Below are 144,179 nucleotides of genomic sequence, written 5' to 3' on the forward strand. Positions count from 1 at the left end.
AACTCCGGAAATCGGAGTAGTCTATAAATGTTGCTTCAGGCATCAGAAATAGAATTGTCATTGGCCAGCAATTTGGTTATTAATATTTTTTTTTTGAAGTTATGCTTTCCCTTGGTATTCCCTATTTTGGGTATATATAATATGCCTTAGTATTTCCCTCTTTAATTAAGTACATGTGAAAGCCTACAAGAGTTTAACTTTATTTATCACAGATGTTTCAGAAACTGGAAGAAGTCTCCAGCTGATTTAGCAGCTGAGGCATTACTCATCAGAATATCTGATTACTGGCATATTAAGCAGTGGAGCAGAATAAACATGAAGCATTGCATCTCCCAGTACATATAGTTTAATAGCTGCTAGCCAAATAGATAATCAAGGTGGCTTTATATTAAAAATTTATTGCACAGTCATGTAAACACAAACCCACAGTATTGATCCCTTCCGAAACGTTGTCATTATTAAGTACACCACTGCCTTTAAAATTTCTCTGTGTGCCTGTCTCTCAGTGGTTATGGGTCTCATACTCCCCATTTAAAACAATTGCAATGGTTGTGTTCAGGCACCCTGGCAGAAAAGCCAGAAACACCGGCAAAAACAAAAACAGTAGCAGAGGTTTGACACCTACCTCCTACTTCCCTAATCAAAGTTCGTCCACCTGAAACCCTGATTTCCCAGAGTTGTAACCCTTTAATTGTCCGATTGAAATATATAGAGATGTACTAATATAGAAAACTGTCTTTGAAAAGGTGTTTGATAATGTAATTTTTTCCTTTTTCTTTCCGTAGCTTTAGGCCAGATTTCCTTATTCCAAGTAATTGATTCTAATACGTAATCTTAAAACAAAATAGTAAATTGTTAAGACCTCATTTTTTTGTTTAGACCACTCTTTCTTAATTACCGTGCCATCTGAAAATATGAGTATCAGGAGCTCCTATAAGTAGGAGCTTCATTTGAGCAAATCTCCAAACAGGCAGTGCATGGATTAGGGCTTCAGATTTTCATTATGCCACAGAATATTTTCCTCTTCCCTTTCTAGCTGAAACCCCAGAGCAGCTGTGAACACCTCTTGCTATCTAGAGGCTTGGCTCCCCTAATGCAGTCCAGTCATCTTAAGAATCCACTGATCAAATGAGTTTCAATGACCGGTAATCAAGATTTTCCTTAAAGCCTGCAGCATGGAGATGGTAGTTGTAGCATTCCTGCTGTTATGGCAAGGAAATGCTCTTATTTCCTACGGTCTTGGTTCTCGTGAAATACGGGTAACACCATACTCCAGGCATATTTACAGACGCCATTGAAGAAAGGTAGACAACAGCTAGAAACTCCAACACCACAACACGATTACAGTATGTTTTTCTTTCCTTATTCTTTCAGTTCACAGTAAATTTCATCCCAGTTCATAGAAATCATCATTCTTTCCCCCTCTTTATTTCAAAATGGTTGCGTATTTTTCATTCACGAAAAGGTTAAAGGCGTTTCCCCATCGCAGGAGGGATTATCTTACCAGAGGATTCTGGGACTGCAGATGTATACTGCGGCAAAATCCTAAATTCATCGGCAAAAAAAAAATCATTTCCAGACCCCAGCTGCTAAAAATCATAGAAATAGAGGAAAACATTGATGAGATTAAAACATAAAGCCAGTTTTACGTTCCAAGCCGCTCTAAAACACGATCTTTTCTCTTAATTCGTTTCTTAAATAATGCAAATTTTAAAGTAGCTTTTCTATCCCAAGCACGCAGCGCCATGAAATCGATAATTTTTGATCTTTTGGTTAGTAGGCAACATGGTGAGCTATTGCAGTGACTGCAGGCAGCAGACATGTTCTTGTCAGCTCCAAATTTTCATCTTGTTTGGGAGTCCATGGAGATTTGCGGATGGGATACAGCCAGTTTCGAGCTCCAGCTTGCACTTTGCTGGGGGGACATAAACCAGCACCTTTTTAGATGCGTGTATAGATACAGATATATGTTTTAAAAAGAAGAAGCATTACTGGATTTTAAACAAAAAATTATGTAAAAAGAATGGCTGGTGTGATTATAATCGCATCATGCAGGGTCCACGGTTTCCATTTAGTGAAATTTCGCAGAGGGCAACTTCTTAAGAACATCCCTGCTGTGCAGAGTGAAAAGCATGAACAAACCAAAGACAGAATTCATCTGTGTTTATATTTTACAGACAATGAAAAACCTACTCTTTGTATGCCTTTTTTTTCCACCTTATTATTTCACGAAAACTGCAGCATTTTCCCCACCCCCACCCGAACACTCACCACCCCAGCACTGCGGTGTTCGGGCTTTCTTGCTGTATCTTTTTTTTTGCCACCTCTTCTTCTTTTTTGCTTTCACAAATTCTGCACGCGCCATCTTTATCTATTGTTACTCTTTTCTAATTTCTCTTGCCCATTCTCTTTCAAATCAGCTAATAAACACGAGGCTCAATGCCTGATCAATGCGTATGTGTTATATTCTCCCCATCTTTTTTCTTTCTAAGAAATAAAATTAAAAATAAATTTAAAAAAAAACAACAAAACCAACACCCCACACCCCAAAATTTCTTTATTACCATAACCTGTTGTATGCAGTGGTGATAAAAAACATTATTAACATAATAGCAACAGCTGCAGCCTAAATAGAAGCTATGAGATAATAAATGTGCTACAACAAATTAATTTGCTGCAGGTGCTTGTGCTCTGAACTGCGTAACCCAAGCCATTTCAAGTCTGAATACAATTATTATTCCCCCCACATGCTAAAACAAAAGTGCAGAGTGAAATGTCCTGTTATTATAAATATCTTGTCCTGTCCCCTGAACATTTTCTCCCATCAGCAAAGAGTGCAAAAAAGGATTTTAAAACCTTAGGAGAAAGCTGTGGCATTTAAAAATATTTAACAAGGCTTCAAGTCATGTCCAGGCTTGAAGAGATAATGTCTGTTTGTACATTAATTTGCACCTATTGTCTCTTAACCAGAGCTCTATAGGTAACGACGCACTGAGGTATTCCATATGTGCAATTGGCAAGGCAGGGGCTGTAAACATCTCATTAGTAACAGATGCATATTTGTATTTGTTGGTGCTTCTACTTACTTCATTGCAGGGGAAAAAAAAAAATCTCTTTGCAATTTGGCATGTATAATGTGCAGTGAATTGAGCAAGGATTTTTACTGGTTTGGTTTTTTTTTTCTGGTAAATAACAGTTTTTATGGAAGCCAGTTACTAGTTACCTTACGGGCATGCACCAGGAGCATGTTACAGCATTCTTCAGACTATGAAAATAGGAAGTTAAATGAAGCCAAGTGGTCTTTTTTCATTTGGGCACCATAATGTAAATATTAACCATGTGCTTTTTCCTATCCCTGTTTTTTTTCCCCTTGTTTTACTGCTCACAGACCTAATGGTCTGAAACCTGGTGAAAAGGCAAAATTACGGGCTCAGTTGTGCTGACTTTACTACCGCATTCATTGCCACAGCAAACACAGCTTTTCTTTTTCTCCTTTGCAAATGTAATTAGTCAACTTGTGTGCTTTAAAAGATTGATTATTCTCACAGAGTATCCTTGAAATGTTCTTTGTGATCTTAGGGAAAGAAAAAGAAATATCGTGTATCCTAAGAGAACTAATCAAACTAATTCCTTGCACAGGACACTTTTCCTGTGTTTTGGCGTAGCTTTGTGGCGATCAGGGAAGCTCAGCAAATGCTTGTGCTGCAGCAGGGCAGACGCGGTGCTGCATGAAGGGTGGTGCAGTTAGAGAGGTGCACTGAAACCCCACTGATTGTGCAACCTCGGTGGTGGTGGTGATGAGCACTTGCTCACGGAAGTCAGCCTGGGGAGGTCAGTTGGATTACTCATGAGCACAACTTGTCTCTAAGCTAGAATTTGCATGTCTCAAATCCCTTTTACCCAAAGAAGAAAACATATAATCAATTAAATAAAGATGTATATACTGTGCTAGTGAAAATGGTTTTGTTTTAATGCTGGTTTTGTATCAAACATTTGTTCTCTGTGTCTTCTTCTCATCTACTCCAAAGATCTGATTTTTAAGTTGTTAGCTTCAGCTTCCATCTAAGTCCTTAGCTATTTTCTCACAGTAACAACTGGGACATGAATTCCTAAAATTGAAGCATTCATCTCCATAATAGTTCATTGTAATGTGTCTCCCGGTCATCATCCAGATGAGTAAATAGCATAGCATTTCTGCATATGAAGCACAGGGTGAAAACGTGCTTTCGCAAACTTCTGGGCAGGTGTTTCTGCAGCCTGGTATCTCCTTTCTCCTGAAGTAAAGCTGATGCTACAAACGATTGGTGCTTTTTGCTCTCTCCCTCAGACCATCACTATCATGCTCTTAAGAGGTAGAGTGCTATTCATGTTCTCAAAGGGTGTCCATATGTTGCTGGAAGGTTATTTCAGTAGGGGACTTGGAGCAACATCTCATAACTTGTTCACCCATCTAACAGGTTCCTGCTGCTGGAGTACCTAAGCACCTGCCTGGCTTTGGTGTGATTTCCTACCACACAGGGTGGGAAAATACAAATGAAAACTGGAGAACTGAAGCAGGACTGAGGGACAGGTTTTCAGGTTATTTAGGTAGCTAGTGGAGTACTCCATACCATCCCTTGCTTCTGCTAGCAGGTGCTTTTGAAAATGTGCTGTCTGCCAAGCAAAACCCCTTGCTTGCCATTCAGCAGGAAAACTGGGAGAGAAACCATGGCTGACCTAGGCCTACACAAGGAGAAATGCGTGTGTTGGAGACCAGGGACTTTACACAACAAAGATTTACATGGTGGGAGTCATGAGTGGCTTCAGTAACAAAACATATGCGAATACTTTTGGAGGTGTTACACCACCTGATTCATTTAAGGGGGCTGGGGGAGGTGGGGGGAAGATACAGCAAGCTCTTAATTTTCCCATCATAAAACACCCTTCCCTCACCAAAGAACAAAAAGGAGATCTGATAGCCAGCTCTGGACACAAGCAGACAGTTAAGTGTAAGACAACCCGTACAATGCAGATAGTGTGACAGGCCAGTTTTTGTTGCTGTATGACTGTAACAAAGCAGAGACTAATTTATTTTTTTTTTTTATTCAGGGGCCAATGTGACTCAAGATTAAGCTTTATTGTGAGTGTTGAATGTGAGCCTAATGCGTTTAGGTGCTGAGCATCCAATCAAGAAAGCATTTAAGTTAAGGAAGGCCAACAGGGCTACCCACATTAAAAACAAACATACAAACTAAAACCGAACAACAAAAAGCCCCAAACTGAGTGATCATGTTAGCACTTTATTATTTTTGGTTATATCTGTCCTTCTGCATAGTTATAAATAGTTGGGTTTTTTTAACTTGCCTCAGTTTCTGCAACCTGGCCTTAACACAGGTTCTGTTTGTGCAAGTATATTTCTTAGTACTGGAAATGTTAACAGGAATGCGTGAGTCTGTAGCACTTTCCTGGGCTGTGCTCATCCACAGAGTCACCTGCTCATTTGTGTAGGCTTTACAATAATGTTGTGTTATTGTTTTGTGTCAATATTTGTTACTGCGCTGGCTCTGCCTTTTTCCTTCCACCCACCTTTCTCCTCGTGTGCGCGCTGTCAGAGCAGTGTGGTTTGACTGAAACCATTCCAAGAGATATTGCCATTTACAGCAGCGTCACTGGGTATGATTTGTCAGGCAGCATGCATGGGGCTAGAGGGGAGGCAGCGCAGGGACACACTGCATGTACTCAGGGGGTTCCTGGAGTTCAGTATCAGGGCTGAAAGTTTTTGGGTTAGGGCCTGGGTTCAAAGTTTCTGAGCTTTTGCCCCTCTGCAGGGCTGGACAAGTCAGGCTCTCTCCCCTTGCACCAGATTCCATCCAGGATAAAGGGATGGCTTGCAAAGTGTCTCTGGGCAACGGACTCTGGGCACCCAAGTTTCTAAAAGAAAAAGAGGGGAAAGGGCTTTGCCAGCAGATTTACCTATACCTGTGCATGTGAAATACTATGGGGCAGAGATGAAGCTGCTATGGTTTCTAGGGAAGCCCTAGGTAAGGGGGCTGGGTTAGCATGTGTTTCCTTCACATAACTTCTTCCTTTGCCCTACCGGTGTTGCTGTGTTTGCCATTGTCTTTCTCAACCATCAGGTTCCTGCTCCTATTTAGAAGCCACAAAACTTCTCAAATTATTATTTTTTGGAAGGTTAATGCCACTGCACAGTGAAGCTGCTCTCCCACATAAACAATGTGGTGAGGCCTCCTGACGTGGTTATGAAGGGACTCAAATATGGCTGAGCTTGCGCTGCGGAAGGAAGGAGCTGATCGGGAGGTCTGTTGCAGGAGGGATCTGCAGTCTGAATGGGAAAAACCCAACAGGAGAAGGGGGGATGTCAGCTGCCAGCGCTGTCTCCTTTGAAGATCTCCACAACCGGACAGAGGATCAGGTTGCTAGCAAACTCTCTCTTCCCAAAACAGCCTGCCCTTAAAAAAGGGAGAGTGGCGCACAGATTACCAAGGGCCTTTTCTAGTCGCCCCCTCACCCTGCAAGTCTCCCGTCCTGCCATATAGCAGGGCAATAGTCCCCTCGATGGCTTTGCTGTAGCCAGGCTGTGGGGCAGGGACATATGCCTTGTCTGTGTAACTCACTAACCCGCTGCATTTAGGATGCAAAGCATTTCTTTGTGGTACTGGAAATAGCCAGCACTCAGGGTTTCACTTGCTTTCAAACCCATTTGTTTCTAACATACTGGGTAACTAGCAGGTTTTCCCCATGTATGTTGTTCTGTAAATTCTGAGGTTTTATTTTTCAGTGGGAGAGTGTACAAACTGCAGGGTCAAAGATGGGAGATGGGGTGTTTCTTTAAACAGGTGAAAATGGGTAAGAAAAAGTCAAAATAATAAATTCTTGTGATGAATTTTCAATTTAATGAAGGTTTGAGCAAGAAAAAAAAATGTTTTCTCATAGACACAGTTAAATATAGTTTCACATTTTTTAAAATGCTCCCGATCTATTCAGTGCTTGAAATTCATATCTGGTCCTGTGCAAGAAGTGTAAAAACGGATGCTGACTTTTAGGAATGTCCCTCAAGATCTTTGTACACCTATATTCTGTTGCCTTTCATTCTCTTGTCAGTCAATACTTAACCCTTTTGGATTCTGACCTTTTGATAGTCCGAAGGCTCAGTATAGAGCTGATCAGATAGTTAAAAGGATATTCTTGCATATTTTCACCAATCAAAGCACTATGCTTGGTTTACTGTGATTTGTGGGTTATATTATTACAAGCACACAGGCGCTTGTTCACTGAGGCATCAAGTCTCAAAATATTCCCTAATCTGTTTCACAAAACTTTGTTTGAAAATTCATCCCGTACATTTATTATTTTTATTCTTTCTTGCATATTAGATGCTTAAAAAGCTGATCAAATCAGCAAGTGTAAAAGTTTCCGTATGATTTGTTTCCGTATTTGAGCCCCCTAAATAGCCAAAGTGAACTCGGCGAAAAAGAGTGTATGAGGCTGGTTAGTAAGCACTGATAAAATTCTTTCAAATCCTCTAACCCAAATGGGAGTAAATCTGTAAAATAATGACTAAACAAAAATATTCAAATATCTCTACACATCTAAAACTTTTCTAAGTCTGTAGCAGTCTCAAGCTCATAATAATGTCTATTGTCTAGTTTCAGGAGTAAATGAAAATCGTCACAGAAAAGGTGACAGTATTACTTCTTGTTGGAACTGAGAACCAAAATGAAGCAGCTGTACATCAGAGACAAAACCTGAACCAAAAGAGTGATAATGAGTGTGGCAAGTATATTTTTTCTTGCTTATGGGTGGAAAAGCCAGCACAGTCTCCATTTGAAGACAAAGCATGTAGTAATGTGATCATCAAAATCTCCTAATGGGGACTATGTGATGTATGGTAAATGCATTCCTTTCAGTACATCACACTCGGTCTTTTAAGGTTGCCTCAAACTATACTGGAGATGTGATAGCATCGGTGTAGCGAGATATGGGCAGAGCTGAACCTCCTGTCCCATTATTATTGCTATTATTTGTGCTGTTATTATTTAAGGTGTATATTGCAGCAGCTCCTCAGAAGCTCAGATAAAAAACACCACCCGTTTTTTGTAAGGCAGCATGCAGACATTGCCAAGGCACTGTCTGTGCTCGGAAAAGCCTGCAATTGATGGAAACGAGGGACATTCAGAGGGTGGGGAGACCAGGACTGTAATTATAGGTGGGGCTGGTAGTATTACCTGTTATTAAGGGCTTGCCTGACACTTCCCATTTTAAGACCTGTTTTTGGTGGTTTGTAACTACTTAGTAAACTTTAACCATTTGTCTTTCACTGGACTTCCGTCCTTGGCTGCCTATGCTGCCCAGTCATTATTAACAGGCTGATTTATTTCATTTAGGCTTGGGGGGGTGTGGGGTGTGTGGCAGGGTTGAGGCTGACAGAGGGAGCAGCAGCTTTAAAAACATACAAGGAAATTTTATCATTGTGCCTTTCACTGTTTATCTGAAATAGGGACTGAAATATTATAATGTCACCTTGTTTGCTTGTATTCCCCCAGCTGTCTGTCTGCATCCATTTGTGAGCTCTTGTCTTAGATTTGTCTTTCTGTTCTGCATTTGTACTGTACCTTACACAGCCCTGTACTTGTCTATGACTGGTACACCTATAAGCTACAGCAGTGCCAAGAAATATTCTGGTTTTGCATAGGACAAATGCTTTTGGGAGGCAAAGAATTATTCCCTGTTCAGAAATCCTTCACGGTCTCTTCCTTATTGATTGTGACTCCAGAATTGCTTACCTTTCCCACCACACTTAAAGTGCTGGAAATATTTCATATTCAAATCTGAGTGGCTTTTCCTGTCAACAAGAGCTCCTTTTAGTAAATGCTGTGGCTAAAAATAAAACGGCTGTTTTTCAGGCTCTGTTAAACAGAAACACGGTGCTGTCCAGGGATCAAGCTGAGCAAAAGATTATTCCCTCTACCTGGGTGTTTGGAAGCAGCACAGAGAGGAAGGGAATGAGCCACTGAGTTCATGTTTCCACTGGAAATGCAAAACAGAGGGCCAAGATTCATTAAGATTGTTAAACTAAGTCAATATGACCTTTCCCTTTGTACTTTGCTTCCTTTGATTGACTTGAAATCAGACTAAGCAGCAATCAGCATGTTCAAGACTTCTGAATTTCTTCAGCAAAGGTCGATGTTTTCTGTTGTAAGGGAATCATTGTTTCAATAGCGATTTTTCTGTTACCCATGAAGCCTCACATGCCATTTCATTCACCTCCTGTACAGTCAGTATTGTCCACCCCTGTTAAACTAGAGTTGACAAAATCTCACATAATTTGGCCTTTTAGAATAATTGCAAAACTGGATTCACATTACAACACCAGGTTGTTAACATTCTGCTTTCCATACTTGAACCTCAATCCTGCAAAGTGTTTCAGGTTGTTTTGCCCCAGCAAAGTGAATATCCCTAACATTTGCAGGCTCTGTTCCTACATTTAACCAAGTAACTAATGAAAAAGGCTGAATGTTTAGAAGCTGTTCCTATTGGGGTTAAAGCTGGTTTCCTAAACACAGACCTGTGTTCTCTCCTTGTAACCTGGTTATGGACCATGTAATCTATGGCACACTTTTAGAGTATAATCATATGTAAAAGTCCTTGGTCAAAAAAAGCAAGCAGACAACACTAGATCTCAGCAAACCACAAATGTGCTTTGAGATGTGAGTGTGGGCAGACCCAGGAGCTGAAGACTATGCTATGCATCACGCAGAGGGTAATTTTATGCTGACTTAAAAGGAAAACAAACCAAAACTAAACAAACCCAAGAAAAATGGCAAACCAAACCCTCTAACAAATCTGATTCAACCTGAGATCTTCATATGGCTGTGATTTGTGATTAGTTTAGTCTTTCCTTCCCGGATGGCCTCTACTGGCTTTCAGTGATGTAGCAAAACACATCGTCCTATGCTTCTACCCCTGAATTAAAAGCAGCCTGCAGTCCTTGCTCACAGGTCTGCCAGCTGAAAATTCAAAACTGCTTTATTTTTCCCTTTTTGGACCATACTCTTTACACACATGCACATGCACGGAGCTCCTGAAGGGGTCAATGGGAGTATATTATTCAGGGATAAGGAAGAGAATACAAGCCTGTCTTGCTGGTGTTTTTCCTAGGATCAGGTGGAAAGATGGTATTTGCAGGATACAGTTTGCTGGAACAATGCCAGGCTCATGCCAGCTGCTGCAAATTCATGGAATCATAGAATTATTTAGCTTGGAAAAGATGGTAATAAGCCTATTTCTATGCGAAAGAGCTTATTGCTAATAATTTCTGTCAGCTTCTAACCAATTAGTGGGTTTGTTTTGTTCTTAAATCAGATGTTTCCAAAAAGTATTTTATTTTCTGTTTTTACTGCAGTTTTTTAATGCAGTACTAATGGTTGTCAGCTCCATCTGACTCATCCAGCCCAGAAACCAACTTAGGTTGGTTTCTAAAGAGAAAAGCTAAAGTAAAAGATAAAATACAAAATATTTCCCCCCAAAAATTGCTTTTTCCTCTTGCCTGGAATTAATATGAACAGATTTCACAGTAAGAAGTCAAATATTTTGCTCCTCTGCTCTGTTCTCATGAGACCCCACTTGCAGCACTGTGTGCAGTGCTGGTATCCCCAACATAAGAAGGACATGGAGCTCTTGGAGCAAGTCCAGAGGAGGCCACGAGGATGATCAGGGGCTGGAGCACCTCCTGTGTGGGGACAGGCTGAGAGCATTGGGGCTGTTCAGCCTGGAGAAGCTGATTGGAGAGCTCAGAGCAGCTTCCAGTGTCTGAAGGGGCCTACAAGGATGCTGGAGAGGGACTCTTCATCAGGGACTGTAGTGACAGGACAAGGGGTGATGGGTTCGAACTGAAGCTGGGGAAGTTCAGGTTAGATCTAAGGCAGAAGTTCTTCCCTGTGAGGGTGCTGAGGCACTGGCGCAGGTTGCAAAAGAAGTGGTGAATGCTCCATCCCTGTCATTGTTCAAGGCTAGGTTGGACAGGATGTGGAGCAGCCTGGTCTAGTGGAAGATGTCCCTGCCCATGGCAAGGAGTTGGAACTGGATGAGTTTCAAGGTCCCTACCACAAACCGTTACGTGATTCTGTGATTCTATGAATCTGCAAATAGCCAGGCTGTAACCATTTGGGCTCTAGGCTGGGAGAGGACACCAAATAGTGGGTGTACCTGGTAGGAGTCAAGCAGACACAAGTCAAATTCTTCAGAAAGCATTGACCCTAAGGTGATGATCTCACCATCTGATGCACAGAGGCACTGTTGAAGAGCCATGTTTTGCCGCAGTACCCATTTTGAGCTGTTCTAGTAAGATACAGTAACTTCAAAGCATGGTGGGAGATCCTGTATATGTTATTGTGAGCAGTAGACAACCTCTGCTCTCTTTCTTGTGCCACAGCTTTTCTTTTTCCATAAACATTAAGGAGGAAAATAAGGAAATAAAAATAAGTGGCCAGTACCATTCAGGTTTCCAGGTCACATCAGTCTGTATCACGAAGCAGGCATCAGAGCTGGCATAGGCCATCAGAGGGCCTGGGGGCTAGATTGTTCATAAAGACCAAAACTTCCCAGGAGCTGGTCTTTCTTCCATGGCAAGGCTGAGTGAGATGGAAGAACCTGAATTTCTTGCTGATCCTATGTGTGGCTAGACAGGTCTTCACCACCAATCTCATGCCTTTCATGAGCTTGAAATCCACATTACCATTTTAAAATAAAAAGCAATAACTGTGTGAGCTCCCAGGCTTTCCAAATGCCTATTTATAACTTCATATACCAACAACCAAATTCCTATATATACTGCCATCCCCAGCTGATTTTAATAAGTGAGCCTCTGTTGGATCCCCAGCCCCAAATGATACTTCCCATTCTAGAGGGGCCCTCAGGTAGTTGCATCTTTGCTTTCTAGCTGTCCTGCAAACAAGAATTGCAAGAGAAGAATCTTTGCTCAAGTTGGAAGTGCCAGATTTATTCCTGGTCTGTTTGGTGGAAGAGGAGAGCTTGTTTTCTCCATCTAGGCCTGCCTTAAGTCCTTATCATGCCCAGCAAATATAGATCATACAGGAGGTGAATTCCTTTGGCATCTCACCTGGCATAGCCCGAGAGTGTCTTCTGAAACATCCAGTTTGTAAGGAAAGTCAACAAAAGCATGTCTGATGCTCCTGTGGAAGTGCCCCCCCCCCCCCCCCCAATCACATTTTCTGGAATGTGGGGAGGAAAAAGAAAGCTCAGGACTACATGGAGTTACAGACTAGGAGGTCAGAGGTATTGTGCTTAATTCATCTGATCCTCTTCTAGAAGGAGCCTAATCTTGATTTTGAATTTGCCACAGCCAGGGAACCCAGCAAAACCTTTGGGAGGTTCTACTAGTAGTCAAACATCAGCACTTTGACTAGTCTGAACTTGTCCAAGTTTCAACTTGCAGCTTCTGGGTGGTGTTACACCTCCGTCTTTTGTACCACACAGCCCAGTGGAAAGCTCTGTTCTTGCAGACTGATCAAATCCAGTCCTTCATTTTCTCTGTGATAAAGTGTCAACCTTTTACTATACAAGGCAAACTTCCCACACTCACTCTGCTTTACAGCTTATTAACACCCTCCTAAACTACAGACACTGGGATGGAACAAAGTGGCTGCATCTAGACTGTCCCTGAGATACATACAGCGGGAAGTGGAGGGCTAAAGCTGTTCAGCTTGTTGACTGGCTCCACACATCGACATGGTGGCCTCTGGGACACCATGGCATGGGAGGCTGGTGTTCCTTGCTGGGAACCCACATTCTGGCAGCCCCTGTTTTCCTTTGGAGATCCCAGGACCAAGACTGAGGCATGCAGCAAAGACCATGTCCTGGTCATGGCTGAATGTGGCACATCTGTACGGCTCACCTACACAGGTACAAGTTAGATCCCCACCAAGATTTCTGTTCCCCAGCAGTTCCTCACAAGTGGAGTCGCATCCAATGGACAATGGTTTCGCAAGAGGAGGTTGCAAGGTTGTTAAGATTCACAGTGGGCTTAGGCCTCTGTATCCCAAGAATTTCCTGCCCTTGTCTTAGAGACTTGGTCTTTTGATCACTGCATTTGCTCAGGGATTGGTACTCATCTGGCTATTCACCATGACAAGGCTGCCATTGCTTTGCAGGATAGAGTCCCTGATTCTATAATGACCTCCTACAGTCATTGCTTCATTTACCTTTATATTGGGGTATATTGCTTATATGCTGTTTGCTTATTAATAGCTCACCCTGCATCGGCGACCTCACTTCTTTGTTCACCCCCAATCTGTGTCATCTGCCACCTTTATCAGCAAGGACTTAGTGTTTTCTTCCAGGTCACTGATAAAGATGCAAAGTAACTCAGCTGTTCTTGTTAGCAGAAGGGGCCAGTGGGACTGTCCCTTGCAGCTTGTGGGTTCTTAAAAATTGGGGTTTCTTATTATACTGACCACAAACTTCCCCCAAAGATAAGCTGCCTAGGAAATGACTCCTGTCACTATCCCACTGGTATTCCAGAGCACAGCTCTACTGCACATGGCAAAGAGATTTACACGTACTGAATTCACTGTTAGTACTTTGACAAATAGCATAATGCCTCAGAGCTAGTTCCTGCATAATCACTTCTGTATGTTTTTACTGACCTTAGAAACAGAAGTAGAGATAAGAGCAGTCGAGGAGATGGAAGACATTTTACCAGATGCTCCTTTGCTCTGGGCTGAGACAGGCTGCCTGGAAACTGTTAAAAGACGTGCTCCAACTTCCAGTGTTTTCCTCAGTTTTGCAGTGACACAAACACCCTTTTAAAGGTTTGGGTTAAAAGAGGGATGTGTTTCAAAGGAATGCAAAGGAAGAAAATGAATTTTTGTGTTGTGTAACAGTCCAAACAGATATCTGTGTGTGTGTTTTAATCACGATACGGACAGGTCTGCCTCTGTGGTCATTTATGCATTGGATCCTATTCAGAGGACGTCAGGCAGGGCTACAACCCCAAACAGATGGACTAGTTTAATGATCAACTGAAATGGGAGGCAGCATTATCTGGTTTGAGACATTTTATGCCTAATCTTTAAAAGCTTAAATTAAAATTGTGATGAGTCCATGTTGCTTGCTCCTTCTGATCATGCATTTTGCAGAACCATGTTCACATTGTGATTACGTACCTGGGATTATCTGTGACTTTCACCCAAGCATGTTCTCAAGAAGAATGTGTCTTGACATATCCAAATGCATATCCACCATGGCAAATTCCATTCTCACTGTATATCACTATCAAACCAAAGTTTGTAGAACTAACTAGTCTTTATTTTTTGAGTTCTTCTTCTACATGTTTCAAACATGAGAATTTTACTTGTCTGTGTTTCTGAATTCTCAGAAGCAGCAGAGTCAAATAGGTGAGATCTGTTTTCCCCTAAAGATGAGGATTTCCTGCTGTATCACATATGGCTAACCTCAGTGAAGTTTTAGCTAATGAAGCAATGATAGTGTCAAACGCATTTCACGTCATTCTTTGAGAGGAATATAATGGAGCTGATTGAGGGCTCTGCAGACATTAAAGGCCATTCATGTGTTAGCAATATGGTTTCTCTGTGGTGCTGTGCCTTCAGGCTTACAGTTATGAAAGTGTTTGTAACATTTTCAAGGGTTACAGCATGAAAAAAACTGAGCAATTGCATTTCCCAGAGTCTGTCAACTACTTATCTGAAAACTAAAAACCAGGTTCTCACATCAGGTTGACTTATTTATTACATAGCGTATTACATGCCCATATAATGTACAGGGCACACAATCAATTGTTTTTCTGCTAAAAATGAGATTCAGTAACAACATACACTTTATTTTTCACACTCCAGCAAGTGTGCACCAGCATGCAATTTTATGACTTTGAAAGAGAAATGAAAGCTGGATAACATCTTTAACTTTATTTCAGTTTTATGAATGTCCAGATGTGCTTCTCCTCAGTGGATCCTGTCTGTTCCAATACCTAACTGCTAACAGACATGGCAAAGCAAGGAGAAACCATTGAGATATCTTGTGTTCCCTGTAAAAAAGTGTATTAAATAACATACTCCTAATTCACACACTTTAGAGACCACCCAGATATTTCCAGAGCTGCCATATACCTACAACTGTTATTTTTGCAATGTATATTCAAATGCATTAAGACTGAGTAAAACTAGACTGTAATTGTTGAAGGCCACACACCAGATTACATTGAATTCTGCTGTTTAGTAATTTAAAGAGATTCCAGCCTGAGAAAACATTATTTTTTTTTCAATGTTTTGGCCATGATTAGTGCCTCAGTGAGGTTCTACTATGATTTAATTTACTGTAAGCAGTGTCATTTTATCAGTAGCATGCCACATGTATTGCCTGCGCATTTCCTTAAAGCCTAATTAACCTTCAATATTGCATGGGTTAGTTAGTGTTGAAGGCTCGAGTGCTGGGGTTGTTTTAGCTTGTGTTTCCTTTTAACACCGACCTTTTCAAATTCCCTCCTAGATAATGGGATACGACTTTTAAATGGAAGATATAGCTTTCAAAATGATTTAAGATAATAAGAGATAAAACAACAGAGGAGCTGAAAAAACAGATAGTGTTTCGGAGTTAAAAGGAAAACAACTATCAGTGCCCCTAGCAATTGTATAATTTGGAGACATTTGAAAAAGACAGGTCTTTAGAGGAGGAAAAAATGCCCTAAACTGAACACCACTGCTTTGGGGTTGTGAATTTCAGCTAGTGTGAAACATGCGGGGTACAGATAAACTGCATCTGATGTAAAGCTTCACTGCATAGAGTTAAACCAGCAGAAAATTTGAGTAGGAGGAATGAGCTCAGGCTGGACCAAAACTCCACTTTGTGTGGCCGTGGCAGCTTTGGTCCCATGTTACCAACCTGAATAGGAGGAATAGGCTTATACTGGGGGAAGAACAGTTCTGATTGCAAAGGAAAGGTAGGGTGTGCAGTGCTCTAATTTGTTGTGCTCTGGCTACATCAGCTGCTGGATTCAAACAGCTCAGAAAGACCCACAAGTCCCACAGTGCTGTCTGAGCTCTGCCCTGGGCTGCTGCTCCTTCAAAAATGTCTGGAGGACCCAGTCCAAGGTGATGATGGATGTTTACCAGCTGTGAGAGTCATCACGGGAAACTGCTGCTGCTCTGAAGGTAAGACCTGCTTTTTGGGGTAGAGGATCATTTTCTAAAGAGAGCAGTCTTTGGCATGTGCCAGAAGTATGCTATCTGCATTTTTATTGCAATTCTCAAGGTCTGATTTACAGTATTTAGTGCCATTTGTTTAGTACCCTCCCTTCCCTTTTTTAAAGGAAAGATGACTGGGTCTTTTGGTGGTGGAAACACCTGGAAACCATTACCTTAGCATACTCCAAAGGCTCAGATAACAGAAGGCGAATAGAAGTAGCACAAGTGTATTTATTTGGGTGTTTTAATCTTATGCATTTAAAGCAAATCCGCTGATCATTTCAAACCTCAGTCCTGATCTGTGAAGGCTCAGGGTTGCCAATACTGTTAGTGTATGTGCTGAAGAGTTTCAGCTGATAAAGTTGTGAGTGGTGTGTTCTCTGGTGTGCTGTCTCAAGGGAAAGTTGGACTCAGGAGATGAGGTTTGACTTCATTTGCTCCATGTGACCTTAGTCTGCGGCTTGAAACAGTCTGCTCCTTGTTTCTCCCACTGTCAAATGAAGATAATGATTCATAGCCATTCTTAGGACAGCGCTTTGAAATTTATAAATTAAAATATTATTTATATTCAAGAGGTTCCCAGACAAGGAAAATGAATGATTTCCATAAATGCAATATATTTTTTCCTTGCATCATTCCAGTCTGGAATGTCATGTCTAGTTTCTGGCACTCACACACACTGAGGATGTGTGTGAGAGACAAGTACTTATAATCATTTTATGTATATAGAGTCCCTCTCTATAGCAGGCCTCTGTGTGTAATTTTCTGTATATACCTGTGCATGTATAATAGATATACAGGATACCACGTGAAGTGAACATGAACCCTTCCCATCTCACATTTGTGGGCTGACTGCCTTTGTAGAGCCCTCAGATAGCAAAGCTGTGAGTTTGAAAGGTCAAAACTCAATCAGCCTGTTGCCTAGTGAAATACAGACATTAACAACTTTACTAGCTAAAAGGATGATGTAATGTTTGTCACAGGATGATGCCAGTGTGTTTACCTTAATACAATATTGAACTAAGGTCCAGCCTGCATAATTTTGGTTTCTGTCCAGATGATAATGAAAATTGCCATTGGGTGCCCCGGGAGCTCCACGGAAAAGCTTTCTCTTTTGCAAGAGCAGTTGCACAGGGCAACTGTGTATCTATGAAAGAGTCTAATATCCAAAATAACAAGATAACTGTTGCTGTCTGCAAACTGGGAATCCTCCTTCCCCGGTCAATGGACCAGCTTGGAAGCTCACCTCTGCCTTCTGCTGTGGGTCTTCAAGCTCTCAAGATCATTCATCAAAATGTCTTTCTTCCTGGTTCTCTGTGTTTCTGTATCTACAGAGGTCTTCCTGCTACAGAAATTCCTGGCTGTCTTCGGTTTGACTGTGGTTGCTTTGAAAGGAAAAACTACCTTTTTCAATGGAATCAGTGTGCTGTTTATCTTCCCAGAGCCCTTACTTTGTTAAATAGCTTGAAAGAAAGTTCATGGTTTTTTTCTGTGTCTCTTGCTCACTCTTTTTCTTCATGCTTACCCTGTTCTGTTTCTGTACTGTTTGCTACCCTCATGTAAACTGTGTTTGGTGAGTGAAGGTAAAAATATGAGAGAGTGTTGAAGTGAATATAACAGAAATATACATTGTTGAGGAAAACGGTTTTGTTTTGTAAATCAGCTTGTTTGTTCTTGACTTTTTAGAAATAGCAAGAAGATTTTATATTGGAAAGGTGGTGAAAGGGAGACAAAATATGATAGTTAAGGGTGAATACTGGGAAAGTTGTAACTACACCTTCTACTAAATATGTGTTTGGTAACAAGAAACACAAATATTTGCAGATCTCCTGAAGGAGAAACAGATCATGGAAACCCTTCTTCCTTTCTGATTGCTGCAGGTTGGTTGAGCCACACTTGATCCAAACTTGTGTAGATCTCAGTTCAGATCCCTCCATAAACCTGATCTTTGCAGTAAGCCCTGGAGGATGCTGGCTGCTGGACTTGACTCTGTCCAGAGCAGGTGGATATTTGCTACATAAGGGGCTGTGGAAAACAAAAAAGAAGCTCACTGCACTATTTCCATTTCACAGAAAGAACCTTCTTCTTTAGGGAATAGAGTTTCCCAGTATAGGTAATTTCACAGCTGAGAGACACGATCAGGTTGCCTTAAAGCAGTTAAGAAATAAGCAAGAGTTTAAAAATCTATCGATCGCCTTTTATTCTGAGCCTATTTTTAGAAGGTGGAAATTTTAATATGGATGTTTTTTTCAGGGCAGGGGGAGAGAGAAGAGTAAATTTGCATTGAGAGGAGGGAGAATGAATAAATCTGAAATGGCTTCTCCTGATGAGGCCAGGGTCAGGAAATCACCTCTGCTCAGCTCTGCAGAAAAGCAGGGCTGCTGCTGTCATTGTGTGGGGACTGTAACAAGAGGAACAGGAAAAATATATACTCAAAATTGGCTGCTCAATGCATTGGATGGGGATCCAAAACAGCTCACATCCCCTATCAGTAATTTATACCAAAGTCTGCCTAGTGTGAAAAACCAATTGCTTGAGATCGATAGAGATTTAATGACCTCTGAAGGGAAAATAAACCATTCTGCCAAAATGCAGAAGTTGCGAGCAAAGCCTGCTTGAGCCCTGGAGAAGAAAGGGCATCCTGGGGAGATGATGAGCACCCAGTGATGGGGTGCAGTTGGGATGCAGGGGGTCAGTGTAGGAGCCCTACTTGGCCAGTATTGAATGTATTAGCTGCTGGATGTCTGCAAAGGCTGTCAGATCCATCCATCAGGATCTGAACTTCTTTTCCCTGACTGAAGTGGTGATGATCCACCTCCTGATGGAAGCCCTGGGCCTGAGTAAGGAGGAAAGGGAAGATGCTAGTGGAAGAGGGCACGTCAGAGAAACTCTATGGCTCTATGACTTTGAGATAGAAATGTCTCAAAGGCAGGCACCAAGAGGATGGTGCCAGACTCTTTCCAGTGGTGCCCCGAGCCAGGACAAGGAGCAATGTCCATAAACTAACACACAACGAGTCTCAACTCAGCATGAGGAAGAACTTCTTTACACTGAGGGTGTCAGAGCACTGAACAGGCTACACAGGGGGTTGTGGAGTTTCCCTCTCTGGAGACATTCAAACCCACCTGGACATGTTCCTGTGTGACCTGCTCTGGGTGCCCTGCCTTGGTAGGGGGTTGGACTGGGTGATCTGCAGAGGTCATTTCCAACCATAATGGTTCTGTGATTCTGATTCCTAGAAAATAACAGTCCTGGGGAGGTTTTAGTAGACTTAAACCCAGAACAAAGCTGATCTAAACAGTATTTCTAGCAGATCCAGAGAATCTCCCTAACACTACCATTAGAGACCTCTGCTCAGGATTACTGACTGATTTCTTATTTACACTGTGTGATGTTTCACAGCCAAGCAGAGGTGGGACTGTAAGATATTTAGCACTGGAGTCATGATGAGGCCCTGAGGTGCACTTCAGGAATTATCTGGGCTCTGGCCAAATAATACATTAGACAGTGGTGCATGTTTATTACCAGATTGTCTTGTAACTTCCTGTCTCTCATTAAAGTTTCTGAGTCAATGCAAGTGGAAATAAGAGAGACCCGTTAAGCCATCTAGTCCATCTTCTGTCCAGTACAGGATTCCTCTCCTGAGTTCAGTTGCTTATGCTTTGCAAATATAGTTTAAAATGTATCAAGAAATGCATCACTTCATTGATGAGAGTAATCAATACCCTAACAGACCTGTCGATAAGTTTTCATTTTCTTTTACATTTTTTCCTTTAAAAATATCATCCTCTTGCAAGTTATGCCCACTGGTGTTAACAGCCCTTCTGACATACATAGATGTCTATTGGAACTTCCTCTCTTCATTGCTTAGCCAATACATATATCTTGAGGTCCAGACTTTTGCACATTTGCCCATGATATATTGCTTTGTAAGTAGGCCTATTAAAATGTAGGGGAAAGGATGGAATAAGAATTGAAGTGCTACTCCACGGGAATAAAAGGTGCCCCAGTGCACCCCTAAACTATTTTAATCTTTCCTTAAAAGTCAGCCTAGACAACCCCTTAGACATTACTGTTGCTCTTCACTGAACCTGCCCTTTTAGATGCTAATAAGGTACCCAGGAGTGAATTTAGTATTCCTAGTGTGGTCACACCAAAGCCATATGGAGTGGAATCTTTTCTTCCCTTTTCCAGGAGGTGATGTCTTTGAATCTGAAGCCAAAAAATTTCCCTTTCTCCTTTTTTGCTCAGTTGCATTTAATGTGCTCTCTACTATCACCCTCAGACTTCTTTCAGCATTAGTTTCCTCTTTTTCCCTTCTGTGGAATAACTGAGTTTTGGATTATTTTCTCTAGATGTCTAGGCTTGAATTTCAAATTGAGAGCCCTTCTGTTATTTGCTCCCCATAGGTCATATATCATGTCATCAGCTATTAAGAACAATTCTAAATGTGGATTACAAGTTATGGATTTAATTTCCATTGATTTTCAAGGGGGAAGAAAGAACTGACAATTACCAACATATCTGAATTTAAATTCCATCCCCCTGCCATCAGCAGCAGAAATAATGGCAATATTATTCTTTCCAGCTTAACAAATGTTTTCAGAAATATTTACAGCTTAGAAATTGTAAACCTTCTCCTTAATAATCCAGAAAAGAGATCCTTTAAACCTTTATTTATAGCCAAATGAGAAGTAGAAAATGGCATATTTAGGGTATACAATCATTAAGTCTCAAGGAAAACAAGTATGGGAGCACTCTTCAGGATAGGTGTAGGATTGACTGGGAGAAAACTGTAGTCTAGTAATTATAATTCATTCTTAATTCAAGATGCTATATTTGGCTATGGTACCTGTAAAGTATTTTAAACTAAATTTACCACTGATGTGCACTGAAAAATGAATCCAACTGAACCACACATTCTCTAATGGGTGAAGCAATTTTGCCCGGTTCTTGCAAAAGTTGAAATAAGGTACGCAGATGTTGTTGGTTTCTAAAGTACTGCAGAAAAAGAAAGTGTCTGACATGCAGGTAAGAGTTCTCCACTCTTTTGTACCTAGAGGGAAAATTCATTAAAGTTGCCCTTGTGAAGTTGAACAGAGTTTGCTGCTTTGTCTGGATATATTGAAACACAAATAATCCACATTTCAGCTCCATTTTAGGAGGTAGATATGTTCCTGGCACCAAAATTTCTTCTATTTCAGATTAATTCATGGGATTGGTGGAAGGACATGCACTTGGCCGTTGTCTACGGCACTTTCAACACTGTCACTTAGCTTTTGTCCCGGGGAGTTAAATGAGACTGCTAAAAAGAGTTGACCATCAACAGGTATTTTACTCCAAGATTCCCAAAAAAGGGCTTCCCCCTTCCCCAGTTCCTTCTATAGAGAAGGCTTCACACAGATGTCTGGGTGAGGACTTAAACTAGACCCAGTTTCAAAAATGAACTTACTTTTCTTTTTCCCTAAGTACAGCCAGAGTCTGAGATGATGCAATCCTGTGGGAATGCTATTGTGGGAATAATCTGTTGTATCACTCCAAAAATTGCAGTTCCTGACTTAATTAGCTCACAGAGCTTGAGATATGTAACACTGACCATTACAGAAAGCTTGATGATAAAGGGTAACGATGCAACACAAACACTTTAAATTAACACAAGCTGTGCAGAAACAGACTCCCCAGGATGCTGTGTCTCAGTTTTAAGGAAATTCTCCCAGAGATGGGAGGTACTAGAGTCTGTCCTTTAATTTGCCCTACTTGGACTGATTATTCCTCCTTCGTATGCTAACTTCCATTCCTCTCCAGGAATAGAGACAATTTTGCATATTCAAAACTTTTCGAAATGTTTTGAATATCCAAATCTTTTGATATTTATCCGCACTAAATCTAACACAGATGTTTCCAGGCAGTGATGAACCTAATAACAAATACAGCCAAGTAATAATTAGCCACAATAATATATTGCAATAATCAAACTGTAGTAATACCAGCTTGATGTGGAGAAATGGAAAGAACATTTAAAACCCAAATGTGAGTTCCATAATAAAAGTACTCCCTGCCACTCTGTAGGAATGGCTACAAAAGGTATGGCAGCATCCAAAACCATGAAGTACTTGGCTTGAGTTTTCATTTTTTAACGCAGTTGTCAAAAGTCTCCTTGAAGAGCAAGCCTGGTGCTTGGAAACACATGGGAGTGCTACTGTGGACATTGTGGATGAGAGCCCATGGGAGGAAGGTCTGATAGAGGGTGGGAACCAACACATGTGAACTGGAATGATGTGAGGTAAAAACATGGTGCAGGGCTGAAGAGCAGGGACAGCAGCCTCTGGATGCAATCTCCATTACAGGAATAATAGTGGGGAGCATGTACCTACCCCTCAGGCACTCCAGCTTGTAACTCACTGTGTATTAAGCTCAAGCCACCGAGAAGGGAGGGTTCATGCTAAGGTGCTAGACTGTGCAGTGTCTGAATTCTAATGGCTGTGGCTCAGACACTGGTTCCCTCCTGTCGACTGTCTTGTCAAGAGATTGTAGCCCAGCAGACGGGTGGTAACAAACAGCTGGAAGGCAAGAACAACATTTACTCAATGAATGTGAATGAGAGCCCTGCTTTAAATAAAGTTGCTGTCTGCTGACATCAGTACAATGCCATAAGGCAGTGACTGCTGCAATGGTTTTGGATCTGAGCTGGGGAAGTGGAGCTTGCACAGGTCCATCTTTCAGTCCATGCTGAGATGTCATTGGGGTTTAACATCTTGCGTGCAGGGGGCACCGTATAGGCCCAGGGCCCTGAATCTTGTCAATTGTAGTCTTTGTTTTTTCTCATCAGATTTTGGGACCTATCAATTCAAAGTGGAAGATTTAATTACTAAAAGGTGTGGAAGCTAGCAGCAACAGAAAATAGCTACATATGTTTATATGTATATATATACCATGGACATGAGACACATAATTTATAGCCCTGATTGGGGTGTTCAGCTTAGACACTTTGGACTGACTCCCTGGGATGTCAGTAGAGCCTGTTCCTTGATGTGTCAGTCTTGTATGGCCATCTTTTGAGTTTAGGCTCAGTGATTACCTAGGGATAGACCATAATCTTACAGGGACAGGATAAGTCTTTCTTCACATGGAGAAGAGGCCACGCTATTTTACATCTGCAGTCATAGCTCACGTGAAACCTTGGGTTTCCCTTTGGGATGAATGAGAGAGAAAGAATTCAGCTAGGATCTTTGGTTTTAGAGAGGCCTTCTTTTGTAACTACACCAACCATAGCCTCCTTCAGTACCAGTACTGTAGTTCTATAACCAGAAGAACAGTTATTAAGTAACTTTAGTGCTGTCTGCACCTTCCCAGCAAGCTGAATGTTTTTGCTGGCTGTGTGGTAAATAAAGATTATAAGTATGCCAGGCTAATGAAAGCACCTGTATCTCCAGAAAGTCTATTTGCAAGTTGTAATAGATCTTCATTTTGACTATTTTCTATAAATATAAACTCATGAGAATTGAAGTACTGAAATACTAAAGTTTCCCCAAAACACAGTCAGTTAAAATGAGCCAAAGAGTTGGTCTTCTTTTAGCTAACTGCAGACTTCAAGAAAACAACTGGAATTCTTCTGAATGCAAAATCACAACATGTAATGCAGTGGCTAAATACTGATACATGTTATTTAGTTTCAGAACCTATTTCTTACATATATTTTACTATCCCTCCAGGTACCCAGAGTCTTTCTTGACATTCTCCATTTTGTGCAACCACCTGGATCAGGTGGAAGTGAGGTTGCCCTGTGCATATTTCTGTTACATTGGCAGAAGTGCCCCAGGTAAGCACACTTTTTTCTGGCTTGTGTTTCATTACCTTCCTGAGCTGCCTTTCTGGAGATATCTGTTCAAGTGAGCTTGAGCCAATGGAACACCAGGCACCAGCCTGAGGATCTTGGCTTAATGGAATCATCTTGCCAGGTACATGGGAAGCCTGGTGACAATGTGCTGAGCAGTGATTTGGAGCGTGAGCTGTTCCACCAGCTCCAGGCATGCCAGGCCCAGATGAACTCGCTGAACTTGAGGTACGGAGCCACCCTGTATGTAAGCAACAGGATGCAGGGGTTTTGCTGTGCAAGAGGTGTCCAACCATCTGCCACGTGCCCGGCACGTCTGCTTCACCCCACAGCTGTGTGACTGCTCAAACACAACTGTTGTGTGCCTGTGTAGCAGTAAATTTCCCAGAAGTAGTGCTTCCTGCCTGAAACTGTGTGCATGTGTGGGACAAGGGTGGCAGATTCCCAGTAAATGGAGTGTGTGTCACCCAAAGACAGATGCTTGTAAGATCTCCAGATACAAAGCCTCAGAAGTTCAAACCAGAACCCTGAGGGAACTCTTTTTGAGAAAACAGTGAACAGTCAGACCCAAATCCCAAGAAGACTGTTACCCCTCTGGAGGCAAGCCAAAGAAAATGTTCACACCAGCATAAACCCAGGGATTTGGTGTTATTCTACTGGCAGTGTAGTCAGTTGCCTGGCTGGAAAACCAGATGAAGGAGGAGTGCTGCATCTTTGTCTTCTCATGCAACTTTTGTTTCCAGAATTGTGGTGATAGGAGGAGCATCTTCAAAATCTCTGCCGAAACCAATGACTATATAGGCAGAAATTAAGCACAGCTGTGCCTAGTAAACATTACCTAATAACAGCTCTGTAAGACTCCATGAATTGGGATCTTCTTACAAGTGATGCTGCAGCCTCATATGGGACTAATTCAGACAATGAGATGCAGGATGCATGTGGCTGCCCAACACTCATGATAGACATGGTAGATTTTGTGATCTCCTGTATGTTCCTGATATTTCTTTTCTCTTTCCTTAGGCTTCTTACTTTACACACATACCCTGCCTAGACTGAACTGCTGTGTCTGCTGGTTAGTAGCAATTTTGCCAATGACTTTTTGGGGACTGAGATATAATACCTGGTGTATGAAATTCTTTCATACCTGTTGCATAAAATAATTTCATCCTCTGTAGGCTCTCTCATTTTGATATGTTGGAAAATGAGTGACATTTACTGTCTGTGAGAACTGCCTGCCACGCTCTCTAGGTATGGTCTACAGTTGGCATGCAGGCTGTAATTAAAAAAACCCATTATGCACTGATCACCAAAGGAGCATTTGTTTATTTTGCCTGCAGCTCAAGTTGGCCATTTCAATATTGGTCTAGCTATAATTACATTAATATAAATAAAGCTGGAGTGTCTGTGCTTTACCCAACTGAGGGCTACACTCGAGTTTTGGCAGAGCCAGAGGGATGAATCTGATTTGTTGAACAGATCGATCAGATCGCAGCCAGCCTCGTAATGCAAAGGTGATAACCAGAGATGCCAAAAAGAGCTAGCCACCTGCAGACTTAGATCAAATAGAGCCTTCTACATGGAGCCCTGTGGTGCACCAGTGGCACCTACGCTTCAAAGGCAACCCACAGGAGAAAAGTGAGCCAGTGACCTTTGGTTTTCCATAAGGAAGCACAAGAGATTGCTGTTGGGTTTTCCTAACTTCATTTGGTACAACAGTAGGAATATACAAGTAATTAGAGCCTGAGATGGTTGGATTTGCCTTTTCTCTGTTTTGTCTAGAAGCTTTCCTGGAGCAATTCTTCCAGATTCAGAGCTTTCTCACGTTTTCTGAAGGGCCAGATGTACATGGGGAGGCCTGTGCTGGCAGGGAACAGGCTTCCAGCAGCAGACCCATGTGCCAGTGGAACAAGCTGAGCTAGTAAAGCACAGCCCTGACAGTGTATCTGGCCCCAACACACCATACATGGATGGAGGCTGGCTCCACGACCAGTTTCATGTCCCCGACATTGCTGAGTCAACAGAGCTGTGCCAGGTGGACCTGGCCAAAGTCATTTTGCTGTTCTCCTGCAAGGCATTTGAGCTACACAGGTAATGTCAACACCAAAAGCATCAGCAAACTATAAATGCTCTGACTAAGAAATCCCTGTTCCTATTTCACTTGCACTTCCCTACATGTGTCCCTGTGACATTATAATCCTGCCGGTCCTCTGGTGTCTGGCTTGGAGTATTCTGGGGAAGAGAAGTGATAAGATTCAAGCTTTTAATGAAAAGAAAAGAAAAAGGAAGCCTATAAATATGTCTAAACTTGGCAATTATAAACTCTAAATGGGAAAATAGGCAGAAGCATATTGCATCTTTTCTCCTTTGGCATCTTTAACAATACCAGGGGAGAGCAGCTTTAATGAATGCTGGGACTATCCACACTGTGGACACAAATCCAGACCCTGACTGCACATTAATTTTGTTCTGACCTAAGTAAGGTCCCCATTCTGCTTGTTTGCAGGACAGGCTGCATTCCTTGCTGCTACCACCACCTGTGATGCTACTGGCTCTTGCAGCACCATTGTCTTTGCTCGCCCACTGCTCATGCTCCTGATCTTCCACCCCTATAGAATCACAGAATGGTTTGTGTTAGAAAGGACCTTAAGATCATCCAGTTTCAAACCCATGCCATGGGCAGGGACACCTTCCACTAGACCAGGTTGCTCCAAGCCCTGTCCAACCTGGCCTTGAACACTGACAGGGATGGGGCAGCCACAGCTTCTCTGGGCACCCTGTGCCAGCACCTCAGCACCCTCACAGGGAAGAACTTCTGCCTTAGATCTAACCTGAACTTCCCCTGTTTCAGTTTGAACCCATCACCCCTTGTCCTACCGCTGCCGTCCCTGATGAAGAGTCCCTCTCCGGCATCCTTGTAGCCCCCTTCAGACACTGGAAGTTGCTCTGAGGTCTCCACGCAGCTTCTCTTCTCCAGGCTGAACAGCCCCAATGTTCTCAGCCTGTCTCCATACAGGAGGTGCTCCAGGCCCTGATCATACTCGTGGCCTCCTCTGGACTTGCTCCAACAGCTCCATGTCCTTCTTATGTCAGGGACATCAGAACTGCATGCAGTGCTCCTTCAGCTTTGCAGCCACTGCAGTACCCCAAAGCTGAGCAGGAACTGGCACTTGAGAACTTGCCCCACTAGCAGTAAGGCAGCAAGGAAAAGCAAGAAGAAAAAGGATACTGGCAATCAGTGTCAGCACATCCTTCTTGTGTACTGCCTGTCTGCAGAAACCACTGCTGAAGGATGATGCAGGGGTGGGATAGAGTGCCCAGCAAGGACAGGGCGTAGGGATGCGCAGGATATAACCCAGGAAAGAAATCCAGAGGAGTCTGCAGCCTCAGATCTCTCTGAGAGGAGCATGTGAGGTCATGCTCTTTGCCAACCCCAAGCACTGCTCCTTTCCACATATGCAGCCAGTTTTGGGGTCAGTCTTCTCATAGTTCTCCCTACGGCAATGCAGCAAACACATCCCAAGTGCCAGGGAGCTGCAGCATTAGTTGCTGTATCTTCCTTGATGAAACTACTGATGTGCTACAGAGGAACTGACAATTTTAGATCACTACTGGGGGAAAACATGTCAAAGATTAACTTGTCGCACCGTAGTGCTGGTGTCTCATGCAGCAGCGAAGGAAGAAAAGGCTCCACACTGCACTGAATCCACTTTTGTCTTTGCAGGGTACTGGCTGCTTCTGTTTGAAAGGCTTGCATTGTATCACTGTTCTTTTTTATCAGGTTTCCCATGGTGGTCAGTGTTACATATCTTACATTGTTTGAGCTAATTAAGCCAGGGAATCAGGGAAAGCACATTTCCAGTGGGGATTTATTGCCAAAAGATATTTCAGCTGAAGGGGAAAAAAGGAAATCTTACTTTTTTGTCCAGCATTTCTGAGCTGTTTCATAATATTCAGCGTCCAGCTTCATGGAAGTAAACTGACAATGGTGTCAGGAAGTTTGAACTTGAGCAGTTTTCCCTTGTTTTGTTGAATTTAAAAGCACTGTAAAGAAAGCAAAGGATTTGTATAGCCACAGAAACAATAATGTTTGAATCATCTTGGAAACAGAATTAGACACGTTTGTTAATGATTTACACACAAATGCTTGTTTGCTCTCAAGGTGCTTTGTGCCTCTATTATTTGCACCTACTTCTGTGTTCCTTTACAAGTGATCTACATCTTGACTGGTATGTATTTAGGGTGCTGGTAGGGTGGCATGGGTCACTACTGTCTGCACCAAGCCTGGTTGTTCACAGCAGCATAAAGTGGTGCTTAAAGTGGCTGATGGCAGTGCTGGAGCCTACCGTCAGCTGCCCATGGGGTAGAGCCTTGACTGCAACAGGCTTGTCAGCCCAGCCGAAAAGGGAAACTCTGCTCTTACGTATGGGATATTGCACATAGGTTCATTGTTAGGAAATCCTGTGTGTGAACAAAGCCCTGCTTTTCTTCCAGATAATATTAATAATCCCTGTCGGTAGGACTGGTGATGATGACAGTTTATTCATTTTCACCAGTAGGTCTGAAAGGCTTTGCTGAAAGAAGCGAGGATGATTATCCCCTGCCTGCCAGGGGAAACATGAGCAACTGGGGAGTGCTGTTGATTATTAAAGGCATCCAGTGTTTGGGATGAGAAGGTCCTGTTTCTAGCTTTGTGTAATTTCTCTCAAGCTTTGGCTGTTCGGAATGAAATTGTCTTCAGATGTCTTCTAAAGTGTGGCTTGTTACTTTTTGCTTTGTTTTCTTTGGGTTTTTTGATAGGTAGTTTCAGCTGAAATATTTCAGCTCTCCCAAATATAATGAAGAAAAGGGGTTTCACCCACAGAAAAAGAAAAGGCTGGCAACTTTGTCCTTAGAAAACACTGGCAGTGCCCCTCATATGAAACAGGGACTGAAGGTCTCATATCACTGTCCTGTCAAAGAAAATTTACTTAACTTCTAGGCCTCTGACAAGCTGCTGTTTGCACATGCAAAAGGTTGGACTTGATGATCTTATAGGTCTTTTGCAACCTAGTTGATTCTGTGCTGGCCACAGAGGAGAGGGCTTTATCCAAGCTCCCCTCATTTTTGGCTTGCAACGAGCAGGCTTGAGAGCAATGTATCATCACTACCAGTTAATCCTTCAGGCCAAGTGAGAAGAGTCTCAGAAGAGATTCCAGCTTTGCTGATGGCACATACAGGTGGCAGTGTGAAGCTGAACGATAGCACCTCAGTCTTTCCTAATTATTTTTCTTAAAAACAGGAAATTACATGACAAAGCTGTTAAAAAGATTGTGTTGAGATGGAAAACTCAGACACTCAGAGTCAAAGAGGAAGAACTCCACGGTTAAGGTTCTCTTTGCAATCTCACGCCAGTCCCTTTGTGCAAATTCTATTATTGTGATCCATCTTTAATTAAATGACAATGCTTTTTTTTTCCCTAAGTCCCCATCCTCATGTAGTGCACAGGATGTCTCTGCTGTTAAAATTAATGAAGGCTATATTATGAAGCAAGCTCTTGGCTGCAGAGTCCTCACCCAAGTGCTCCTGTAGCTGGAAGAAACACAGCCCATGAGGCAGCAGCTTACGAGAAAGAAGATTACATGGTGCCTTAGGAATTCAGCTGTGGGATGGCATACCTGCTCCTGCCACTGCATCTATACACGGTGTTGTCCAAATCACTTAAAGCAGGCTTGTCGTTGGTGGGTGCTAAACACAAATCTGTCACTTCCAGTGCCCTTGGCTTATCACCCAGAGGCTCCCAACCCTGCTGCTGCTTTTGCCATGCTGTTTCCCTATGTTTTTTTCCTGAAAGTAAACCATCTAGACTAAGTGTAAGGCGGGTGGATTCAGATAAGTCTGACATGAATGTTTGTGGATAGAAACCTGCCCTGGTGCATGCAGTTAACCTTGAGGGTGACAGAGGTGGGGAGAAAGGTGGTGCAGAGCTTGCTGCAATGCTTCCTACTATGGTTTGACTGAAAAACTCCCAGCTCTTACAGCTGTGTTCTGATTACATCTCATGTCTTTAAATCACATGGATGGGCTCTTTGAGTGCTGAGCTGATAGAAAACAGGACAAGCCACCTGAAACTGCCCCTGGAGATCGAAAGGAAGACGAGTGGTGCATAAGGAACAGTCTGTGAAACCAAACCATTGGAAGAATACCTCTGATCTGGTTGTCTTCTGTCATCTCCTTTCCACCATGAGGAAAGGCAAGGAAAAGCAAGAGGAAGGATGGAAAGAGCACTGAATATTTCTTTTATTCCACAGAAGTTTAGGTGCTGAACTTGTTAAAAATTTTATGATGTGCAAAAGGAGCTCCTAATGTTATTACGCCATTTCCCCTTTCTCTCCATTCCTATTATATTGAAGTACATTTGGAGCCTGGTGACGAGTGCTGGATGCTTGGAGAATAAGAAGCAAGGGCTTTTCTCAGCAGCATGTGGGCAAGTAGGAAAACAGCATCCCAATTGTCTTCCCTGGAATAATAAGGCACAAACTGAGTGCAGACAGCAGAGCAACCTTCTTGGCTGTGAGCAAGTGAGGAACAGCAGCAGCAGTGTGGCATTTTCCTGAGGCCATGGTCTGAGACTGTTGCTGCAGCCTTCACAGAATCACAGGATCACAGAATGATGCAGGTTGGAAGGGTCTGGAAATCACCCATTCCACCCCCCTGCCAAGGCAGGGCCACCCAGAGCAGGATACCCAGGAATGTGTCAAGGAGGGTCTGGGATGTCTCCAGAGAAGGAGATTCCACAACCTCCCTGTGCAGCCTGTTCAGTGCTCTGACACCCTCAGTGTAAAGAAGTTCTTCCTCATGCTGAGGTGGAACTTGTTGTGCGTTAGTTTATGGCCATTTCTCCTTGTCCTGTCTCTGGCACCATCCTCCTGGCACCCGCTTTTGAGATACTGATCTGCATTGATGGGATCCCCTCTCAGTTTGCTCTTCTCTGAGCTAACCAGGCCCAGCTCTTACAATCTCTCCTTATAAGAGAGGTGCTCCAGACCCCTGATCATCCTTGTGGTCTCTCCTGGACCCTCTCCAGTAGCTCCTCGTCTGTCTTGTGCTGAGAAGCCCAGAACTGCCCACGGTGCTCTGGATGGGGCCTCATTAGGGCAGGGCAGAGGAGGAGGATCACCTCCCTGGACCTGCTGCCACACTCCTCCCGATGCACCCCAGGGGTGTTCCTGTCCCTCCTGACCCAAGGGCACAAACTGCCAGCTCATGGTCAACTCATCATCCACCAACACTTCCAGGTCCTTCTCAGCTGAACTGCTCTCTAGTGGGTGAGCCCTCAACCTGTGCTGGTACCTGGGGCTCTTCCTCCCCAGGGGCAGGACCCTACACTTACCAGAGGCTGCACCAGCCATGGCAAACGTGACCCCGCTCCATTATGGAACTGTGTGGTGCTGTTTTGCTTTTGTGTTTAATATTGGTAATTATGCAATTTCTAGACAACTTCCCTGTCATAACTAGGGCAGCAATGCTGACAAAACAGGCTTTAAATAAGCACTTGTCAAAGTAACAGCTATTTTTGTTTGCCCTATTTAGCGCCGTGTTTAAGGTCTACATTGGAAATCTCAGATGATTTTAAATACATGGTGCAGTTACTTTATCACTGCATCACTATATTCAAAGATCCCCGGAGCCTGGAAAATAAAAGTGCTTTAACAGAACCTTTTGGTAGTTTCTGGCTGCACATAAAGGTCGTCGCTTTCGCAAGATCTGCTTGAGTGCCAGGAAGCACAGACAAGCTTAGGGCTGATGAGCCCTTCTTCAGGCTGTAAGGACTGCTGGGCAGCAAAGATTCAATACCCTGGTTTTTCCCATCTCTGAGTCTTCCAGAGGGTTCTCCAGTGGAAAAGAAAGAACAAACCCACCAACGCAAGACTTAGCAGTCCTGCTGTTCCTCAGGTAAGAAACAGAGAGCAATCTCAAAGCTTTGTTCATAATTAAGAAAAGACGAGAAATCCCTTTCCTTTCCTTCATGAGCCCTGTCAAGGCAATGGTTTCCATGCTCCTCAGGCACTGGGCTGCCTGGTTTGCCCAATGCTGGGAGCAGGGAGCATGGGTACAACTTCAGCACATGGTGAGAGGTTTCTTACCCAAGGTGCTGTGAAGTGGCAACTTCAAGGCCTCTCCTGGCCATACTGCAAAGCAGGGATGAGCACAACCCAAAATCCATGGAGACTTGCTCTTCAGGAAGGAAAAGGGAGACTAGGTGCCCAGTGATATAAGTGTGACAGTAATTGAGTGCTTCCTTCAGGAAATAAAACCACCAGCCAAGCACAAAAGGACTGCACAGTAACACATGAGAGCAATTCCATACTGGTTTATTTAGGCTATTCCTTTTTCCTTTCCCCTCTGTCTCCAGACTATAGACTTCCTATAGCCTGTCTATTCCCAGGACATTTGTGGTGTGTTTCCAGAGAGCTTCTGGAGCTCTGCTAGGACAGCCTCACACAGTTACCTTCAAAAAGCTCTGGGGAGGAAGAAAAGGGTTCAGGAGGATCCTTGCTACCTTTATGCAGATAACAACAGGAGTAACAGCATTTAGGAGCCCTGTGTTTTGAGCAACACCCTTGCCTTCCCTCCCTCTCATTGCTACCAGCGGATGCCAGAGAGACAGCCAAAGCAAACATAACACTTGGGAAACGGTCTGTATATCCAAAACAAAAGAGGTTTTCTTTCATCAGCTGTTTCCTGTTGTCAAAGAATAAGTTATTGCTTTAACCTTGAATGTTTTAGTGCACTGTGCACAGAAACATGGTAAATTTTTAAACTTTTTGAGCAGAAATGAGTTTTAATATATGTATTAAAATAATCCTGGTATTAAAATCGTATCATCTATATGTATTTGTCCCCATTGCATTCCCTCTCTCCTCTGGTGCAGGGGGTAAAAAAAGGGTAAGTCAGCAGCTTATCAGGTTGGGCAAAAACGCTTTAAATGATTGCAATTTAATGGCACCTGCCTTACCCCACCAACACTGTTCTGCTGCACTGCTGGAAGCGTAAGGGAGGCTGGTGTGCATGCAGGGCCACCCCATGTTCCTGGAAATCCCGGGCTGCTTTGCTGTGGCTCCCTATCTCCTGACTCCTGAATGAGCTCCTGCAGCACTGGTCACCCACTGCTCCATAGGGTGAGCTAAGAAGCCAGAAATAGCCTCTTTTCTGATAATACAGGGCTCTGCCTATGAAGGCAGCATTCTGGCATCCCAGATAAGAGGTACACAGTCTCCTCTGGTTGCGTTCTCAGCCTGCTGAGGCTTTCTGTGCTGGGCAGAAGGGCTCATGTAATGCTTTTCATTATACGCAGGTGCTGCTGAAAACACCTTTCCAAGAGATGCTCTTGGTGGGGTCTGATGAAATCATGGCAACAGTGGATGGGGAATAGATCTACCAAGCTAAAGAGCTGCACAGTTGCCAGGGCAAAGGAAATGGAGATTCAGGCCCTGCTGTCCTTTGTTTCCAGCTTGGAAACACTCTTGTCTTCACCAGGGGACTGCTCGCCCAGGTCCTGCTGTGGGTACAGGGTGATGGGATGCACCTTCTGCTGTCCACCTGCAGGAGCAGGATTTGGGTGAGAAAGGTGGGTGAGCTATGAGAAAAGGGAATAGTCCCCTAAAAGTGTGGGAGCCATGGGCTGATCACCCCTGACCTAGGGAGGCAGACGTGATCTCTGAGATGTGATAATTGTGCTATCTGACAAGCATTAATGTATACTCAGCTTGGCTGAATTGCTGGCTGTAAATCCATCATGAGCAGGCCCTGGCTTTTGGAGCACTTGCAGGGGGTTATTTTGTGCTCCCCTTTGACACCTGTGTTTGTATTTACATGAAATTATGGTTCTTGTGCATGGATACCCCATGTAACATCACCAGGTGGATGGGGGTGCTTCTTTGAGTCCTGGCTGGCTCCTTTCTGTGTGGGAACAAGTACAGAGCCTGCTTCTGCGAGCTTATAATAGGTATATTCCAGAGCAGGGAAAACAGTGACCAGGGTTAGACAAAGCCTTCCTTCAGTAACCAGGTCAGTCTGCACCTTGGGATTATGTACTCTGCCTCCAGAGATGGTGCTGATTAGGAAACCCTTGGGAAAGTGGAATTTCCTGCTACTCTGGCAGCTTCTCCTCCTGCTACAAGAGCCTCTGTGCTTCTCCTGGCACTCAGAAAGTGGACACTAAAACAACCTGTCCCTTCCATTGTAGCTTTATGGGGGAAAAAACCCTAGAGGATGTGCCATAGAGCTCTCTGGGGATACCTGCCACAGCCGTGGGAAGCACATCTCACTGGTGCTGCTTTTTCACTCATCTCTGCTAGGACAGAAACTGCCATGGGATCACCAGACAGTCAAAGCACTGCAGAATATTCTGGACCAGATGAAGGTGTTTTAATGTATGCTGATGCTTGGTTTGTAACCATGGGATTTAGCACATGTTTGAATACCTATTATTAAATTCAAGTGTAAATAAGGCATAGATATGAGCTGATAAGCACATTCTAGGAGAAAATATTACTAGAAACACTGGTTGCTTTAAGATTTGATAATCATGTAGTCTAGCAAGGGTGAATTAGGACAGAGTCAACCTGCCTAAAGTATTAGCAGCAGACATATCTTGAACAGACCTTTACTTTTGGAGTATTTACGAGGTGGAAAGCTGGTTTTGTGGAGCAACATACTCTTGGTCATGAAAACAGTGAGCCCCAATCTGATTCTTTAGCATGTGCTATACCCTGATTTCCATCAGAGTAGCCCAAGAAGACCCAGGGTAAGCAGCAAGCTTGTCTGAAATTCAGCTGTTCCATTTTAACTCACAAGTATGTTATTGCAGGTCTCACTCGTTAGAGGTGAGGAGCTTACCACACAGCTGAGCCATCTGCCAGGGCTCCTGTTAGCTCTGTGAGATGCTTTCCTTCCTCAAATGGTGGCCCATCCAAGGGTTTTTGTTTGCAGTCTCAGCAGGGGTGGACTTCCCAAGCCCACCAGCAGCTGTACTTGAGGTGGGCCTGTTTATTGCTGCTTTGTTGGTTACTGGAGTGCTGATTTTCACAGTACAATGACATTGGTTCATAAGGTAGGCACTTACCAGGGTGATGGGCACCAATGCTGTGTTTATGGCGGTTATAATCATGATGTGTGTGGCTCTGGTGTCATTAAATAAGCAGGCCTAGAGACATTAAGCAGCATTTTGCTTCTTCTGAGTTTGCTCCACACATTTTTGTCTCAGAAAGGCTCCTATTTCCTTCTATTTGTATCAACCTATGAGCACTAATAGGAGTTAAAAGTCTAAATGGTCTGCTGGGCCTTCAGTACTTTGTCAGATGTGTATCTTGGATACTTTTGCTTTTGCTTTTCATTGATTTTAATTTCTTTCCTGTAGGATTTCTTTGGGAAAGGGATCCTCTCAAATCCCATGTGCGCTGTGCTCGGGAGGGAAGGGGTTTGCAGATGGTGCCTCCAATGGGAGCAGGCAGGAAGGACTTGGCAATTCCTCACTACCTCCTTGCAATGGCATTGATCTGACCAGGAAAATGAACAGAAGTCCCCACATCCTCACCACCATGTTTTTAACCAAAAGGTAAGTCTGCTGATTCCTCTGACAGACACAGGCCTCCCCAGCCTGCAAGCCCAGTTCTTGCAATAGATGCAGCCAGATGTATATGCAGGGAAGCTCTTTGTGCATCAATGACCAAGGAGAAAAGGTGTTTTTACTGGATCAGCCAAAGAAAAGTTTTTCTCCTCCTTCCCTAACGCAGCTATGGCACTCTTTTCTCTTGTGCCTGAAATCCCTGTGTCTTATCACAAGTGAAAAGGGAGCCCCTTGTGAAACATGTATGAACTTTGCAAATGTTATCTTAAGCATTTTATTCCAGCATGCATGTCATCAAATGCAAGGGCCCTTATAAAACACCCGAGGGAGCAGAAGGCCAAAGGTGGAGCTGAGTCTTGGCTTGAGATATTAGACACTTATTGGTTGTAATTCTCACTTCACAGCACAGAGATGAAATGCTAAGCAAAAAAAAAAAATCTTATTTCTTTAATAAGGGAATGTCTAGACTCCATTCTTTCTAGTCCTGAATCTGATAATATAACATCAGCATCTTGTTCTTGGCATTGAAGTCCTCTGCTGAAGCAATGCATTTATAGCTCCGTACCCACTTAAAAACCAGTGGGCCAAACAAGTTACTGAATAAGCCCAAGTGCTGTGGTTTTACCTGGGGATCCTTTCAGTTAAATGAGAATGCACCAGGATTTGTGGTTCCCCCAGGGAGCAAGATGAGAGGAAAATGCCTGTGCAGACGGGGAGGAAGAGCTGGGAGTCTTGTGAAGATGGAAAACACGAGCTAGAATCATTCTCCTTCCCTCTTGAGCCACATTTTCATTTCAAACACAGCACTGTCCTTTCTCAACTGGGTGTTTAGAGTCTGGTTTGAAACAATTATGATCATCCACATAAGGCACTTCATACTTAAGACTGTGTGGCAATAGTGATTGAGAATTTGTGTCTCCCAGGCATGGGGTAAATGAGCGTAAATAAACCATAGCACCACTGCTGCTCAAAGATGTGGCCTTTTATGTATTGTCACAAGGGTAGAGTGCCACATTATTTTTTAGTGTCTTCATCTTGTGAGGTTACCACATGTAAAACTCAGGAAAGCTTTTGTTGCAGAGCCAGGATCAGCCCTAACAAACACTGGTGGATCAGCTGCCAGAAGTACTTCTGCTTAGCCCAAGTGTATGCGCTACTGGTGGCATGGAAAGCACTGGTCTCTAGACCCCATTCTGAGCAAGGTCAGCCTGGCAAGTAGACAGATTCTCCTTGCGTGTTAAATACTAATGAAAAAGAAGGGGAAATAAATATTTCAGCCCATCTCAGGTGTAATATGCAAAAATTCATAGGCTAGGCCAAACCCTGAGATCTCAATCCCTGTGACAGCCAGGAGGAAGCAAGGCAGGGACTGTGGCTCTCCCAGAATATGTTTCCCTTAGGTTTCCTTCCTTTCTGCAGGTGGGATCCTTTCAGACTAACCCACCTCTGTGAAAGGTGACTGTTAAAAGCACAGGGGAAAAGAAAAAGATGATGTGTTATTTCTGGGGCCAAAAATAGGGATTTTGTAACAGCTCCCCAGAATTCTCCCAGGGCCAAATAACTATTCCACTGACAAACCTTCTCTTTCCCTCCACTGTGTGTACTGACCAGCCAAAATCTGATGGCTGTTAAACACAGACATTCACAAAATGGAGAGATCAGCTTGCCTAGTGCTTTCAATGAGCCACCTTGATCTCTTGATGATGCTGTTAGATATTGCTTCTTTCAGCATGAAGAAGACAGGGCTGGAGGGGTGAGGTGATGGGTGATTTTTGCCAGAGGATGGATTGCTTGTCGCTCAGTCCCATGCTGAGGGTTTTTATTTTTAGTCTGGATGTTGGCTATTGGCAATCATGACTGTAGTCTCTCAGAGCACTGCTTCGGGTGACATTCATCTGGAGAATGTTGAAACATAGGGGAAATAATTATAAGCAGCAGCTGCAAGACATTTTTCACCCCAAAGGACACAGAAAAAAAGCCAGCACAACTTTGAACCATGAGAGTTCAGCTGAGGATAGGAGCCAACCCTTTCATCAAGCTAGCACAAATCCCACAAGCTGACAGATCTGTGCAGAGCAGTGATTTTTGAGCAGAGTTAGTCCTGATCTGCTGTCTCAACAGTGGATTTGGGCTGGAATCATGTCCCTGCTCCTGACAACAGGCCAAAGTGTGCCTCCTCCCCTGCTGAACTGGAGCAGCACCATGGCCTCTCAAAGCCATGGGGGCTCTCCCAGTCTCATAGCCTGGACTCAGCACAGGTCAGAGCTGCTGCATCCTCCCAGGGAGCAGGAGCAGAGAAGCTGCAGTTGTGGCTGGAATTTTCTTTACTCTGTTTCCATGCATGTGGGTGCTGACGGTAGGGAAGGATTCTGGCTTGAGCTCCTCAGGAGTCTTCTCACATCAGGAGTGTTCCTTCTTTACAAATGGAATGTTATTCCGCTGCTGGTGCAGAGTCAGGGGTATCCCACTGTGATCCCAAATGAGCAGGGCAAGCTCTGTGCTGGGACTGAGAGGTGCCACCCAAATGTCCACTTAAACCAGGTTTGGAACTTCGCACTGGAGAATAATTTAGGTCAGAAAGGAAATTCTTATCCAGTCCCCTGCTCAAAGCAGGGCTAACTTTAAAGTGAGAGCAGGTCTGAATGGCTGGTGTCAGGACACAAGGGCTGTTGCATACCTGTCTGCAACCCACGGGGGACAAGGGCATCCAGAGGCAGGCTGTTGAATGACAGGAATAGGATGTGTTTGGATTCACCCTGGAAAAATACTTGTTAATTTGGATACCACAGAGGCTAGAAGAAGAATTTGCTGTGGTCTTTCCTGCTCTTGCATTATCATGGTCTTCTTTGCCTGGCTAGTGTTCAAATCATGCCACTAAAGCTTTCCTGTTGCTACTCAGGTTAAAGCTGAATAACAAAGGACCAAGCTACCTGATGAACCCACCATGCCCCCCTGTTCTGCTGGGGCTGTTGAGACCTGCAGAGCAGGATCCAGGACCATGCACTCAGTGAAAAGGAAACTTGATGGAGTCTGAGATGGCTGCAGCTCTCTCAGCATACATGGAGTTTACAAGTGAAGTCAGTGTTAAAAGATGCATTAGCTTAGAGGCTTTTCTAGGTTCTTCCAGTTTAAGGATATGTATAGCTAGCTAGTTAGTCAGCCAGCCAGCCAGCCATCCTAGGCTGTTATTTTTCAAAGACCCAGACATATGTCTTTATATACATACATACATACATGTCAGCATTTTTGTAACCTAGCATTTATAGGATGCAAGACACCTCCCAGAGCTAAATCTGACATAGTAAACCATTCAGACATTCAGAAACATTCATTAGATTAGAATATGCATGAAGGCTTTTGCTGTTTCTGCTGTTGAAAGCGAAGTTCAGTCCATATTAGTCTGGTTGTGCTATTTTGCACTCACCTGTAGGCATCTGTGCTGCACACACTTCGCTCTGAACCGCTGGAGGATTATTTCCCACTTGTAATCAACTGCAGGGGAACTCGGAGTGCTGGGGTGAGTGGGGGGAATGGCAGGCGAAGGCACTGAAGCTTTACTGGCACTTAGGCAATCTCGTCCCAGCTTGAGCTAAAGCAGAGCCGTGCAAGCAAGCACAGGTTCAAAGTGCAAACAAATACGTGCTTGAGGGCTCCCTGTGGGGATGGAAGGTGAGCAAAAACAAAGGTAGAGACATGGTAAACATACCCAGCCTGTCTGGAAGGAAGAACAGGTTTGCATAGGATGGGATGCTGGGAGGACGTATCACCATTCTGCTTTCTGAACTCTGGCAAGTCATCTGAGTTTCCATCCTTCTCAAAAGACAAACAGCATATATCTGATTGACAAGGGATAGAGGTTTATATAGTTAGTGTCTGTTAAGTGTGTTGACTTATACATAGCCTAATTCCATCATCTCTGAGGCTTTCACCAAGGTGCAGGGTGAAGACTGTGTTAATATCAGTGAATAAGAAACTACCACTTTCACAGCAAATCTAGAGTCTTCCTCTGAATCTTATGCTCTGTCTGTATGTGTATATACACACATGCTGTAATGCATATATATCTGGTCTCCTAACAGCAGACACATGGCATCAAAAGAACAGTGAACAAACTAGGAATGGGAATGCTGTGCTGCGGGTAAACTAAGGCTTCCATGGGGTGAAGATGGATATTTTCAGTTTTCCCAGGTGTAGGTCCATTCAAAAAAGCACTTACTTGAGATGAACCAGTTTTTCTATAGAGACAGATGGGCCTTGTTATGTGATTCCTTTTCAAATGGAGGCTCCAGCATGAGGGCATTTTGGGACCCCAGGTCTTTTGAGAGGAGGGAGAGACACAGTTCCCGATCAGACCAGCAAGGGCTCCCTGTTGCATTCGAATGTCGACTGTGAAAAGCAAAGTGAGTGAAGTTTTGCTTTGCTTGACTGAGCTTTACCATAGCAGTTATTGTTTTGAAAAGGGAAGCAATACCTACTACATCTCCTGGGAAAGTGAGGAGCAGCTCGCTTCGGAAGAGACAGCTATTACAGTGAGGTTCTCAGCTTAGTTTTCTATTTTTGGCTTTATGTATTCACATCTGCTTGAATTTCCCCTGCAATAACAGCTCTGTGATTAAATGACAAGAAGAAATGGTTCCGGAGCGTCTGGGGATAGGCAGAAATGTAATTATTCATGTATTGATACATAGTGAGGTAGGTATTGATTTATATAGGATATTAAATGCTCTGGAGCAGGGGAATGAAATATGATTAGTATTTTAAAAGAAGAAATATTACCACCTTGTTTTAAGCACCTGAGGGAAGAATACCACTTCACTAATGTTAGACCATTTGAACACTTTGAATTATTTAGGGGTCTTTGGTATAGGCTGATATGAGTGTAAAAGCTTGCCTATGACAAGTCAAATGTGATAAACCCGCTCCATGTTCTTCCTTACAGTCCTTTATTGTTAGTCACCTATGGTACTTGCTTAAAGGAAATACAGCCAAGCAGAGAGTTCAATTAAGAAACCTATCTGTCTACCTATCTATATATCTGTTTGTCTCTCTCTCTCTCTCCCCTACTCCATGGGTGATATTACAATTGCTAGATATTACATTTTTATAATCTCTATCTCAAGCTAGGCTCTCATAATCATCCTATTTCAGACGGAATATGTCATTATGCCTGTTCCAGTGGAGCACTAGCTTTATGAAAGGAAGGACAAGGAAATTCAGTTAATCCGTGAGCGAGTTCCTGTGGAGCAGAAGCAATGGAGCCCAGGGAGGGACTCATCCGTGTAGGTTTCTGATGCCTAATAACAGCCGAGCTCTTGTAGTCGGTCGTTTGGCGGAGAAGCGAGGAGGGTCTCTCTTCTCTACTTAGTCCTTTGTTTTCCACAAAACCCATAGGGATGAGGTATTTCTGAAACTTCACCCTTCTGTCAATGTGCCTGAAAACAAAAGGCTTCAACAGTTACCAGGGGAGACTAACGGACAGGCGCTCAGGCAGGCTGCATGAGCCTAATTCGGAGAGGAAAGAAGCCTAAAAAGGAATCCGTTATCCTGGAACTATGTTTGCAAAAGCAACCAGAGCATACCCTAGAGAGGAGGAAGAGGAGTGCTGCCATAGCATGCAATTACACCATCCCATCCCATCCCCAAAACACACCAGCACACTTCCTAGAGTGCAGGATGGTGCACATGGCCTCTGGCCACCCCAAGAACACCCTGTGACCCGCAGGAGAGGTAGGAGGCAAAGGCATGGATCTCCAGCACATTATTCATGGCACCATCTTTCCTGCTCCCTGGCTTCAGCAACCCCTTCCTCATCCTCTTCCAGCTGTTTCCTTCCTGATCATTCGCTTCCCAAATTACTGGTAATTCCTTCTGGAAGGGTTTTTCCCCCTTTCCTTTCTCTTTTAATGTTTTCCCTATCTTTTCCGGATCTTCCACTACGCGGCTGTGGTTCACCACAGAGCTTGCTTTGTTGGCAACCTTTTGCTGTGTTTTATCTGTTTTGTTACAGCAAAAACTAAATGCTTCTCATATTTGTGTCCTCTGATGATGGGTATGTTTTAAATACATCACTGACATGTTCGGGGGTGTAATGGGAACTACTTCCCTCCACATGGCATGTTAGCATTCACAGATAGGGACTGCAACTGTCTTCCAAAATGGGTATGCCAGAGCTTCTATACCGCACAGCATTACTGTTCAGTAAGGCCTCTCTTCATCCCTTTTAGGTTTCCCAGGTTGGAATAAGAATATCTGCACAGCTTAAATAATTATTTTAAGGCTAGATCTGTGCCTCGATTCCCACTGGTTTTGTCAGATTAATGCTAACATATATGAGGATAAACACTGCTGCTCAGGTTGAAGACTGGTCTACTTTCATTTAGGGTAAGGTACTGCCCAACCTACCCAACCATCAGACTCATAGCCCAAATTACCTTGTGCCAGCCCTCTTGTGGTAACCAACTTAGACTGTTGTAAATGCCAGCCAAAAACCATCTGCTTAAACTTCTTCCATCAACAGCCATTGCCTCTGTGCCCTCAAGGAACTGAAGTAGGAAAGTCCCAACCATAAGTCAAGTCCCAACCATCCTAAACCAATCAGCATAAGATAAATAGGAAGCATACACCCTTTTGCACCATTTTAAATACATCTGCTTAAAACCACAGCCTTGGGGACTATCTGTGTGAGAAATCTACTTTGCAGCCCATGTGTGAAATGATGGGGTAGTTTTGGCTGAGATAAATAGGGTCCAGAAGAAAAGCCCCACAGCACTTTAGGCCACCTTCCATAGGTTTAAGGTGGGACAAAGTGGGTACTGGAGGTATCTCTCCCTGTTGAGGGAGCTTAGGTGATTTCTTCAAGTCTCTATTTCTTTGTCTAAAGATTGCACCACACAAACAGGAAGCCATACCAAGTGCTGCACAGGGAGAACAGGCACTAAATAGTGAATGATCAAATACTTAGGGTAACGTGATTGTGAGCGACTCAGGAAGAAAACATGAACTGACAGATGGTCCTGAAAACTGGGAAGTTGGCAATTAGAAACCAAGAAATGCAAGGCAATCATCTGTTGATCATAGATCAGTTGTAACAACTACAGGGCTACAACAAGGCAGAAATCTGCTTGCTTGGTCAGACTCCTAAGTGCAAGCTTAATGTTGGTTTTTTCACCACTGATTCAGAAATAGCAGTAAGCACCATCAGCTTCTCTAATGTGTTAGCAGCACACCTCAGGATGTACTGACCTAGATGACATGACTCCTGGAAATATTCAGAACAAGATTTGTCTTCATTTTATCTCAAGACTTAATGCAGACACACTGAAAATTTAGGCAAAAAGTGAAAAGAAATTGGAGTGACATACTCTTTCTAGGAATAAAGAGTGAGAGGATTTTGGCATTCCATTCAAACTGCTCTTGGTGCTGGACACATCCTGAAGTAAGATTTCCATGGAAGTTAATTTATTTCAAAACTCATAGTAGTATGTAATTCACCTCACAATTTAATGTAGGTGAATATGAAACTATTTTAAGCCACTGTGTAATATTTGATATGTAATCTCTATCTACCTGGTAAGCACATTCTCTGGAAACATAACTTCTCTATCTATATCTTTTTTATATATATATATATATATATATATCTTATACATAAGGAAGAAATTCTTTTCTGTGAGGGTGGTGAGGCACTGGAATGGGTTGCCCAGGGAGGTTATGAATGCTCCATCCCTGGCGGTGCTCAAGGCCAGGTTGGACGAAGCCTTGGGTGAGATGGTTCAGTGTGAAGTGTCCCTGCCCATGGCAGGGGGGTTGGAACTGGATGATCTTAAGGTCCTTTCCAACCCTATGATTCTATGATTCTATTTACACCACACACTATGTCTCTGTGAATGTTTCAGTGCAAACTTTTCCATCTTAATCTTCCTTCTTGTTTGTAAGTCAATGGTACCGATGTTTCCCATTTTCTATCTTTTCCCTTGTTTTCAACATATGTCAACAGAGAAAAAAGTCAGCTCCCTTAACGTGTAGTGCAGCCCTATCTGTGATCCAAGTTCATTAATAAAAAATAAAGATTTGTGATTATTTCAGATGGCTGCCTAACAATAACTTCCATGTGCTATTTTTGCACATAATTAAGAATACACTTTCTCACATCTTGTTTCTTAAAGATGCAAATCAAGTTCACTTCTTCTCCTCCCCAAAATGTTTTAGAATATACTTTCTTTACATAGGCTTTTTCCACTCTTTTATATTCCTGTGACCTAAATACTCTCCAGAAAGGCACTATGTCTAAGGTCAATGAAACAGGAAAATGAAACCCTGAGAGCAGCCACAGAAACTGCCTTTACACTCACCACTTCTTCAAGCAGCAATGGTTAAGTTTAGCAGCAATCTATTATTAACCAGACTGAGACTCTTCAGCCTAAAGACAACTGGGGCCAAGGTGGACTGCAGCAGTGTGCTATAAAGCCACAAATGGCTGGAGAAGGATTATTCACTCTTCTTGACAGTGAAAATGGGATACCCAGTGAATTAATCAAGGAGTGGATTTAAAATAGACCGAACGAAGTCACCAACAGAGTCTTACGCTGGGAAGTTATTGCCATGGGATATTTAGATGGCAAAGGTATAAATAGGTTCAAAAGCTTATTGCATAAATTTGGGGGTTAAGATTCATTATATATGCTAAACATGAACACAACCATGAATGTCAGGGAGAAGATGAACTGAGAATGGGTATTTAGCATTTCTCAGCATTTTACTTGGTGTCCAGGTTTGGGTTTTGTTTTGGTTGACCAGGCAGTAAATTTCAGACAAGTGTAATTAAGCTGGATCTGATTGCTAGAAGATGCCAAGAAGGCCAAAAGTGAAATGTGATCAAAAAGTGCTTGGGCAGATTGAGATCAGAAAAAACCCTTGAGGGATGTTGAATACAACGATATGAAGACGTCCTTTAGCTCGGCTTTTCAGAAGCTGGGAGCCTACGCCAGCGGAAGGATGAATCTGAATTTGCCCTTTTCTTGCACATTTACTGAAGCATCTGCTCTTGCTGGCTGCCAGAGACAGCTTTCTGAGTGACTTGATCTGACCCCACTGGATGTTTTGTAGGTTTGTAGCCAAATGATCAGTAATAAAGTGGCATTTGGATCATCCTCAGAACAGAAGTGATGCTGAAAGGCAGGGAAAGAGCAGGGAGAGTTCACAATCCTTCTGCAGCCATGGCTTGGTTTTGGGTTCAGAGGGATAACAGCACATTGCTCTCTGTGTGTTATAAGCCTAATGGTCACTAAACTCTACAACAACCTCAGTTTACCTGTTTTTCTTGTTTTTAACCAAAAGTTTTAGCTGCAAGAGTTACGCAAAGATGATGAGTTATTGTTATGGCTGGGTTAAGCCTTTGTGAAAAAAGATAGTTGAGGGACATCTTTCATTTAACACAGTTGGAAGAGGCATTAAGCATGTGCCATCGTCCCCCTTCCCTGCAAAAAGGCAGACTGGGTATCCTTTAGGGATGAATGCTGTTTGAGGGGTGTAGAGAGTGCGTTTGTTGCTGTAGGAAACAAAGACAAAGCTAAGGTGTAGAGGGAATAACAGACCTCACAGAAACAGAAGAGAGTTTGGGCAGAGGCTCATGGTAAGTTTTGGGTCAGGGTGTTGACCAAAGGAGGTGTGGGGAGAAGGGTAGGGAAATGGCCCTTTCTTGTTGTTGTTCCTGTGCTTAAAGAAGCAGGGTTTTCTACAGCTTTCCAAATAAACAGAATTGTAGCAGAGATACCTGATTGCATCACCCATGTCTCCTCCTAACTGGAATAAGCCAGAAGAGTTTGGATTGTCATTAAGCACTCAGCCTCGAGGGATAAAAAGGCATTTTACAGAAACCAGAGAGACAAGCAGGATGGCCCTATTCTGTTAGCAGTGTGATGCACACTGTTCCACTGAGTGCAAGGTTTTACTTCTTTTTTGGTGCCCGAGTTTCCAGTGCTAAAAGAGACACTTGGGATGGCACCAAGCTGCACTGACAAATACACCCCCAGCTTGCAAGTGAGCTCTGTGGAATGGTATCTTTCAATGACCCTCACAACAGCAAATCAGCCACGCGTTGATTTTAAAGTGTGGCAGGGAAAGCCTCAATGTGTGTTATTTTAGGTACCATTTGTCCCATATCACCCAAGTTCTGTGCTCCTGAGTCTGTTTGCAGAACAGCCATGCGTGCTCCAGCTGGGGACAGGGGGAGAAGAGGGGTGATGAGGCTGGTTAGCCGGCAGAGCAAAGCAAATCTCCATACATCCAAAGATGATCTCAGACATCAGAACAGGGGTGCTTCAAAAAGGTAACCCCTGGAAAAGCAGCAGTTCAGGAGCTCTGCCATGCAAGTCATTTTATTCCTGCAAACAGAAAGGGGAAAAAAGCCCTACCTGGCTTTGTAGCAGAGACAGACTCTGTCTCTCCCTGCTTCTTGGCTTCTCTGTTTTATTCCTTCTAGTCTATAATGGGAAAGCATGTTAGGCCCAGAGCTCAGGCGTGGGAGTCTGCGAGAGAATGGCAGCTCCAAGACAGTAAGAGGAGGTGACAAGTTCCCGTCAATATTAAACATTAACACTGAATATTTTGTTGGTATTTAACTCCAGGATGTTTCACGTTACGGAGCAGAAACAGAACATCCCCCCTTCACCCCCACTGTTTTGTTCTTTCCTCCTCTGCTCTGTACATTCAGAAGGCAGGGATGCGAGATGCTCCTTCAGGGTTGAAGTGGCTTTATATAAATGAACAGAGAGGGTGAGCTTGTGAAGTGGAGACAGGATCTAATTCTGTACTCCACTGAGACTGCGACTTGAAGATGGGGAATACTTTGTGTATGAGGTGGGCATGCTTATGTGTGTATATGTATGAAGCTGGAGACTGGAGAAATCCCTCTCATTTAGAAATCGGACGGTGGCAAACAGCTGAGGGGAAGAGCTGGAATTTTAAAGCAATCTTTTAAAATGTTTATGTGCGTTTTGTTGCTGTTGGAAATGCCTGGTTGCACCTCAGGGAGGCTCCTGAACTTCCCACGTTGTGGAGCAGCTGGCCCGGAGGGGCAAATTCATTTCCGCTGCAAGAGAGAGGGGTTCGATCAGCGAAGCACTGCCCTGAAGCATCCGTCTCTCTCCATCTCTGAAACCAGAGTGAATGCAAGGTCAAGAACCACTCCTCACATCCTTGTATTCACCAGCTGTGGTCCTGATGCCCAGCAATTATCAAATCTGCCATGGCTTTCAGCACCCGCTTAATGTGCAATTCTGATTGACACATTTTGGGAGTACCCATTACAGCGGTGTAATTGCCACCCTGACCCGGAGCCAGGTTAGACCACAGAGAGAAGCAGTTCCCATCAGCTGTGCGGGTGGAAGCAGTGGTGGAAGCAGTTTCCATCAGCCACTGTGGTAGGAGCACTGGGAACGAGGTATGGGAGCACATCCTGCTTCCTCTCCCACGTGCCCTCTTCTGCTGCAAGCATCCCCTGCTGCATAGGGCAACAAGGAGAGGAAACATTCCCCTTATGTAGCAGGAAAGGTAAACAAGGGTATATTTACCACTAGCACTGTCTCCAACCACCCAGGCTGTGCTGCTCCTTCGAGAGAGGGGTCCTGGAGGACCAGCTCTGCTGCCAATGGGAGCTGCTGTGCTTCCGCTGAGCTCACTCGCTGTTGCCTGATAGCATCTGAGGAGCTGGTTCTCACATGTTGAAAGAGAGAAGCAGATGCAAATGCACACACCCCTGCAGATCTGCACTGATGGGCCTCAGCAGCAAGTGGGAAATCAGGATGGCCTGGGGACTCACCCAGATGCCCCTGAGGACCCCTCCCTATTCCTGCAGGAAGCTATTGTCTCTTCTGTCCACTAATGTTTTTCCTCCAGGACCTGCTTCTTATGCCCCTGAGACACATGGTAGGGTTAGGGAAAGGGAAGGGAACCTGCTGGCACTTTGTGCAGTGCAAGATGTTCACATTCACTGGAAACAAAGGACAGCAGGGCCTGAATTTCTGTTTCCTCTGCCCTAGCAACTGTGCAGCCCTTTAGCTTGGTGGAGCTATCCCCCATCTAGGGGTGTGTTACTGCAATCAGGATCCAGCCCGCTGCAAATCACATCCTCTCCAACTTGCATTCTGCAGTCTTTAACTCACCTTTCCATTTCCACTGCTGTAAATCATGATTAACCCCATTAAGTCAATGGGCACCTGCTAGCATAGAAGCAGTGTAAGTAGGAGGCGAATGAGACCCAGCAGCTTTATGAGAATGTTATCTGATTATTTACTATGCTGTTAAGTAACAAGTGCTGTCCATAGCAAACTCAATAGTAAGCAGTAATGCAGTGCTGGTGAGATACACAGTGATTTTCTACTATTATTTGCCCATTTTACCACATTTTAGGAGAACAGTTTGGTTGTTTCTTTCAGAGTAAGCATATCTGTGCTCTCTCTTGTATACAAAAAGTCATTGTTACCCTGTTTTGTATCTGTCTCACAGATTTTGTTTGTTTCCTCATCCTTTTGGGGGGATGAGAGCTCTCTTCTGATGTTGAGTGAGCTTTTTGAGAAGCAGCAGCACAAAAACATTCATGCATTGCAAGAGTGCAAAGAGTGGTGATTCCAGGTGATGCCTGTAGCACACTGGGGACAGCAGATTCCTTTCCTGGCATATTTGTGTTGCAGAGCATCATTCTGGTTCTGTGCTGGCCATAGCCTGAGTGAAAAGTGGTGGCCTTTGGGATGCTTGGCGCAGACATAAGGACACAATAAATGGGGATGTAAAGCTCAGGTTTCCTTCTTCCTCACACTTACCATAGCTTGTAGCTCTGTCTTGTGGCAGCACATTGGTTCACTGATGGCTAGGGGACAAGAGGCTATGAGAAGCAAGAGCCAGTGCATCCCCAAAATGCACTGGTGGGGCAATAGGACAGCCCTGAATGGGTTAAGCCACCATCCTCATTGCCTGCAGGGTGAAAGCATTGGCAAGGAGCTGGCTCTAGGGATGGGGTCAGAGCAGCTCAGAGCTGAGACTCAGGGCTTGTCCACACAGGGCACGGCCATAAATAAATGGTGTTAGTTAACCCAGCAGTGGTTAGCGTGCCCATTAATGCACGCTAAAAGTGCATGGAGTCACCAGTAAAGGATTGAATCATTCAAATGATTTAAAATTAAATGCTCTCTAAAAACTTATCCTTTCTTTCCTGTTTCACCTGGCAGTTTAGAGAACAGCCTCTGGAACACCAGTACTGGCCCACTGAGACCTTAACCTCAGAGCCACCGTCATTCCCCTCCTGGGTGCCCCTGCTGCTGCCCAACTACGTGCTGAGCTGGACAGAGAAACTGGTTTGGGTTAAAAATTAACCCCGATAACTGCAATGATTATCCAGGGAAGAACTGATACCGGCTCCCTCAGAGACCCTTCTGATACCCCTTCTGTTGCTCCCTAGGTGCCTGTACCTTTGCAAGTGAAACGCCTTCCTCTGGATGCAGCAGACCCTCACATCTCCCTGAGAGTAAGTCTCTCGGAAAGCACGAGTTCAAATTCAAGCAGTTTTCCTGTTTCTTCGCTGCCTTCCTGCATGTTTGTCTCTAGAGGGGCTCATTTGCCAGGCCAGTTTAGCATCTGCCCTCTGAAAGCAAAAGGGAAGAAGTGATGGCATAGGCCACTTAGTTGCCACTCACGCTCTGCCTCCTCAGACTCATTGCATGAAGCTAACTGGGTCATTTGCTTTCAGTAGCAAGGTTGTTTTTCTTCCCCCTCAAGTAAAACTGGCTTTTATGTAAATAATTTTTGGACCAGCTGCACTGAACTAATTATCTGGGTCATTCAAATTTCTGCTTCTGGAAGTAATTATGGCCTTTGGGAGTATACTGTATAATACGGGTTTATGATTGGAGACTGAGTCTTCCTTATCTGCATGAATAGTATAAAGCAAAGTTAGCAAATCTTCCTTACATCCTCAGGGCCGCAGAGCGCTCCTCTCCCGTGCACACAACTCCCATTCGGTCTAATAAGCATATCCCTTCTCCCCTTCCTCCATATGCACATCCTGAGGACTCTCGTTCTGGATATACATCGGCAGGCTCTGGTCTGCCACGTGGGACCGTGCTCCAGCATCCTTCTCTACTTCTTCTTCCTGCCTGAAGCTTTATACCCCATTAGCTTTTAACTGGGGCATCAGTGAAAAACAAGGAGGAAAGTCTGTAGAGAGGGCAGGCATGTGCGAGGCGATGAGCAATTGGGAAGTGCAGGTCCACTGACATGTGTTGAGGAAGGAATGAGTTTACACAAAGATGTAGGTGTCCTAGATTTTGTCTGCAAGAGGCTTTGAGACTGCGAGTCTGTAAGCTGCCCTACCTGTGCAGAAGGGCTCTCCTGCACAGAAAGGGGTCTTCAGCAGGAAGAGGAGGGTGAGAGGTGGTAGCAGTTCCTGCCACAATTCATCTTGAAGGGGCTCAGGGCCATTATCTACCACAAAGTGGGCAGAGTAACCTTGGGGGTGCTCTCAGGTTGGCAGTGCTGCACAACAAGGAGCATGGAGGTGGTGTACAGCCATGGTTGATTTCTGGATCCCACAGCCAGCTCCCACGCTGAGGAAAGGTCATGTAGCTCTGAGCTTTAGTCTTTCACTGAGAGCAAGGACCAAAGGCTCTGAGCTAAAACAAAGCTGTGTAACACCAGGGTAGGAGAGGACGTTAACCTAGAGACGCAGTCATAATCAGAATGGGCAGAAAGTGAATAAATGTTATCATCAGCCTTATTTTTTAAATGATAATCATATGATTTATATTAAACGTAAAATCAGTAGTAATATAGCATATTTGTATGCCACTAGACCTAAAAAACCCCATGAACACAGATTCAGAGTACTTCAGGTTTCTGAGCTCATCTACAATTCATACATGCACCTCTCATCAGCCTCTCCCTTGACACAGACTCAAGTGTCCTTTATTGCTTTTTTCCCAGCTGGTTTGTCCCTCTCTAACTAAACCCAATGCAAATAAACCCTAAGGCAGGAAAATGGAGGAGGGCACCAAATATGAGCTCTGTTTCTATCCCAGTGCATTGCATGAAGGTGTCTAGCTTCAGTCTTTCAGAAGAAGGGCCTGCCTGCTCTCCTGTGCTCCTTCTGAGCCCAGAGCCACAGGGTCCCGGCCACAGTGAAGTACTCTCAGGCATTGCTATCATAAATACCATTCATTATAACAGCAAGCAATAATGCTTCCTAACTCAGAGAAATCACTGCAATTGCCTGCCCCATTTACATGCCACGAATATTAAAAATTAAATGAAAAGAAAAAGAAATCAAACCCTGATGTAAGATGATCAGAAATGGGTAACATTTTTTGCCTAGCATTTTCTTTTCCTAGTGGGCCGTGGTTAAATGAGGGGGTGAAAAAAATCGGATTTGGTAGTTACACTTTGTACTCACTGACTTGAGTGTTCCTAAACTGTTTGGTCTTGAAACAACCCTAAAAAAGCCACCATCCCACTTAAGCAAGCTTTAAAACATTTGATGGTGACAGCTTTGAACCAAAACTGAAACTGTCACGTCGAACAAGGAAAAACCCCATCTGATCCAATCTGAATGGATGTGATTCTATGACTCAGCAGAAAGCGTTGATTGCTTTTCTTTTTCAGCATGATTGAAACCAGCTCCTCTTTTGCTTTCTCCTGATTTTGGGGACTGGCAGTAAACCAAAGCTTGATTTGCCAAGCATCATTAGTCATCAACAGGGCTGGATGGGGAATAGCTGGAAAGTTAGGTGCTCTAGAGATCAGTGTTAGACCTGATCTTATTTAATATACTCACTAATGATCTGAGACCATATGTGTACTCTACATTAATTGTATTCATTGATACCACTCAGATTCAGAGGGGTTGCGAAACCCAGTGGGGAGAACGGGAGATGGAATAAATGGACAGAAAATTAACATCCTTTCCAATTGATCCAATTAAGGATATTAGTTTCAAAAAATGGTACTTAACAGAGCTGGGGAAAGTAGCCCAAAATGCAGATGTCAGCTAAAGAGAAGTACTCAGCAAAAATGCTGGATGCTGAGTGGCCATGAACTGGAAAGAAGCCTGGAGTATAACGTCAAGGCAAAATGCACCTCACCTGTTTGGGCTGAGCACTTACTACAAATGACTCCAGTGGGAAAAAGGTCCATCAAAGGCTTTCCCACCCAAAGCTCCTCAGATGTCCAGAGACTGCTGGATGTCTCCAGGGAAGGCTTTTGTTTCTTTATTTACCCTTTTTATGAGCTTCTTCAATTCATCTGCTGTTGGCTGTTGTTAGGGACACCCTCACAAGACCCTTTTGGTTTAGTCCAATATGATTGCTCATATTTCCCTGTGGACATCCCTGTTTTGACAGTGCTCATCTGGGCAGCCCAACACAAGAGATGAGCAGCACTGGAAGTGAGTGGAAGCATGTAGATGAAATAATCTATGGCCAACAGCTGGACAACTTACAGAACAAAATTCCTGATGGCTGGGAGCTTTCAGGGCTGCAGGAACAAACTCTGTCCCTACATGTCCAGACCATTTCTGGAACCATAAAAAAGTGGAAGTAATCTTTTGTTGTCTGTTGTACAGCAAAAGCATCTTCCACTATAGCAGGTAACTGGCAAATGGGTTTAGTAGGTCTTCTCCCTATTTAAGCTCTCCACCAATTGTCTTCTACCTTTGATCTTGCTAGAAATCAATAGCTCACCTAATCAATGAAGAACAGTGCATATAGATTGAAGGCAGCATCTTTGAAGCTCCCAAATGTCAACTAAAACATCGTAAAAACTTTTCCAAGAATATCTATTGGCTCATTATTTATAGTGTGAGTAGTACAGAGAGTCAAGGACACAGGACATTATGTCTGCAAAGAGACATGTCTGGAGCACTTATGTAAGTGCTGTGGTAGGACAGGAGTCAGTATTATGGATACATAAATGATAGCTGAGAAGAAGGATCAACTTTGCAGTCAGCATGGGAGGAGTGCTCACTCACCTTTCCTTAGTTTTCATGCCTTCAGGACTGCTTAAGCTTAATCATCAGATCATAGAATAATAGAATCACAGAATGGTTTGGGTTGGAAAGGACCTTAACATCATGCAGTTCCAACCCCCTGTCATGGGCAGGGACATCTTCCACTAGACCAGGCTGCTCCAAGCCCTGTCCAGCCTGGCCTTGAACACTTCCAGGGATGGGGCAGCCACAGCTTCTCTGGGCACCCTGTGCCAGCACCTCAGCACCCTCACAGGGAAGAACTTCTGCCTTAGATCTAACCTGAACTTCCCCTGTTTCAGTTTGAACCCATCACCCCTTGTCCTGTCACTACAGTCCCTGAGTCCCTCTCCAGCATCCTTGTAGCCCCCTTCAGACACTGGAAGCTGCTCTGAGGTCTCCACGCAGCTTCTCTTCTCCAGGCTGAACAGCCCCAGTGTTCTCAGCCTTGTCTCCATACAGGAGCTGCTCCAGCCCCTGAGCATTCTCATGGCCTCCTCTGGACTTGTTCCAACAGCTCCATGTCCTTCTGATGCTGAGGACACCAGAACTGCACAGAGCACTCCAGGAAGCGTGTATGAGGGTTTGGACTTGCATTCACTGATCAGAGAGTTTGGATAACAATGTCTGCAACCCTGCAGCTTGGCCCTACCCTTCTGCCAGCATTACTGCCCTGAGACCATCAGCACCAGACCCACCAGTGCTCTCAGTCTCAGCTTGGTGTCTTAGTGCAATCTTACCCTCCTCAGGAGCATGTACATACGTGCTATAGCTGAACCAGCGTGGCTGCAATGCAGGCTTGGGAGCTGATATGCAGATGCTGTTGCAGGGTTGGTATCTCCTTGCAGAGGAGTAGGGACAGCCTTGGGGACAGCATGATTTGCTAAAGCCCATCCACCACAGCCCTGCAGCGCTCTTCTCCCTGTGACTCCTCTTATTTCCACTGCAGGCTCTGCACTGCATGTGCAAAACTTTGACTCCTATAGATATGCATATGCTTCCCAGCATGGGAAGTGTGCCAGAGGTCTGCAAGGATGGAGAGGAGAGAGGCTACATCCTCCATGAGCCCTGCATCCACTGCTCTGACCCTTTCCATTCTTCCGCAGCAATCACCAGGGACAGTTTCTAAGTTGCAAGAGATCTTCTGATTGCTTTGAACCACTAGTAGGCTTTTATCATCATTCATCCTTCCTAAATCTTAAACCTAAAATAAACAGTGTGACATCTCTGAATATTAGGAATTATGGGCTGTGGCAGTTTTGTTCACAGATGTTGTATATGTGCATTTAGGAATGCCGTTGGCAAACCTCCCCTATTATTTCTTCTGGCTGCACATTGTTGATACTTTTCTTCCTGTTTTTGAAAGCAGAAATCGTTGTCCCAGTGGCTAGATAAAATATTTCTGTTACGGAAGAAAGCACTGGTTGAAGAGAAGCACTTTTGCAAAGGGGAAGAGAGATTTCTGGGACCTCTCACATTAATATTTTATGAACTACCTGAGAAAAGGTTTAAAGAACAAATGGCTAGAAATGGGAGATAATGTGGAGTGGGGGATAATGTACCCAGGGAGTGAGTTAGTTCACGCTGTCTTCCGCCCTTCTATTACAAACCAGGTAGGGCCAGTTCTCAATAGCCAGAGTCTCCTCAGCCAGTACTTGGTGTTATTGAAGCTGACCACAAAACAAAGCAATTGGCTCAGTCATTGTCCCTCTGGAACTGCAGTTAATTCAGTGAGGAGGCTAAATCCTCACTCAGTGAGCTGCAATTACTCATGGGAGCAAGCACAACAAGGCTGCCTGGACTCCTGGCATGAGGAGGGCTGACAACACAAGCAGGGATGTGCCTGTTGGGGACCCTCAGTGCAGCACAAGCACCCACTTTTCTCCAGAAGGGCTTGGCAGAGCTATTGGGGCAAATGGAAAACCATGTGCATGCAACCTGAATTGCCAGTGCAGTGAGGGCAGGGAGGTGACATGAGTTATCAAAGTAATCAATGCCCCATCCCCAGCAGTGTTCAAGGCCAGGTTGGACAGAGTCTTGGGCAACCTGGTCTCATGTGAGGTGTCCCTGTCCATGGCGGGGGTTTGGAACTGGGTGGATGAGCTTAAGGTGCTTTCCAACACAAACTGTTCTGTGATTCTATGACAATCCATTGCTAAATTGAGAATATAGCAGAAAATATAGAGAAAAATATAAAATATTTTAGAAAATATTAAAAAAATATAGAGGAAATGCAGAATGGCAATATAGAGGACTATGAAGATCACTTTGCTTTTTGTTTATTGTAAGAGCCCTGTGTTACCAAAGGGTCCTGTTTTACACCCAAGGGAGGAGCTGGGTGAAGTCTCCCACCACGTTTATTTCTTTCCTTACTGAAATATTTCACTCATTCACTATGACCTTAGTTTATGCATTTAACTAATGACTTACCTAGGTTACATCCCTTAAACCCAAACTATACTTAAGGACGCAGCTTACCGCTGTCATTATTGTCCATCACTTTGATACTGCCAGTAGCCAGTATGGCTGCTATTGTCATCTATCATGATGTCATACATCACCTGTGTGATATACCAACCACTTTCACTGCCTTCTCATTGAGCTCTGTGCACAGCTGTTGGCATTAGAATGGCAGCTGTATGCCACAAACACTGACAGGGCTCTTGTGTTGTTGCTCCTGTCAATTAAAAGACCAAAGCATTTAAAGGCCATCTGAAAGCAAAGAGCGCAGGTTGAGGCACCAAATCACAAGCTTAACTCATCAGAGTAATAAGGCAAGAAGCACGCATTTGTAGAGCAATGTTTTACTGCACATAATCCCTCTCTGATTTCCTGATGTTGGAGGTGAAGTGCACGGACATCCCCTTCTTTAGCTTGTGCCCAGACGGCAGCTCATCCACAACAGCCATTAAAAGAGGCTCATTCACCCCTTGTGTCAGGGGATCAGCTCTGGCTATAAGACGAGCCAAGCTCAATCAGTGTTCTCTGCTTATGTGATCTCTTGCCACTTCACTGAAGCCAAAGGACGAGGCAGCTTTGCTTTAAGCTGAGAATCCACCTCCCTCCAACTTCAATTTTATCACAGTGATTTTGGAGAGCAGCAAAGGGAAATTCCTGTAGTCAGAGGGGAAACGCTCACTTCTGTTCTTCCAGTGCCCAGTGGGCACTGTCAGCTCTCTGTCAGGCCAGACAAAAAGGCAGTCATTTAAACAAAAAGCATCTATGATAATTGATGTGCTTTTTCAGTTTGCAGATTTCGCAGTGCTGGCAGAAGGACTGCGCATTTCATTGTCAAACACTGGGCAAAAACCAGGACTTCCTGCTCTGAGATTTGCTGGTGATTTCCCGGTGCTCCCCACAGACGAGCAGCTCTGGGAGGTGATTCAGCTTGCAGTGGCACTGAACCCCAGATGTGGGATGCTCCTGCACTTCACATGGGTCTCCTTTCTTCTCCTGGTGCTCCAGCTGCACAGGAATGGTGGGTAAGGAGCACCCAAAAGTCCCTAAAAAGGGTGGTGCAGCTCTATACACCAAGAGAAGGAAGACATTTGACATCTCTTCCCTCTGTGGTGGCTGGAGGTGGAAGGCAGGAATCACTGTAGGTATCAGGTGAACGATGATTTCCAAAGGAAGTGCATGGGGAGGTCACATAGCAAAATCAGATATTATTTCAATGACAGGGAGAGATGAAGAGGAGTCAACATTTCCTTCCTCAGATTATTCCTTCTTCACAAATATAAGAGCTCTTGATTCGGTTTCCCTGGGCTGTTGGCTGTGGTTTGAAGTGACGTCCATCCAGGTGGCAGAGATTTGGCCCTCCCCTTCTCCAGCTCAGTTCTGATTGCAACACCACATCAAGGAAAACCAAAGACCAGCAGCTTCTGTGAAAATACTCGCGCTGACTTCAAAGGACTTTGGGTCCAGCCTCACACAGTGGTCAAACACCAGGCATACCAGAGCAACCAAAGCAGCTACTGCTCACAGCTGAAGCTGTAGGCACATAAGAAGACAGCAGAGGCGCATGCCTATGCATTTAGGCTCAGATTGCCCCAAACTGCAATGGTTTTCAATGAATGCGAAGGGTTTAGTTCTTCACAGCATCCCCTTGTTTGAACCTGTTCTAATGGGGCGTGTTTACCGAAAGGTTTATAGAATCCCAGTCTGCCTTGGGTTGGAAGGGACTTTAAAGCTCATCAAGTTCCAAACCCCTGCCATGAGCAGGGACTCACTAGAGCACGTTGCTCCAAGCCCCGTCCGACCTGGCCTTGAACACTGCCAGGGATGGGGCAGCCACAGCTTGTGCCGGTGTCCCACCACCCTCATGGTATTCCAGGCTCAAACCAGCAAGAGCTTCCTTGCCTCCAGAGGCAATTGAAGCTGTCTGCTCACTTGTGCTGCTGTGCACCCGTCAGAGGAGGAGAGATCCAAACAACAAAACACAGTTATCAGTGGGTTTCTCTTATACTGATGAGAATGTGCCTCAACAAAGAGGAGTTACCTGTGTGGGTGTGTGCTCTGTACATTCAGATACACATCTGCATAGAAATACATACATACATGGATATACATCTTGAGGCATTTCAAATAACCCACTATGTAAATCCTATGGTTCATATCTTATTAGCAAAACACAGGTCTAAAGCAGTTATTGTGTCTTGCAAGGGATCTTCTTTGTAGCATTTTTATACTGGGATCCTTAAGAGAAACTGGTGGAATGACAGTCTGATGCAGACATCATTTGGCTTAGCATCCTGGTGGAGCCAAAATGCAATAGATTCCTTCTTAATTTATTTGCCTGTTTGTTTTCAGGATAGAAAGTTCTCTTTGAGCTTTGAGGGACCTTTTGGAGGGCATTTTGGTCACTGACAAGTAGGAAAAGTAATGTTAAAAACCTGTCACTCACCCTGGTGCAAAGCCATGGTATACCAAAACACGTGTCTGGTATATAGCTGTGCAGCAGGGAACTTTATGCTGAGTTGTTCTCCTTGGGGGAAAACGTGAAGCTGGAGTTTAGGGCTGCATTACAGTGCAGTCTTAGGGAATGAGACATGTGCATTGCACCATCATGCCTTCTGGAAGTTATGAAGAAAGGGATAAAGAAGACAGTAAATACGATAAGTGACCACTAGTGTATGTTAAATGTTTCAATGAATTTATTTTTCATCGTGCTGTGCTGGCTAAGACCAGTTTCTAGTGTGCAGGTGCTACCAGGTATTACCAATAAAGTTGCAAAGCAGTCTCTCTTTTCCCGTTTTGCTGTCAAAGGGAACAGTTTAGTCCATTTCTGCCCCATTAAGCTGAGATTTTACATCCTGTGTCTCCCAAGTTTTGCCATTTTCGTTTCTAAGCATCAGGAAAACTACTTCAGCTTTCAAATCTGACACAGGAGGACTGAATGCAGCATTTTTCTTACTGTCTGGTAACAGCTTCTTATGAGAGTACTCTGTGTCTTAGGAAATAGGGCTTGCTGGCAGATACTGCTACTACTGTGTTCAACCTTCAGTACAGAAAGGTTGGTTCCTCTCAAATGCATCAGGAGGTAGAGGGTCTCAGAGAATTAGCTTGGGGGAAAGGGAGGTTTTCTATGATTTAAATACAGTTTTCCTTGTCTGTTCTCCTCAGGTGAGGTGATGAATGCGAATGAAGCCCAGGCCAGTCTGGGAGGCTCTTGCTCTGTTCCCAGCTGCCACAACCTCCTGTGTGAACCTGGCAAAGTCAATTAACCTCCCTGTTAGTTTTTTGTCTGTAAACATGCAGGTGCTGCTAAGAATGAGTGACTGAGCCGAACTCCAGGCATGTTCATGGGAAGACAACTGTTGACTTCAGGATCAGGCTTGTAAGTCTCACATGTGTGGTGAGATGGGACTGGATGACGTCTGTAAAGATCTCTAAGGTTCTCAAACAGAGGTAAAGATCTGAGCAGGTAAAGAACTTCACTGACAACTCTTAATGAACACACACCTATTAATCCTTCCCCCCTCCCCTTTTCATTCCAAAGTAGCAATAGGAACGAGATTTAAAGTATTTACTGAGTGGTTGAGAAAGCCAACCTTTGTGCCTTAGAGCGGTGCCTGGGGCAGGCAGTAATTGTGCAGAAAGGCACTGATAGTGTGTCTCCTTATTGCTTAAGAAAGGTGCTTTTCCAATTTGCTTTGTTCACTGCGTTGCTGTACCAGACTTGAGATTCACGGCTATAAATACAGGGAGCTATATATAAATACACATACACGCATACACGCACGGGGACTGTGACTCAGACACGTTAGCAGCACACTACAGCCCAAGTCAGTATGATTGATAAAAAAGAATGGGGAAAAAGAGAATTCATTATTTTTAATAAACAGAGCCTGATCCCAAAATCACTTTAACAGAACTATTCAGACCTACTGAGAACGGAGCGGCTCATAAGCACAGAAATTTGCACTAGACCTGTAAATCGCGTTGTGTAGTCAGCAGGGTTTGGAGCTGCACATCATATTGATTTTTTCACCATAAGAAAAGGGACTGAGATTGTAGAAATTGCCTTCAGATTTTCAGACCTGAAGAGTTTTGTTACTTATTGACTGGGGGAGGATCTCCCAGTGCGCAAAGTGGTTGCATTTGGACTAAACACCCATTCAGTGTGCCTACAGAGAGGGAGGAAAGTGGGGGGACTTCCTGCACCTTGAAGAATTTCAGGGAACTTGGGAATACTCACTGAGCTGCCCAAAGGAAACTGGATCTCTGTCTCATCCACCATGCAATGGGGTGGGGTGGTCAATGAACTTCACGATTCTTCGATCCTACACGTGAGGTCAGATATAATGCTTCCCTTTCCTGACTTGCTTTAGGTTGATTTTTATAGATAGGGGCTTGGTGTACGTATATGTGATTATGCATTATATATATATGTATAAACTCCCAGTATATAATTAAACTCAATAGTTTTTACCATTGTGTCTGACAATAAAACTCTATGTGAGAATAGCAATAGGAAATAGATATTGAGCTAAAAATACATTCAAAATAAGCCAATTCAGCAACATGAATGCATTATGAAGCTACAGTTTAGATCCTGCAGTCCTACTCCTGCACAAAACACAGTGGGCCACATCTGCCCTTTGACAATATTTCTGAAATACAGAGTTTTACAATTTCCATACATCCTTACTGTGGTTTTTCTTTTAGAATGAGCAGACAGAAATGCTGGTTTTGAGCCTCAAAAGGCTGTTTACGAGAAGCAGAACTTACCATGCTTTATGAACAACAGGGGGAAAGTCTATCAATAACGCTTTTTTCTCCCCAGTTTGAGAGCCCTCAGATACATGTTGTCAATTGAAGCTACAAATAGGTGTTTCTGAGGAAGAAAAGTCTGGCTTTAAAATGCAGCAAAAGCCCAAATTCTATTCTCTGTTATACCATAATGAACCAGGGATGGCTTCATTGACTATACATAGCATCAAGACATTAAGGTCAATAGATTTTTTTCCTGGTTTTCCTTAGTGTAGTGGACTGCAAATTTTGGCTTTACCTCTCTGTATTCCAGGTTATATGTGAATCTTTCAGCAACAACAAAAAGTATGTTGTTATTGCTGGTACAAACCTATTTGCAGTACAACTCTGGGAGAGCGAAAGAACTATTACCTAGGTGACAAATAGCTGTTCTCCGCTCCAAGGAGAGATGGGCCCATACCCTGCAGTCTAATGGGGAGCCAACCACACAGCAAAGAATCGTTCTGCTAAAGAGAAAAGGAAGGGAGACGATTTGGTGGTCACTGTCTGGGTGGGTGTGTTAGATGTTAAAATGAAATATATGGTTTTTAAAATAAGCTTGGTGACCACATGCAGGCTCCTGACAGACATTTTAAGCAGCGTTGCTATAAAGCCATAGTTTGTCTATGTTGAATATATAGGCTACAGTGCATAGCACAGTAATCACCACAGCATTGCCATACCCTTTCTGATTGTTCATGTTATTGCAGTGGCCCACAAGCCGTAAGTGCAGTGTCTGTAAAGCCCAAATGATAGCAGGCTATACTGACTGCCTGCAATGACTTGTCTTTTCTAAAGACCTCAGAGAGCTCCAGACTGAGGACAGCCAAGTCCTCAACCCTGTAACCGTCATGAGAACAGCCTAAGAATTTGGCACAATGGGTCACTGCCCATTTATGATTTATGAGCAGCTTTATGGGCCATTGGCTAAGGGTGGTGTTCAAGGCCATGTTGGACAGAACCTTGGGTGACATGGTTTAGTGTGAGGTGTTCCTGCCCATGGCAGGGGGTTTCAACTGGATGATCTTAAGGTCCTTTCCAACCCTAATTATTCTATAGTTCTATGATTCTATGGGTGAAAATCATCAACCAATAGTGCCTTATCAATGGGAACAAAACCAAGACCTTTCATTGGTTTGGATCTTTGATTCTAGAACCAGCTACAGCACTGAGGAAGTAAATAATGTATCAGTAGTATAACTTCAGGTGGGACTGCAATAAATGATACTGTGTGGCTTGATAGATATATTTAGGGGCATCAATTTGATGGATGGACCACTCAGTGGATAAAGAATTGTGCTGTATGGCCACACTCAAAGAGTTGTGGTCAATGGCTCAATGTCCAACTGGAGACCAGTAAAAAGAGGTGTCTATCAGGGGTTGGTGTTGGGACTGATCCTGTTCAACATCTTCATCGCTGACATGGACAGTGGGATTGAGTGCGCCCTCAGCAAGTTTGCCGATGACACCAAGCTGTGTGGTTTGGTTGATACCCTGGAGGGAAGGAATGCCATCCAGAGGGACCTTGACATGCTTAAAACATGAGGTTTAACCATGCCAAGTGCAAGGTCCTACACCTGGGTCGGAGCAATCCCAGGCACAGCTACAGGTTGGGCAGAGAAGAGATTCAGAGCAGCCTGAGGAGAAGGACTTGGGGGTGTTGGTTGATGAGAAAACGAACATGAGCCAGCTTCAGTGTGCGCTTGAGCCCAGAAACCCCCCATATTCTGGGCTGCACCCCCAGCAGTGTGAGCAGCAGGTCAAGGGAGGTGATCCTGCCCCTCTGCTCTGCTCTTGTGAGACCCCATTTGCAGCACTGTGTGCAGCTCTGGTGTCCTCAGCGTAAGAAGGACACGGAGCTGTTGGAGCAAGTCCAGAGGAGGCCACGAGGATGCTCAGGGGCTGGAGCACCTCCTGTATGGAGACAGGCTGAGAACACTGGGGCTGTTCAGCCTGGAGAAGAGAAGATGCGTGGAGACCTCAGAGCAGCTTCCAGTGCCTGAAGGGGTCTACAAGGATGCTGGAGAGGGACTCTTCATCAGGGACTGTAGTGAAAGGACAAGGGGTGATGGGTTCAAACTGAAACAGGGGAAGTTCAGGTTAGATCTAAGGCAGAAGCTCTTCCCTGTGAGGGTGCTGAGGCACTGGCACAGGGTGCCCAGAGAAGCTGTGGCTGCCCCATCCCTGGCAGTGTTCAAGGCCAGGTTGGACACAGGGGCTTGGAGCAACCTTGTCTGGTGTGAGGTGTCCCTGCCCATGGCAGGCGGTTAGAACTGAATGATCTTAAGCTCCTTTCTAACCCAAACCAGTCTGAGATTCTATATTAGAAAAGGTGAATCTTTTTCTCTTTCTTCCCACTTTTTTCTGTCTTGGCAAATGCATAGCAAGAGAGAATCCATGTTGCTTAGCAACTCCTTAGGATGCAGGAGGAAATCAGTCAATACAATTCTGTATTAAAGCTGCAATGACCTACAGAAATTTTTCTAGAGAAAACCAAGAATAGCTGTATATTCTCTTTTTTTCCTGAAATCACATTAGCTTATGAGTCAAACTCTTTAAAATGAAGAATCATGGAAATAGATAGGTCTTTCCAAGGTAGGAGAAGGAGGCTAATTTATTGCAGGAGTCTGAAAAGAAGGAACTCATTTTGAATTCTAGCAATGCTGATTATTTTTGTTACGGTTGAGTGTGAATTTAGCTGGTTTGGCACTTAAATAATTTGTGAGCCAGGCATGATTTCAGTCATGAGACACGCTGGATTAATTCCTCCACTTGTTTGCATGGTCATTGATTACACTGGTATGGCATTGATAACAGCTGAAGCAACTGACATTGCACCAATAACACCTGAAGATGTAGCATATGCAGTCGAGCTCTCAGCAGAGCACGTGCATCAAACCCCCAAAAGCTGTGCTTAAGAATTGTACTCTTAGCCTATGAGTGAGCACACAAATCAAGGTCCTGGTTTTGGCAGTGGATGGTTGCGTGGGACTGAGCATTTTATGAATGTGTTTATTCACCAAACACAACAAAAATCAACCAGATGATCAGGATTTGTGAACGTTCCCTTCAACCCAGGTTTCTGAGTATTCAAAACCAGTGATAAACATGACTTCCTAGAAGTCCAAGAGAGATAAATTTAGTTCCTTTACTCGCAGTAGTATTTATATACCCGTGTATTTGTTTTTACTATTTGACCAGAACTCATCTGAATTTTCAGTAACACAGTATTTGGTCAAAGTGGTAAAATAGCAGAGGAAAATGGGTACATGAAGAAACCAGTGTTTTGTTACAACAGATTGCAAAGCACACCTCGGACTTTGCAGTTGCTCTTTCGAAACAGCAGCACTGAAGGGATAAGGCAAACCAGTCTCATCATCGCTTTTCATACCAGCAATTGCTTCTTGCTCAGAGACAGAAGCAGGCAGGAGAAACCTTTCTCTTCTCTTTTTCCTTTTTCTTGTTATTAATAATAATTAATAATTATAAAGATCCTTGCTGCTGCAGTAGCTACTACTGCAATGCTTGCAGCCCTAGTTGCTTTACAATATATGGCACTATTCAAGGCCAGGTTGGATGGGGCTTGGAGCAACCTGCTCTAGTGGAAGGTGCCCCTGCCCATGGCAGGGGTTTGAACTGGATGATCTTAAGGTACCTTCCATCCCAAACTGTTCTGTGACTCTATTATTCTATATTAATAACTCTTCTAGTTTCTTGAGCATTCCTTAGACATGCTCTATGTATGTAAGCCCATTGGCTTCAAAGAGTGGCAAGGCCACCTTGGCGTGATCAGCAGAGAGCCAGCACCTGAGTGTGGTTCCAGTGCTGCAGGAGCTGTCCCTGTGTGCGTTGCAAGGTCCTTCTGAGATCCATAAAAAGAATCTGCAAAGGCATATGTCCATGTAGGCCAGATTCTGCTCCCCCAAACCACTGTTCAATCCTGCCTTGCTTTGGTGGCAGAAGGAACATGCTGTATATCTAATCATCTTGAGTATCTTCTGCCCATCCTACTGAATGTTTGTCCTCTTTATTCACAAGTTTCTTTCCTATAACTTCTACTTGTGGGACCTGTGAAAGATTACATCTTGCTACATCTGACAATAAAACATAAGCTATATATGGTGTTGAACTGCTACACAGTGTACCTCAGAATAACGTGCAGAATAATTTGTACTGTTTTATAGTACATCTGTCATGTTTGTTTCACATGTAGGGTTATGGTATGTGGAGAGTTTACTTCTGCTATATACGCATGCTATGTATGCATCTGTAGATAATGCAGAAATATATTATGTCATCAAGAGAAATACGATGTGATCTAAACTTAATTTCTCCTTGGTATCTACTAATATTAAACCAGTTCTGTAAATGGAGCAGAGGAAGAATGAGATATTTCACTCCATTTCTGCATTTGCAGACCTTTGCAGGCCTGTCTATACAAAAAGGTTGTTCTCCCAAGAGTTCTTGAGACAGTTCTGAGTTCATCCCCAACATGCCTGTCACTGACCATCCCCTTTTCCAAGCGGTGCATCGGGAGAGGTTTCCTTCCTTGAAACTATTTCACATCTTCTCCAAGGCTGTATGGAGTCAAGCTGAGGGAGGAACTGGCATCGGGGGGAACATCATCCCAGCTCCCCTGTCTGTGTTTCTTCACCTTTCTCTTCATAATTAGGGCAAGACGCATATGGGAAGGGAGATCAGAGGCTGCAGATCAGCCAGTGAGCTATGTTGGTATTCTTTTCTTGATGCTGAAATGCATGATGGTTAGCCTTTCAGTTCATTTGAAGGGGCCACATCTGGAAGCACTTTACACAGCCTCAGCCACTGTGGCAATATGCCTGAGTAAGCACCTCAAGATTTAGCCAACAGAGAATGTGCACTGCATAGCTCATTAAGAGCCTAATCGCTGTCCTCTGGGTTGAATTCAAGTGGCTATTAAAACCAATGTACTTATTTGCCAGGAAGAGTGCTAAAGAGGTCGTAAGATGCATATGAAATGTGTCCTGGAAAAATGGTAACAGCACAGGAAAGAGCCCAGGTTTGCTTAGGCATATCCTAACCCCTCGCTGCTGTTAGATGGGGGGGGGGTCTGTACCAGGGAAGAAGGAACACGAAGGATGTCAGCTGGAGGAATGATGAAAATATCTCACAGTCAAGTGACAAGAAGCACATCAAATAGCAGAGGAGGACTATGCAGATAACAGCTGGCTGGCAGGGGAGCCGTCTCCTCTGATTGGAGGCTGTCTCCAAGGAACGTGGACTGACTCTTTGCTCACTGACCTTGAAAATGGAATAATTTCAGAGGCAGCCTTCTCCCATTTGTGGAAGTTTAAGCGTGTTTGTTTCTATCTAATGAATGTGAATGCAAGCTGCCGTGACATCACGGGGAAAGCATCGTTCCTCATTTATCAGCGCATCTGTTTTGGTATCAATGACAGAGCTGCTTATAAACAGAAAATGGTTTTAATGTGTGCCTTTGCCTTGTGTAAAATATGATGAAAGGCGCTGAGGACAGAGCAGAGATTGCAAGGAACCAGGGGAGGAGGCATCCTCTGAGCAAACATCATCCAATGCCCGATGGCTGGAGATGTGCTGGGAGGGAAGGCTGCATTTCACAAGGGAAGGATTCAGATGCAGGAGAATAAGAGGACAACCTTGCCTAGCGCTCTGCCTGTGCATGTAAACAGATGTGGTGCAAACACAAGTATCTGTCTTCCTACATGACCCTCTTCAATCTCCCTTCCCCCTTCCTAATGAATGGTATAAAAGCAAACTCTTCCCAGAATGAATCACTGTTTTCCTGAACAGTGAACTTTTCTGTTGCAAAGTCAACAAAGTCCTGCGGGAATTCTTGGAAAACCTCCAAAGATACGCAAAAAAGCCAGTAATTTGTTGTCTCTCATGGCATGCTTTCAGGCCCCGCAGAGGCTACTGGGGGCTGAGAGCGGTCTGGTTGTCAGCAAGTAGGAGCTGCTCTGCAGATTTCCTCACCATCCCAGAGCTGGGTCATTTTAATTTGTGGGTTTATTCTTTATACCCTCATTTTAGTGCCACCTGTCATTGCAAGAAGAAGGCAAGGTGATGGAAATATTCGGTTTGGTTTATTAAACTGAGCTGCTTTCCTTCACCGATGGGGAGGTCACCTTGCAGGGACCAGAGAGTAGGAACAGGCACATACTGCTGGCTCTGCAGGTTTACACTCTTTTCCCTGTGGTTGCTATATCAAGCAGGATTTACAGATCCACCAGCTAAGTCCTGATCCTGGACCAGCTGCAATGCAGAGGTTGAGCCAACTTTAGCCACTTGGGTTCTGAAGTCTTAGAAAAGCTGAGCACAGGGCTCACAGCCGACACGGTGGCCGGGCTCCATTTCTTGGTGAATGTCTTCATTGCAGTTGTTGGTCACAAAACCCCTCAAAGCCTGGCTTATGTTAACATAAGGAAAGCAGATTATAGTGGTATAGGTAAATTAGGTTTTACTTCCACTTGACCAGTTTATTTTGCAGGGAAACATGCGAAAACAAGCTGGCCATGCCTATGGATTTGCTTTTCTTCTTCTCCTCTTCCACAGTCTACTTTTAGTTGCATTTCTAGGTCTGACTCCCTCTTTTTCTTGCACTGGCTTACCTGCTCCATTTTTGCTGCATAGCATTGACACCCCCAAAGCATCCTCATCTGGGGAGGTGGACCTTGGCTACAAGTCACCTGAGGGTGGAAAGTGCCATGACCCAGGGAGAAGCTCCAGCACCAGGGAGCTAAGGGAAGAGGAGTTTTGGGAGACCTGCTGCAAGCAGGGAGCACCCACAAAACAGGTCCCCTTCCCTCCTCCCAGGGCAGCTGAGAGAGGGGAAGGAAGACGCAGCTCAGCCACATCAGCCTCATCTGTGCACCAAGCAAAGCTGGAGCAGGAAAGGTGAAATCAGTGCTGGGGGATGATGGATTGGCTGTGTATTGTGAGCCACTGCTTGCACCAGATGGCACTGGGGTCTCTTCTCCACCATGCTCAGTCAAGCTGCCAGCAGACAAGGCTGGGCAAGATGTGGGGAGAAGGTCACACCGCTGTGGGGAAGGAGACATATAAATAGTGCCTGTTTGGAAGGCCAGGTGTGTCCGTCCAACTCGAGCCAAGCATAACAGGAGGGAGCAATGAGTGCGCCTTCCTCTCCAGACCCAGCTCCTCAGATGCATTTCCTCCCCTGTGTTTCTGTTATTACGGGTGGGTGGATAGAAAGGAAGGAAGGGAGAAAAGAAAGCAAAAACCTTTGGTTTATTCCTGGATCTCACCCCCCTGAGTCTTTATTTGTTCGCTTCGTAGCTGCTCACTTGTGCATTGTTTGTCCTGTGCATGTGTTATGGCCGAGCTACTCTAACCCCTTGTTTCTGCTGGAGGGGGAGTTTTGCTCCACTGTCTCCCACTCCTCTTCCTCACTCCATCTATCCCTGCTGCCAGGTGCACAAGCTCCTCCATCACTGGACCTTTCACCAAACCAAATCACCCCATCTGCTTGTTAGAAACCTTCTTTTGCTGGGTTAGTGAATTGAGCTGGTGCACAGCAAGTTCAGACAGGCAAGGCAGAGAGAGGGAGAGAGCAGACGCTTGCAGCAAGAAAGGGAAAAAGCATTTGAGGACAGAGTTTTCTTGTTTGACTTTGCTGACCTGTTCTATAGGTTCCCGCTTTCGTGGGTAACTTAATCACCAGCTGATATCCTGGCACGCTGTTGTTTTCCATGCTCTCAGGAGGCACCTCCATTTCAAACATCACCCTTTCAGCCTGGAATAAAGCTTCAGCTCCCATGTACTTCTAGTTTTCCACTCCAAAGCTGGCCTCAAACTGCTCTCTGACTGAGCGTATCTGGCCAGCACTGTGGTCACATTTACAGTCATTCCTTCTGCCAGCATTTTTACAGCAGCATGTTATGATGAACCCCTTGGAAAACAAGGATGTGGCAACAGAAGGTTTCCCTTGTCTTCCTGGAGACAGACCCACTCATGGGGGGTGCCCTATCTGGCTGCCTGGTCCTTCAGCATAAAGCCAGTGCTGGTATCTGCTAACTCCTGGAAAACAGGGATGGCATCAGAGAGCCTGGCACCTAAATGTCCTGGTAGGGAGTACCGTTTGGTTGCAGTGACCAGGAGCAGGCAAGCCATCCTGCTCCTGCCATTCCTTGCCCATGGATACAGGGCATGTGTGCCTGTGAGCACTGTGGGCAGGAGGGTTGCGGTGGAGGGATGTGTTGCCAGCAGGGATGAGGGGGCAAATCTGTATCCTGGTTATTGTGGTTTTGAGGCCCACGTGTGCTTCAACCACGTTCCCAGCTATGGGGTGCCCTAGTGCCTGGCTCACCCTAGAGACACCCACATCACCCCACTGCTTGGGGGAGCACAAAGCGAAGAGCCACGTTTCCGCAGCTGCGTGGCCAGGGCCAGCCCCGGCTGCTCATCGTGGGCTGTGACTGGGCACGGGCTCCTCCACCCCATGTGCCTCTGCCTTTGGGTGGTAGAATCATAGAATCCCAGACTGGTTTGTGCTGGAAAGGACCTTAACATCACCCAGTTCCAACCCCCTGCCATGGGCAGGGACACCTCACACCAGACCAGGTTGCTCCAAGCCCCTGTGTCCAACCTGGCCTTGAACATTGCCAGGGATGGGGCAGCCACAGCTTCTCTGGGCACCCTGTGCCAGCGCCTCAGCACCCTCACAGGGAAGAACTTCTGCCTTAGATCTAACCTGAACTTGCCCTGTTTCAGTTTGAACCCATCACCCCTTGTCCTGTCACTACAGTCCCTGATGAAGAGTCCCTCTCCAGCATCCTTGTAGCCCCCTTCAGACACTGGAAGCTGCTCTGAGGTCTCCACGCAGCTTCTCTTCTCCAGGCTGAACAGCCCCAATGTTCTCAGCCTGTCTCCATACAGGAGGTGCTCCAGCCCCTGAGCATCCTCGTAGCCTCCTCCGGACTTGCTCCAACCAGTTCCAGGCTGCTCGAGCCCCTGCCTCCCCATTCCCAAAGGCACGTTGGCAGGTTTGCTGCCACTTGATTTGCTCTCCTTTCCCTGTTCTCTCTTTCCTCCAACTTTCTGAAACGGGAACATCATTTGCAAGGCAGGCGACGCAGAAGGAGGCCTCTCAGCGCCGCGACCGCAGCGTCAGGCAGAACAAACTAAACGCCTAAGGAGGTGTTTCCAAGAGCCTTTGAAGGAAACTGGAGCACAGATCCCTCTTCTCCCTCTGTTTTTGTCACGTCTCTGTAACACGGTGGACGTTTTGCCGGCTGCTCGGCAGGGCTGACAGCGTGTTGTGAGGACACGGCTGTGTCCTAAATAGAAACTCTGCAGGGTCGGAAAGTTCCCTTCCTCTAATTGGAACTAACTCACGGGGGTGAAGAAAAGCTGCAAAATTGTTTTAAGCTATGAGCAATTGTAACAACCCTCACGGTGTCAGTGACACGGAGAGGATTTGTACTGGGTTATACCTAACGTGGACATGATCTAATGCTCCACGAATATCGCGGGCCCCGCTCTCAGAGTCGGGTTCCTTGTTCTTCAAAGTCATCTGGGGCTTGGGGAAGATGGGGAGCGAAGCCATGCAGAGAGTTTTGGTGCAATGTCATGTCTCGTTTTAACAGCGCAAATAGGCGGTGTTAAAGTAACAGGGGAAGGCAAAATGGATTCTAACAGAAACCAGCCTCCTGCTATTTGGCATTCACCCCACTGGGCAGAGAAATACTGCAGAGGTCATGCAGTGATGGGACATGATGGTGCCACACCATCCGTGGTGCCAGGAACACCGGGTGAACCTATTGTGAGTCTTTCTCCTGTCTCCAGGCTGCATCACATTGTCTGAGTCAGCTTTAAAGAGTGCTTTAAAATAATCCTAACAGGATGGAGGAACTTCTGCTTCTGACAGCAGAGGGAAAAGGGAATGACTTGGTGTGTGCCTCCTTGGGGCAACGGAGCTGGTGCAGGGCCTGGAGCACAAGTGTGATGGGGAACGGCTGAGGGACCTGGGGGGTTCAGTGTGGAGAAAAGAAGGCTCAGGGGGGACCTGATCGCTGCCTACAAGTGCCTGACAGGAGGTTGTAGTGAGGTGGGGTCGGTCTCTGCTCCCAAGGAACAAGGGACAGGACAAGAGGAAACGGCCTCAAGCTGCACCAGGGCAGGTTTAGATGGAGCTGAGGAACAATTCCTTCCCCAGAGGGTGCTCAGGCATTGGACCAGGCTGCCCAGGGCAGGGCTGCAGTCACCGTCCCTGCAAGTGTTCACACAGCGTGGAGACGAGGCCTCAGTGCCATGGGTTAGTGGTGGCCTTGGCAGTGCTGGGAACGGTTGGACTGGGTGAGCTTGAAGGGCTTTTCCAACCCAGTTGGTGCTATGATTCTGTATGCAGAGAGTCCAGCAATGCGAAGCTCTGGTGGAGCTGGCTGCTAGGGCTCTACGGAGATAGTGATCATGAGAAGCATGGTCTATAGGAGAGGAGGGGAGAAGGGGGCTGTGTAGGAGCTGAGTCTGCAGGCTGGGCCTTGGGGAATACCTGCTCTGGTTTATTATAGGGCTTGCAGGGAGCTCTTTAATCCCTCTGTAGAACAGCTCCTCAACAAGTAGAATTAAAACAATGGCATTTTTCTCCATGGGAAGGGATGAAGAGAAACCTGCATTGGTGTGAGGCACTCAAACCCTAGAGTGACTGGGGAGGGCAAAGACGAAAGGCAGGGAAGGAAGTCACTGAGTGAATAGAGACACATATTGTCCTTGAAGGTTTTCCTTCTCGCCTTGGATTTTGCTAGTGAAATCAACACAGCCATCCAAAGTTCTCTGGGGACTTAAACTTCAGCCATACCTGAAGGTCACAGAGTACAGATTGTGCTTGGGAACTACCCAAGATTTGCCTTGGAGAAGAAAGGGAGTACCTCATCAAATGGATGCAATTTTTTTTCTCAACCTAGACTTAGTGCCTGGTGCAGGGAATTAACGGGGGTGAAAATGGCTTTATATCCGTAATGGGAAGCTCCTCCTTGCTAGTGCTAGTGAGCTCTGCAGCGCTGAGCTCTGCAGCAGAGGTGAGGAATGAGGCCAAGAGGTCTAAATTACATTTGCTGTATATACTGCCTTTGAATTTGGTCCTGACGGTAGGCTGGGTCGGCCATACTTCTTACTAGCAGCATAATTTGACTGATGAATGGAAGAATTTCATATCAGGCCCTTAGGAGATTTTATACTACTAATGTAATAATTTTGCAGAGATGTCAAATAGAAGTATACCTATGCAATGTTGAACTGTAATCCATCCCACTGAAGTCCACCCAGGGGATAAGTTCAGACCCCCAAATAGAGCATGACAAATACCAGACAACTAACATAAAGGAGTGTGTCTCCCATTGTTGCTTCCCAGCTCTCCCACAGCCCACCTGGCTACCAGCCCCATGCACCGATCAATCCCAAGTAAGCACTCTTCTGAAAGTTTAGCTGCAGTGTTGTTAATGCCAAATTGACAAAAAGCTATGAGCTAAAATAAGCACCTGCAGGAAGATGAACTTAGCTTAAAGAGGAATGTATTGCAAAGAACCAGAAGGAGCATGAATCCGAAGGAAGGTTGGAGGTCTGGGCCTTTGAGCCTTCCAGCTTTATAAATGGGGACCGAGATCTCTCATGTTCATGTGTTTCTAGGAGAACACCAGCAAATATGGGGTGGGAGGACAGTTTAACCTCATGAGAACCAGCAATATTTGAAGGTTATATTGCGTAGAAAAGGTTAGCAAAGAATTGTAGGCAATTCTACACTTCTCACAGGTTTACAAAACCAAAACCAAGCCAGTCTGAAATAGTTTGGCCAAAAGAGACAAACAGTTTATACTGATGCAGGAAAGTCTTGTGGGAGTTGCAGGTCAGGTGCTTCATGCTTTTGTTCTGCTCCTCATGAGCCTCCCGGCTAGGATTTAAGCTTCTGCAGCCCCTCAAGAAGCAGTAAGAGGACCATTATGGTGAGGAGACAAAGAAAGGAGGGGAGCTGTGGGGCTGAGGAGAACCCTGGGAGATGAAATCTGTTGGAAGATGTGCCACCAGCTCCTCACCATAGGGATGAGCTTGACCCACTGTGAAGTTCCTCAGAACTAGTGCTAATATCCTGGGCTTGCAGTACTTAGGCAGCAATTATCACCTATAAAATAGGTGCTAATGTAGATTTTCACATTCAGAGGGCCAGCTGCTAAGCTGGTACAAATGGGTGTACCTCTGTGGGCTCCACTAGAGCTGGGCTGGTTGATGCCAGCTGAAAATGCTCCCCAGAATTTTGAAGACACCAATTAGTCTCAAAATCAACCTAAAGGGAGAAGAAAGGGTTCACGTTGATCCCTTCATTTTAACAGGAAATTTGAATCAGGAGGTGTCTGAAGTTCCACCTGATGAATGATCGAACTGCCAGAGGCCAGCAGCACGCAGCATCACACACTGGTCATTTTATAACAATCACAAGGGAAGTATTTCTGGAACTAATAGACAATTCAAGTGACCTGGCAGAATCTAGCAGCTAGTTTGCAGCCTGTGGCTTTCCATCTTGGCAGGGTACTATTTTCCTTCATTCTGTAAAATACTTGGATTGGTATAATACAGCTTTTTCGGTGGGGTCCTAAAGAGACGATGTATTAAGGTATAAGGGGGGGGGGGAATAGACCAATTTGGGATTTAAAAGTGTCAGGAGCTTTTTCATATGGGTACACAGAGCTGCCAGGTCAAAACGCTGCTTTCCAGTAACTATAGCACAGCACACATTTCCCCAGTAACACACCAGCTGTTGGTTGAACCTCATAGCAAAGAATCAATAAAGTCAGGACAATTTCCTTAACCTTCCATCTGTAAGAGATTATGGAAGGGAGGTGGGAGAAGGCTTTTCCTTGGTGGCTAATGCTTTACTAAAGTTCAAATGAGGCAATATATAGTAAAATAAATTCAATCTCTATTTTCGTCTTCTTTCAATTTTAGTGGGGACTAAATGAAATGGAGCTGTGTCGATTCTACCCGCTTCAATATATCTTCACTTTCTAATAATCAAGGTCATTTTTACCTTCATGGAAAAAGAAGCCTAATATAAAGTACTCACCCAAACTGAACAAACACATATTCACACTTTTTCAAACGCCAGGTAGATGAGTGATATATGATGCAATTCATTTCATGGCACACTGCTGACTGGTTTTTTATAGATAGTGTTTAACCTTGCCAATTTTGCTCGGAGATAATCACTCCTTTGAGGATAAAATCTCACATTTAACATGAGAAGAGAAAAAAAAAGAAGCCCCACGTGCCAAAATCTGCGGTGTACAACAAATAACGGGGAAGTTACTTAGCCAGAAAGATAACGATTAGAGCAGTTTTCACTGCTGACTCTGTGATTAGCCAGTGGTTGTTATAATATCAACCAGAAATACAGTGATAACTGCTTAGACGACGTTTTGAAACAGCCAGTGAGCAATGACAAAATGCTTAGACATCTTACAATAATGTATTTCTGCCCTGACTAATGGAAGTGGCAAATAGATTCATAAAAATCCCCTATATTTAGCACTGGAGCTATTCTGAGAGTGCGGGAGCTTTGCTTGTGGTTCTCTGGAGTTTATGATCAGGAATATTAATAGTGCTGGCCTCTCATGGAACGGATGGAAACCCTGGAAGACACCTCTGAAGCCCCCAATGGAAGGACATCAACGATGGAAGTCTGCAGGGTCAACACAGTGCCCATTTGCTCTGTGAGCCCTGATGCTCCCCTGGAGACTGCTTTTGAGAGAGGAACAGTGCAGAAGGTCAATGCAAAGTGAAATTTTACCTGGAGGGAGGAAAAAATATGTATGAGCCCGGATTCATCCTACCGCACTATAGGCACGTAGCTGAGGTGGCTAAGTTTGGAGTGCTGTCAGCCCTTGGTTCCCATTATAGGCAAGGCAGGGAGAGGCAGGCACCTCCTGAGGGCGACTCAGCCCACCTATGATATGAATCATCCTCAGGAGATCCTGTGTTTCACCCCTGCTGTTGCAAACCAAGCGCCTGACGTGAGATGAATCCTGGCCTTGACGTGCGAGGATGAGACAAACTGGCTCTGATTGATTGAGAGCCTCCAGCCAGGAGAGAACCAAACATAAATCAAACAGGTATCTCAATTACTGAAATGAAAGATTTCATTAACTTTTAAAGATACTTCACTCTCGCCTCCACCCTTCCCTTTTGGGCACACACTTGGGACCATTAACTGGACGCAGTGTTCATTAGGTAAGCCCCCATCTTCATGCCATTTCCACTTCCTGGAGGAACTTGACTTTAAGGCATCATATGCCTTAAAGCCCACTTTAAATAAGCTCTATTTTAGGGACATAATATGCTGCATAAGGCTTTGGAGAGGCTTTATTCAGGGGGACAAATTGTCCTTAGATGGCAGAAGTAATACTTAGAAATTAATGTGGAGAATCTGCATTTTGGTTTTTATTCATTTTATGCTTCCTCCTTATTGAAACTCCACCTCAAATCCATCCAGAAATAGCAAATAACATTCAAAAATACTTTGCAAGTCCCCCCCCCCCCCCCAACTGAGCCTTGTCTGAAGACATCACTTTAAAACACCCATAGGATCTCTGGCAAAATTCCTTTGTCTACAAAAGATTTCATTTTTTTATACATTTATTTAGGAAATCTACCTCTGTTTTGTTATTCTGATCTGTTTGACATAGGTTTCATTGCACAAAAAGACTTTGAGAGTACTTACCCCTACAAAGCACACTTCATTTCGCCACTGCGTAAACCAGAAGCGGGGGCTGTTTTTCTTGTTTCCTTACCCAAACAGCAAAGACCTGAGTTCCTCTGGAACTACTCATGTAAAGTAAATAATTAGACCTAGAGCTGATGAAGGCACTTAACAGCAGGCTTATTTTTAACGCTGAGTGCAGCCACTGAATACAAAGGGATTGTTTGGATGTTTCAGTTGAGTGCATATTGAAGTGCACTGCTGATCCGGAGTGTCCTAACCCTTAAACTAGGCCATTGCTTTCAGTGGGGCCACCAGTATAGGGTGAGGGCAGCAGGACAGCAACCATGGCTTGATGAAATCATGAGAAGCTGGTTTTTACCTCGACCCTCCCCAAAGCCCCAGAGGCTTGGTTTGGTTTTGGTGGGTTTGGATTCTTGCTGGTGTTTCTTTCCCTCTCATTTAGGTTAGTCCATGTCTTCCCCATTCCAGGGGAATATTATCTCAGCCATGTGAAATGGAGCATACTCATCCTACCCCCATAAAACACATGGAAAATATGACCAGGGAATGATCAACAACAAATAGACTGCCAAGCCCTGCAATTCTTCACTCTTGTGCTTAATCTCAAAAGGAGGCTAGATAAGACCAGCAGCACACTCCTCACTGAGCAAAGATTACTGATCAGATTAATTTGATCCTTTAGCAGACAGCTGACACATGGTTTCCTCCTCTTCACCCTGCCCCTTCCCGCACTCCAGTTTAAATGGGGCTGAAGTGGTGCATGGGACTTCTGCTGTTCCTTGCTCCTGGGCTGGGTTTCATCTCAGTGGGAAAGAATTAGCACTATTGGGCTCAAGGACCTCATCTTACCAACGGGGACTTGCTTTTCCTCAGGGCAGACTCATATGCCTTTTCCTTCCTAAGAGATGTACTACCAGAAAAGCAGATTGGTGCAATGGAGCTCACTCCTTAAAGGTGAACTGAAACACTTATGTACTGTTCATAAAAGCCAAAGTCTGCTTCTTTGAACCTCACACTTTGTAAGGTGCGTATTCAATGCAGCCATGTCACAATCATCTTTGGAAACACTACAAGCTGCATGAGAAAGAAATTTATAGGCACAATTTTCCAGAATTATTGAGTTTCCCCATTCACCCTAAGTCTGATGCAATTTAAACCACTCCATAGATCATGCTGGACATCCTCTAATACGTATCATTACAGCCTCACTGAACCTAATAGATGTTAGCCAGGGAGGAGGACAACGTGTACTCTATTACCTATGCTATAAGCCTATCCTCTTTCACTGCACCATGTTCTCAGCTCATCAGCAGAGCTCTGGTGCAGTCAATGGGTTTTGTGCCAGTTTTCACCATCTGAGGCCTGGACAATCACATTTATTGTGTCAGGTCGGATGGTTTCCTCTTTTTGTTTCTAACAATGCCTATGCAGTTTAATTCTCTGCTCTGCCTGGGTGACTGCAAGCAAGTCCCCTGTGACTCTGGCTCCCCATCATGTGGACTGGGGTCAGGTCTACATCCCCCATTCCATCCATCCCTCCCTGTCCAGCATGAAAAGCTGGGAAACCCTCAGCAAATTGGTGCTAAATCCTGACGATCAGGCTGCAGGAGAGACTGTGATACAGCTACACCACTCAGTAATGGGCACGGCGTGAGACCTGAAGTTATCATCACAAAGGGGTGGATATGGTATCAATCCCAATGCAGTCTCATCAGACATGTCAGACAGAGACAAGGTTTTCCCTATGTTTCCTAACACACTTTGGAGCTAACACGGGCGATCCAGGTGAAACACAGATACCAAAACCAAACCCAACATGGACCACAAATAGTGTGCATGCTGTTGCTCCTTCCATAGTACTTCCCTTCTGCTCCTTCTGTTTCTGAGGTCTTAGGTTGAAGTGTGATGAGAGCTTTGTAAGAACTTTAGAGTTCTGGTTATAAACCCATTTTTCAGCCTTTAGCTTACATGAGATGCATTTACATGATCAGCTTCAGGTACCCCTGGGCAAGTCAGACTTTCTCACGGCTGTATAAATATGTATTTTTTTGTAGCACATCTATGATTGATCGTCACCTCTGTTTGTGTATTTATGCCTACGACAGTTACAGAGCTTGCACAAGAAGACACACGTTTTAATGGTGCTTACATTCATTTCAGCAGTCATAGTTATATATAGCTACGTATTTGAAAGTCCTAAATAAAGAGGTTACAGCTCACATAAGAAGTAAAATGGAAATATAAACTAGAATTAAATCATCTGAAGTCTTAACCCTTAAATATCTGGCATGTTTTGTGCGATATAGGTACATATACATTTTAAAGGCTTATGTATTTGAGTATAGATATGTAAAAAAAGATCAGTATTTGTATCTAGTGGATATAAAACCATATAATGCAACATGCAACAATACACACATGTGCAAGCATGTACCCATGCGTGCACCTCCACGCATTTGGAATACTTGGTACATATGATTCAAATCCTTTTGAATCCTTGCATCTGGAAGGTGTGTTTTACAATAACACTTGGGAGCTTAAAATAACATAGCTGCCACACGAGTGCATGCTGGAGGAGCTGCTAGCACTGCAGGTCTGCTCAGAAAAGGGAGCTGGGAGAGCAGCAGAGAAACAGGCTGGAGAAGGTCCTTTGGTGTACGTTGCCATTCACCACATGATGCACTGGAGCCCATCGCTTCAGCTGGGGTGCAAACATCACACACGGTGAAAATGACTGCAGTTTGACAGTATGACCCCTCCACGTGCTTGAAACACGTACCCCAGGTGGGACACAGCGCCTGCATGCTGCTGTTTGTACCCCAAGGATCCCAAGGGAGCAAGGAGATGGAGGACTTCAGGGAGCTGGGCATTTGGGTCCTGCGAAGGGGGCTGTGTGCTGGCAAAGAGGGGCTCTCTCTGGTGAAGCTGCAAGCAGGGCTTAGAAGGTGAAGCAAGGAGAAGGGAGATGGCTGGCGTGGCATCACACCACGTTCTCCGTCTCGTTTCTAAACCACAAGGCAGAAGGTGTTAACTAAAGACAGGACTCTGGGCACGGGAGCCACCCAGCACTGGGTCTGCACTTGGTAGCCCAGACCATGTTCAGAAATCACTCAATTAGTGCTTCACAGAGGTGCTTCTTCACCTCTCAGTCACCTTGAGGGAAGCACGAGCTCCGCTGCAGCCGATGGATTCCATTGTGGTCCCCGTTGAGGAAAGGCAGCCCTCATGTCTCCTCCCTGCTGGACACCTACACCTAACAGCAAGCAGGATCTTCATGCACCTCACTGCCTTGCTTCTGCCTGGCTCCTGCTCTGATGACTGCTAGCACAGCACAGCATGGTACCGAGCAATGGACAGTGCCCCTTGCAGAGCTTCCTGCCCCACTTCCCTTCCCTCTTCCCCTGCCAGCACTTGCAGCCAGCACCTCCCTTCCTGAATCAAAAGGAAAACTCCTTTTTGCTGCTGTTCTTAGCTGGACTTGCTACACGTATTCCCAGGGATGCTGTTCTCCTGGCCTCCGATAATCTGACAGGCGGTTGCTGAGAGGAACCTCGTGCAGGCAGCGATGGAGACTGTTCCCCTTAGACCCCCTCACTATCACGTCTGCAGGTGCTGATCCACAACCACAAGGAGTCTGTGGTATCTCCCCAGACACCCTCTTTCTCCACAAAGCTGATTGCTTGCACTGCCTGGAAACCAAAACCTCAAGCCCATGGACTTAACTCTTATCCCCACGATAGTGGCGTGTATCATTGCAGTATAAATGACTCAGGTGAGAGTCCAGGAGCTGCTGGATCCCAAAAGCCGGATTTACAGCACCTTCTATGGAGGTTATTTTGTCAGCGCTCAGCAACACCACCTGTAGCCTGTGTAGTATCCAAGCCTGGTGGGAAAACAGCCTCTAATGCTGATGTTGATGCTGGTGCTGGTGCTGATGCAGATGCAGGAGCGGGAACCAAGTCCTGCTGGGAAGCCAGGCCCAGCTGAGAGCCATCAAATGCCATGAAAACATAACTCAAGGCTCACAAGTGGGATTGCACGTTCTAGACCCAATTCCCTTCACCTTATTCAAGCAAGAAGACCCATTAAAATTGAAAGAACTGCCCGTGCATGCACATGCATTTTCCTTTTTTGATCAACCACCTCCTTGCTGCTACGCCTTGTAGAGTGCTCGAAAACCCCATAAATGTTAGATGTCCATGATAAAAGACAGTGCCCTTGTTGGGCCTGTGGCCGTTTTGCATGCTTATTTGCTTATTTGTTTCAGTTCAGCCCAAACACACCAGTTGATGCACAACACCCGTGTGCCGCAATACGGCTCCAGGTTGCCTTGGCAACGGGTGGAAAGGGTTTTGAAGAGCCAGAGAGGCCCATGCTAATGAAAACAAGCATTCAGGGGGCCTCTTCTCCAGGTGGGCGAGAAGAGGCTCCCTGCTGGGCTCCCTCACCCAGCCCGCTTTCAAACAGGCTGGTGCTTTAAGCAAACACTACCAGAAACGACAACAAAGAAGCCCATCACCCAGCCCCCTCTGCTTCTTTTGCTTTCCAGGCTAAAGCACAACTACTGATTAAAAGTTCTGAGACGGCTCTTTGAAGCCTTTCATTAATAGGTTTCCTTTATGAATCCAAATGAGACGGTCAACGCGTTTTCCTTCAAAGAAGAGAAAAAGAGAAAGGAGAACTATTATGGAAATGGTGGTTGTTGTTGTTGCGGCTCCTGGCTTTTATATGTGTAATCTCCCACATGTGCATCTGTGCCAGATGGCACTGCCCATAAAGCAGGAGATAATCTTTGCGCACCGTCTTCACCAAGTTGACGCTGGTTGGGCTGCTGTAGGGTATGGCTCTTGTTTGGACATGGTGGGAACCATGGGTTTAGACATGGGCTCTGTGGGATAGTGCTGACCCTGCCTGGGCTCAGCACACGCAGTTCTCACTGCGAGTCTTGGGTGAAGGTGGGGAGAGGGTGTTGTGTTGTTTGTGGCCCTATTATTAGGACCATGGGGATGCTGTGAGGGCTGGAGCAGCTCTGCTCTGGAGCCAGGCTGGGAGAGCTGGGCTGGGTCAGCCTGGAGAAGAGAAGGCTCCTGAAGGGGAGACCTGAGAGCAGCTCCAGTGCCTGAAGGGGCTGCAGGAAAGCTGGAGAGGGGCTCTGGGCAAGGGCCTGTAGGGACAGGCCAAGGGGAATGGCTTTAACCTGAAAAAGGGTGGATTGAATTGGATATTAGGAAGTTCTTCCCTGTGAGGGTGCTGAGGCACTGGCACAGGGTGCCCAGAGAAGCTGTGGCTGCCCCATCCCTGGCAGTGTTCAAGGCCAGGTTGGACACAGGGGCTTGGAGCAATCTGGTCTGGTGTGAGGTGTCCCTGCCAATGGCAGGGGATTGGAACTGGATGAGCTTTAAGGTCCCTTCCCACCCAAACCAGTCTGTGAGTCTATGATTCACAGAGGTCTTGCAGTAATGAGGCTGTGATACTGACTGCGTGGGGAGATCTCCCCACTCAAGGAAGTGGGTCTTCTAGAAAGACATCTGGGCACCCATGCTCAGGAAATTGAACAATCATTAGGGAATATCTGACCCAATTCAATATCCTCTCTTTGTAACATAAGGAAAATGGTAGTGAATGACACTAAGAATGAGCAGGAGTATATCCACTAGCTTCAGTGAGATCCACTTGTCTTCCTCTTCACTTAAAGATTTCCATCAACTGCTGGGTATTCCCAAGGGCCGAACTGCTGACTGGGTCAATGATGTGATGCCCATGGGATGCGCAAAGAGATAAGTACGTAAATATGAGGATGGCACAAAAGGGGAAACATCCAATGAAGTCCTGAGCATAGGCTGAAGATTGCTGTAGGCTGATGATGCTAGATAAGGGAGCGAAGAGCTTCTGGCATCAAGGCCAGCAGAAGGGCTTTGTGTGATAATCTGGGGATATAGTCTTCTGTTCTGATTTCTGTGTCCATGTGAGCTCCTCTTGTGCAGGGCAGAACGTATTCTGTGGACAGTGTTAACCAAACCCTTTTAATGCACAGTCCAAGGTCTGAATTTGTGGCACAGATTCATCGGAAAGAGGGAAGTGGCAGCTGGGAATGAAGCAGACCTTTGTAATGATGATAACGGAGCAAAGGACGTTGTGCCCAGCAAGGAGGTACCCACAGTAAGCCATGGAGGGAGATGCCCAAGTTCCCTACCACAGGCAGCATTGCTTGCACACAGCTTGCGGTGGCACGGCAGGCAGAAGGTCTTTTCCACCTCCTCAATGGGAGGTGATTGCCTATTTAAGTGGTGAAATGACACAAGCTTGAAATAAAAGAAACTGGGATAACTGTGCCTTTCAAAAGAGCTGAAACCGACCCAGATCATGTGAGCTGGGGACAAATCCCAAGAGTCACTGGCACAGCTTCCAGCGTTAAGCAGAATATAAGCGTGTTTTTTGGTAGGAGTCCTCACCGCTTGTAGATGACTCAGTGCCAAAAACTGACTCATGTTGAAAGAGCATTACAGCGAGACAAAGAAACTGTGTAAAACACCACCAGGCTTTTGGTCTGATAATACTCTCATGGAAGGAGTGGTTTACTCTGCCCTGGACTGCAATGAAGCTTATCGCCAAGAGCAGTGACATACCGGTCAGTTCGTTAATCTAAGCAAAGGGGAGTGAAGCTGGAAATGTTTAGAAGTGATTTCCCTCTGCTGAGGAAGGAGATAAGAATAACTATGACAACGCTCCTAAAGCATTTGTTGAATGCTTCATGCTGAAATGAAGCATACCAAAAGAGAAGGCAATGCCTGCAAGTGGGGTGGGGAGGTCCAGAGGAAACCCTGCGCTTCGTGGATGCCTCCCCAGGGAAAGCAACTTTGCAGCTAAAATGTCCACAAGTGGTTTTAGGGTGCCTGAAGTCTTTGGATCACCAAGCTGCAGCAGGGCTCCTTTCTGGAAGGAGAATGTTAAAAACTCTGGAAAAACAGAGTTCTTGGGAGCACAAGGATGTGAGTATCCTCAAAACATGAATTCACATTTGAGGTTACAGGCAGCTGTGATTTCAGTGGCAGGAAGTCAGACCCCATGTGAAAACTGTGTGAACTGGGACATTTCTGGGAATATTTGTAGTCACCATCTGAGCTGGCTCTCAAATAACCCAAAAATTCATCAGGCCATGTGGGGTGCCTACAAGACTGCAGTAGCAGCAGGGACATCTGCGCTGTGTTATACCGTTCATTTTTGCAGACGCCACTGTTACATCCCTGCAAACTTCTTGTGTCCTCAGCGCGATCCCAGGAGCTGTGGTCCCGTGTGCTGCCCCAGCATGAGGGTGTGCACTGCCCCAGCAAGCACAAAGCCCTCCATCAAGGCTGGGAAATGAGGCCACCAACCGCTGCTGCTCTTGTTGTTGGGAGGGTGTGGAGCAGGGCTGACCCATCTACTGCCCTGCCAAACCTGTGCGAGACCCTGAGTTGGTTCCTGGCTTGGCTTGTGCTCCAGGGCTGCCCCACATGAATAACCCCATGCTGTGCAGGCTTGCTCATGGGCTTAGGTGAACAGCCAAGATCTCTGTTTACTTTGCTGGGGTATGGCAAGAACATCTGATTGCACCCACAGTGTATTTCGGTGCAGAACTATTTAACGCTTATGTTACAGAACATAAAGCGTGATTTGCTTCTTGTGGCTCCTAAAAGCTGCAATATAGCCCTGCCAATGAAAACATAGAGACTTGGCTAAGCAAGGAAACAGCTAGCTCAGCAGAAACGGTGGCCTGTTGTTGTATTTGCGATGAAGAAGCAGAAAAACATCCACTACCCACAGAAATGCTGCTCCATTTTGTTCTTGAAAGTGACAATTTAGAGTTAAAGGCAGCTGAATTACATGGGCAACATGGGAAGAATTTGTTTTATGTGGGAGCTGCTCTACATACATAACTTCAGCATAAGGTTTCTATATCGATCACGGTAACCTGCCTGGGTCACCTTGCTCTAACCAGTTATGGGGGTAATCTGAGAGTCTAGTAGCATATGCATTTTATCTGCAGTGCTCTGCACAAATACTTATATACCATCCATTACTATAAAGCAGCTGTTCTAATGCCCTTAGTCACTGCTGTAGACTGTGTCCCTAGATTGTACTGGCTTGTAAAACAGAGCAAAAAAGGACATGAAGACCTGGATATGTCTCATTTGTACTCACCATGGAAACGATTTGAGACTCTTGTCTTCGCTATTTGATTTTAGGTATTTGTTTTTTCATGGAAAGCACCACAGGTTTAATGGCATGCAGCTTTGCGGATGGGAAAGTCCTAGGTGTCTACTTCATTATATGTAAATGGCAAGGTATTTGATTTGTGTCACCTGTAATGGGTTTCATCTAGGTAGCTTAACACTAGTGTTATTGTATATGCAGTAAGATTGGACAGGAGCCCCATTTGATATTAATGTAGGGAAGCTGCTGGGAACATGCTGGATCAGACACATCCCTGCACAGAGATGCATAAATTGGAAGTAGTAGTCCTTGAACAGAAGGAAAAATATCTTTTTCTAATGTCAGGATGTTTAGGAAGGGTGTAATATTTATCTGTGTGAATGTGCATGTAAGAGCCTAGCACAGAACCAGTTGCCTTTTTCAGCTTCTTGTTGAGGACTCGCTTTAGCAGTACCCTCCACTTAGAGGTGGTCTTGGCTGAATGGAAGGTCCATGGGTTCATACACTCCCCTTTACTACGATTTGTATGTACCTACATATCACCAGGGGAGAGCTACGGCCAGTCTAGCACAGGCATGGTACAAGTGCTGCTTATTTAGACCTCATAGTGCCAGTGTGCATTGGGCGAATTCATGCAAACTATGGCTTGCTTCTTATTCCCTTTCACATGGTTGGCTGCCCCTGCGGAAAGAAGCAAGTTTTGTGCTCAGTAAGTTTGGGGTGAAGGATGGTCGTTGCAAAAGTTGAATGATAATGGGTGGATATGGTTTTGTTCTGCCCAGATCTTGCCTCTTCTCAGAGCTGCCAGACACCTGAGTGTACTCTTTTGGCAGTGATATCAGCGTTACCCAGACCAAGGTTTAAATGAATGAGACATTTCCACAAATCAAAACACGGGCAGCAGCTTAGACTAAATGAAATAAATGGAACATTAGTTCCCCCTCATTGCTAAAGGAATGCCATGCCCAGGTTTAAGCACTGAGCTTCAAGAAACATGTGAAAAAAGCCCAGAGAGGACAGTCTTCATAACCAAAGCTGTTGAAAACATGACCTGTGAGGCAAAGCTGGCAAAACCACTGTATTCTACTGCTGTGGCAGGTAGGACAAGAAGAAATGGGTTTAAATTGCAGCAAGGACAGTTGACGCTAGATATTAGAAAGCATTTTGTAATAGCAGGGCTGCTGTAAGTGCTGGAGTAGATTGCCAGGGCAGGTGGTGCAGTCCTCAGTGTGGAAGCTGCTTATGAACAGCTTGGACAAACATGCATTGGAAATGACACCGACATAGCTAACCCAGCCTTGAAGAAGCCAGAACGACTGTGACTGAAGCTGAATATCCAACTAGGAAGCAGCTGAGCAACCTGTAATACAAAGGCTGTGATTTCAGCGTTTCAACAAGGAAGTGAGCTTCTGAGGGGCAAGCCCGGGTTCCATACATCCATTCCATACATCCACGCTGGCCTGGGCTCAGAGTGTCCCCAGGTCCTGCAGATGACTTTGGTGTTAGCAGAAAGCCAGCCCTCTTCCTATTGAGGGAGGGCATGGATGCTGGTGTTTTCCTGCCTGATACTGCCTTTGGCACGTCATGGTTTTCCTCTGCCAGCTCATTGCATGTAATAACTTGTGCTACATACAGTATGCAGGGCTCACTGACCATGGAAAGTATCTTCATTTAAACTAATGACATGGAGCCTCGGTGTGAGCTGACACTCACTTTTAATTACTCTTGGCCAATTCCCCCCCCCATGCTGAAGCAAGTCTAACCTGCTCTGCAGCGCAGGAGTCAGCAAGAGGGTAAGAGAACTCCTTGGGATGCCATTTGATGAATTGGCTGAGGACTGCCCTTCTGGGAATAACCCCCGGTGGTCTGAGATGGGATGGAGAGCCTTTCTTCTTCCTCCTTGTCCTCTCATCCCTGAGGTGCGGGCAGGAAGACCGACCCAGACAAAATCAAACCCACAAATGGCAACCAGTTCTGCGCTCTCCCTTGACCCTCACCTCCTCTGGAGCTGCCTTCCCATGCGAGCTCTGGGGTCACCATGGAATATGGGGCATAACCGGGGATAGGACAGGTATGAAAAACCCACGGGGATAAACTCTGCTAAATTCAGCCTGATCGTTGCCTGTGTGAAGTCCCCTTCAAGCACTGGGCAAACGCTGAGCGAGGTGATGGATGAGAAGGGCAGAGTGCCCCATGGTGTCCTGCACCCGCTTCCGAGTCTGCTCACGCAGCCTGTGTTTGAATTTCCTCCTCACCACCCCACAGAGAGCTAAACTTAGCTCTTAGCTACAGCAGATCTCAGGTAGGCCACAGCAGCACTCAGTTCAAAAGAGTGACTGCTTCCTGAGCAGGCTGGCGCTCAAGATCTTGTCATTAATTCCTGGTCACCATATTATAAGGAAATTGCTATGGCACAAAAAAGATCCAGAAACAAATTGGGAAGATAAATTTGAAAATTAAGCCGTGAAGCTCGTGAGAGTAAAAAGAACTGGTTATAAATGGAGCAGAATTAAAAACATCGAATTAAAAACAAAAAAGAGAGAAATGGCTTCTCTTAAAAAAACACTAATTGGAGAATGTAAATATCCTAATGGCTGATTTCAGCTGCTGTTCGTGCTTTCATTCCATCGCAGATAAGCACAAATGGAAATAAAGTAAAAAGAAATTGAGGGCAGTGTCAAGAAGCACTTCCTTACACAAGCAGTAATTGGAGACTGAGGTGACCTGTGAGACAATGTCACGAGACAAATACATTAGCGAGATTAAAAAATCACTTAGATGCAATACGAGGAGAAAAGATGAATGAACTTGGGTACAAAATGCGTTTCCCATCCCCTCACCCATCAGAACGTGTGCTTGAACTCATACAGTCACATTGGTTTGAACCACTCCAAGTCCTACCATAAAATCCAGGAAAGTGGAGCTGACTTCTCGGCTGCGGCTTTCAATTGCACTGAGAATGTTAACATCGATGTGGTGGGACTGAGGTCAATCATTTCTGTTCATGGATGAGATGAGATGGATGCTGGAGAGGGACTCTTCGTCAGGGACTGTAGTGACAGGACAAGGGGTGATGGGTTCAGACTGAAACGGGAAGTTCAGGTTAGATCTAAGGCAGAAGTTCTTCCCTGTGAGGGTGCTGAGGCGCTGGCACAGGGTGCCCAGAGAAGCTGTGGCTGCCCCATCCCTGGCAGTGTTCAAGGCCAGGTTGGACACAGGGGCTTGGAGCAACCTGGTCTGGTGTGAGGTGTCCCTGGCCATGGCAGGGGGTTGGATCTTGATGAACTTTAAGGTCCTTTCCAACCCAAACCAGTCTGGGATCCTATAAGAAGTGATTGGTTTTCTGAAACTCAAACCCATGCAGTGTGTGGGTAGAGGACATCTCAGCCCATCTTGCTGCAGAGAGGTCGATGTCAGCCCCATCTTTGACCCTGGAGTGGAACGGGGCGAAGGGATGAAGCCACACCACTCCTTGCTGCTGAATCACTGGTGATGGGAAAGCCATTGGTTTCAGGTGCAGACTAATAGCATGTTTGTGCTCCTCCTGATTCACAGAAGCACCAAATTAAACTCTTCCCCCAGGCAAAGGGGACCTGTCCTGCAGCAGGGCACTGCGCACCCTGCCTGGGGGTGTGGGGGGAATGGGAAATGGCCCTCCTGCCCTACACATTCACATGTGTCCACACATGGTGCATAAAGGGCGTTTGGAAAGCAGCCCAGCTCCCAGCTGGTTTCTGTGCGTGTTACCCCGAATCCTGCTCCCAGCCTGATTTTGCCACCTTTGCTCCCACTGAAGCTATTACAACGTGTTGTGCTTTTACTGCACACAGCTGCCTTCCCACGAGCCCTTCAGATTGAGAGGATTAAACAGCAGCAATATGGAAGCCAAGGGGACATTTATCACTGACGAAAGGCAGCGAGGGTTTTTCTAAATCAGAGATTTTCTTACAGTAGAACTTTTGTTACTGGAACAGATCCATAATAATATCACCACTGTTTCAGTATTTTTGTACCAGTGCTGCTGGGAAGAGCAGCTCTTTTAATACAAATGCTGTCATTTAGTAGTGCTGCTATGGTAGAAATCTTAAATTAAGCCCTGCCCTTTACACAAAATACAGCACCACCTGCTTGAACGCAGAACTGATAAAACGCTAGGTTTTTTTCCCCCCATACATCACGTTAAATTACCCAGCAATACAAAAGAAATGGGAGTACACAAAAATCAGGGCTTTTTGCTGAAATGGCTTCACCCCTATCTTCTCCTTCCAAACACAATGTGCTGGGTGGGGGGCAGAGGCTGAACAGACTCTACAGACAAAATCCCTTCAAAATGACCAATTTTTGTGTCAAGACTACATGCAGAGCCGCAGTTCTGCTGCCCTTTCAACTCAGATCCAGAACACATCTCCAGCTGCACAAAACGCCCGTGTACCCCAGGGCTGGGAAAAGGACTTCTAGTATAGCTGTGCAAGGAAGTTCTACCAAAGCCACAAGTTCATTTGCAATATGACTTATGGCAGTTTCTCTAGTGAATAAATGGCTGACTGATATCTAAATTGATAGCTAATCAATCTGTTGGGGAGGTTAATGTGTTTTTGTTTCCTTTTTCTTTGTGGTAGAGCAGTGCCATTAGGCAGGGAATTGGGGAATATCTCATCAGCTTGCCGGGGGTCTTGCTCCTTGGAAAGCCAGCACGCCTGCCCAGCCCAAACCTGTCGTTCTTTTCCACTGAAACCAGGCTACATGGTGGCTAAGGCAAGCCCAAAACCCAGTCTGATATGCAGCATGGATAGAGCTTGGTTCTACACCCAGCTGCCAGAGCAGAGCCCCCGATACGCCGATGGAGGCTGAAGCACAAGCCAGAGGCAATATCTAACCCCCTCATGTCTGCCATGTGTAACCTCACAGCCAGGCACTTCACACACTGCACTCCAGCTTGTGAGAGTCTAGGCTGGGGAAAACACAACCCGCAATACCAAGCCTTGTGCCTGGGTGCCTTTGAACCATTTTTGAGGTCCTCTTGCCACCTACAGCTTATTCCAGCAAAGGAAACACTCCTGTGACACATTCCCAAACATTACTCCATTACCTGGTATTCGTTCTTCTGCATGCAGGTAATTGGCACAGAGTACTGAAGACAGTCATTTCTTCCATGGGGCAGTGTGTGCTGAAACTTCTGTGATGGGCTATATTAAGCCTGACTTAGATGCAGGGAATTTTGGAGGAGGTGCTGACAATACACTTATTAATTTACAATTACGTTCCTTCAGAGAGCCTCCTGGCACTCGCCACATACTGTTTGAGCACATACCTCTTCTATGTGACATGTGTTATGACTGTGAAAGTCAAAAAACAAGGACAGAGAGGTTTAAGTGACTTGTCCGAAGCCCTACAGGAAGGCACAGTCAGAGGTTACCATAGAAATAAGCCTCGTGCTATAGCCATCTGTTCACAATGGCTTGAATTTTCAGAACAATTCTTGGGATTTATTTATGTTTGACAGAAGTGGATTATTTTTTGCTGCGCCAGGTACCTGCTGCTTGGGAGGAAGCAAGGATTTGGTAGTAACTAATGATTCCTTAGTTACCTTGGAATGTGAGAGGTTGACATTACGAGGTGACAAAATGGAGTTGCCTTTACAAATCAAGCCCTGATCCAACAAAGGCTGTCAGAATGATAGGTTTTGCCTCCCTGGTGTCACTGAAGTTTCCAGAAGACATGAAGTATGTGCATACATCCCTCCAGGGTCCCATCAGTCTCTGTTTGAGGGTGTGCTTTGTAACACCCCAACTACTGGAAGTGCAAGAACCACGGTGACCTCCAAAGGCTGCCGAGATTTCAGTCGGTTCTCCCAGATGTGGCACTAGGAATATGCTCATTAAAGAGATCTGGTATCCATCAGGGATCTAGTCCTCCTCATGTTAGGCATTGTAATTTGCCAGTTTGAATCCTGCCTCATCTACCCTCACCAGTCTTCTAGCCTGTTTTCTATTACAGTTCTGCTATTTCAGCTGGCAGATGACCCCTTCCTCCACGGCTTTGGGAGAAAAGGGATAACTCCCATTTATTTGTTGCGTTGTCCTCCAGTGCAGAAAGAGATTGACCAAAATCAACAACTTCATATATTCAATGCTGTCTAAGAATGTGCTGGTTTATAGAAAGAAAGGCTGGCCTTTAACAAATCTCAGCCATTATATCCCTGAAGCTCATGGTGCTTTTTGAGGGATAAACATGAAGAGGTTTTTAAAGCTAAATCACATCGCTTGAAGATTGTCTACATGTCCTGGCACGTGATATTGAGCAGGTATTGGTAAAAAGATTAGAATTGTCTTGGAAAAAAATACCTGGCATTGTTTTTAATGTTTTATATATACCTATGTAATGTTGTATGTATATATGTACACCTGTGTAACAAGATTAACCAATATTTAACTTGTGTCCCTGATACCTTGAGGTGGGTTTGCACCAGCATTTTCCACATTTTCAGATGAAATAAGCTCTGTTAAAACTACTTGGCTGGTAACATCAGGAGTGTGGTAGCAAAGATCTGATTTGTCAGTCTATTCATAGGCTGTTGGTCCACACTGCCGTGAGTAATCTATTAAATGAGTAGCTGTGTTGGGTCATCAAGACTGGTATCCTCAGCAGCAATAAAGAGTTTAAGCAAGACTAAGCTGTGTAAACAAATTGTATCTTGACTGCCAAAAGGCCAGAAAACCTTTCCATAACTGTAAATTTTCTGTAAGTTTTGCTTTTCTTTGAAAAGTCTAAACATTAACTATTAGCATTTAAAAATCTCACTTGCTTGGACTGCAAATTAAAGCATTTTCTCATGAGAAATAATTGCTTGTTAATGGCTCTTTTTTTCTAGCCTTATCTCATGGAATAAGTTGTCATTATCCGAAATCAAAAAGCCCATTTTTCTCAGAGAAGCCTAGATTCCAGGCCATGTTGAAAACCTGATTGTAAACTGGATATTGGGCAACAGTAAGAAAGCAGAGCCTCTTTTGTTTTAAAGACAATCAAGCAGTAACATGACTCGAACACCTCAGATGAAACCATTGTCTGCTTTACAGGTAACTGGCAGATGAGAGGTCAGCTCCGGCCGATTCAAGCCATAGAGGTATTTCTCTTCTGTTTTTAGTAATGCCCCCTCATAAACAGAACTTCATCACACTAAACCAGCTCTCTATTTTGTGTGGCTGCTCTGTTCTCCCCTAAGCAAATTCTTCACATGCCCAGAAGGAATCTTGTTTCCAACATCTGGGAGTGCTTTAGAGGCTTTCATTATTTATATGCCAAGATAATATCTCTTGCCTATGAATGTGCTACTGTTCCCATTGATTAGATGTTTGCTGATTAGTGCCAACTGCAGTGGTGGCTGTAGCACGGAAGCTATTCTCGGGCCCTCGATTTCCATCACAAGCTATGGGGCTCCAAAGGCTCATCTGACCTTCAGGAAGCCATTAGATTTTGACTGCTGCTGACTTGGGAAGACTATAAAGTGAGGAGTTAAGGGAAAAAGAAACCAAACCCTGGTATTTAAAATTAAGATTAAAACACACCAAAAGGAAATGGTAGAAAAATGCAATGGTATTGGTGCTGTTTAGCATCTTTGTTGGAGACATGGGCAGTGGGATCGAACACCCCCAGCAAGTTTGCCAACGACACCAAGCTGTGCGGTGCAGTTGATGAGCTGGAGGGAAGGGATGGGATCCAGAGGGACCTGGAAAGGCTGGAGTGGGCCAGTGCAAACCTCAAGAAGTCCAACAAGGCCATGTGCAAGGTCCTGCCCCTGGCAGGTTGGAAGGGGCTTGGAGCAAGCTGCTCTAGTGGAAGGTGTCCCTGCCTGTGGCAGGGGTTGAAACTGGATGAGCTTTAAGGTCCCTTCCAACCCAAACCAGTCTGGGATTCTATGAAAAAAGTAATTTAAATCGAGAAGACTAAGAATAAAAAACAACCAACCAAAAACAAACTGCAGGGAGGCTGCCCAATGAGAAAGGACAATTCTTCAGCATTTGATAGCTAGAAGCTCTCTAGCTTGCTCTGTCTTGTGAGGGATACATGACCCCATCTCCTAAGGGTCCTCAGGGCTCCTACCAACCTCTTCCCCAACCTCACAGCCTCTGGACAAACACAGCCCTTGGCTTCAAAGTGCTCCTTTCAGCAGAGACAGAGGTAAAGAGACAGAGGAAGATGCTGAGAGGGCCAAAACCTTCTGCTCAAAGAGCAGCTTTGAAACCATAGCAGGAAGCTTTGCAGTGAAAATGAATGCGTGTGATGAAAACAAGGGAGAAAGTGCTTTGTTTCTCAAGCACTGTGCTGCAGAGAACTGCCTGCTATTATTTTCAGGAAATGAATTAAAATATCACACAATGCTAAGGCATTTCTGAACATGTGGGAATTAGCAGGTCTTTGACGAACTTACTGAGAGGACTAGTTTGCATTTCATCATGGACCACTGGCAGTGCTGGCAGTATAATCTGTGAGGTCAGTAGCCACAATAGCCCTGCTACCATGAGGAGGTGTGTGGGAATAGACCTGGATCTTCACAGCCCCACTCAAGTGACTGGAAAATTGTTGCCTGTGTGTCTAGAATGACTGGATAATATCCTTATTTGAAGTACTGAAAGCCTATTTGATTTTCCTCTTGCAGGCAGCAGTGATACACAGCGCACATTGCATTTGCAGAGGGGTTTACTCAGATTAGTTTCCTATTTGTTTTTTTTCTAGGTGACTTGTGGTGCTTGACTCCATCTTTGGTACCATCTTGCATCTTTAGAAGTAATATTGGCAATTCATAAGTATTTCTAAGGCTGATACCTCAGCATCGGTACTGTATTCTTCCTTCTGAATCTAGTTCTAGGAGTACTCAAGGTTTTTGTTTGCTTAACAAAACCTGATCCCAAAGCAATCAATGTATTTTACTCTCGCCATGTAATTGTCACTATGGTCTAACCAATGACTTGATTAATCTGATTTTTAAGTATCTAGACATTCAGAGACTGTAGTGTTTTAGGTACTTTTCATCATATACAGATGCCCAAGCAATGGAAAAGGGATGTCAGCTCCTCAGCTGGTATACAGTGGGGTAACTCTATTATGGTCACTGGAGCCATGCTAATTTACAGCAGTTGTGGATCTAGCTTGTTTCCAGAGCACGCATTGATTTTACCATAATTCTTTATTTCCTGGGTTTGAGCCATTTAAATGGAAGTGCATTTGACATTTTGGGAGGGTACAAGGCATTGCTGTGTCAGCCTTGATGCTGTGTTAATGATGCTCTTGGGCAATGAATAATAATCATGGGGTAGCTTGGAAATCAGACTCCTGGTTTTAGTCTTGTAGTCTACTGGATTAGCAATAAAATTTCAGGCCATTTAAATACCTAAAGGGTCTGGGAGTGTAGAGGGCTCTGACTTAAAGCGTTAGTAAACAGTGTTGAGGGAAATAGCTCTGGTCAGCAGTAGGGTAACTGTGCTGGAGAAATGGGGCTTTGGTGATGGAGAAAGTCTAAGGAGCTCCCTGTTCATCTCATCTCTTGTGACATTGGGACTGCTGAGGTTTTTTGTGTTGCATTTAAGTAAGTCATCTCTTTTTTCCCCCCAGAAGGTATATTCTAACCCAAACTATGTCACACAAGCTGTGCTTCTCACTGATGTCCTCACTTCTTCCATTGCTCCTGCAGCAAGGCTGGGGGTGGGCAGAGCATCTCCAGGGGACATTACTGTTCTTGGGTGACGGTTCACTTGCCTTCCAGCACCATGACAATGACTGATGGCACATGCTGTCACCTCTGCTTTTGGAATAAAATTGCCATTCAAAATCCTTGTAACGAAATGGTGAAGGTTCCACGTAAGAGAAATTCCCAGCACTGGCTATAAAACACCGTTTGGGCAGATTCAGAGCTCTGTATGGAACAGGAGCTGGTGGTGTTTCATGGGCTTTGAACACGGGCCAGGTCACAGCGTGCCAGGGACTGGTCGGCTCTCAGCAGCTCTGTTAAGGGCTGTCCCCAGCTCCCCTGCCATGGCCCTGCAAAGCCCCAGGGGCAGGGAAGCCTCTCGCTGCTGCAAGGGGTGTAAACGGAGTCTTACTTCCTTCAGTGAGTGTGTGAGAAGTGTCTTATGGGTGGGTGATCTCAAGGGTTTACCTATTTGATGCCAATGCACCAAGCTTTGCCCATGATTGCTAAGAACTGAGGGTTAGCTTCAAGTCCACCTTCACTAAAGGTGACTGCAGATATCATCTAAAGACTTCCAGACATAAAAGCTGCTAAGGCCATGAGAGATATTGTCCTTAAAGGGAGGCTTTGGCACGTAACTAAAGAAGAATATATCCCCAATTGTTTGTTCTTTCCCTCATTTCATACTCACCAAGCAACAGTCCTGAACGTGTGCACAAGAACTGATGTATAACTCTTTATTTCAGAGCTTCCTTCTTAACATTACTAATTGACCCACTGATGGGTGCTTATTCTCCTTATTTTATCACTGTAATGTTGTTCTAGCTAATTCCCTGCTGAAGCAGCAGAGCTACCCATTAAGCAAGCGCTATGAGCTGATAAGGAACAGCAATACAATTTATGCATGGCATCAGGGAACGGGGACAAATATTGGCATCAAGGTGACTTATTTGCCTGTGAAGCCCATAGCAAAAAGGTCCTCAGCAGGGAGCACCACCCATCAGTTCAGTCTTTTGCCATAAGCTGGGAGCTAAACATTTATTATCTACTCTAAGCAATATTGTGTTCAGTGTGAAGGATGCCAGCAAGGATGCAAAAAGGGCAGCCAGCACTGCTGTGCGTCAGCAGTTCGAAATGGGAGATACAGGGCAAAGAGGAAAACCACTTATCAAGACCTGCGTGTGAGTTTTGATCTGTAGGTGCTGACAGAGGAAGCCTTGGGCATCGCAGCTGAGGGCTAGGTGGGAGCACAGCCAGAGGAAAGGTGCTGCTGTGTCTGGAGCAGGGGCAGTCATGGTCAGTGGGTCCCTGCGGGTGCTGAGGCACTGGCACGGGGTGCCCAGAGAAGCTGTGGCTGCCCCATCCCTGGCAGTGTTCAAGGCCAGGCTGGATGGGGCTTACAGCAACCTGCTCTCGTGTGGGGTATCCCTGCCCATGGCAGGGGTTGGAACTGGGTGAGCTTCAGCTCCTTTCCAGCCCAAACCAGTCTGGGATTCTGGGATTCTATGATTTTATGTGGGCACTGACAACTTTCCTTCCTCTACTCCACACATTGTGACAGTCAGCTTCTTGGAGTCACAGCTCCATTTTAACCAGCGTTCCACCCAGATCCTCATGGGAACATAAGAACAGCAATTCAGGACTAGATCTGGGGTGATTCTGCCCCAGCATCCTGTCTCTGACAGCAACCAGTAGCAAGCACCTAAAGAATATAATAAATGAATGGTTTCTATTAAGGATTTTCCTCCACTAGCAAGCTGCAGCTTCTGGAACTCTGTCACTTTGGGAGTCCCTGAGCTACAGACCATATCCACATCATTGTGTTTAACAGCCCTTAGTGGCCCTTTCTTCCACTAATTTTTTAATTGCTAATGGAGATGGCTTTTCTTTTGGCCTCCACAGCATCCTGAGTTACATAATGTAATAGTGTGATTTGTGAAAGCCCACATCCTGATTAGTTTCAAAGAATAGATGAGATCAGGTACAGTAGCGGTACGGTAGCTGGAGCATGAGAGACGTCCAGGATTACAGGGCTCCGCACTACTAGACAGAAACTCAGATGGCAGAGCCCTATAACCATCTTCATATGTTCTTATTCGTATGGTTTTGCAGTATATAGAGATCATAATGCAGCTTTAAAGAGGGGTAAGCAACCAGCACGCTGTTAGCCACCTCTCATAACATCATCTCATAGGTGAATATGGAAGGTGGGAGTGGGACAAAGCATCTTAATCCTGCCTCCACATCCAAAAGTAGCTCAACTTGCTTAAAGCAAAGTTTAGTAGATCCTAGAGAAGGCAAGGTTTCCTCAGTAACAATCAGGTACCCATTCTTTTTCTGTGGTTTTAAAAACCCTATCCAGCATCTATCACTGTCTTTGAGGGCTAGACTACCTGAAAGCTAAGCCCTTATTCTGAATTGCTTTTATGTGGTTTGCAATGCTTAACTTTTGTGCAGGATTCATTTGAAGTGGGGCAAAGGAGCAGGACTTGTCCATGGGATGCGGGAAGGGGGATAGTTCCGGGGTGCAAACACAGCAACACAGGATTTTTGGAGGTCAGCTTTGAACAGGAGAAAGGCAGAAAGAAGGATCGTATTGGGAAGGCATCACAGAGGGGAGCAAAGCTTTCGGACAGTGGATGTCAAGCTAGGCAACAGGCTGTGATCTTCAATGCTGGCTCCACCACGATGGACCAACCCTCTCCAGCACTGCCTTGATGCCACAGATGCTCACAGCTGAATCAGTGCTGTGCAAACACTTTCAAGAGGCTGAAAGCTTTCCTTGAGCTCTTTGGGTGTCAGCATTATCCCCTGTAAGAGAGCCAGCCCAGCTCACCATTTCATGGTGAAACACAGACATTAATGCTTGGAAAGTTTCAGGAGCTATTGAAAGCTCCATATAAATGTTAACTATTATTATTGAATTACAGTGTGATTGAAACAAATTGATTTGTTAGGATAGTTTCAATGAATCATATTCATAGCAAATTCTATTTAATTTACTACAGTGAGTCATTAACTGGCTCTGCTGCTGATTTATTTATACATCCTGCAGAAAAGGTAACTGATTTTGAGAATCAGATCTTAAGATAACTGGTCTTCAGAACTGCGGGATCAAGCATTTTGTAAGTGTGGTAGTATCAATCCGTATGAGTCCCTTTTCCATCCTATTTAATCCTGATGAAGGTTATGCAAAGCACCTGCAATAAAATGTGCCCTTCTTTGTGTGCTCTGAGCTTGCCCAAAAAGACAGTGCTTCTCCTAAACCCCAGTGCTTCATTAAACCTGGTCCAAAATTAAATGTAACATTCTCTGATTCTCTGCAGGCTTCACTATGCAGGATGATTAGAAGCTATGAAATACCGAATGCTGGAAACCCAAATTGCTCCTGGATTGAAAACACACTTCAGGGGAACAATTCAACCAGCAGGACGGAATAGCTCAGGATGGTGACATGTCTTTGGTCCTGATGTGCCTCAGTTTCCCTCTCTGCAAGACAGAGGCAGGGCTACCTCTCTGTCAGCACAAAAGCCATCATTTGAATGCTTGGATGATAGCATCCAGTGTCTCAGCGAGCTACGCCAGCTTGCATCGCTCATTATTAGCAGCCACACACTAATGACCCACTCCTTGCCAAGGCACAAGGGACTACATTTAACCACTGCAGGAAGTTTCAGAGAAAGCACTTCTTTTGGTGGTGACAGGAGGATTATGCTGGGATTTTTCTATGCATGCTGCAGTGAGAGTGGGGAGCAGAAAGAGGATGAACCCTGATTAGATGGAGGGATGGGAGAGGGGAGTGCATGCACAAAGTGGCTGGGTCAAAGGAGAGAGGCAACAGGATATATGTGACAAGAAGGATGAAGCTGTGATGCAAGGAGCTCAGAAGAGCACAGTTCCATGTCTTAGATGGGTTCAGGTAAGAAGCATCTCATATCTTCCCAGAAAATTTTCCTATTTGTGATTAGAAGCGGTAAATAAAATCTCAGCAAACGGAAAAAAAGGTGAAATGAACTGGGGAGCAAAAATTTCTACAAAGGGCTTTCAAAAGACAAAGAAAAGAGGGAATTTTCAGGTAAAACTAGGTGCAGCAGGATGACATTCTTCTCTTACACTAAAGATAAAGGATCTCCTGCTCGAGGGTTGTCATAGAATCAACCAGGTCGGAAGGGACCTTTAAGCTCATCAATTCCAGCTGTTCCCCAGGACTGCCAAGGCTACCACTAACCCATGGCACTGTCCTCTCCCCCTGGCCTGCAGAGCCCCTGAAGGTGCCTCCACCCCAGCCCCTAGGGATGGGATAGCTGGTTGGGTGCCAGTGAGATGGGATAGGGTCACTGTGGGATGGCACCAGGCAGGGTGGCTGAGGGTAGGTGCAAGATTAGGAGCACAGACTCTAATAGACAGCATTAGGATCTTAATAGTTTTGCTACAGTTGGTGTTGGTTTCCCTTAGATGATGCCACTATGTGGCATGGGTATATTGCCCACCGTTAACACAAAGGTTTATAGAATTAAAGTAAGAGGGAGACAAGTACTGGCAATCTCTAAGATTTTTGTTCCATGCCTTAAAGAAGCCCAGTGATACTTCTGAAATAACAGGAATGAGACAGTTAAAGTGTTGTACAAAGGCTACCTTTAAAACTTCCTTTTCATTTTCTGATCGTGGGTTTTGATCTTCTTCAATCAAATGGAGCATCACTTAGGAGCTGATGAAAAGAAAACCTTCATCTGGTTATTAACTCCTTGATGAAAGACCTGTAAGAAGCGCATTGTTCATTTACAGGAGTTTGGAAAATACTGAAAATTAGCTGAATTCTTTATGAGATACGTGGCTTCTTGCAAGTTCTAATTGGGCACACACATTGGAAAAGCAGAGCTGTCATGACTGCAAAGATGGGAAGTGTCAAGCTGTTGCCATTAAAATAAACGAGTTACTACATTTCTCACTCCCTTCTTCAGTGCATGGATAAGCTCCCCTTCTAAATGACAGTGATCTGAGAGATGCTTTATAGCATAGCCATGGAGTAAGCTGGTGCTTATGGCCAGGCCTCTCCTCCCTATATTGTACTTTGCTCTCTGATCCCTGTTTGGAGCAGGTCTGGGACCTCCATGGAGGAGGACGCAGATGCAGGTGGAGCAGAGCCTTGGTCATTGCAGCAGAAAGTCCTGGAGAGGTAACCCACCAGGAGATGGTCAGTGCAGGAAAAAAGGGAGGATGTGTCCCAACTCTTTGCTGAAGTCTCAAAGTTGGAGCTGGGCAAGTGTTTCTCTTCACTTTATTCTAGGATAAAAAAATCCAAGCTTGGGCAAAAACATCTGTGCAACTGTCCCGTGTCGGAGTGGTTTAGTTCCTCCCTCTCCAAATAGGGGGGAACACCAGAAAAACTCCAAACTTTCCTCCCTGTTGGCAAAAGGGGATGTTTAATTTCCCTTTGTTTCAAGCTCGTGCTTAAGCTAGAAGGCTACTTCAATCAAAACAGCCTGCTGCTGCTACCCTGAAAATGTTTTGCTTCTACTTGAGCTAAACGTTTGACCCACATTTTGACCCAAATTGAGTTTTTCCTTTTTTTTCCCACATGAGAAAACAAACAGAACTAAAAATTCATTTCAGGTGTTTCAGAAACAAAACCTTTCCTTTTCATCCCTTTGTTGGACCAGTGTGCTATGAGACAAACCAAAAAAGCAACCTTACAATCACCAATGGAAGTCCCAACATAGGACCACCGCGACTTCCTTTAAGGTGGTTTTGACTTTTATTTCAGGGATGGTTGGGATTTCAATGGAATTTTGGAGGTTTAACTCTTTCCAGCCGTGTTGGAAATGAGAGTGCTCCATTTGTGTAGCTGCATTTGTGAAGGATTGCACTTTCGTACCCAAGCGTTTGAATCGGTCTTGCTGTGCCTAGGTTGGAAACATCTGTATTCTGATCGAGTTCCTCCTGGCCTGGCCATGTGTTCAGCAAGTCTGAACAGTGTCTTTAAGGAGACCACAGAGTTAAAAATAAGATCCTTGAAGAATGAAAAGCTTACAAAAGCTCTAAATGCTTTTTTAATAAAAGGAAATTGCTGCAGGAAGCGATTCCTTATATCCCAGGCTCTGCCAATTGTTTCCAATCACAGCAGCTTGGTGTAGCTATTATCTCACTAAGTTGTATTAATGTGTTTGTTGTTTCTGCTTTTCCTTTTAAACTAATCTACAGGTTAACTTGGGTTCTGCTGTTTAACTTGTGATTTGTCTGTGGTAAAAGCTGTTTCCTGGGGCTCCTTTCACAACTCCGATCCCTCACAGCAGCACATAATCGTCTCTTCACTTCCTCCTCCTTGCTAGACTGTAGGAACATTAGCAAGATGTGGTGCTCTTAAACGCTTCTCCCCTCCCATTTGCCCAATCTCTTTTCGTTGTCTGAACCCAAAGACCCTGAGGACAGATGTACCTTCACCCTCAGGATCTCAGCCCTTCCGTGCAGAGCCACCTCTGCACAGATCCATGTTCCTGGACCTATGGGAGCAGCTCACCGCATTGGCCAACAGCAAAAGAAATGGGAGATGCCTACGCAGGATCCTGCAGTTTAGGGGCTATGTGAGATCAAGGTTTGATTTGAATTGGGTCATGACGCCGTGGACTGTTGTAAACGGTGGAACCATTTGGGAATTGATGTTTTATGGGCTCTGCTGGCATTCTGCAGTCTCACAAAACCCTCAACCCAAGCAGACAAATGGCTTACAGTAACTTTTTAACTGGAAAAAGCAATGTTAGGAGACGGTGACTAGGTGGAAATGAGGGAAACTCTTCCAGAAAATATTTGATTCAGAGCACCCAGAAAATCAAAGCACGTCACTGCCAGTGTTGACGACAAACAAACTCCTTTTCTCCTGCTAGAGGTTGGTGCTAGAGGTTGTGTTACAGCCCAGACTAGTCCCTCCAGTTGTACTGAAGCTGATCCTGAGAACCAGGATGGACAACCCCCAGTCCTCAGTCAGTGACAAGTTGGCACCCTTTCCAACTCTTCCAAACATCAAGCATTTTTAATAACCTCTACTACTAAAAATTGTTTCCTGCTTGTTTTGAAAAGACAGATTTCTGTCCCTTGGTGACGGAAGCAAAGGGACCATTCACACAAGTGAGGATTGCAGTCTGGTTTATAGCTAGATACTGCCTGTCAGGTGTTCCCCAATGCACAACAATGAGTGTGCAACCCCCTGCATGGGAGACCCACAGAGACAACAGGGTACATGTGTTCAGTACTGCAAACCAGGATCATCCCTACAGCCTTATGAAGAAGGAAATACAGAACAGCTATCAAAGATGGGATACGGACCACAGGCACCCTATTCCATCACTGAATGCCAAAGGTTGATTTGCATGCAGCATTTTAAATAATTAAGCAGCAAAATGGTGTTGCCATCTGCCAATGTCCATCTGGTGGAGGGAACACAAAGCTCCGAGTGAGAAACCAGCACTGAGCAAGATCCACTCACTGACAGGGGGGATCCCGGGAAGCAGCTCACTGGTGCCTTGCGGTGCTGTCATCTCTTCTGCTTGGAAATAGCTTGCAGTCCCAGTTAAACAGCCCCTGTTTAGACAAGGTTGCTGGTAGAGCATGAAGATTTCCCAGTACAGGCAGAAGTGTGTTTGTAGCACGTCCATGTAGTAAAGGTTGCAATAAATGTTTTGTAATCAGAAGCACTGTAATGGCATTTGTAGATGCAGGGACATGCCTCGCTTCAATACCCTTGTTCAGGTCTGGCTACACTCATTCCTGCACTGTAAAAAAAGGAATAACAGCCAGAGAGAGGTCTAGAAGGTGATGATAATGTTCAGAGACACAGAAAGGTCCCCGGGAAGAAGGATTCAGGAGGTTCAGACTGTATTTTACACAAGAGAAAAATAAGAGGTGACATGACAGAGGGACTTAAAACAATGAGAAGTGCAGAGAAGGCAACCTAGCCATTCCCAGTTACCCTTTCAAATACCCTTTCAAATGAGCCTGAGCAGCAGCCTAGTGAAATTAAAAATACATTTCATACACATCAAAGGAGGTGCTGGGGCTGGTTATGATTGTGGCATGAAGCAGATTCATTGAACTAGAAAATTGCAGTACAAGAGGGTTTTTTCCTTGATTTTTCTTTAACTTTTGGAGCCCATTGTTTTTAGCAATTTTATAGGGTTCTGAGACATTTATACAAATATTCAAGTTGTAAAAGCATAGGTACTGAACTGTAGAGGATGTTGTCTTTCCTGCTGTACTCTGCTATGGAGTAAGAAATGATCACTACAGACTGAGGCAGGCATCCATATTAGCTGTAGATAGGATGGGGAAGAGCTAAGTTTTCCACTTGATGGCAAACCCCATCAGGGACTGGGGTCATAACAGTGGCAGTGACCCTGTGGACAAGCAGTATCATAGCCATATACCAAAGAAGGTCAACATAATCAGAGCACCCTCATCCTGCCTTAGTAGCACTCCCACAGAGCTTCACTGTTATAGAGCATTGCACAATGCTAGCTGACACCAGGAGTCAATGGGAACTGGGGGCACTTGCCCCAAACCAGTCTCATCTCTTTCAAAAGCCACAGTACTGCAGTGCTATTACTGGCTGTGATAAGGAGCAAGTTTATTCTAGGGAAGAACACATTTTCACTGTGTGCTGTCCCCACTATTATTTGTGTTGCAATAATGCCACAGTGCACGAGCCACTGTGTCGATCAGCATATGGAAAGACATCTCTGGACCAGATAGCACCACTTCTTACTGAAAACTGCCAGCTTTTCACACCTCACAGTGACACTGGCTTCACCCAGTTTCAGATTCCCATCTTACAAACCCAGCAGCCCGGCACTGGGAGGTGCTAACAACAGCAAACTGATGTTTTCAGTGGATGTGGCCAAGAATTCTTTGAGGTTATCTGTGGGGAGCAAAGATGGCTTTCCTACTACATATGCCCAAAGAACGTATTTAATTTTGTCAGCTGTCTCTATTGCAACTCCCCTTTTTGTTCATAACAAGAAGATTTTCTATGTATTTGGCCTCATTCTTCACTGCTGCTAACATTAACTTGCATAAGGATGATGAAGACATCGAGTCTCGGTTGACTTCCCTCAAGGCCAAACCATTTGAAAGTATGAAGTATTAATTCTACTTTGGTCTCTCATTGGAGAGGTAGCATCTCAAACAGTGTCCACCTGGCTCACCATTGGTGTCCATGGCTGAGAGGGACAGAATTGTACTTTGGGGGTATTCAATGTTCTTACACACTGTAGAGGCATAGCCAAAAGAAATGGTCAGGTGGAAGAAAGTCAAAGTTGCAGAAGTCCCCGACAGTCTTCTTTGTACCAGGAATACCATGTTCTCCCCCAGAATTTCATTTTTTTTGTTGGAAAATGTAGGAAATCTTCCTAAACAGACAAGAAGAGTTTTCATTGGCAACCGGGCAAGCACTTCGCTGGGGATATTTGAAAGCCACATGCTGGTCTCTGCTCCCGTGCAGGCAGCAGGGCTTGTAAAGAGTGACATTACTGAAGCACACAGTTGGAGCTGGCTGCGGGGCTTCAGGGACCACAGCACCTTCAACACTGTGTCCTGCTATTGTACATATATATTTACACAACCAAACCGTAGTTTCCTGCTGGAGTGTTGCTGTTTGGACAACACCTGAATGAGCAGAACTGAGGGGCAACGTTTTTGCTCGAAGTTTTGATGGTTTTGCTGTTCAAGCAGGAGTTTTCTCAGTAAGAAAAGCTAGTTTTCTGTTTCTAGAGTCCCAGGACTTTGAAGGACAGAGGGAATTTCTTGACAAAAAACAGAGTCAGGAATACAACGCTTCTGTAGAATTTGTGTGATTTCATCAAAAATATAACTTCACATTGCCAGAAAACAACACCAAAACTGCTGTCATTTTAAGATAGTTAAATTGCAATTAAATGTTGTGAACTGAGGCTCAGCTGGAGCTGATCTCACACCAAGGAAGTCCTCTCTGAGCTTTGTGGTATCTTGATCTGCACTCGCCACTGCTGGAGACAAGCAGATATCCTGCTCTGTGGAACAAGCATGGCTCCTGGTGCTGTAGGAGATGCAGATATATCCCTTACACTAACTGAAGTGTGCTTTCTCTGATGTATTTTATGTCATTATAACAGTATTTGGCACTTCCCATCTAAAAGACAAGTGCTAAAATAAATTAAGGCATCTTCTTATCTAGATACTAGGAAGTTGCAGGATAAGGCAGGAAAAAAAAAGCAAAACAAACCTAAACAACCCAAATGAGCCAGAATCCAAATCTGAGTTTAAAATTCCCCCTATCTGTTTGAGTTACTGTACCAGCTCAGCTCAATATCTAAAACAAAGAAAATGAATTATGGAACAGCACAAGGAGAGCTTGTTAATTTTCCCACTGATGTGCTGTGAAATGAAAGCTTTATTCTAAGAATATCATATCCTCGGGGCTCTGTCTGGGGAGACGCTGACAAATACGAATGCCCTTACAGTTTTTCTTTTATTCCTGCTTGATGGTGTATTCCAGACAGATTTCCAAAATTATATATAATAATATATAATCTGTACTTGTGGTTTGGTGGAGTTCAAGGCTGTGATTTTCCAGGACCTAACTATGCCCTGTTTGAAAATGGAAGATCAAGTGCACATAATGAAAGGGAGATCAGGTTCTAGAAGAATTTGCTTATTTCTTGATCAACATTAATATATGTGACTGTAATTTCAGCATCTTTTCTCCTGTTGTGTACCAAGGGAACATTAACCACAACAGCAGCTTTACATTTTTATAGCGCCTTTCATCAATCAGGATTCAAAAGTGCTTTACAAACCTTGGACAAAATTCTTCTTTGATCAGCACTGAGAATCTCTTAATCCATGGTGCAAATCTGTGTTGCACTTTCTGTGCCTTTTGCTCCACGTAGGACTTCCCTTGATTTCTGCAGGGATCGTGTCTGTGAAACAAGTGCAGAATGAGTAATGGATGTGTCAGGAATCTGCACTGCAGATGAAAAGGAGGAAAAACTAAATGAAGATCCAGTCTCAGCTCCCTAAGAACGTGCTCCATGGTGCTGCAGAAGAGGGTCGGCCTTAAAGAAGGAAAAGTGCAAATACGTGCTCCTGTACACAAATCTACTTCTTTGTTACAAGGAGCCTGCCCTGCCAGGCCCTTTAAGTCTCCTCCTAAAAGCAAAGGGTCAGATATGGCCATCAATTACTGGTGAGCAGCCGCTGCTGCAGGTACAAGCAGCTTTTACCCCTCAAGCCCCTTCTACTGCAGGCACTCTTGGACCTATGGCAAAGGACAGGAGAAAATGCCTGGGATTTCCAGAGCTTCTGCACTCCGTGTGTGTGCAAACCTTGCTGAGGTAAATGCTAGCTTGGAAACCTTGCAAAGACTCTCAGGAGATTACTGAGGAAGTGTCAGATTTAGGGATGCCCTCTGTGCCTCAGTCCTCTGGTCTGCAGCTGAATCAGGAGGTGCAGGGAGGATGCAGCAAAGAGAGTCTCCCAAACCAATTCCAAGTTCAGTTCGGGCAAACCCCCCGAGTTATCTCTGTCTGATGGCACTTCTTCATCTTTAGAGCTAATGTTGGTTTCTGATTAGAGTTTACAAATGCTAAGGTACATTTTCCTTTTTAATCATCAGGAAATGATGAGCAGCATCCCACTGAGATAGATGAGAGGAGAACCCAAAGTTATCATTAATTCTGCAGACGCTTCTGTCAGTAATGAAGATTTCAATCCTTGTGTTGAACCCATCAATCTCTGGCCCTATCATGTCCTATTTTACTAGGACATTCTGTTTCGCACGAGTAGAACCATACTTTTTAACGAGAAAATCAGTCAGAATTAAATGTCCCCTCGGGATGCTATTTGAAGAAGTAAAATGCCTCACTTGCAAAGACAGGTATAATAACGTGATGAGGGATCTTTTAACTACTTAATCTGAAAAAAGCAGACAATACTGGCTATAGCAGTGTGAACAACAATGGTCCATTTAACATAAAGTCTGCAGTCTATGGCATCAAGTTGATTTATTGCACCTGATGAGCTGCCCAATGAATTTAGTCTTTTCTGTTTACAGCTTTTCTCTTCCCAAGAGCAGAGGTTGCTGTTTAAGTGATTGCTTTCCTTATATGTCCTCCTGTTGGTACATCTACATCTGAGCTTGCATTCATGATTTTAACATCTGTTAGCTAGTAGGATTGCTGGCCGGCATGCACACCATTAGCAGCAAAAGTTCATGTTCATCACCAGTGCTAATGGCATGTGTTGGAAACATGACAGTGCAGTGTAAATGTGACCCTATCCAAAATTGTTTTCCTTTTAATTGGCAATGTAAAAGAGCCCTAATTACAGACTAAATTTAAAAGAGGGGTTGGAATTCATTAGAAACTCAATAGGAACCCTTTAAGAAGGACATGGAGCTGTTGGAGCAAGTCCAGAGGAGGCCACGAGGGTGATCAGGGGCTGGAGCACCTCCTGTGTGGAGACAGGCTGAGAACACTGGGGCTGTTCAGCCTGGAGAAGAGAAGCTGCGTGGAGACCTCAGAGCAGCTTCCAGTGTCTGAAGGGGGCTACAAGGATGCTGGAGAGGGACTCTTCATCAGGGACTGTAGTGACAGGACAAGGGGTGATGGGTTCAGACTGAAACAGGGCAAGTTCAGGTTGGAGATAAGGAAGAAGATCTTCCCAGTGAAGGTGCTGAGGTGCTGCACAGGCGACTCTGAAAACCACAGGTCCAGTAAAGGCAAAGTCAAGGTGTATACATTGAACCCACCCTCCAGCTTCAGACCAGGACTCCTCAGTGCACTGTGGCTATGCTCCCACCTCAGAGTCCTTAACCAGCTCCTGACACTCTGACTTGAACTCTTCAGCTGGCTCATCCTATAGCAGGAAGCGTTTGGTGGTGTTTGAAGGCAGCTAGTGAAAGTCTTAAGTAACATGATGCAAATAATTAAACTTAGCGATAAGTTGGTGCTTTTCATCTTCAAAGTGCTTTGCAAACATTAATTAGTCGGGCCTAGCAAAGCCCCATAGAATGGAAGCACTCAATTTGTATCTCCTGTGAAGTGACTTTCTTGGCTGTCCCTACACACACACCATTTTTAGCACATGCAAGAGCCCGCCTCACGTTTCCTTACTTCCTCTTCAAACGGCACATAGGTTTTCCATGATGAAAGCCATGCCTTAGTAATGGGGGGGGGTTTGAAGGTTTTAAAATTAAATAGTCTTTTAAAACAGCAATTAGCTTGGGTTTTCCTGGGAGAACTGAGGCATATGAAGATCAGAGGCAGGCACCTTCATACCCTGCGCCAGTCTCCAAACCTTCAAACCTCCCGTCCCCTTTGAACATGAAAAGCTCTGTTTCAGGCACACCAAGAGGTGGATCCACTGGCTGATGGTCAGCGTGAGCATGTGTCCCACTGTGAACAAAGCCACAGTGAATTTCAGTGCACGCCTGGCTGACAGGTTTCCTTGCCCAGTAATGCATGTAAAAATACGGCCATGGGAAATCACGGACCATCACTTTGTCACAGGGCCCTCTTTCTTCCTCCAGTTCAGAAACACGTCTGGAGTCCGGTGTCCATGAGAAGACAGACACATAAAATCATAGAATCCCAGGCTGGTTTGGGTTGGAAAGGACATCAGGATCATCCAGTTGCAACCCCTGCCACGGGCAGGGACACCTCACACCAGACCAGGTTGCTCCAAGCCCCTGTGTCCAACCTGGCCTTGAACACTGCCAGGGATGGGGCAGCCACAGCTTCTCTGGGCACCCTGTGCCAGCGCCTCAGCACCCTCACAGGGAAGAGCTTCTGCCTTAGATCCAACCTGAACTTCCCCTGTTTCAGTCTGAACCCATCACCCCTTGTCCTATCACTACAGTCCCTGATGAAGAGTCCCTCTCCAGCATCCTTGTAGCCCCCTTCAGGCACTGGAAGCTGCTCTGAGGTCTCCACGCAGCTTCTCTTCTCCAGGCTCAACAGCCCCAATGTTCTCAGCCTGTCTCCATACAGGAGGTGCTCCAGCCCCTGAGCATCCTCGTGGCCTCCTCTGGACTTGCTCCAACAGCTCCGTGTCCTTCTGATGCTGAGGACACCAGAGCTGCACACAGTGCTGCAAGCGGGGTCTCACCAGAGCAGAGCAGAGGAACAGGGTCACATCCCTTGACCTGCTGCTCACGCTGCTTTTGATGCAGCCCAGCACATGGTTGCAGTTGTAGACTCAACATTTTTTGCAGATCTGCCTATTTTGTGCTACAAGTGAACTATTTTTGGTTTACCCATTTCATTGTGGCTACTTCCCATGCATGGGTGTTTGCTTAGCCCTTGCTTAGCCCTGGCTTAGCTCGGCTCTTACTCCAGGAAAGCTGTTGTGGTCTTCCCTGCAGAAGCACCCCCGTTCTCCCATTGCCTTCCTCTTCTCCTTTGGTAACTGTTGTTTAAGACTTTTCCAGCTTACTTTGTACCGTGTACCAAGTCCAGCTGGGTGCTTCTCTGTGTGGTTGGGCTCCTGACGGCCCTCTTCAAAGTTTGCTCTATTACAGTCACAGTCTGTTAATGTTATCAAACATTTGTTGAGGCACCAACCCTTCAATTTGCTTGCCTACCTTCCTTTCCTGAACTAGATGTTTGCTTTACCAAAGCAATGGCTCAGCCTTCCTCTTACAAGTAGGAACATGTAAGTGAAGATAAAGACCTGGTAGCGCTCAGTGCAGAAAGCGTCTTCTGAAAAGAAAAAGGCAAACTTTTTTTTTCCCCTACTTGTTTGTAAATAGGACAAATAAGCAGACAGTCCAAAATAATCTTGTATTTAATAATCTCTAAATCTTGCTTAAAAACACAGGTCTCCCGGTTGCATGCCAGCCCATCACAAGGAAACCCAGGGGACAACGGCATTCCTGGTTTTCTGCATGACTTTCACAAAGTCATTTTGTCCCCACACGACAGGGTGTTGTGGGGATAGATAAAGAAGGGGAAGTGGAGGGGAGGTGAGTGGCCAAGTCCATCCAGAAGGCACGGGGGTTGTCCTGCAAACACTTAACAGACTTCCCTGCCGTTGTACTACCTGTTGGGTTTCACCACTTCCCATTGACAATAGCTTGACATCACTTCCTGGACCAAAATGAATGTATTAAACTGAGCATTTCCTCTATAACTTGCAGTTACTCAGCTATTTATTTTGGGCTGGCAATGCTAACTTGAGCTCTTGGTTTGACTCTGTTTCCTGACAAACCCCAATGTATTGTCTGCCTTCTAGTCCAGTCTTAAAATAGTCTATTGCAGCCTCTGGGAAAGCAGGCACAGATGGATTTACACACCTTGAAAACGTTCAGCTCTTTGGAATTGTTGCAGAAAATACTTGCAATGGAAGTTGTGTGATGCTTCAATTCTAAAACCAGGAAAGGTTCACCAAAAGATTTCTGCTCTGTGATCCTTCAGGCATTAGTTTTCTCCCTACATAATTACCCCCAAACTCCAAAAGAAAGAGCCATACTTCCCCATAATAATGCGCCATAATAAAATCCCTTCCTGCGTGCCTATGACAGTCTCATGCATATCACTGCATGTGACGGGAGTGATGAATTGCTGGGAATAAACAGGTTCAGCATCAACACTGGAAATGTGGCTACAGAGTAGATCCACAGCAAATGGGCTGAGAAAGTTGGGGCTGTTCAGCCTGGAGAAGAGAAGCTGCGTGGAGACCTCAGAGCAGCTTCCAGTGTCTGAAGGGGGCTACAAGGATGCTGGGGAGGGACTCTTCAGTAGTGACTGTAGTGATAGGACAAGGGGTGATGGGTTCAAACTGAAACAGGGGAAGTTTAGATTGGATATAGGGAGGAAATTCTTTCCTGTTAGGGTGATGAGGCACTGGAATGGGTTGCCCAGGGAGGTTGTGAATGCTCCATCCCTGGTGGTGTTCAAGGCCAGGTTGGACAGAGCCTTGGGTGACATGGTTTAGTGTGAGGTGTCCCTGCCCATGGCAGGAGGTTGGAACTGGATGATCTTAAGGTCCTTTCCAACCCTAACCATTCTATGATTCTAAGATTCATAGCCATATGTGCTTTGGTGACAATAAAATGGTTTGAAAATGTCAGTGGATTATTTGTAGTACTACAAAAAAAAATCCATTAAAACCAATCTGAACCTTGCATTTTGGTATTGAAAAATACACAAATCAGTGCTACTTCTGTCCCACTAACGCCTGCCACTTCTGATAGCTCTTTTTATGTATTTTTCAATTAAAAACTTGTAGATGCTGAAGCCAGAGAAAAATCACTTAATGTGAGGCTAAAGAAAATGCTACAGTTAACGTGATGAAGTGAATTCATTGCAAATGAATTTCTCTTTCGATTTTTCAGCACATCCAGGGAAAATAAAAATCACAGTTATTCACACAGTTCTCTTATTGATTCTTGTCATTGTTCTTTACCTGGTGGCTTCATACAGGAGAGCAAGCAAATGTGAGAAGACAATGGGGACTTAAGCCCATTGTAACTCAAGTAGGATTATATGGTCTTATTAAGAATTTGTTTGCCTCACTGGGCCTTCCCTTACAGCTAAGGGGCACTTATTTCTTAATAAATCAATCGCTTGTGAGCACTTGTCCATAACTTTTCCTTTTTACAACTCCATGTAAAGGATGTCAGCGTAAATGAGAAGAATGCCCCATTAAGTTCATAATACACAAGACCTTCCAACTTCACCTCATCATTAAAATCGTTACAGACCTCTAGAGCTGTCTTTGAACTCACCTTGCTTCGCTAGATAAAGGCCAGCAGGTGAAGAATCACAACAGCAACAAACACAAATGAAGGGGATTTGAGAGAGCATCTACTTCTATTGTTCACCTAATGCCACTTTGTGGCATGGCATTTCCTAGATGACTGGGAAAGCAAGCATCAAACACAAAGAATACTTTTTAAGGCACTTAAGTGGAATTCTGGGTTGGTTTTGACTGTTTGTTTGTTGGGACAGGGCTGTGAAGAACTCCACCAGCTGCTTGCCAGGGAGCCAGCACCAGCTCTGAAACGCTCATGAAGAGAAGGGTTTCAAAAACGAGGTTCAGACCAGCAGTGTTTCCCTCTGTGTTGCATCTGAAAGCACAGGCACCGAGTGCCTTGCATGCATGCTTAGACAAGGGCACACGAGATTACTGTGCTAACTGATGGGGGAGTCACTGTGCCAACAGGAGATAGCAATGAGTCTTCTGGAGGACTCCTTTGAATGAATGAAGGGAACTTTAATCCATAGACCAAGCAAAACTTTTTGGCTGGTTCTACTTTTTGCTGGCCTGAATTGTTTCATCCTTAGGACTTTGCCTGAGCTTTCAACTTCCCACTTGTTTTGCAACTGGGAGATGGAGAGCAGGGTCAGGAAACATCTTCCACTTGAGAAAATTCAGAATACAAACGTTAAGAGTAACACTTTCAGGCATGAGATGCAGCATTAAAATGTAGAGCACACTAATAAGGTGTAAAAGGCATGTAGACCTCAGTGCCATGGGTTAGTGGTGGCCTTAGCAGCGCTGGGGAATGGTTGGACTGGATGACCTTAAACGTCTTTTCCAACCCAGTTAATTCTATGGTTCTAAGGCTAAGAGTATTGTTTTGATAACATACCAAATCAGTCATCTCTCTAAACATTGTACCATATATTTGAATACTTTCAAGTGTAGGTGTCGTTGGAGATGCGGGTTTGAGGTTTTCATCTTACCTGCTTTCCATAGCAGTAATCCCTTTGCTCATCCAATGAGCAAAGCGTGCTGCAAAGTTGCCCTTTCTCTCAAAAATCTTTGTGTTGCTGTCAGAAACTACAGCAAAATGAAACATCCACTTCTTGAGCAGAACCCTCTGAGGGCAGAAAGAGCCTTCTGCAAGAGCATGAGGGGAGCAGCACTTTCCCTTGCACCAGGTAGTCAGTCCCTTCCCTGATACAGCAGGGCATCAAAGGGACTTGTGCCCCAGCCAAGGTGAGGGTCCTTGGAGAAGACAGGCTGTGACTGGGAACAGAAGGGAAGAGGGCAAGAGAGCTGGGAGTGCCAGGGGGATTTTCATGTGAGCATTTCTTGGCTTTTCACTCTTTCCCTTTCTTGAGCAAGTACAATTCCAAAACAGCAGGGTTTTCACCCACCACATTCATGTTGAATCTGCCTCCTCCCAGGCTTCAGGATGATTAGGATAAAGCCTGCTAACATTACTGCCTGTGCTAGCTTTCCAGGGGAGTAAAGCAAAGCATGACCTCTCCTATGGGAACTGCAGGGGAGAGCTGCTGGGGATATATGTAATCCCCGAGCAAGGAGCTGAGGCAGGCCAGTGGGGTTAACACCTCTGCATCAGGGACTGTAGAGACAGGACAAGGGGTGACGGGTTCAAACTGAAACAGGGGAAGTTCAGGTTGGATCTAAGGCAGAAGTTCTTCCCTGTGAGGGTGCTGAGGCGCTGGCACAGGGTGCCCAGAGAAGCTGTGGCTGCTCCATCCCTGGCAGTGTTCAAGGCCAGGTTGGACACAGGGGCTTGGAGCAACCTGGTCCTTTCCAACCCAAACCCTTCTGTGAGTCTATGAACTGGGAAGAAATGTTGTTAACAACTTCAGCCGCTGCAGCCTCTGGGTCTGACCCACCTGAGAGGCAGTGCCTTTAGCTGCCAGAGCACAGTCACAGCCGAGGCACAGAAGCTTCTTAACAGAGCAAGCCTTTTGTACCAACTCCAAGGGAATAATGTCACCTACCCAGCCACCAGCCTCACTTTCCACACTTTCCACAGCGCTTGAGTTTTGCCTTAGAAGTTTCCTATTCAAGTGCTTAGCCTGACCAGGGCTGACCTTGCTTAGCTTATGAGATGTAACAAGATCACTGCCTGAGGTATGAAATGACACTGGAATGGAGGTCATGATCTTACAGAAAGCATCTTCTGCTGCTGCTGCAGTGTCTCCTCCTGGTTTCCCTGCCCCAGCATCCGACTAATAAGGCAGAAACAAATGCACTGTGCTTCTAGCACACCACTGGCAGAATATAGAAATGCGTGCTTTCAGCCGTCTCAGTGGTACAGGTATTTTTATGTATATGATCCCGAGGATCAAGCAGTTCCTTTTTTATGGTTTTTAGTTTGGTCACTGCTTGGACAGAAACAAAAAGTGATTTCTATAGCTCTATCATTGCAAGATGCCCAAACAGATTAACAGACGAGCAGACGGTAGCTTTTGAGCCATGTGGACAGAACACCAAATCAATCCTTCTGAATGAATAATACTTTTAAAGCAATAGGAGCAGCAGAAAATGTATCCGCAGGTACAGTGAAACCACTGGACCCATTTCAAGGGGCAATATTCTGCAGAAAGTACAGAAGGCACTTTTATTTCGGTATTTCAAGTAAAAATGAATTTGTGTGTGTGTCAATCTGTCACATACCAGACAGGGCTGGTTCTCTGAATGGCTGTTACTATGTAAAGCTTCAGATCGTCCTGTGGAGAATAGACAGGTTATTATTTACAGGGCATTAGAGTAACAGTGTATACAAACAACATTCATAAATCATAGAATCATAGAATAGTTAGGGTTGGAAAGGACCTTAAGATCATCCAGTTCCAACACCCCTGCCATAGGCAGGGACACCTCACACTAAACCATCTCACTCAAGGCTTTGTCCAGCCTGGCCTTGAACACTACCAGGGATGGAGCATTCACAGCCTCCCTGGGCAACCCATTCCAGTGCCTCACCACCCTCACAGGAAAGAATTTCCTCCTTATATCCAATCTAAACTTCCCCTGTTTCAGTTTGAACCCATCACCCCTTGTCCTATCACTACAGTCCCTGATGAAGAGTCCCTCCCCAGCATCCCTATAGCCCCCTTCAGACACTGGAAGCTGCTCTGAGGTCTCCACGCAGCTTCTCTTCTCCAGGCTGAACAGCCCCAATGTTCTCAGCCTGTCTCCATACAGGAGGTGCTCCAGCCCCTGATCATCCTCGTGGCCTCCTCTGGACTTGTTCCAACAGCTCCATGTCCTTTTCATGTTGAGGACACCAGAACTGCACACAATGCTCCAGGTGAGGTCTCACAAGAGCAGAGTAGAGGGGCAGGATCACCTCCTTCGACCTGCTGGTCACGCTCCTTTTGATGCAGCCCAGGATACGGTTGCTTTCTGGGCTGCAAGCGCACACTGAAGCCGGCTCATGTTCATTTTCTCATCAACCAGCACCCCCAAGTCCTTCTCCACAGGGTTGCTCTGAATCTCATACTGACTCAAATGACTTCTCATACGAACTGATTTTAAAAGGTTTGCATGAGAAGATAGAAACTGCTGTCCCTTTTTTTGTAGGGATCCATGGGTTGTAACATGTTTTTATTACGATGCAGTAAAGAATCAGCTTTAGAAGCAAACTTAGAAGGATAAACTTAGAAATAAATCAAGCCCAAATAAAAATAAGCATTGACATTCAAGTGCAGGTTTCAGTGGCAAGCCTAATTGACAAAAGAAACGGGGTGAAGTGCCCCTCTACCGAGTTAAACCAGGCTTGGATCCATTGGGACGTTGCAATTGCCTTGTTTATTTTTATCACTGAAACTAAGCTGCCTTTCTGAAGGGGAAGGGAAAAGGAAAAGCCCCAAAGGCTGTTAACCTTTTTTTTGGGAGCAGAAGACAAGGTCATCAAAAGTTTTGTGACTCTTCTGGGGAACCAAAGCGAGGGCGGATGGTGGAGGCTGGTCCATGCTGAATAAAGCACCTGAAAGCTCCTGCTGTGGCCAGTGGGTTGTTGATGGAGGTGGAGAGGGTCCTTGAGATGCACGGGCAGGCATGGGGGGTACAGGGAGGAAGCGTTTTCTCCTTATTGTGGAGGAGTGGTTAATGAAATTAAGGCTGATCTGGGTGATGTTGATGCCTCTGCCTATAAAACTCCTCTTTAAGGAGCTCGGTTAAGAGCAGCAAAGCCAGCATGCAGGCAAGAGGCTTCTACAGGAGGGAGCTGGTTTTTACTCTGCTGTGGGTGGTAAATCCCTCTCTGCAATTTGTAGGAAACCCTGGAGAAGTACCTCAGTGTTTTCCCTTATCTGCTGTGCCACAGTAACCCATGTTAAAGGAGGACATAAGGCTGCTGAGTTGGGCAAAGATTTGTTTGCACGTCTGTCTAACAGTGATTAACTTGGGAAGGTTGTCACAGAGTAAACAGGAAGGAAAGAGCCACCATTCATCAGCTAGCGAGCTCCTGGTACAAATCCTGCCTTCAGAGCTCCTACAGCAGGAGGTTAAAAATGATGCAATGCACAGACTGCAGCAGTCATTTTATGCTTGCCTGTAAGTTTGGACAGTGGTGGGATAGATAACTGGGATATTCTCCCGGGTCTTTCACTGGAACTGATCTAAGAGGTTTTGAGGAGGTTAGACTGGAAAAGAGAAACCTTTGCAAGATTAAGGTGAAGGCTGATTTCCTCTCCCTAGGAGGAATCCCAGAAAGCACAACAGATACCAAGGAAGGGATGTAGCCAGAGACACTGATTATATATGGGACCAGAAAAAAAGGACAAGGAGTAATCTCTGTAGAAGTGGATTATCAATGACAGAAATAATGCTCTATCTCTCTGATTCTTCTTTGCCCATCAGGTGAAGAGCTGAGAATCTGAGCTGGTCTATTTGTGAAAATGCAGCCCCAGAAGAGGAGAAACTGAGCCTCTGCCAAGTGGCACAAGGTCATCCCTTTTACGTCTTTATTTAAATCACTAATATCACACAGGTCACTTGAGGTCACTTTTGTTCACCTTTGCAAATGGCTTTGAGCATAAATGCTCAAAGAGCCTTGAAAGAAAGGAAAAAATTAGTTTAATGAAGAACCAGCAGGACTTCAGCTTTCCAACTTCTGCATCCTTCTAAAAGCACACTATGAGGGTGCAACCACAAGCGTATAAACCATATAGTCCATGCATTCTCAGGCAAAACTAATTTCTCATCCTATTCCTGAGGTCCGCAGCATCCCCAGACTCTGGCATGAGCTAAAGGGAGACAAGGGCATTTCTTTAAAACCTCAGTCAGAGGGAGCTCTATCCTCAAGAGATCAAATGAGCACTAATCAGGAAGGATGTTTGCTTATTAAATGCATCATTGAGTCCTTTAAATATCACTCCCTGGGTCATAAACTCCTATTAAACATAGATAATCCATTATTGTTTCACGCAGATAGAAAATAAACATTTCAAGAGGTTTGCAATCCCTGTCCCCAGGTCCCTCCTTCCTCACACTCTAAAACAAGGGATACTGCTGTAATTCTTGACTCTCAGCTTATTCACTGTGCTTTCTTTGGATTTCACACCCTGCTCACTTGCTTCTTTTCAGGGTCATCTTTGCAATGAGCATAACGCTCCCATCACCTTTCCTCTCTCCCACTCTGCATACAGGTCTCACCTTAACAGTACTTTCCCAAGCTGGCTGTCCCTGACAACAGCCTACCAACTACCACCTTTGCAAACTCCTCTTTAATGGTTTGCAAAACAGTTCTACTGTTTTTACTGGGTCTTTTAATGGTGTGGTGATTTTCCTCTGTCTAGGAACAACAAGCTTCTCTGGGAAGGGGATTCCCAAATGTATTAAATGCAGCCAGCCTTCCTTCCCATTGTTTCACCTGATCACACTGGTGCCCATGCCCACCATATGGCTTGACATCTCTGGCCTTATGGCTGGTAGGAAAACATAGTAAAGTCATCTGCAAGGGGAACCTCCAGCCTCGTTTAAAGTAAGTATGGTCGTACTCGTGCTTGTGAAGAGCTTGCTGCAGAGCAGCTGTGAAAGCTAGCTGGTTTCCTGGTGCGTGTGGGAAGCCACGAGTAGGAGGTAACTAAAATTTGTAACAGAGTTTGGAGGCTTTTAAAATCATTATTACTATTATTTTGGACGCTACAGAAAAAGTACAACTCTCAACAGTTGCTTTGCTGCACGCCATTGACCTACAGGTACGTGCTGTTACAGACGCTGCTCGCAAATGCCGCATCAAGAACAGCAAATTATTGATCGTTCTGGTTTTCTTTTCAGTCTCCAACTGGCAAGATGACTTTAAAAATAGCCACAGTTTGGAACCCAGATTGCATTCCCTGCCAGGTTATAATGAGCACTTCAACCAGGGCTGGGTGAGCTGCAGAGTGCTCGGAGACTCAGCTCAAGACAGTGCCCTCCAGTCTGTGATATTTTTAGTGATGGGCAAACCCAAAAATCTGGGTGGTTATCCAGAGTTCATCTGGACTGCCCAAATGCCTACAGTCTGCAGAAGTGGCCTGGCAAGTTTTCAAGGAAGATGGGGTTTGCAGTATTGCCAGCACTGCCTATTTCTGCTCAGGTCAGGAATCCGAGGAGAAAACCCTCTTTCTTCATACTGTTTTGCTGCACTTCTGTTGCCAGTCACAGCCTAAAGGTGCAGAGTCTGGCCAACAAACTTGGAAAAGTAGCTGGGGAAACAAAGGAACCCTTCTGAAAAGCACAATGATGGCTCGGGTTTGGGGGGCGGCTCGGATATGTTCCTATCCTGGGATTCAATCATGCTTCTACCCAGAGCAGAGGGAACTTGTGTGATTGATCACAATGGAAGATCTTTTTCGCTCCTTCCTATTAAAATATCCCCAAGTAACCCTCTGCCACTGGGTTAGTTCTAATTTAGATAGGAGAAAATTCCCTGAGGATTACAGCTTCCTGGCAATTTTCAGTAGTTTGCTTTTCTTTCCTTCCATGCCAGATGCTGGTCCTGACTTATGACTGTTTTGCAACAAATAAATGAGTATTTAATGTCTTTCAGGCAAAGAGCTGCAAGCTACCCAAACCAATTAATGCTTCCGAGCCAAATTCATCCCCAGTTTAAGCTTAAACAATTTCAGTGTAAGTTCCACCAGCGGGCGATGAGATTCAATCCACATTTAATCTTTAGATTTCATATGAGAGTCCTGGTTATGTGTTAGGTCTTAACAACTAATCAGCTCAGTTGGCTTTTGGGGTGAGACTGTGGATGGAGAGGGAAGATGCCAACGGTGGGTTGCTGAATACTAAACAGACACTCTGGAAGAGTTTCTAAATAAATAACATTAATTTAGGCCTCGTCAAAGGAGAGCCTGAAATGCTTCTGCCATGGGAAAAGGCCAGCATGCCATACTCCAGATCTGTAGTAATACAGACTCAGCAGTCTAAGACGTAACTTACTTCTGGTCTTTGGGACATAAGCCCCTGACTCTCGAGTTCTTGTTTTCTGCCAAATCGTATATGCTCTTTAAACTTCGCCTAAACACTGAAGGAAGCATCATACTTGTCTTCCTGAACAGCACTTCCCTTCCCGGTGCCTATCGCAGCCTTTGTTAGCACAGCTTTTGCCTGCCTCTGTTTCACAGCACCATTGAGAGAAGTAGGAAATTTCCTTGAGATAGCATTTTGTGAAGGGGTTAAGGATCCACTTCACAATTAGCCCTCTAATTGGCAGCAGCAGGGGCTGAATTTCCCTTGCAGCAGTAACAAGCCACTCAGTTCAACTCGTGCCTTTGCCTGCTATTTGGTCCCGCAGGAGTTCACCAGTGAAGATCTATGCAGACCTCGGACCTCTGCACAGCAGGAATCTTTAGAGCAATACGTATTTCTGAAGGCATAAGCTTAGGTTATTTTGTGCCATGCTACTTCTTGCGTTAGTGCTCATTTTGGAGTGCACAAACCCACCTGGAATAAACCCAGAAGTACAGCTGAATAACCCCCCTCAAAGAGAAACCAAATCAAACCTTTCTTGATCCAGTGAAAAAGTGAGCACTGGAGTTTGGGGGTTTTCCTCCTTCCTGTTTTGAACTCATTTGTTCTTCCAAATTTGGGCAAGCATCATTCAAAACCTCCAGACACTATTATTTCAGTGCATATCATGGGACCTTTAAAGGGAACGAGATCCTGTTGGTTTTAGAGGAGGGGAGAGTCTCCAACTCAACTGACCTTATGTAAATCTAGTATTGGTCTAGTTTTAGATGTGTCCTGGAGAGTGGGGACCTTTTCCTCCAGTGATGCATCTGTCTTTTAGGCTTTTGACTTCCACAGCTCACATCCTTCAAGTTTGGGAATGTGAGACTGAGCATATATGACCCAAGGAACAGGAAAGAGCTGGGTAGCAGCTCTGATAGCTCTCCCCTTCCCCAGCTCTGAGTGCAGTATGTTTCTGTGCTGTTTGCTCAGGCTGGCTTATTTGAAATGTAGTTTCTGCCTGGAACCAAAGCTTTCAGAGCTGATCTTTTGCCTACCTAAAAATTCAAATACAAGCAGCCAGATTTGGAAGCCAAAACGTAGCCACTTCAGCTGGAAAATCTGGGTTCCAAATGAACGACTTCCCCTTAAGCTGCAGATCAGTGACCCAGGAAAGGCACACACCATCTATTTGTTCAGGCATGCAGTGCTGCTGGGATGGAGACAACCATTTGGCCAGGGCAGAGCTACTAACCTGAGTTTGGAGGGTTGAGGAGCCCAAGCTTGGAGGCTTGCCCTTTGCACGGTGCTGTCTCAGGCTGCAGCTCCGTTGGGCACATGCTGAACTTCAAGCGGATGCTGAAGCCCTTTTCTGAATTCAGGTCTCAGCAAAGCTGAGCTCGTTAATGCTGGGATCATGGGAGCCCTGCTTTGTTGGAATTCTTCACACTCAATTTACTCTGACAAGGGAGATAAGGTGTAGACCAGGAAGTCTCATTAATGGCACATGAAGTAACATTGATATGTAAGTGTGGAGAGAAGTGAAGCAGTTGGAGCACATGCTGCTGCTTCTCTCTCTCTCTTCCCCTCTTCAGAGCACAACTGCCATGAAGGTCCTGATTCCATGCTCCTTTAGAGATCTTGGGCTCCTTTTTGTCTGCAGACCAGAACTAGAAGCAGCATACATTCCATGTTTCTCGTCTGCAGCAACATTCCACCCCCAAGCCACAGCCCCACTTTCTGCAGCAGGCAATTAGGCAGAGAAAAGGGATTTATCCTCCTGATGGTCTGAGGCATCAACAGATGGTGATGTCCACGCTTCTCTCCCTCCACCCTGGAATAGATCTTACAGAACTTCCTAGGGAAAAGACAGTCTGGCAGGTCTCTGGTCTCCCTTAGCCTTCTGCATTTACTCCTTCTTCCTGCCCCAAGCTTGTTGGATGACCCCTTTTTGAGACGAAACTACTGCCTGAGGTTTCCTCATCAGGCTCTGAACATCCACACGAGGTCAAGCAGCAGCAAACACAGAACACATCAGACCCCAGCAGAAGGACACTTCAGCACACACATTAAATAATTAACCCTCACAAAAGCCTGGTGGGGCAGGATTCCCAACCTCACAACAGGGAAAGGCAGAAGCAGAAAGGTTAAGCAATTTGCTCAAGGTCACGGGAGAAGTAATTGTCAGTGCTGGGATTAAGATATAGGAATTTATAGCTGCTGGTCGTGTGTGCGGGCCACTAGATCACGTCCCTGGCACTCCAGAGAGCCAGGCTGCTTATTCTTCCAGTAAAATGCTAAACCAAATGTTCTGACCTTCGCTGGTGTTATCAGACTGAGTGCTTTCTTAGCTCCAGGTTACAGAGGGCAGTGAGGGCTGAGGGCGAGAGGAAGTGACAGCCAGAAGCTGGTGTGAGCAAGGCTTGTGTAAGGGGAGTTTCCTCCCCTCCTTTGAGGAGTGCTTGCCATGTGGCTGACTGCCCCACGGTACAGTGACCCGGCAGGGCTTTGGGGAGTATTTGCTCCATTTCCATTTGCAGACACTGACAAACTGCTTCAGAGATTGCACTGGGGGGTATGGGCAGGTTTATATCGTTCACAGGAAGTCAAGTGCTGCCCGTGAACTTGAGTAGTTACAGAATGTATAAATAAGCCGTAATTCACTGAAATATATGCATGGAAATCTTTGGGGAAAGCTGACATGCAAAATTCAGTATTTCCAGCCCACTGGTATTATTATTATTGTTATTATTATGATGTGAATCTGTGGAGCTATGCCTTCAAGGAACATGCCCACCTACATCCCTTCTTGGAGTCTGCTGCTATTCAACCCCTTCATCCCCCTTCTGCATCAGCCATTGGAAGGCAACACCTTCAAGATGTGGCAGTCTGCAGGGCTGCAAGCAGGGTGTCCAGCTCTGCAGGTACAGCAGGCAGTAAGTGGGTGACTGGCCAGGAGAGGAGAGCTCGGTGGATGAAGAGCAGTTAACGCTTAGGACCCATATGAACTCCTGCGTAGATGGCCTCCTGAAACAGGGAACAGGCAGCTTCCTCATACTCATCAGAGCAGGGATATGCTGCAAGAAGATGCTGCCCCTGGTTCTTGTGGTGTTTATGGTCAGTAATTCAGCAGGAACCCACACTACTGTACCATACTTGCAATTGCCTCCTGTATGACTTCTCTTCCACATGCCTTCGCCTGATAGCTCTAGACCTCACACTGCTGCTCTTCACCCCTGTTCACCCATGTTTCACACAAGCACTGCAATATTTGGGAGGCAGGGGTCCTGTTTTTCATAAACAGAGAAATATGCCTCTCTGCACATTTAGTAAGACAGGCTATATTATCAGTACATTGTCTAAGATGCTCTGATTTACAAAGGGAAGCAGAAACAGGTTTTCCACCCGTTAACCAGCAACGTATGGCTGTGGTTACTTGTTTGTAAGACAATTAGCCAAGTGACTGCAACCTGAAGAAAACATAACTCTGCATAGCCAGTGCTGAGCAGGGCTTGAGTGGAAATGGTCTCCCATTCTGTCCAAACGTGTTCCCAGAGCTGCTGAGCAAGTCTGGGAAGAGCCATGGAGGATCTCAGACTGGGGTCACCTCTATGCAGTTCTGGTTTTACCTGCAGACCTGGACAGATTGCAGTGGTCTTCTGCTCTGCAGAGCCAGGAGGAAGGGCTAGCCTGGGAGCATTGGCTGTCCTTTCAGTAATCAATCTCGTGCTGTCTCTGATAATGAACAAGAAATGCAGTGCAAAACATGAGTGCCATAAATCTGTAAATCAGTGGGTATACAGGGTCTCCTGAAAGCAGAAGCAGTAGCATCACTTCCCTTTCCAAGGCTTTACCAGACTGCTCTAGAAGGCTGCAGTTTGAATGCTATGAGAAGGGAAGGAGTGCATGAGAGGCTTTAAATGGAAACAATCCCTGACTTTGTGAAGCACGCAGTAATATCCCCAGGATAGCTTCCCAAGGGGTAAAATGTGCGTGTGCCGAGGTATTGATATGTCCTGATTTTGTGTATGCGTGTGCATACCTATGTAATTAATCTTGGAAAGTTCAGGTTTGACACATGATTGGTTTCCTCCAATCTTGCAGCTCATCTGGGTGAGCAAGTCATTTGACAATCTTGTGCCTCAAAGTCAGGCACTTCATTCAGACTCCGTCACAGCTCAACACTTCTCTCTTTTCACTCGCCTGCCCTAAATACAAGCCCATGTGATTTGCTAATTTACATAATATCTTCTGACAGCCTGGCTCTGAAGACTTCTTGGGTGATTTGCTACTCTCTGCAACACAAAATGGGAGGCAGTAACATCCTAAGAATGAGTGCATCTGTTTCCCTTGGGTTCGGGGACTTAAGCTCTTGGAGCTCTGGTTCCTCTCGAGGTAGCGGGATCAGAAATGATACAGCTGCCATGGAGATGGAGGCAGAAAGCCTCTAAAGGGATCTGGAACTACGTCAAGTGGGTCATGTCTCTGGCTTCCTGTTACACACACCAGAAGGTGCTCTGAGATGCTCCAGACAGTGATAAAACAGCTCTAGTGTCACCCATGTGTGACAGCCAGGAGGGCGATGAGCCAGGAGTTTAACTATGTGATTTCTCTCTCTGAGATAGCATGCAGTGGTGCTCTGCCTCTTGATCAATCTTAGTATTAAAGGAGGAAAGTTTCCTATGGATTATCTTTTCACAGCACCACAAGCCTTTGAAAATCTGGTCCCCATGTATCTTGCCTATGAAATCAATTAGCTCCTAAAATGACAACGCATTAGGAAAAACCCAGAAGCTGATATAGAAATACCTTGTTTTATTAAGCCTGGCCAATTTTCTGTCAACAAAAATTATGCTTCTGAAGTGATGTGGAACAAGAATCAAACATGAAAGCATACAAGTATCCACTTTTGAGCCCTTGAACAGTTACAAGAAGCCACTTCTTGGTATTTCTGCTACACAGAATGAATTTTCATTACCTGAAGTATCTATTATCTAATGAATAAAAACCCTGCATTATCCATTAAAGTGTAGCATGAACAAAAACTCCTGGAAAACATGCATTACCTCATGGTGAATCCTAGTGGCAGGAATGGTATTTTTAGTGACTTCTGTGGCACGGGTGACGTGTCACCACCCATACTATGGAGAAGGCAATCAAACATCATCTTGACTTCTACACAACAGAAGCAATGGATTTCATGAATAAGCATGTGTTGGTCAAAGAACGTGTAATTTTTCCATGAGGATATCATGCTCCACATCCTTGGTGGTGGTTGAGGATTGCAGCTCCCAAATCGTGCGTGGTTTGTGTGCGGTTCAAAACCTATGGCAAATTGGAGTTATAGCCATCAAAAACGGCATAAACAGTCCAAAACCACCAAGGCCAGGTCTGCAGATGTCAGGCCACACCTGCTCGGGGAGGAAAAAGTTGTGCATTAATCCAGCTGTAGGCACGAAGACCACAAGGGTTATAGTCTAAAGAACCTCCAAATGCTGGGACCTGCCTTGATGGCGTTGGTCTTCCCTCTATAGCACTTTGAAGAAGCTTTATGGAAGCTCCAAGGAAAGACATGGACTTGTTGGTGAGGGTCCAGAGAAAGGCCACAAAAACGACCAGAGGGCTGGAACAGCTCTGCTCTGGAGACGGGATGACAGAGCTGGGGTTGTTCAGCCTGGAGAAGAAAAGGCTCTGGGTAGACCTTGTTGTGGCCTTTCAGTTCTTAAAAGGGGCCTATAAAAAAGATGGGGAGAGACTTTTTAGCAGGGCCTGTTGAGACAGGACGAGGGGTGATGGTTTTAACCTAAAAGAGGGAGATTGAGGCTGGATGTGAGGAAGGAATTCTGTACAATGAGGGTGGTAAAACACTGGCACATGTTGCCCAGAGAGGCGGTGGATGAACCATCCCTGGAGACATCCCAGGCCAGGCTGGATGTGGTTCTGGGCAACCTGATCTGGTTGAAGATGTCCCTGCTCATTGCAGGGGTTGGACTGGATGATCTCATGGTCCTTTCTAACCCAAACCATTCTATGGTTCTACGATTCAATGGCAACACCAAGAACAAGCACAAAGGCTGAGAAGGGTGCAGCTCCAACAGAAAGAGGAGTGCCTGGGTTGTGGCTGGGTCAAGTGGTTAAAAGCCCTCAGGTAACAGATGTGCAGGGAGCATTAGCACTGTGCTCTGAGGAGGCCGGAGGGACCATAAAGAAGAGCAAAACATCGCTTACAGAAGCCAAACAAGAGGCTGAATCTGCTGTGTTAACAAATCCATAAAGCTGTACTGGAGCACTACTCAGGAGCAGCAGTTTGGCAGAGGGCCTGTGGCTGTGGCAATAATTGATATTTTCAGTTAGGTGGCCAGAACCATAAAAAAAAGCAGAAAAAAAAATCAAAAAATCAGTCTGAGTGGTCCAAAACCATTCCCCTCTCCCCCCCCCCCCTTCTTTTTCAGCAAGGAAAAATATAAACTTTCTTGAGCCAAAGAAACATTTTCTTCAACCCAAAACATTTTGTTTCCCCACATCTTTCATGAGAGGAAAAGAAAAGGGCAATGCAGGGCTGGTTTCCCTTCTGGGCTCAGGGGTTACTCTCAATACAGAAGAGGATGCAGATGGTCAAAGGAATGTTCCTCTCCTCCAAAGCCCTGCAATATGGGTGGGGGGTCCTGAACCACCCCTACAGTGAGAGAAATAAGATGGAGAAGCATGAAAAGCCCCATTCACGCTGTCTACAGGATGCTGTAGGCTCTCCAAGGAGATGCACAAGGGAACAAGGTGAGTACCACTACGGAGAGGTGATCTAGGGCATGGGCATCCTTGGGTGCCTGATTTTGGAGCCAGGACGGGGTTGAAACCACATGAAGGAAAGCCTGGGCAGGAGGTTCAGGCATGGGTTATTTCTTGTGCAAGAAGCTTGGAACAAAGTCAGGCTTCAGAGAGGCAGGTGGGAAAGTGGGGTTATGCTATGGGATGGAGCGGACCCAAGATGAACTAAACCACACTAAACAGATGGACTGGGCAGAGATGCCTGGCTTCCTGCTGATCTTTTTGCAGGGGGCTGTGAATTAGTTTTGGGTGACAGTGAAAGGGGAAGCCTCAGACAAGAAAAAAGGAGTGAGACTGAAAGGGGTAAATATTCATCAGCTCAGACAAGGAGAGAATAATTGGGTGCTTATGCAGCAAGGGGCAGGTTTTGGTTCAAATATTCACTATCTTTTGCTCTGCATATTCCAGTGTCTTTAACCTGAGTGAAAGAATTTTGACAGAAAAGAGAGTCGATATCCCAAAATACCCTAAAGCTCAACCAAAACAAAACCCTTCCAAACCAAAAAGTCAGATGGAGAAGGCACTGGAGCTCAGTACTCCCTAGCCCAAGTGTGTGTCCTCACACTTGGACAGTGAGTATGTACACAAGGATGCAATGAGGGGAGGGGGAAGGAGATAAAAGGGGTTTTCTTTATCAGTAACTCCTCCAGTTTTCGAAGACTCTCTTAAATCACAGAAACTGCAAAGGTAAAATCTCTGGGTTGAAGCAGCTCTGCCTCAGCAGCTCTGCTGCTCAGTCCATTGAATGCATCCTCCTCGAGACTAGTAGCAAAGTAGACTTCAACTGAACATCTCAGGCAAGTAGAATACAGACCCTATCCCCCTACACCAAAGCGTAATACCCATCTTTAAACCATGAATTTAAACCATGTGAAGGAAAAAGCACAACCCAGGTCTTGATTTAAACACCATAACTGTAGCTACCTGCCCCTCTAGTCAAGGCTGTGTCCTATTGCACTCCCTCCCCTATGCCCTGGTAGCACACAGAAGCCGCCCAGGATGTGAGTGACAATCACACAGTCAGAAACAGGGCCTGGAATTAAACAAAGCCCCGTTCCTCCTCCTCACACCAAATCCAGGCAATTCAGATGACCATAAATGACTCTTTCATAGGGAATGCTGAAAACACTCTCCAGCAAGTACAGTTCTGTACATTATGATATGGTTTTAAACAGCTTAAAAATGGTTTTTTTTTAGGGTAAAAGCAAACACAAATAAGCTCTTGGCTACATCCTCCTCAAATCCAGGTCCACACAACACACAATTAGGAGCAATATATAACACTTCTGTGATTTTGCCCACAGTGTAGGGAAGAACACAGGGACCTCACCCCAGCCTGAATGAGGTACGGTGACACCATCTCATTTCCCAAGCCAGCCTAAGCAAACCCTAGATAGGTAGCAAAATATATCTTAAATATATATCTTAAATATATCTTAAAGTTAGGGTCCCCCTCTAATTGAACATAAGAAACAGGAATTGGGTCCCATGAGTTCTGTGATGATCTGGTATCACAAGCTGGGGCACCACTTAGACCACTCAAGAAGCTGCTTCCTTCTTACCCCACCTGTAGTGTCATGGAAATCCTCCTCCAGACTCCCAGTACTCCTCTTCTGCTCCCGTGGTCTGCTCTGAAGAGCAAAAGCATGCACAGACACCCCCCTGTTTGCATGCCATGATCCTGCCTTTCCCAGTGTGACAATTAAAAAGGCAAGTCCTGGTTTTCAAGGAAACACCAACTTGAGAAGTACCCAATTAAAAATAAATATAGCTGGTTATTTCCTGTCTCCTGCTCAGATCAGTCTGCAAGCGAAACGCTATGCAAGCACAAGAAGTTGTGATGTGACTCACAGCCTCCAGCTATTCTGACTTCACTGGATGCCTTACAAGCATCTATTGTTCCTGGAGATAGCCTGAGACGTGCTTCCCAGAGAGATTATTATATATTCTTGCTATGAGATGGAAAAAGAAAAAGCTCTGATACTGTGTCATGTCATTTCTTTAGTGGAATCTCGTATGCAATATGCTGTAGAAGTGTGAGAGAAGAAAACAAAGCTGTTATGTGACTAGTGGTGAGGAACCACTTACACTGTGGGCCCAGGAGTCTGTATTTTACTCGTGGCTGACTCTGATTCCACCTTTGTGCTCCGTGACGACTCTGAGTACCTTTAACCTCTGCCCTTCAAAGCAGTAAAGTTTTCTGTTTGGCTGCAAAAGCTTTTTGGCAATGACTAGAAGAGAAATCCTCCCAAGAGCTGCTCTTGCATGCACCCATGGGGCTGACTCCATCTCCATTGCTAGAGCTGCTCCTGCAAAGGGTTGGTGCCTTGCTGTCACTGCATGCTTTAGCAAACCCCTGCAGGGCTGGCAGAAGCTCTCCTGCAGATCACACAAAGCCCTGGAATCACACAGGAACATGAAATGGGAGAAGCAGTGATGTGAAGACCTCAGGGGACAGGATCCTCATGGCTGTTCCAAACCTGGAGCAGTGGTGGGAGCTGCCGTGGGTGACAGGGGCCAGTTCTTGAACCACATCCATAGGGCAGCTGTGGGACACAGGCTCTCAGAAAGCTGCTTCTGGAAATTCCTTGCGCATGAACAAACATGTGAGACACAAACAACGTCTGGGGCATCCTGCACAGGGGCTGCCCATTCTCACCATCCCAAGCCATACTGCTCCAAAAGAGCTTCCAAAACCCAGGGCACAAGAACTGCCTCAAAGATGAACCAATTGCTCTTGCGTGAACCACCTGAGTTTTGAGGTTGAGGGCAGGGTGTCCCTCACTGGTTCAAAGCACTTCATCCAGAATACCTTGAAAATCCCTTATGGTCACTGCAGACTGATCTGTATCGCTAAGGAGACATTATGAGCTTCCATAACGTCTTTTCTAGGACAAAAAAGCCTTTGTCTTACAGCATCCCTGTGAGACCAGCAGAGATTATAATCTGTATTGAAATCGGAATAGGCAGGGAGAGGACATGGGCCACTTCAGAATTCACATCCACGTGCTAATAAGGAGAGACACAAATAAGCTTCACCTACTTAACATCAAGATTTAGGACCATGACCATGCTCTGTCATAATGCAACATGCATTTTTGCATGAGATCCAGTGACAGGAAAGGTGAAAGAAGAATGACCTGGATTTCTTGTCAACTAAAGCCCCCTTCTGCTTTGAGGTCGCTCTGGAGATGAAGAAGGGCATGAATATTCATAAATACTTTAAATTGAGATTCTCCTGATTCTATAAGCCACGTAGAGGAGCTTATAGCCTGCCATGCTGGAACTGAGGGTTATCAGCTCGTGAGTAGTCAAGGGCCCTCAGAGCCACAGGAGTAAGAGCTAGAGCTGAGCAAATCATTTGCAACTAATATTTTTTTCATGAATTTCACCTTTGTCTGAGACTTCTCTATGAGCAGATTACAACTTGCTCTAATTTATTCATTATTTATGTCCAATAGCCATGTCAGCAAATAGCTTCCTCTCTGCAGAGTAGCCCATTATAAGTTACAACAATGCAATAGGTGCCATAGCCATCTATTTCCCTTTCTATTCCCTGGTAAGGGGACTTAGGTACCAAAGCAGCACAGTGCAGATTTCACAAGAACAGAAACTATTTGGAGTTCAGTGATGGTCAGCACATGAGCATCTCTGTTTAAAATTCACTCAGCTGCCCTCATGCTCGTGGAGCTTGAACATACAAATAAATGCAGAAGTCAAACACAGAAACTGAACTCGATCTAGTCAAGAGTCACTTTCAAATTGAGATGATTACATACGACTTCCTACTCACTCTGACAGGTAGCAAGGAAGTACTACATATAGCAGCTTCAGGTCCAGAGGGGCCTCATGAACCTTTCCCCCCTCTTTTTTTCCAGCTGCACAATCAAAGGATCTCCAAAATCCAGTTCAGCAGAAACCATGATGTTGTCAGTCACCTAAAATCATCCTCTTTTGTCAATTTATTTCAGTATGAAAGTAGACACTGGCTCAATGGCAAAGTCCCCTTTCTCACCTCTGCCCTCTGCCTGGTCCCCTTGCTGAGGTGGGGCTAGAAAACACAAGCAGACATGAAACCAGGCAGGGTTGAGTTTCATAGGGAACACATTGCTCAGCCAGCCCCACGCCTGGCTTGGCATTATGAAAGCTTAATCCCTTGCCAAATTCCCAGGAATGATCGGTCTCTAGGTCCTTTCACACTTGAGTTGCAGACCATGCCCCAAGCACACCTGCGCTGGCATTGACAGTTGTTGGGCTTTCCATGCCACTCACAAAGGACATGAGTCTCTCCAGGCACATCACCAAGCCATGGCTTGTCCACCTGAAAGTCAGTCCCTGGTTTACCTACCGAAACCACACTGTCTATTGTACAGATGGATGTGACCGGCATCGTGGTATGCCCAAGTGTGTGCCTGAATGCTGAAAGAGCACTTGGGAAATCTGTGGCATTCCAAATAGATGTAGTATATACACCACACTCTTTGGTAGCAGCAGACCACGTGTGTCCCAGTATCTTCCTTTATATTCCCTGTAACTGTTCTACAGGGAATATACTGTACACTGTACTACACTGCACTTCTATGTAGTGTGGACAAACAATCCCCATCTTGATGATGCTGTCTACCCAATCTCAAGGTAATTAGACAGTGTGTGTATCCTTACAGCACCAGGGCCACACTGAGGTTTGCTGCAGCTAGAAAAGCTGAATCTTACCCTAAAATGCAAATTATTATGCAGCATATTGCAAACTTGCCCCAAAGAACTCTTGTAGGAGAAGCATTTACTGCTCCTGGTTATCTGTAACTTGTTCAAACCTTGCTCTGCTTTGAGATCTTAAGGCAGAAGGTAGGAAACAAAACCACACAGTGGTCTCCAGCATGGCCCAACGCCTGCAGAATCATAACCGAAGGACGTTGTGGTAGAATAATGTAATTTCATAGATGGATTAATCTCCTTTGTGTTTTAGTGTGAAACATAACAACTGCTGACCGGGGGCCAGATCTTGCGCACCTGACACAGGTGAGTCGTCCCCATTGATTTCAACCTGTCAGTGTATGCTCTTCCACCTCCTCCTATAGTATGCATCAGCACACGTGCCCCAAGCATGTTTGCTGGGGGAGGCTGAAGATGGGAAGCACGACAGAGCTGTCTGCACACACCGCTCTGGGGAGGAACTGTTGGAGTGGAGATGTCAAAAAGTGATGAGCCTTAAAAATAGCTTTATCTCACGCTCCACTACGAGCTTGGGCTCTTGCACCCAAACACCAGCACAATGGAGATGCTTTCATCATGCTCTACATGACAAAAGTCTTTGCTGCCATGAGCACTGTCAAAGCTCCCTCTGTGCTTAAGAAAAAGGCATTACAAAACTTCTAGTGTTGAGTTGTTTGGGTTCATTCACCCACTCCCCTGCGCTTGTGGCCCTTTGAATTCCCTTTCCACCAGGACATTCGGGCTTAATATTCCCAAAATAGCTGTTGGCAGGAAACGTTGAGAGTTCTCAGCCTGAGAAATAACAGGGCCATCTGTTGATGTGACTCACTGAGGGTGGGGGCTTCAATCCCTGTGTTGCTGAAGAGAGACGGGAGGAGAGCAAGCGCCTCTCGCAGCAGCATCCCGTGGGGTTTGCAGCAGTGCTCGTGAGGGTGGAGGTGGCTGCAAACCCTCACGAGTCACTCAGAAGCACGGTGAGAGACGTGTTGGCTGCGAGCTGGTTATCAGCAGAAAGCCCTCAGCACCTCCTGAGCAGAAAGAGCTAACTAGAGACAAACGGAGCAGTAGCAGAGATCAGCTTGTGCTTGCCTGTGCTGGGGACCTGCTCCAATGCCCACTGAGACTGCCCGGGGCTTTACCACGCTTTGGAGCAAGCCTCAGTTGTTCATTTATCTCTTTTGCTTTGGAAAATAACCAATGGCACCTGATCTTTACCCATCAGCAAACCTGCTTTGCCCATTTGCTCTTGGGATTCAATACTCATCTGTCCTACAAGGTTTCTGCCCAAGCATCTCTTTCCTTGACTTGGTTTCACCTCCGCCCACCTGGGCCATCCCACTAAAGTGTCTGTTCTTGCTTCTGATGGCTTCCAAGGTTGTGCAACCTGGAAGTTGTGCTGTGGTTGTACCACACAGAGAGATGAAATGGAAAGTCCTCTAAGCTTTTACATTGCAAGATGCAATTACATCTTGCTAGGAAAGAAACCTCTCCTTCCTCGGTCATTATTTACAAGGTGCTGTGACACTCCAACACAACATACCTGGAAAAGACTGACCTTACGGGTGTGTGCTGTAACCCAGCACAAGCCATTCCCAGCTGTTGTCTTGGTCTGGTTTCACTCCTTGCAAACACCTCCTGCATTTCTGAGCGTAGCAGTCACCTTCTCATGCACCCTGCTGCCGTATTAAAACCAGACACGGGTCAGATATGACAATGGATAACACGACGCATTCCCTTTCCTAGGCTTAGCAAGAAGAGCTCAGTTGCCTGCCAGAGCTGAATTAATAGGAGGGGAGACAGTCAGATCAGCAGAGGAAGAAACAAACTGTCTCTGACTTGCTGGGTGTCTGATAATGGAAATTTCCAGCTTCATGAGGTATGTTGAAGCAGAGGGACATCACACTAAGCTCCAGAGGAAAGAGCATGAGAGGTACACAGACACCTCAGCAAGAAACACAAAGTGCATTTGTACTCATCACTGACTTGGTAATGTGTATCTTGGTTTAAAATGTGAGCCCCAAGACCATACCTGGCTGTATCTCCCTTGCCTGTACCTCGTTGGATGGTGGGAATACATTTAGAGCACAGCACTGGGCTCCCAGGTGCTCTCCTCTGCCTTGCTTTCTCTCCTTAGGGTATAAGGTCTCTCCAGATGAGTGAGTAGCAAGGATCCTGCTAACTCTATGTACATCTTAATGATCACTCAGAATGGTACTTAGGTGCACATACATTGCAGGAAATGAACTTTGTTAATTAGAGAAGGATGTTAGACGTGAGCAGTGCTGTTTTCCATGGAAACCTTCCCATTTATATATAACAGAAGTTTAGTTATGAAAAGTATATCAGATTCAAGGAGTATGTGCTTGCACTATACCATAGAATAACAGAATTAACTGGGTTGGAAAAGCCCTTCAAGCTCACCCAGTCCAACCGTTCCCAGCACTCCAAGGCCACCACTAACCCATGGCACTGAGGCCTCATCTCCACGCTGTGTGAACACTTGCAGGGACGGTGACTGCAGCCCTGCCCTGGGCAGCCTGTTCCAATGCCTGAGCACCCTCTGGGGAAGGAATTGTTCCTCAGCTCCATCTAAACCTGCCCTGGTGCAGCTTGAGGCCGTTTCCTCTTGTCCTGTCCCTTGTTCCTTGGGAGCAGAGACCGACCCCACCTCACTACAACCTCCTCTCAGGCAGTTGTAGGCAGCGATCAGGTCCCCCCTGAGCCTTCTCTTCTCCACACTGAACCCCCCAGGTCCCTCAGCCGTTCCCCATCACACTTGTGCTCCAGGCCCTGAACCAGCTCCGTTGCCCTTCTCTGTTTCTCAGAGTAATCTGGGAATATCATTGACATGGGAAGTGACAAGAGTATCAGTGACAAAGGGAAATTAACTGTGAGCTGGTGAGAACCACAGAAGGAAATACATTTTCCGCTCTAATGGTCTTTGCTGAGTCAAATACCTAAGCCAGAGGGTTTGTTGTCCTGCACCATTTGTTGCCACAGGTGCTAAAATACAACCAGAGCCAAATCCATCATGTCTCTCATGTTTGGTGACTGCCATTCCACCAGTATGCGGGGGTACCTTCTCCCCAGCATGGAGACAAAGAACTACTACATCTATTCAACCCATGTGCCAGAGAAGACAGCTCTTACTGCCCTAAATACTAAAGGATTGTGAGATTTAGAGAGGAATAACAGGAGTAAAAACTACTCTAGGAAGAGCTGAGCTGAAAAGGAAGCTCAGGCTCATGAGTGGTTATTACACATAAGCAAATAATACAGAAAAACCCCAATGTGCATGAATGCACTGTAGTAGGAGCAGGAAACAGTGTGGACCTAAAGGCATATCTGGCCACAGAGATTTTAAACCACACAAGCACATAAACTTGGGTGTTCACAGACCCAAGCTGGAGATCTTCCTTGCAGAACAGACTGTTCCTTATGGTATATACAGTATATATACTGCAGACTACAGTATAGATTATTTCCTTATAGTTTTGCCTTACAACCTTGCAGATCTGTAACGCTGGGATTTCGCTAATGTTATCTGGTGAGGGAAGGCGAGTGCAAAGTTCAAACAGGCTCCAATATCAAAGACCCTCTTGCCCAGGCTCTCACTTCTGCAGTGTACTCCTCCAGAAGGCAGCAGCACCCAGACTTGTGCATCTAATTTGGAAGGATTTGGAGAGAGGGACGAAAGAGCATCTGTGCGTCTTTTCAGTATGAAGCTTGCTACTGCCTGCCTGCTCAGGATGTTATCACTGGTCTCTGAGGAGATATGTCTGCACTGTAGAGGCATGAACTGCATTAATTCTGCCCAGGACTTGGGTATTCAGGACTCCTTCGTGCTAATATTTACTGCACATAATTATATCATAGAGGGGGATGCTGGAAATGTCCGTGGCTGTGCAGGGAGCATTTGGAGATGCAGCTTTTAAGGGCAGGGAGGAGTTTTCACATTGAAGGACATGCAGTTTAGAACCGATGGGTCAGTGCACACATCATTTCATCATGGAGATATAAACTGTCATCAGTCTAAAGAGATGGAGGTGAGTTCATCCACCTCTTGCAGATTTATTTGATGTTGAAATGGTGAGCGCTCCCTCACACTGTTAAGTATTCCCTTATAAGCCCTCATGACTTATTGTTTCCCCCCCTTTTATTTAACAGGAGTGTACATTTGAACCGTGACTCACTCCAAGAGGTGAAGGCTGCAGTAAACTCTCTTGTGGAGGAGAGACAGAAAACAGCCTGAGCCCTGCTGGAGAACGCACGTGGTCTCAACATGGAGAGCAAACCACATGAGACAAAGCCATTATTCTCTCCTGTCTCCATCAGCTCAGGCTGTGGGGTCTGCTCCATCTCCCACTGAGGACTTTGGCCAAAATCCCAGCCTCGTGGCAGTCGCTGTGGGGGGGTCTCTCCCAGCACATCCCATCATAAATCATCGAGTAGTTGAATGGTTTGGGTTGGAAAGGACCTTAACATCATCCAGCTCACACTAGGCAAGGTTGCCTTGAACCTGATCATGAACACTGCCAAGGATGAAGTATTCACCACTTCTCTGGGCCAGCGCCTCAGCATTCTCACAGTAAAGAACTTCTTCCTTATCTCCAACCTGAACTTCCCCTGTTTCAGTTTGAACCCATCACCCCTTGTCCTATCACTACAGTCCCTGATGAAGAGTCCCTCCCCAGCATCCTTGTAGCCCCCTTCAGACACTGGAAGCTGCTCTGAGGTCTCCACGCAGCTTCTCTTCTCCAGGCTGAACAGCCCCAGTGTTCTCAGCCTGTCTTCATACAGGAGGTGCTCCAGCCCCTGAGCATCCTCGTGGCCTCCTCTGGACTTGCTCCAACAGCTCCATGTCCTTCTGATGCTGAGGACACCAGAGCTACACACAGTGCTGCAAGTGGGGTCTCACAAGAGCAGAGCAGAGGGGCAGGATCACCTCCCTTGACCTGCTGCTCACGCTGCTTTAATGCAGCCCAGCACAAGGGGGATTTCTGGGCTCAAGCGCACACTGAAGGGGCTCACGTTCAGTCTCTCATCAACCAACACCCCCAAGTCCTTCTCTGCAGGCTGTCCTGAATCTCTTCTCTGCCCTTGTGAACACACTAAATGAACACTTCACCTGCAGCCATGCACAGTGCACCTTTTCCTCTCCCCAGCAACCCTGGAGGATGCCTGGACTTTGCAGAGAGAGGGCTCCAGTGCGCTGGTGGGTTCAAGCCCCTGTGCAGCCCTTCCCTGCCCACCTCCCCAGCACCAGCCAGCCCCATCACAGGCAGATGTCCAACGTGATGCTCGGCCACAAGCTGTGCACTAAGTCAGTGTGGTCATTCCGCAAAGCCAGCTGATGTTTTGAAGGCTACAGAGTCAGCAGAGGGGATATAGTAGCAAGGAGGAGAACGTGTCATGCCAGCGAGCAGCTTTCATTGCATGATGTGAGGCAGGGAAAGCTTCCAGAGGAAAAATACCACTCCTAGCTAAAAATAAAGTCAGCCCAGGAAGCCCAAACCCAACAGCTTGTCTGCTGCTAACTGAAGCAGCACTGCCTGTGAGAGAATACCGATCAGCTTCTGCAGGGAGGCAGCAGAATGCCTCCTGCATCGGAATGTATTTTGTATTTCCCAGTCTGTGGCGGAGTATAAAATGTTTTGACAGCAGGATGAGATCTTTCCATGCAAATCGTTGCAAGGAATTGCAAGCACAAGACAACACCTGCCTGAAGGGAAGGGTTTCCTGTTTGAGTGATGAAGGCTTCGGGTTTGGAAAGCCAAGTTCTATTCCACAGGCAGTCACGAGGGCTGGGTGCTGGTGCTTGACTCTCACTGGACCTGGTGCGAGGTTTCCCTGTATTACCCTGCCTTAGCTGCACAGAAAGCCAAGATTTGCCTGCCTTGATGTCTTGGAGGATACGTGGTGACCTGCTTACAAAGAGATCTTTGCTCTGAGGGCATTAAAACCTGCTTTCAGTGCAGAGCCATTATGGAAGCAGTGCAGCATCACCCTCTCAGACTTCACAGGGACAGTGACAATCTCACCCATTATAAATTCCATTTGAGGGGGAACTTAAAAAGCTTAAACCTCTGAGAGAGGTTTATTATACAAGCAAGCAAAACCAGTGACTGCACACATGGCACTGGAGTGAATACATGATCAAAATGACCCTGGGGACCTGCCTGTCACTTACGAGCACTCAGTTACGTGCACAAAGTTTATGGAACCATTAGCAGTTCCCAGCCCATTCTGGCTCTCCACTCATTTGGAGGCTATCTACCATATGTAGCCTTCATGGACCATCTGTAATGACACAAGGGTGAGGGACCATCAGACTTACACATAGAATCCCAGACTGGTTTGGGTTGGCAAGGACCTTAAAGCTCATCCAGTTCCAACCCCCTGCCATGGGCAGGGACACCTTCCACTAGAGCAGCTTGCTCCAAGCCTCATCCAAGCTGGCCTTGAACACTGCCAGGGAATATATGGAGGAGAAAGTGCCATGCAGGCAAGGAGCCTGCATCGTATCTGCAGCAGGGACAGACATTTCCTTTATATTTAACAGCCTATGTGCTATACCCTCATTCTATTTTATCCCAGTGAGCCACTTAAAGAAAATCACTGTGGTGGTAGAAATTAGCACCGCACAATTTGCCAGACATGATGCATCTGTTCCAGTGCTCTCCCTCTGACAGCTCAGGGTGCTGCGAGCAGGAGAAGCTCCTTTAAGAGAGCAGTTTGCAGCAAGATTATTGCTAAGCCGTTCCCAGAAGCACAGACTTTTCCTAAGGCAAAGGGGTTCCTGGTGCAAAAGGCAGAGGGAACATTTTGTCGCAGTAATCCCATTTCCCCAACACACCGGGTTCCCCACAGCATGGTGAGTACAAGCACGAGACCCAGTGCTTGCCGGAGTTGCAGCAATGGGTAGAGAAAAGCTTAACACTCACAGCACTGCTCCCCACATTCAAAGGCTCTTGGCGGAAACCACCAGGAAATCAAATATGGTTTTAAGCAGGGATGTCTCCAGAGACTTAGGAAGCTTTCTGCTGGATGCTCTGAATGTGGTTGTGAGTCTCAGAAATCCTGATAAGAAAGTTCCTGCTGAGATGCTCTGTGGAAGTTAAAATGCCTATATGGAGCCGCAGGAAATCAGCAAATAAAATGTGCATTAGAGACTCACCAGGCACATTTTCAAGCCTTTGGAGAATCATATCCTGTGCAAAAGAGGAGGAAGAATTGATGAAGATACAGAAACTGGTACACATTCATTTTGGTGATGAATATCACAGCCATGTATGTTGTACATAAGTACTAATCTATGCATTAATCTGTGAGGATTTTGCTGTGTTTTTCATGGCCGTTTATAACATGTAAGACGTTTGCTGCATTGATTTGTGGCCCCATCTCCTTTACTCAGCCCTGACATTTGCTCCTGCATTCAGCTGTGACTCAGAGCTCTCCCAAGGCAGGAGGACATCCAGTTCCTGGGACATCCCTTTGGTCCACCTCTAAGTTTAATGAACCAGAAATGGAACAAGGAACAGGAAAAGGAGGGGATTAAAAACCAGGGCAGCTTCTCCAGAGGTCATCTGACAGCTGGGGACTGGGAAACCCAGCTAGAGCATAGCAGTACACTGCTGCCATGGCGCCCGCAGCTCACTCCATCACAGAAGCATCCTGTGTTTTGAATGCCCACTTTTAGCACACCAGGCAGACAGTGACCCTCGCAAAGCTCTGGTATGCATCGCATTTTATCTCCTATCCTCAAAAATGTAACAAAGGGGAAAGGGAGAGGTTTTGGTTTTCAAGTGTGTGTAAAAATAGGTTTATGCTTTGTTCTTCCCTCCTCCATCCTGGTGCCAGCCTGGGCAATGGACTTCATGCAGCTTGGGGCAGTATGTCAACCTCTCCATAGCAAAACTGGGCAAAAGAAGGGAAACCCAGTAACAAACCAAGGATGAAAAGATGCATAGCAGCAGAAATCACTGAGGGGTAGTTGCCTGAGAGATGTTTGCAGTACTCCACTACCACTGCAACTATGAACTGCAAAAGGAATGGGGTCAAAAAGAGACCTTGCTTCATCAATCTGTTTTTCGAAGGAGAAGATGGACATTTGTGGGGAAAGGGCCACAAATGATGAAAACAAGGTGGAAGAGGGGAAAAACACTATTTATTTATATGTACTCATTTGCAGAGGTGGGACAATAGAGGACTTTGCTGCAGCTACTGAAGAGGCTGGCTTTCCCTCTGAGGCACAGGGAATTCCTGTAAAGAGGAAGCAGTGAGCAGCTTGGTCATCACAAAGGTATAAACCCCCCCTTTGGCCTGGCCCTGATCTGTAGAATGACACATTTCTATGGTCTAGATAAGACAGAACAGAGGCAGTGACTTTGCTTTAATCTAACTGCCTGATTAATATGTCTGCAGTTAGCAGACTCAATAAAGGCAGTGAGTGGGAAGGAGATAAGCAAGGGCACAGTGAGATGTTTGTTCAGGTGTTAGCATGACAAACATTTTACACCTGCAGCCTTGCTTTGTTTTCAGTACATTCCCCTCCCATGCGCCGAGGGTTCAGGTCTCTATGGCTGCCTCTTTGAAGAGCAGATAAATGGGGCTAGCAATACCAGGGACAGGCAAAAAAGGAAACCTGGCAAGGATCATTTGTGTGCACCGTGGGCACTCCATCCCCAGGAGGCAGGAGCCTGAGAGAGGTCCCATTGAGGCAGAACGGAGTGATAAAAATAGGAATCTCTGAGCCCCTCACTGCAAGAGAGACATTGAGGTGCTGGAGCCCAGAGAAGGGCAACAGAGCTGGTGCAGGGCCTGGAGCACAAGTGTGATGGGGAACGGCTGAGGGACCTGGGGGGTTCAGTGTGGAGAAGAGAAGGCTCAGGGGGGACCTGATCGCTCCCTACAACTGCCTGACAGGAGGATGGAGCCAGTTGGGGCTGGTCTCTGCTCCCAAGGAACAAGGGACAGGACAAGAGGAAACGGCCTCAAGCTGCACCAGCCTGGTTGAATCTGGGATAAACTCTGCCTCCTCCCATCTGCACCGTTAAAACTCCTCAACACCGTAAGAGCTGTGATTTTAGGAGACACTGTGTTGCCTCCGGTGTCGCTGAGTGATGGGTGCCGTGGGCAGTCAGGATCCTTAAAATCAGACTAGCAGCTTTGAGGCTTTTTGACGTTATGTTTCCAGAGGATTTCCTAACATGGAAACATCATCTTATCAGTTCTAGAGCCACAACAATCCCAGAGCAGATTTCTGGCTTATTAAAAACAATGCAGTGTGCCAGGCAGTGCCAGGCTGACACAGGATTAGCTCGACCTAAAAAAGCAACTTGCTAAAAGAGAAAACCTGTTTTTCTAGATCCTTTGTGTACTTTCTAGTCACCTATCATCATGACAACAGTATAATAAGCGGCAGCATTCAATCTCCCCTTCCCCTCCCACCCAAGGGGCTGCCTTTGCTCTGCACTCCATGCAGGACACTGACAGGGATGGAGCATTCACCACTTCTCTGGCCACCCTGTGCCAGCGCCTCAGCACCCTCACAGGACAGAACTTCTGCCTTAGATCTAACCTGAAATTCCCCTGTTTCAGTTTGAAACCATCACCCCCTGTCCTATCACTGCAGTCCCTGATGTTCTTCCCTAGTGTCCTACCAACCAAGCTATTACCTCTCTTCTTCCCAAACCTCCTGGGAAAATCCCACCTGGTTTCACCAGTCCCTTTCCTGGCCATTGAGAGAAGAATGGAGGAATTTTGACAGGTCTGGTATTGAGCTTTTTCCAGTGGATTGTCATGACATTATGTTCTGCAGTTCCCTTCCCCTTTTCCCACTGCATCTTCAGTGGTCCAGCTGCATATTGCTAAGCCGGATACTGCCTCGCTGCCAATGCAGAGACGCTCACAGGCTCCTTCTGGGTGCCCCTGCACAGGCAAGCAACAACTGCATGCTAGCCAGGGGGCACAGATGGAGCAGGGGGTGATGGGCACCGCCGTGGGTAACGTGGTTCTGCATTTGGGCAGCAGAGCAGTACCACCCAGCTGCTGCTCTCAGCACCTTTCCAGGCTCAATCCATTCACTACGCGCTCAGCGTGCCTGGGATTATGCAGAAACCTCCAACCCAGGATCCACCATCTCAAAGCAGACACCACAGAGCAATGCCAACAGACTCGGAGCACAGCATCCCAGCAGAAGATGCGACATGCTCGCTTTACAGCTACACATCTTTGCAGCACTCCTCCTCCAAAGTGAGGGCAGGGATCAGAGCTCTGTGATTGTGGCTTTACACAGAAGAAGACATTCTTCAGCTGGTGCAATCAAATTCCAACTCAAAAGAGCACACACAAAGGAAATAAGTTATTGTCCCTCTGTTTACATTCATTACACTGAGTAACTCAGCGCTGGGCACGAAGTTTTGAAGGGCAAACATGGTTTGCCTGGGTTTGTTCTACTGGGAGAAAGAAAAACAGTTTGGGCAGATTAAGGATAAACCTTAAGCCTCTTCTGCAATATAAAGTTAGGTTTCAGAATGCAAGAAGAATGTAAAGATCCAAGCAACGATTTTGTTTTCATTTACTCAGATTGCCACTGTCTTTCTGTAGGCTTAAACTAACTAAAAACTTCCTGCATGGTTCAAGATAACAATAGCGTGTGTGACTTTAATACAGTAGAATACACCAAACTGCTCTCACTTGCTAACACACAGAGAAAGGATTGTTCGGCTGATGAGGGAAGGAACATCACAGGACTGATAACAACTAAGGAGACAGTAAATAACATCAAGGATGCTGGCCCTCAACATAGCAGAGTGGTGCCCAGCAACAGAACAGAAGCAAGGACATGCCAACTGCTAACTCAGCACTGGGACCTAGCACTGAAGTCACTCAGTAAACACAGTGAGGAAGACTATCAGAGACCACCACAGACCCTCGCTCAGCAAGAAAGTGCATGCGTAATTAGGATGCAAATATTATAATTAGGTGCCGGGAAATCTCATGAATATGTAAATCATTTCCCTGGAAACTCTGTGAATATGCATGAGCATGCTAAATATAGAGCTGCTGCCCAAGTAATGGGTGCGCTCACATTTGAGAAGCGATTCATGTGTGCACCCAGGGCTGCGATTAAGAATGATGCATTCTAAAGCTCCACATCGGGGGTTAGAGAGTTTCTCTGACCACCTTTTACAGTAACAGTTGCAAACCTCAGTCTGTTCTGGAAGCAGAAACGTTAGGAAATGAATCTTTAAAAGATTCCTTGAGTTTATTAAACAGACCCGGTTCAGCTGGGATCTGCAAGTCCATGGGGTAAAAATCACTCGAATGAGAATGAAAGTTAACTCAGTCTTCTTTAAAGTAAAAGGTGGGCCAAGCCAACCATGAAATACAGATCTGGGGACAGATTCTGGGTACTGCAAACGCCTTTGCTTTGTGATCAAACCTCACTGTAGCTTACTACTGACACAGAGCAGTCATGAAGCTTTGACCTGGATCAGCGGGTTCAATTCCTTCTCAATGCCTGCAAAGTCCTTGAGGGACCTTGGCAGCCCATGATACCAGGGCTCTGCAACTGGTTCTTCTGATTCTCTGCTAGTTCTGTCAAAAGCCATTTCCCCTTCAGCTTCTGCAGCAGGGCGGTTACATAGCCCATGGATTTAGTGCTTGCAAGATGCTCCATCCCTGGCAGTGATCAAGGCCAGCTTAGACAGGGCCCTGGGCAACATGGTCTAGTGGGAGGTGTCCCTGCCCATGGCAGGGGGTTGGAACTGGGTGAGCTTAAAAGTCCTTTCCAACCCAAACCATTCTGTGATTCTAAGAGCAGACCTGACTTTGATAGTCCCCTCTACATGAGATGAAAGGGAAGGGAACGCTCTCCAGGTGATGCTATCATTATTAGGCAGCTGCCAGCATCATTCCACTGGACTTTCAGCTCCCAACAGGGAGCACAGGTAGTTTTTCCCATGTATCATTTGTGACACATACCCAATGAGTCACTCCTAACAAATAAAGTGGCACCAATACCACCCCATTACTGCCCTGAGCATAACAGCAAGATAGTGAAGCCAGTCTAATTACTTCTTCCCCCAACTAACGATTGCTCATTGGATTTGAGATGACTCACAGCCGGCCTTTGACCATCACCAGCCCTGCCCACAGCACCCTCCTGGTCAGGGGAGAGCCGTGGTAGCTATGCAAAGGACTTGCCTTGCTCAAGACACTCTTACCCAACAGCTGCAATGAGGTCTGCAAGGGCAGGTGATGGGGGAGCCAGGCAGTGCCCTTCCTGCAGCAATGGGATATGCACAGAAGAATGTCACGGGGCTGTTTTGAAGCTCACCACTTCACCTCTACTCCCATAGCCCAACACGCCCTGCAAAAAGCAGCACTGGAGCTTAAGATCACGCTGCTGCTGGGATTTGAATAGGGTGATGGATATCAAATGCCCCTCTCCCCTTATAATTTTTAATAACTTTTTGTTTCCTCACACAACTCATAAGCCAGTTGTGTGTGAAGAAGTTAAATAAAGGCACTATTGCCCCCCACTTGCACTGACCCCCAACACCTCTATCCCAAGGAAAGTCTGTGAAGGTCAGCAAGGAAACGCAGGCCTGCATACAAGGGAGAACTAGAGGACTAGGGAGAGAGGAAAACCTCAGTTGCTCCAGGGTAAGTCCTTACCTACAGCTGTGTTCCTGTGTGATTGAAGGAAGGATGCTGGTTCTCACCGTGTTATGAAGCTGGCTTTTCCCTCTCTCTGAGCTGAGGAGCACTGGAGGGGGCTCAGTTCAGGGCTGCATCCTGCTGTACATTCTGTGCCGGGAGGAGAGCAGCTCAAGGTTACCCTGCAGCCTTGCTGCAGCAGGGAATTTGGGACATGACTCAGGGATTCAGCATCAGCAGGTCCTCTCCCCCGCTCTGCCCAAAGCAGCATCTTCAGTTTCAGGAGCCTTTGAGCTGGTGCCTGCTGAATCCAGGAAGGAAATAGCACAGCAAGGAACACCTGGGAGATAGCTAGCATATATTCAGTATCTCACCCCCCCTCACTCAGTGCAGGGAAAGAGGAACACGTGCTGCAGCTCATCTGTACAGCCCCCGGCTTCCCTATAGCATAGGAGCCCCATGCGAAAAATAGGCTGGGAGAAGAGTGGGACACATTCATGCCCAGGAGACACGGAAAGATAACTGATGGTGTTTGTAGCTGTGTGCCCTGTTTTCAGACAGGACATTATTGTGTTTTATATTCTGACTTTGAGACTCTCTCCCCTGTTTTTCCCAAACAGCAGCATCGCTGCTAATTGCAAAGTGCTGCGTGGGAGTTCCAATTAAGCAGCTTTCACTGAACGGCACTAGGATGTATTTAAAACCCTTTATGGGGTTCTGCGTGTATTTAAATCTTGGGAGAAACTTTGTGTCCTGGGAAGCGCATTGCCGATAAGAGCAGCTCTGTAAATAACATTGGAACCAGCTTCTTCAAGGTGGGAGTCATCTGATACACAGAGTGAGCAGGAAGAATATAGCTTCACGGCGTATTGGCATTAGTAGCATAAACTGCAGCACCACAGAGCAATATTTACTCTCTGAAAGCAGAAACAGATCTATATGCTAAGGCAGAGCCATGACTTTGAGGGAACCATTGGGTTGCTATCGAATCCAGCTTCTGCTGCAGAACTTCACTAAGGCATTTAGATACTTTCCTTTTAGATAACTGTCTCGCTGAATAAAAGTACTGTTTCTTCTTAACAGCTGAATCACACTCTTCTCCCTCCCTGCGTTTGGAAGAGGCTGCTGAGGAAGCAGTAAGACAAATACAGTGAGGTGCCACAACTTCACTGCAAGTATGACAATACTTTGTGCTCCTGACTCCCCAGGTCTTTACACAACAAGCTCAGTTGTCTACAGAGAAAATGATGTTTCTTCCCATCAAGTGCTTCCAAAAGTGCTGGCACAAAAAGCTCAAGGACTAGAAGGGAATTAAAACGTGATTAATCACATTTGGTTTGAAGGCAAGTAGTGTGGGGACTCCTGAGTGTTAACCCTCAAAGTTGAGTTTGATCCTAAGGCTTTTCAACACTCACAGGTATGGAAGTGCCGACTGCTTCAGCTTAACCAGGTTCCTCATGCTGTGCTGTAGGGAAAAGTGTCGGGAAAGAGCCTAAATGGACATTGAGACAGGGATGGGATGGAGGGCAAGCCACACTTCATGTTAATAACACATCTGGTTAACTCAATGGATCTGTTGGGGCTTTTTTTCCCCCAGTGGGAAATAATCTGCTGCAGGATTTTTAGTTCTGTGCATCAGAGCCCTGGTTGCCACCCAGAAGAGGGGACCTTGATAACAGGGTCTTGCTGCACATCCAAGACGACAACACACAAAGGCTGCTCCTAGCGACATCTCTTCTGGGTACCATACAAGGCATCCGGATGAGATGAGGGAGACAGAGGCTTCACACCTTTCACTGGAGAGCTGTTATCACTTCTGCACTACCACTGCGCCTTGTGGGTCTCTCAGCTCACCCTAGGTTCAGCATTGCTGCTCAAGTACAATGAGCTGGGGTAATGGAAAGTGATAACCAAACACAGAATACATAGGGAGGGACGCAGCAAGTAAATTACAGAACCACAGGCTGGTTTGGATTGGAAGAGACCTTAAGATCATCCAGCTCCAACCCCCTGCCACAGGCAGGGATACCTTCCACTAGACCAGGTTGCTCCAAGCCCCATCCAACCTGGCCAAATCTATCATGTGTCTCTCTATCAACCCAGAAGTGCAGCCTAGTAATGTTTTTGGCTGCACTCATGGCTCTCAAAGTGTTAACTCACATTGCTGACAGGTTTTGCAGCCCTCCTTTAGCTCTAACTTACAGTGACTACACTGCCAGCAACAGCACCTGAGCACTGCTAACCTAGACTGGGGCTAGTGTACTGGATCTAGCCATGCTTTGGGACAGTGGTGGTCTCCCATCTGCAGAGTGAACCGAGTTAAGAAATCACGGCCTCAGAGAAGGGCATGAAAACCTCTTGCAGGCTTTGGAGAAAGGGGTATTTGCACTGGATAATCTGCAAAGGATCGTGAAAAGTTGGGATGGGTGAAGGTTCAAAGCAGTGGTGGAAGGAATACATTGGGAAGAGGGCACATAGAAAATAGGAATTAGGCAGACAAGAAGAAAAAGAGAGGGAGAGGGAGCAGCATGCCACTAACAGGGAAATGTAACTGGATCTGGAAAGCGTCATCAGTGTACAACCAAGAAGTCAATGTCAATCATTCCCATTTACTTTAACATTTCATTTATTGCTCCATCACAGCTGTTGTCCTGCTCCAAGACTTGACAGCTCCTATAAAACCCATGCTCAGGCTCACTGCTGGTGGTAAAGAATTCTGGTTTTCCTCCCTCATCCTTCCCTAACCCCAGCCATGTCCCTCGGATGGGCTCTGCATCATGGCCAGAAAGCTGGGAATACAGGCGGGTTTTGATCTTTTACCTTTCTGCTCACTCAACCCTCCTGTGTTCACCCTTTTGTTCTGGGAGAGAAACAAAAGCAAAGAGAAGAATGAACTTGAAGATCCCTGCAAGCTCAAGTGTTAGCGCAGGAGTCAAAGATCAACACTGACTTCCAGCTGCTGCTGCCCCAAGCCCAGGCTGTACCTGTGCATACAGCAGCACATTTAACTCTCCAGGAGCCAGGCAGGCCCTCCTGTGCTACCTCTTCCCTAAGGAATGAAGTATAATACATTTCTGCTCTTTCTGAGCAAAGATCAACCTCAGAATTCACACCACTAAATGATGAAGAGTGGGGAACTTTGTACCCTGGGATCCTGTTCTGCCCTCTCTGCTGCTCCCCAAAGGGGAGGTTCAAACACTAAACCAGTGGGATCAGCTACATTTCTCTGGTCTAGATACTGCCCCAAAGTACCTGA

At 45.4% G+C, this 144,179-nt stretch overlaps 4 long non-coding RNA genes across 6 annotated transcripts; 1 reads left to right on the forward strand and 3 right to left on the reverse strand.

Moving 5' to 3' along the window:
* The first annotated feature begins 14,369 nt into the window (after positions 1–14,369).
* LOC133274896 (uncharacterized) lies at positions 14,370–36,478 on the forward strand. Of its 3 annotated transcripts, XR_009745324.1 has the most exons (4): positions 14,370–16,184; positions 21,278–21,382; positions 23,930–24,036; positions 35,450–36,478. It is a non-coding gene; the product is annotated as an uncharacterized LOC133274896 (long non-coding RNA). The 3 variants fall into 3 exon arrangements; XR_009745322.1 differs by lacking the exon at positions 21,278–21,382 and having other exon boundaries at positions 14,370–16,250; XR_009745323.1 differs by lacking the exon at positions 14,370–16,184 and having other exon boundaries at positions 20,815–21,382.
* A 148-nt stretch (positions 36,479–36,626) lies between these two features.
* On the reverse strand, positions 36,627–75,343 carry LOC133274895 (uncharacterized). Its single transcript, XR_009745321.1, has 3 exons — positions 74,662–75,343; positions 72,142–73,731; positions 36,627–37,554 (listed from the first exon to the last, which is right to left on the reverse strand). It is a non-coding gene; the product is annotated as an uncharacterized LOC133274895 (long non-coding RNA).
* A 21,424-nt stretch (positions 75,344–96,767) lies between these two features.
* On the reverse strand, positions 96,768–110,878 carry LOC133274899 (uncharacterized). Its single transcript, XR_009745327.1, has 3 exons — positions 110,257–110,878; positions 107,862–107,932; positions 96,768–97,710 (listed from the first exon to the last, which is right to left on the reverse strand). It is a non-coding gene; the product is annotated as an uncharacterized LOC133274899 (long non-coding RNA).
* Positions 110,879–121,519: 10,641 nt separating this feature from the next.
* Positions 121,520–126,145, reverse strand: LOC133274898 (uncharacterized). The gene is made up of 2 exons (XR_009745326.1): positions 125,112–126,145; positions 121,520–123,044 (listed from the first exon to the last, which is right to left on the reverse strand). It is a non-coding gene; the product is annotated as an uncharacterized LOC133274898 (long non-coding RNA).
* Between the last annotated feature and the right edge of the window lie 18,034 nt (positions 126,146–144,179).

This window comes from Pezoporus flaviventris, unplaced genomic scaffold, assembly GCF_033815535.1.
Source record: "Pezoporus flaviventris isolate CSIRO_AGI_PZ_B2104156 unplaced genomic scaffold, CSIRO_AGI_Pfla_v1 ptg000037l, whole genome shotgun sequence".
Lineage (NCBI taxonomy): Eukaryota > Metazoa > Chordata > Aves > Psittaciformes > Psittacidae > Pezoporus > Pezoporus flaviventris.